Consider the following 121896-nt stretch of genomic DNA (forward strand, 5'->3'; position numbering starts at 1 on the left):
AGAAGAAGAGGACAAGAGAATGGGATGAAGGGAGAAAATTATTAAGAAATGGAATTCTGGAGAGACCAAGAGAAAACAGTTAAAAGGGGAAGAATAATAGAAAGGAGGAAGAGAAATAAGGTATATATTAGTAGACCTAAGGGAACTGTATTAATATTAGTAATTGTGAATGTAAAAAGCAAATATGATGATGTATATTGTGTATTGTAAAATAAACAGCAGTTTAAATATGAAGTGGTAATTTGGTTCATTATGAAAATAACTGAAATTAAGAGATAAAATCGAAATGTAAAAAAGTGTGATGGGAACTTTGAAATAATATGTTAAAAATGATGAAATTAAATAATTAATTGATGATATAATAAGGAACTAGGAATTAAGGGTGGATAGTGATATTGCTTATTATGTACTTAGAATAGATTAAGATAAAATGTGGAAGGTCAATTAAGTTAAAGGGTTTTTATGTAAAAATTGAATAAGATGAAGTACATTGTTTATAGTTAAAAATGTGATGAGGATTTTGAGAAATATACTTTATAAATATAAATATTTATATTTGATAAAAGAAGATGTATAAAGTAAATCTGTTTGAAAAGGGTTAAGATACATATATTGTGGTTTCCGGTAGCTGTTAATGGGATTTCCTTTTGATCAGGATTATGTGGTGAGGCTTTAAAGATTTGCTTATGAGTGGAGAGAGATTTCTTCTCCTTTACTTCTTAGAGAAAATGATACATTTGGATTATAACATAGAATTGTTTTATTAAGATTAAAATATATATGTTAATATTTCTGACTTTGGCTAAATTATCTATTTTTTTCTAATTAAGGAAGAAGAGGGTATTTTTTTTAAAAAAACTGAAGTACTAGACAAAGTATTGTTAGCGAAATTGTGTATACCTATCTGGAATGAAAGGGAATACCTTCTTTTTTTCTATTGTTTTCACTTTTCTTCTTCTTTTCTTACTTTTTATATTTAACAGATTAACAGATTTGGAAAGGACCTTATAGGTCATCTAGTCCAACCCCCCGCTCAAGGAGGAGACCCTATACCATTTCTGACAAATGGCAGTCCAATCTTTTCTTGAAAGTCTCAAGTGATGAAGCTCCCACAACTTCCGAAGGCAAGCTGTTCCATTGGTTGATTGTTCTCACTGTCAGAAAGTTCCTCCTCATTTCTGGGTTGAATCTCTCCTTGGTCAGTTTCTATCCATTATTCCTTGTCTGGCCTTCAGGTGCTTTGTAAAACAGCTTGACCCCTCTTCTCTGTGGCAGCCCCTCAAGTATTGGAAGATGGCTATCATGTCTCCCATGGTCCTTCTCTTCACTAGACTAGCCATGCCCAGTTCATGTAACCATTCTTCATATGTTTTAGTCTCCAGTCTCCTAATCATCCTGGTTGCGCTCCTCTGCGCTTTTTCTAGAGTCTCAACATCTTTTTATGGTGTGGTGACCAAAACTGGATGCAGTACTCTAGGTGTGGTCTTACTAGGGCTTTGTCTTAGGTTGTATTAGTTTTTATCTTAGTATTTGAATTTTAATAGAATTATTAAAGGAAAAACATTCAGTCCACAGAGCAGAGGGGGTGATGTGTGTCCATTCTACTGCATTCTACATCAGCTGAAACTTACAGACAGAGTGCAATTCTCCATCTGGGAGATGTCCAGGCAGAGGTGGTATTCAACAGGTTCTGACCAGTTCTGGAGAACCGGTAGCAGAAATGTTCAGTAGTTCAGAGAACCAGTAAATACCACGTCTGACTGGCCATGCCCCCATCTATTCTCTGCCTTCCAAGTCCCAGCTGATTGGGAGGAAATGGGGATTTTGCAGTAACCTTCCCCTGGAGTGGGGTGGGAATGGAGATTTTACAGTATCCTTCCCCTGCCATGCCCACCAAGCCACGTCCACCAAGCCATGCCATGCCATACCTACCAAGCCACGCTCACAGAACCTGTAGTAAAAAAATTTGAATCCCACCACTGTGTCCAGGGCATGGGCAGAGCCTCCCAAACTAGGAACAGGTGCAACTGTTGCACAACACAAAGCTATCAAGTCAATAAATAATGCAAAAAGATTACAAAACATTTCAAAGCTACTATTCCATTAAGCAGATGGTTATGAGAATTAAGGAGTAAGCAGATAATTTGGTAGGACACCTCAACTGACATAAAATATCTAATAAATAAACAATAATGGATCAGTGCTGGTATTTTCATGGAAAGTATTGTTAAATAAATTAACTGATCTTAAAATAAATTAAGCGATCCTTCATTAACCTTTTAAAAGATTAATGAATGCTAATGTCCTTCCATTCCTTACAACCAACCTCCAGAATATGAATTCAAGCCTATAGCTTTTAATTTGAGCTCTTATTTGTTATGCTGGTTTCATCAACTGCTTCTTAGATTTTATATTAGCCTATGATTGTGATCTCTGAGCTTGATGTTTCTGAAGTGTTTTCATGTGGAAATACTTGCTCTTGTGGTTTGATTATAGCAAAACAACCGCTTATTCTTCACTAAGCAATAGTTCTAAAACAGTATTGTAATATTGGATTTAGCTTCCTAGTTCTAAGATATGTGCCAATTAATTGTAAACTGTTCTTTGGTTTAAATTTGGGAACAGGGCCTACACTTAGCATAAAATTAGGTGTGATTCACAATTTCAGATATTTAAAAAAAATCTATATATCTCCAGATTTCATTCATGTTTTCATGTGGATATTTCTTTTTGCAAGTAGCAAGAAAAGGGGTTATGGTTAAGGTTTTTCTTTCTTTATTTTCCCTCTTTTACACTGGAGTGTGAGTTATCATAACAGGATTTTATGCATGTAAGTTTAGTGTGATTCTTGTTGGAGACGTATAAAAGAATTCAATCTCTTGATGCAGATGGTATGTTAGAATCAAGAGTACAAACAAACAGTCCTCTGGTGTTCTGCCAGGCTTTGTAAGGAAACATTTCATGCTGTGAAACTATCTATTAATAATGTAGATGCTTAACAGCCAGATATCAAGTGTATCATATATAAAAGGATGCTAATTCAACATTGTAGTGATAGATCATGTTAGGTAAAGGAGAAAAACAGTTCTGTACAGCACATAAAAATAGGGGTGATAATATGATGTATATTTCCACTGACATTTACTCTTTTAGAAGCTTTTTTTTCTTTTTTCTACAGAGAATTTTTGTATGTTGATTCTTGAGGACTTTCTGGCCAGTCCCTGAAGTTTCCCTACAAGATTTCAGAAGCACTTTGCCATTGCCTCCTTCCTAAGACTGAAAGAGTGTGACTGATCTAAGATCATCCAGCTGGCTTTATGCTTAAGGTGGGAGTATAATTCATGATCTTCTGGCTTCTAGTCTTGTGTAACACCTGGAAAGCCATAATTTGGGAATTATGTCCTCCCCTTCATACACACAGTAGTGTTGGAGGTTTTCAAGCTAAGTTCATATGTATACCTCACTGAACATCATTTGAGAAAACTTCAGTATGTATGTGTGTGTTTGTGTATGTGTGAATACAGGTAGTCCTTGACCTACAGACACAAATGAGCCCAGAAATTCTGTTGTTAAGTGAGACATTTGTTAAGTGAGTTTTGCCCCATTTTATAATGGGGCAAAACATTTGCCACAGTTGTTAAGTGAATCCCTGAGGTCAATAAGTTAGTAACATAGTTAAGTGAATCTGGCTTCCCCATTGACTTTGCTTGTCAGAAGGTCACAAAATGTACAAATATAGGTTAGATATAGCTATAGATGATATATAGCTAGAGATGATATAGATTAGATATAGATGATATAGATAGCTATCGCTATCGACAGATGATATAGCTGATATAGATATCGGTAGATATTGCATCACAGCATTTTCTAATAAAAGAAAAAACAGGAAAAGATATGACAAAGCTAATGATCAAATCTCAGCTTCTACAGATATTGATGCAGTCCAGAGTGTGCCATGCTCTTTGTGTTTACAAAGCCAGAAGTGCATTCACTACGAAGGAAAGGGGAGAAGAAAGTTAGCTCTGTGTAGGAGAAATGATACCAGCCAGGAGCATCTAGCAGTTACAGTATGTCAAAAAAGAAAGAAAGAAAGAAAGAAAGAGTAAAGATGGCAGCCACAGGCATGGGATTGAAGCTCTACCAGAAGAAAATGGAAAGTCGGCACATTATATCTTAAGGCAGATTGCTCTTTGAACTTTTGTTCATATTGTTGCAGTAACACACCTGGGTTAACTAAGTAGGGATGATTACTATTCATCATAACAATTACACTAAAGTAGACTGAATATTTCCTTCATTCTTTAATTCTTCTACATGAATTTAATATATTGAAAAAGTTTGCTTTGAATAATAAGACATGTTTGAGATGCAGACAATACAGATTCATCCCCAATAGCCTGTACCTGTCTTCAACAGTGAAGGGACACAGGACAGAAAACATCCTGTAGACAAGAAGGCTCCACACACATTTACACTACTCAGGTAATGTTGAGGGCACAGATAAACCTCCAAGTGGCCTCAACAACTCTCTAAACCGGGGTGGGCAACTATGGCCCTTTTATGACTTGTGGACTTCAACTCCCAGAATTCCTGAGCCAGCCATGTTAGCTCAGGAATTCTAGGAATTGAAGTCCACAAGTCATAAAAGGGCCATAGTTGGCCACCTCTGCTCTAAACGAATGCAAATGACCAGCTGCCCGCAAGGAATATAAACCCTTCCATTCCCCACCATCCAGTCAGAGCTGAAGAAGCTTCTTGGATGAGAAGGGAAACATCTTTAAAGAAAAACAAGAAAGTCCAGTTGCCTCCTGAAAAAGCACCTTTGGGACTGGTCTACTTAATTTTTGAAACAGATAACAAAGCTTCCTTTCTGTTAAATTGATGATATAATTCTCTTCCAATGCTACAGCTCAGTGTTTGCCTGTGTGATATTTTGGCTTCTAAAAGTCATTAATCTCTGCTTAATGTATAGTTCTATTGGCAGGAGCAGTTTAAGATCAGGTTTAAAAATGCAAAAGGATAAAGTTTGATTCATGTGAGGAAAATACACAACAGCAGAAATCCCCCCCAAAAGTGTGCTTATTGCAATAGAATTAGCAATCTAGACTGAAATAGCTAGCAGTTATAGCAAAGCTATAGTTAAGTGCAGTGATGGTTGCCCACCAGGAGATATGAACCACTTAAAAAGAAACTCTTACAGAACAATCACTTGTAAGGATATATAAAGAGAAAATTTACTAATTTAGAAAGAGAAAGGGAAAGAATAGAGGAGAAAGTGCATAGGAGACAATATTCCATGCCAAATTGCAACTGCCTGAAATAACAGAAGATCTTACTTCATAGCAAACTTGTAATTGTCCAAAACTACAAAGAAAAGGCAATACAGATAATGTTCGTTTAAGGTTTTAGAGATTCAGTTCAAATTGTCAGCAAATTGGCCACTCTTGCCTAAATCGATCTTGATGTACCCATTGGGATTGATGGATGGGTGCACTTTAGAGTAACACCAGCTGCCTGCAATTACTGCAAGTTCAAATCTCAGCAGGCTCAAGGTTGACTCAGCCTTCCATCCTTTCAAGGTAGGTAAAATGAGGACCTGGATTGTGGGGGCAATAAGCTGACTTTGTATAAAAAAGAACACTGCTTGGGGGGGCCAAAAGCTCTACTAAGCAGGTATATACAAAAGTATGAAGGCTATTGCTTAACGCATTGTAAGCCGCCCTGAGTCTCTGGAGAAGGGCGGCATATAAATCAAACCAATAAAATAAATAAATTGCAAAATTAACGAATTCATGTCTTTGGAATTCTTCACATGGAGACCCAACCACAGCCATTCTTGTAGTCCCTATTCTTTTTTGTATGCTACTACCTTTCCAGAAGGCCTGACTCTTGAAATTCTTAAAGGAATTTAAAACAAATTTCAAATTTATTGAACTGTACTGACAAAGAAATATAAGACAAAGAGGCAAACTGTTGTAGATGCACATGACTAATTTTGAGCAGGTTAAATGTAGAGAAGAGTATTGGGCTGTGAAGGATAGAATGTGCATATGTCTTCACTGCCTATCCACCATTTAGAAACTGCATGTAGCAAAGCTGGGAATCACAGGACTAGATGAGTTTGTACTACAAATAAAGCTCCTGTTATGGAATTCTTTAATTATTTAGTTAAATATCTGAGTGCTCTGCATTCTGACACTATCCCTTCCTTTGCTAGACTGCATTCTACCTTTCTTGATGGACACCATTTTTCACTATTTCTAGTATATTATCATGCATAGAAGTAAGACTGGACAATCTAAAACACACTTTCTTTAAGCATTGAGAAAATGCCTTCCTTAATAAGCAAGCGCTGGATACACAGCTTTGATATCCAAGAGAAAAGGAGATTTCTATTATCACTTGGACAGAAACTAGAGTTTGATGAAAGCACAGCTGCTAAATTCAAGCACATTGATTTTTTTGGCTGCATTCATTCAGAAGACAAGAAGAGGACAGTGCTTTTGACATGTGCTTTGTAGGCAAATGAACAGAAATAGAACCAATTAACTAGCCTGGATCAATTTTCAATGAATACAAAGTTTTGTTACTAGTTAATTCTAGCAATAGCAAAGATTGCTAGATCAGGTGTGATCTTTATTTGTTCTCTCCTAAAAGTAAAGAGAAAAAATGAAGTCAGGGAATAATATGGAACTTTTCTCAGTATTTCTTTCAGGAGAGAAAAAAATGGAATACATATTTACAAGCACATTTGTATCACTATAAAAAAAGGGGGCGGAAGCGCTTCTGAACATATTTGAAGTAGTAGAGGATCTCTTCTGCATAACTGAAAGTATGTATAGAATTCTAAACTGATGATGGGTCAGAATTTTTGAGATCACTGACAGGGATTTTAATCAGGGTGCCTTTTGGTCGGTGTGCAGGTGTGCTCATGTGCATGTGGCTTCAAGTCAATGTTGATTCCTGGTGACTGCCTAGATTAGTCCCTACAGTTTTCTTGACAGGATTTTGGAAGTGGTTTGCCTTTGCCTCCTCCATAGCCCAGAGAGAGTAACTGGCTTTAGCTGGCTTTGTGTCTAAAGTGGGACTAGAACTAACATCTCTCAGCTTCTAGCCCAGCGTTACTCTCTTTGGCATATGTTAAACCATTTAAAATGTCTAATTCATTTCTCATTCATGGAAGTAATAAGAGAAAACTCACATCCTCTGGAAAGATCAGAACCATAAACCATTATAGTTATAAAGATCTCATACATACCCATCAGACTTTTCAGGATTGGCTACCAACATTCTCATGCACTTCGATGTTTTCAGCTTTGGTAGTGCCTCTTGTTTTAGCCTCAGTCTTTCCAGTTCCTCCATGCAGTTAATGACCACTTTAAGAGCTTATAGTTATTTATTAAGAGACATGGCATAAGTCCAGCAACTAGCGGATGTGTATAGCCAAGTATATTATTTTGCTTTTGTTTTTAAAAAGCTCAATTGTTTTATATGCTTGGCTATTTCTTTAGCTCACGCAGAGTCATTTCGCAATACTGATCCAGCTATTGAAGGGAGTCTGTGTGCTAACAATATTAATTAAGACCTCACATGTTTTTTGCACAAGAGGCTCATTAGAAAGCCCCATCTGACACAGACATATATTGAAAGTTAGGTTTTTCATTTGGCTTTCCCTAAGCAATTTGGTAACAGGCTATATGCTTATCTTTTACCAGGATAAATCTACAAAAGCACTGTTATGAGTGTCCCCATAAAAAAGGGGGATAAGAGTGCTTCTGCAGATTTTATAAGCAGTAGATTCATTCATTCATTCATTCATTCATTCATTCATTCATTCATTCATTCATTCATTGATTCAATTTCTATAGCCACCCAACTCAACCAAGTGACTCTGAGTAGCATACAATTATAAAATTATAAAACAATTAAAAAAAACTTTAAAAGAGTAAAAATGTCCACAAAATAAATAAATGCAAACAACAGCTGAGATGATTAACAGTAAAGCCAAGAAACGGGACCCTTCACATATTCTGAGCCTCAGGTCCAGGTACAAAATGAATTTTTTAAAGCCTTGCAAAAGGCAAACAGGAGCTATTCTAATCTCCAAAGGAGATTGTGTAGTACTCAAATATGAGCTGAGTATCAATTATTGAGAAATATAAATGGAAAATGCTAGATCCTGGTTGCAGAATCCCCATTAGACTCTGACTCATCATCGTGAGCTAGTTAGACCTTTGCTCTAACTCACCAGGATTCAGAAAGTAAGGCTCTGTAGCCAGATACTGAAAAACCATATATGAGCTACTTTGATCCCCTGCATATTCACTCTTGAGACACATCTTCTGAACACATTACTCATGTGCTAGGTTTCATGAAGTAATGCCAGCTTATTTTTACAGATTTTTTCCCTGTACTGCTGCCTGATATTTTTATTTGCCAGGAAGAAAATCCCTATGGATTGGTGAGCAATGAGACAGTCTTCAAATAAAGGACATATAATTTTCAGTTTTCAAAAAGATGTTGAAAAACTTATAATTTAAAATGGTACCTAATGGCTGTGTGTTGCTGAATATGTTGCCACTAATTTATTGTAAGAATGAATGCTAAAAACTATGATTATCTAGTTATCTGCCTTGAGTGGGCAGAGTTCAGGAAGGTGACTTAAAAGGTAATTAAAATTTTTAAAAGAGAGTAAATAGAATTGTGCTGGGATTTGCCCAAGATATTTTTGATCAAATAAAACCCCCAAAGCTAATATATATGTGTGAAAATAAGATTTGGCAACTGATATAGCACAAAGCCTTTTGACTGCAGCTGTTCAGAAAAATGACCTATATTAGGAATTGTGTTACGCTGTGCTGCCATGAAGCAATTTAGTGTACAGTAGAAGAAAATTACCTGCAGGGGCTAATGCCTAGTAATGCTTATTTTTCACATAAAATAGAAGTCACTTAATCTATGGGTGCTTTGTGCAATGAGTTCCAACTCTATGATTACGTTTGATCAATTATGAGACCTCTAGCCTGAAAATGAATTTTGTGCCTCTAAAATATCTTCTTGGTAGAGTACCCTAATCATGATAATGATAGCAAAGCACTTTTTTCTAATTCACATTGCTAGAATTAGTCCATTGTTTCCATTTGGCTCATTCCATTAACAGGGCAGCTTTCCTAAGCCATAAAAAGATGACAGAGTCACCCAGAGCAGAGCTGTATTTCTTTTTGCAGCTCAAAACTCACTGTCAGGCTTTGCATCTTATGCCTCAAGCAGGAATGAAATGCTACCGGTCCACACCGGTTCAGGAGAACCAGTAGTGAGAAAAACTACCTGTTCGGGCAAACCGGTAGTAAAAAAAAAAGCTATGGACCTATGATCAGCTGTGCCGCGTGATTTATATTCACTACAAAGCAGGAAATCCTGCTTTCTAGTGAATCTAAATCACGCGGCACAGCTGTTCCCCCTCTCGCTGTTCTACTTACCTTGTTAAGCCTTTTTCCACATGAAGCATGCATTTGGTGGGCACCGCACATGCATGGGCAGCAAACTGGTGGCAAACCGTGGAGGATTTCACCACTGGCCTCAAGCCATACTCTAAAACAGAGGTGGGGAACTATGGCCCTCTTTATGACTTGTGGACTTCAACAGCCAGAATTCCTGAGCCAGCATGGGCTATCATTCCCCACCCCTGCTCTAAAACTTGAATGGGACCAAGATGCATTTTTAATTTTAATTTAGTTTCACTGAAATGCAATTGAAATTAAAATGGTTTAATACAATAACTCCAATTATTTCTTCTATATTGAATAGTTCTCTCTTCTACTGCCTTGAAAATGATAAGTTGCCCTCATCCCCAATGTTTAGATTGGTTTTAGGTAGCCCTGGAATACTTTCTTTTTGGTCATGCTCTCAAGACATTTAAAGATAAAGTAAGAGTGTTCAGTTTCCCAGTGTATTACATTACATTTCTTTTGTTCTACAGCTCCTCTTTTAGCCTCCTTCATAATTTCAGCTTTTTATTAAAAAAACATCTGAAGGGAGAAGAATACAGGTTCTGTCCCTCCTCCAAGCTCTTAAAAGGGTTTGGCTGTCAGAGAACAGGGTAGCTGTTAATATGCCATAATGTTGGTGGCCCACAGAGCCATACCCAAAGCTGTGGGATGACCCCTATTGTTTGCTATTTCATTAAGCAATTGTCTCTGTACCTTTTTGAATGATGAGAAACAAACAGCTGAGCAGCTAATGAACTGCTTTGCTTTAACAAGAAAGGCAACAAAAATTGCATGCTAATTTCTCTCTTCGTTCAGTTAAAAAAGCAGTAAAAAGTATTGAGCCAAAATGAAGCTGAACAATTGTCTCATGAGCTTGCATAAGCTATTAAGTGAAACTAAGAAAAATAGCCTCAGCAATAATTATTTGCTCCCTATCATCTCTGCTGGTAAAAGCTAACAAGATCTAGCTGAGCTTCCTGGAGGCCAAACAAATTTTAAATGCATACTCAGAATCAACTGGGAAGAATATTTTCAAATGTTGTAGACTCAAAGGTTAAGCCCTCGCCTCAGTAATGAATTGGACTTCTAGTTCAATGGTGGCAACAAATTCGTGAAAAGGAAATAAAAATGGATGCAAGCATATTATAGTCACCTAGTTTTTCAAAGCACTGGCCTGTCCTGGCTGCCTCATTTTGAGGGGGACTTAGACTATGCATTGTTGACTAAATGCCCAATTTCTCCTCCTTGGGAATAGGTCTCAGGATGAAATATTGAAAGCCCTCATTTCTGGATTTCCAATGAACATGTCCAACTGGGGATGGCCATTCTAGAGGGAGTTTCCTCCAGAATGAAGCTTCACACTATTAAAAAGGGAACCCAGTTCCCTTTGTTTTTGACTTTCCTGAGCTAGGGAATGTCCTAGTACAGGGCTGTCAAACTCATAGCCCATGGCCGGATGCATCACATGCAGGCCATGCCCACACCCGGTTTAGCGAAGTGGAAAAAGTTGCAATGCGTCACATGATACTGCAATGACAACGTGAGTTTGACACCCTTGTTTTAGAATCACAAGATTCTCCCTACAACAGTGGTCTGTAAGAAGCCTAAGGAGCTGTGCTTTGAAGCAGCTGGTGAACCATTCGGCGGGAGGGGAAAGGGGGAGATGGCAATCACTTCACTATTGAAAAATCAGCCATTTTGGAATTTTTATATATATATGAAAGCCTTGATCTCCCACACTACTCTCATTAATAAAGCATCAAATAATAGACGGATGGTATGGCAGTGCTCTTTCCTCCTTAGATATTAAGATACTTGGTGCCATTCTTGAAAGTGGAATACAGACACTCATCATAAGTCCCACATTCACACAGATCTCTGAAGCTTCCCGAGATGAGTTATTCAAAACTAGGAACCTCGTTCATGGAATCTGGCACAGGGATCCTCTTTTGCTATCTATAACCTTCTCATATTTTCCCTTGTCATTCATCTGTTTCCTTAATAAATACATACATATACACAATCTCTTGCAGGAAATGATGGAGCTGAACCCCAATTAAAAGTATGTATAATGAACCTGGTCTACCACTATCTCTGGGAATCCTTAAAGATGGAACATCTAGTATGTGATTCATTCTGATAGAAAGCATTCATCTGAAGTCACCTTTAAAAAAAAGTTAATCTAGCAACTAAACGCTGATCATATCAGTGAGAACACTAAATTAAACAGCACATTTCATTCCAGGCAAATGACAGTAATCTGTAGATGAGAGATTGAGGTTAGGTGTAAAAATCAGTCCCGCTACTCAGCCTGGGTCTAGTAAGTCAGAAACAACCTGACCCTTTGAAGTCAGTGTTCCTGTTTAGTGATGCAAACTCCCAATAGTAATTCAGTTAGTCAGAAGCTACAGGCATAAATCAACTCTTGGGCAATTTTGTTTATTTCTTTTTGCTTTTATGCATTTCCATTTTATTTTTATATAGACACTCATTTCAAGTGGCATTTCAGTTCCAGGATTCATGTAGCAAAAAATTCTGAGGAAAAGTTCTATTTTTCCTTTTACTACATCCATCATATTTCCAATTCTTTTGCTATAATCATAAGAATCTCAGACTTAAATGACAAAAATCTTACTGCTCGTTTTCACAGACAATGTTCAGTAACACTGTTCTTTTACTTAAGGCTACTGTATGACAAATCTGTCAATTTATAGCTAAGTGTTATATTCAGCACATTCTTTCAAAAAATACATTAGACACTGTATAATCTATATCAAATCATTAATATATCATTGTACCATGTTTTCCTGAAAATAAGACCCTGTCTTACATTTTTTTGAACCCTGAAATAAGCGCTTGGCCTTATTGCCATGCACTCAAAAGCCCGATTGGGCTTATTATCAGGGGATGCCTTCTTTTGGGGAAAACAGGGTATTACTTAAAATATGCCACAAAGGACAATGCCATTAAGGGTTACTTGAGTCATCTGGGTAAAGTAATGTGCATATAATTTGTGTGTCTGTAAAAAATGTAATTCACATTTTCTGGACTTCCCAAATTTGTCCTGCTAAAATATATGAATCTGCATATTATATTTTCCTGTAGATTGAGGCATGGAAAAAAACAGTTGGAAGATTCAGACAATCAGTTTTTTGGTTATCTGAAATTGGCAGTAGGTCATCCTTTTTCCGTGTCTTCTCCAATTCCCTCCTCCAAAAGCATGTTGCTTCAGTAGGATTATACTTTTAAATATAGAGCTATAGTGTTTAATTATCTTTTTGTAATGTTATTACAGCAGTTTCAGATGCTGTTTGCATGTTATCTAACTGGGAGATGTTGCTATTGTATTAGTACCAGCTGTAATTGTATCAACAGATGCTTGAAACAGTCTCTTGGGAGGGGCAACCTCAGAGAACCTTCCTCCCCTCTCAAGAAGCATAATCGGAAGAGACACAATTGTTCTCAACATGCACGAAAAGCAACAGTGTCCAACATTACAGTTGCATGTATTTATTAATCACATTTTGAATATACTTGTCCTTCACCCAGAACAGCTACATAACCTTCAGAAGTGGCCTAGACAAACACAGGGGTGGATTCTACTTACCTTTACAATGGGAGCAGGAGCACGCTTCTGCGCATGCGCAGATCACTCATGATGATGTCATAGTGGGTGGGCGGAGCTTCCCACCAGTTTTACTACCGGTTCTATAGAACCGGACTGAACTGGGGCCAACCCACCACTGGACAAACACCTTTCTAATTCACTGAATTATAAGGAGAAGGAGGAGGAGGAGGTGGTACAGCATAATCAGATATGCAAAATTTTGTTAATATAGCTAATCTCAATAAAAGTAATTTTAGCCTTTCTGTAGAGTTGATTTCATGGTCTGGATGGAGGAGGAGGAGGAGGAGGAGGAGGAGGAGGAGGAGGAGGAGGAGGAGGAGAATCAAAGATACAAAGACAATAGAGGAGAAAAGGGGCTCTTCTGATATGTGTGACATCTTATTCTCTATTGATGTGAGACTGACTTCCAAGCTATGGTACTTGCTGCTACTGCCATTTTGTGTCCTCATGCTGTCAATGAAAGCTGCCCACAGCAACAGGGGCAGGGAGTGATCATAAGAGCCCTGGCTTCCAACATGCTGAGCCTGGTCCAACACTTTCTTTCCAGCTCTAAGGAGGCACTGTAGCACCACAGACCTCTTCTCTGCCTTTCCTGAGAATCAAACATCTACAGGTACCTTCCTATCTGCCTGCCTTTAATCTTGCTGTGACTCCCCGCTTATAACTTTCCCAAGGTTTATGGTCCATAGAGGACTAAAGGTGTCTTCATTTTAAATCTTCCTCCCACATAGCCAACTATAAACTATTTCCAATTAAGCCAGTGAAAACAAAGATGAGTCATGTTTTAAGTGTCTAATTGAAACCAATCTAAATGAAAACACCAGTAGAAGGCATCAAGATTAGATAAGATTGGCAACAAGGACATCTTTGTAAGGTACATGCCTATACCAGTGCAGGGTCTTTAGATTGGTTTGCCCAGTTTGGCTTTGGATTAGTTAAACTACCTATATATTTATAAAATATTTAGCTTTTTTGTTTGGGGGGGGGATTATCTGGAAACTACAGCTCAAAATGCAGCAGCGTTGAGCAGCAAGTGACACTTCTGATTATGCCTATGTGTCATCATTGCTACTGGGTGCAATTCGTAGTGCTGATTGTCACCTGTCAAGCTCTGCCTGGCATAAGGTGTGGTTATCTGCAGGACTGCCTGTCTCTCGTTGTTCCTGTCTAATCGCCAAGCAAAATGGCTGTGCTCCAGGTTTCCTCAATTAAATGTTGTCAGCTTGTGGAACTGAAAAAAACTGTGCTTTCTCTGTCACAGTCCCTGCCTTCTGGAATAGCATCTCCCGAGATATGTGTGGGTGGAGTCCACTCTTCTGTGGTCCCTCAAAACCTTTGAACTGTCTCAATGGAAATAAAATTGGGAAGGCATTCCAGCTATATTTCATAAGTTTGGGATCTTCAGCAAATCAAACGATGAGATTTTAATTCTTTTTGCCCTCTTGGTTTTGAGACATTCTCAAATGCTTTACATTTATTTAGTATGAAACTACACACTGATTGATTGAATATTTAGGGGGAAATTATTCTATCCTGACAAGCCTTTTCTCCCTGTAGCAGTGGTATGCTAGCATCAGCAGTGATCATGTTAATGAATGCATCTCAGTACATTGTGTTTCTAACATGATCAGCCAATGCATCCTGCAATACTTCTGAAAGAAGTGATAGAAAATTACCTTTTACTCTCTCATTTGTGTTTACAGCAAGAGATTATGCCAATGTTGTATAATGCTGCATCATAGGAGAGGCAGCCATCTGGGAAGTCATTACTGGTTCCTTTCTTTTACTTTATAAAAAGCACATTTTCAATTTTCAGTGTGTACTTATACAACAGGGAAAGTTGTAGGCTTAAAAAATGCACAGCACAGAGTAACATGATGTAGAAGCACTTTGAAAATTAGGCTGCCATATATACTTATTGAGTGCAAATATTTTCTTCTATAATTCAAAGATGAAAATGTATAGGAAAGAAATGTTGAAAAAATGGTTCTGTATCCTTTAAGACAGGGTTGTCAAACTCCCGGCCCACCGGCTGGATGCATCACATGCTGGTCATGCCCCCATCCGGTTTAGTGAAGGGGGGAAAAATCCTGATACATCACATGACACCATCGTGACAAAATGAGTTTGACACTTCTGCTTTAAGACATTACATCTGATAAGAATATTTATTCTCCCCTCCCAAATGGAACACATATGGCTCAGTAGCCCAGTAAAACCATAAATTATCTAATTTTTTAAGTCACCAAAGTGATCTGGGGGAAATAGTATATTAAAGGATGGCATGAGAAGGATGGATTGAGGAAAGTATTATGTGTGCACAAGTCAATCAGTTTCAAGAACAAATTCCCACTGCAAATCATTTCTGAAATTGAATTTTTAATATGTTTTAATTTAGTAAAATTAATGCATACATTTATACTATTTGGGTGACCAATTAATCATTGAACAATCAAAACTAAATAAATGAAACTGGAATAAACATTAATTCTCACTAGCTGATAAATAGTTCTAGACAATTTCATACATTGGCCAAATACTAAAAAAAAAGAGAGTTAAAGTTAACCTGAATGCAACAACAACAACAACAACAAGGCTTATCACCTCTGTTAGCAAAAATCTTCTGTGAATTATTCACTCTTTCTTTAGAGTTCTTAAATATTAATCTGATTCATTTGTCATTTGCGTTCCATGTATCCTCCTGCAAGTGCCCCCCCCCCGCCTTAATGTTTTGCCAGTTGTCTCCTTGACTACCTGGCCTTACCCTTGTTCCAGGGCCTCTGAGTAATGAAACATCTTTTAATGCCACTCAAAGAAACAACTTATAACATGCCCTGATGGGACTTGACACTCCATCTGTTCTTGAGCAGGTTTAGATTAACCTAATGAGGTCAACACTGATTCACCACACTCCCTCTAGGATGCTCAGCAGCCTATATTTCAGCCGCCACATGATATACGAGAGCTGTAAAGCATGATTATGGAAAAAGGAGACATTGTCTGTCTGTGTAACTTACATTAAGATTATCAGCCAGGGATGAGATAGATATTGCCTTTATATACCTTAGGTTCTGCTAACCAGGATGTTGCAGCCAAGATATGTTTAAAAAGAACCTTTTTATGTTAAAATCCTAATGAAAATATTGCTTTGTTTGGTGTAGTGATTTAAGTCAGGAGGCTAGAAACCAGAGGACTGTGAGTTCTAATCTTGCCTTAGGCATGAAGCCAGACCTTGAGCTAGTCAGACTTGCTTGGCCCTAGGAAGAAGGAAGTGGCAAACCACTTCCAAAATCTTGCCAACAAAATTACAAGACTTGTCCATGGAGGTGCTAAGACTCAAGAATGACTCAAAGGCTTGAAAAAAGGGGAGGGTGCAAAGGAAGGGGGAAGGGGAGGGAGACCGATAGAAAAGATAAACTTCTTAGTTCTGAAGTGGAATGACTTAAATTCTAATTTTTCCTCTCTTGGATTGTTTTCTTATTCTTTTCAAAGGAAAGCCTTTAGGGATTTTTTGCAGGATGTTTGTGGAAGATTTTTTAAATTAACCAGAATAAATACAATTTCTCTACAGGGAAGAAGGCATGTATTTAAAGCTATTAAAATGATATTATTCCTGTCATATATTTTATTTTGCCTTCAAGTAATGGGATGGCCTACTGTAGGGCATATTTCCTTTCAATATTTTGTTCCTTAGGGACTCCATTACTGTTCTTTTTTTAGTCTCTATTAGGATAGAGTGACTTTATTGGAAATGGTTCCATTTGGAACATAAAATTCATATAATGTAATAAAAAAAAAGTACCCAGGAAATAAGACATCAGTTGCAAACTTTTATTCTGGAAGGACAGAAAATTTCTGATTTGTATCTCTGAAAGAATACAATTTTTAATATTTTTAAGCACACATATTTTGCTTGTAAGGAGGATTAGAATCTGATAAGTCATTTTAGCAGGTCCCTTATACCTTCCCAGATCTGAAGCAAGCAGTGTCTAACATCATAAGGGGATTGCCTTTTGAAAAAGTACCTTTGGGACAACCATGACTTGGAGGACTGAAAATCTCCATAGACATAGAGGCCCAACTGTTGCTTAAGTCTTGATTTTTCTAACAAGTGTTAGATTTTTCTAACACTATATTCGATACACCCCAAAAGTGCTTTTTTCAAAAGGCAATTGGGAAGAAGACAGAGTTGGGAAGAAGACAAGAAGACAGCAGTCAATCATAAAGCCAGAATTTCAAAGAAAAAGTTCATCAGTATTCAAAAATTAAAAATAACTTGCATTATTTTTAGAGTAGGAGAGCAGTCCAGAATTCCTATCCATGCCCTCCGGCTATCATTGGAGGGTTTGCTTCTAAAGCCCTCACATCCCAATGTGCAGTAGATGGTTATTTGGAAGGACATATTTCTAAAGAAACACTTCTCCAGAGAGGCCCAACTGGTGTTTAATTCTTGATTTTTCTAACACTATATTAGATACACACCAAACGTGCTTTTTTCAAAAGGCAATTGGGCTTTCTTTGTTTTTGCTTGAAGATATTTTACTTCTCATCCAAGAACTGAAGAAACTTCTTAGATGAGAAGTGAAACATCTTCAAGCAAAAACAAAGAAAGTACAGTTGCCTTTTGAAAAAGCACCTTTGGGACAACCATGACTTGGAGGACTGAAAATCTCCATAGACATATACTCAGTAGTATGTATGTGTATATCTATCTATCTATCTATCTATGTATGGTTGCATGTATGTATGTATGTAGATAGGTAGGTAGGTATTTATTCATTAATCAGTCAATAATCAATTTGATAAATTATCAAACTTGTATGCCACTCAATTCCTAACCGGGGTGAAATGCTACCGGTTCGCACTAGTTCGGGCGAACTGGTAGCGGCAGCTGTGGGTGGCTTGGCAAACCGGTAGCGGCGGCAGCGTGAGACTCCACCCACCCACCCAGACATTGTTACTTCCTGGTTTTAACCAGGAAATAACCTGTTTTGCGCAGAGGGTCTAAAATTGCACATGATATGTGTGCGTGCAGCGCATGCACTTCCGAACCGGTAGGGAAGGTAAGTATATTTCACCCCTGCTCCCAACTACTCTGTATGACTTACTACAATCAAAATAATGAAATTACAGTTAAAGCAATTAAAAGGAAGGACAAAGATAAAAGGTGCCAAGTACAACTTTCTCCTCCTCGCCAAAAATCTGGGTGAAGAGCCAGATCCTCATAGCTCTTCTAAACAGCAACTTAATGGGGCCCATCTGCCACAGAGAAGGCATATTTCCAGAGTCCTGATAGATAGCACTGTTTAATTGAAGGAACTGGAGTGCAAGAACCCTGCAGGATTGAATTGACCAGGCAGATATTATGGAAACAAATAACAAGTAACCAGGCCCCATGCCATGTAGGATTTTATAGGTAATGTCCAGCATTTTCAATTGTATCCAAAGGCAAACTGGCAACCAAGGTTTTTCCCCCCAGTTCTTTTAATGTTTCACAATTCAGTTGCTAGGTCATGTTTTAGTCAGCTGGCTATTTATACTGTTTTTACTACCTGTTTTTATTTTATTGGTATTTGATTTTGCCTTTCTATATGCTTTAGTTGTATCTTTTGATTGTACACCTCCTTGAGAGTTATTATGGTAGTACAAAAGCAATTATAATATATTTAACTGCCTTGCTACCAGATATGGGCTGTAACAATCCAGACCCTTACTAGATGGCAGGGAAGAGATACAGTACATTCCCCATTTTTGCTATCATCTAGTGGTCATCCAGGTTTTTATTTATTTATTTATCAAATTTATATAGCAGCCCAGATCTTGTAGCATCACCTCACATCCCAGGTTTAATCATCTAAATCAGGGGTGGCAAACTGGCAGCCCATGGGCCAGATGAGTCACATGTAGGCCATGCCTACTACAGCTCCATGAGGGGAAAAACATTGTGATAAGTCATGTGACAGTAATGTGACGCCGTGAGTTTGACACCCATGATCTAAATAGTTTTTTGGTGGGAAAGGGGAGTTACATGCAGATGTTTTAGTTGTTCCAAAGAATTGGAACAATTTGCTAGAATATTAAAATAGAACATCTAGGTAAGTTGTAGGAAACTTAGTGTTCTCTGGTGGGCATTCTCAATTATCTGTAATAACTTTTGAGATATGTTTCATTTGTTTACTAAATGTTGGAGATACCTTTAATTACTATCTGGATAAATTTTGCCTCTAACAGAGACTGGATAAATCTGCTGGGGATGATTCAATTTCAGTTTCTGCACTCAGTAGGAGTTAGTTCCCTAAAATACCCCTTCCAATTCTATGATTCTGCCATTAAGTCTCTATAAAGAGATCTTTGCATACAAGCATCTGATTTTGTACTTTGGATATATAATTTTTACACTAGTTCAGTTTTGTTGTAAAAAAGGTGATAATAGTAGTTAATTTTGGATGTGTGATAGTGGCCCCAGAGAGCTTTTAAAAGGACTTGAAAATGTTCTTTAAAAAAAAAATATCTGCTAGCAACATCTCATCAGCCGGAGGTGATAGCCTGTAATCATTTAACTCAGAGAGCAAATTGTGGCCTTGCAAATATTAGATTGCAGCCTTTATTATAATTCATCATGTTTGATCTGATGGGTGTCATAATTTAGCAACTCATGAGTTTTCCCAACCCTATTCATTCTGTGTACTATATTGATTAGAGTCTGGATATTAATCACATCTTTAAACAAATTCATTTTGAGGCTGTTTGTTCTTTTCTAGCTGTCCCCCATCTGATGATTTCCAGATAAATTTGAATTATAGCTCTCAGAATTCACAATCCATGTGCATGGCATCAAGCCTGGCAAGCTTGTTGTCAAATCATTATCAATATGCTGTAAAAGGCTATCTTCTCTAGCAAATAAATTGATGATCTGAAGATACAGAAGAATTCTTCTGATCTTGCCTTACTGTAAAAGTCAACTGTAAATAGATCAGTATATTCCAACTAAAAGTCTTTTCTTGACATTTCTAAGCATAAACTTTCTGGTATTTAGTGGAGGTTGTACTTCCATAAAAAAATCTCTGTCTTCTAAAATTAGATATTTGCATTTTAAAACATTATTTTTTTTTCAATTTAGGTATTTATGGTAGTTCCAAAATTACTTTGATTTAGCTATGGGAATGGAGAGGTCAGGACAGACATTAAGAAAAGGTTTAATGCATAAGCCTTAATGCTACTCCAATTTTTAATCCCCATTGGATTCAACAACACAGTACATTCAAATTAAATAAACCCATATAATACTGTGCTGTGAAATGTTCTTTTTATTAGTAATCTCTAGACAACTTCTGCTTCACCTATATTTCTTGACAATATGCCCATTTTCTCTGAGGAATTATTTCCTTTTATGTAAGATATTTCAAAGCAATCCTACTACTTTTTTACTGGATATTTTGGTACAATGATATATTTGCAAATCATGAAAAAATGAATACTCATCCTATTATCTGGTATGACAAGATACTCTAACCAAGTAAGGCACTAATTAGCTTACTGAGAACCAGTTTAGTTAATGGTTAAGTTATCAGGCTAGACACAGGGAGTTCTAGTCCTGATTTAAGCATGAAGCCAGCTGGGTAACCTTAGGCCAATCGTTTTCTCTCACCTTAGGAAATAAGCAATGAAAATCTTGCCAAGAAGACTGCAAGGATTTGCAGTCAATAAGTCTCTCTCTCTCTCTCTCTCTCACACACACACACACGTAAAAATAAAGGCTAATACATGATTTCATGATGAATATTTTCACTTTAGCTGTAGCTTATTAAGTTGATGTTCAGATATATCTTAAGGCATGCAAACATTTCTGACTGGAGTATTTATGTCCTTAGTTCTTTAAAAGGTACATTTTGCCTTTGGAAAATCAAGAGGAGGAGGAGGAGGAGGAGGAGGAGGAGGAGGAGGAGGAGGAGGAGGAGAAGGAGAAGGAGAAGGAGAAGGAGAAGAAGAAGAAGAAGAAGAAGAAGAAGAAGAAGAAGAAGAAGAAGAAGAAGAAGAAGAAGAAGAAGAAGAAGAAGAAGAAGATCTATATGGTTCATGAGAAGGCCTGAAAGCTAGGGTTGGATAAGGTTTTCCAATCAAAGCCCCGTGAGTTACATTAGATTTTTGTTCCCACAATCCCCAGCCAATGCATAACAGCAAAACACGGTGAAAGGAGATAATTTGGCAGAAAGCAGGGGCATGAATCTTAAACAATATATATTTTGTGTGTGAGAGTGTAAAAGATTGTAGGCAATGTGTATATTCCAGTTGTGCTTCAGAGAAAATGTAATAAAACAAAACCATGCAGGTGTGAGCTGACACATGGATCCCTGCAATGCTGTTACTATTCAGTAAAATTACTGGGATAAGACACCAGTAATTTTCTTCTATGAAGTTATGGCATACTGTATATAGCATGTCAAAACCCAAGCTGTCCCGCCTTTCAAGTGATAAGGGAATGGTAAAAGAATTGGCCTAATGCAATTATTTACTTGTTTGGCAGAAATCCTCTGCTCGCAACGCTACTTGCATGTTTATATCATTTAAAGAAGTTGATAAGCAGAAGTATGTTTTTCCTTATTGTTTTCCTGAGGAAACCAAAATTGCAGTCCACATCTATTAAATTCAGTAAGGTAAGAATTCTTCCACAATAAGTTCTCAAAAGCTTTCGACACCACTGCTCATGGATTATTGATGGAGTGACTCATTGGGGTGAGAATTTGGAGAAGAACAGCATATGTAAAGAAAGAAAGGAAAGAACAGGATAAAAGCCATAATTATTTATTAGTTTTACACCCCATCTTTTCTCCAGAACACAAAATGACTCACATGGGAATATTCCTTCTTCATTTTATTCTTACAATAAATCTAAGTGGTTGGTTAGATCATAAGAGAATAGGTGACCAAGACAGGGAGTTTTCAAAGCTGAAAGCTAACCCTTAATCTCAAATTCCTGTTCCAGATTAACAACTTTATATAATAAATATATATTTTAATATGAAGATGAGATGGCACTTGTACGATTCCTCTGAAAATAATGAGGAGGACAAACTTCATACCCCTTCTTTTAGTTTGGCACTTGGGCTGCATCACTGCAGTTTTAGAAAAGCTGTACATGCAACAGAGCTTTACTTTAATAGTTTAATATTTGGTTTACTGTCTAAAATTGCTGATTTGGTATCAGCTAAAAGGCAACTAGCTGTGTTTTGAACACTCCAGAAATCATGCATTGTAATTTCCCCAAGGGAAAATTGTTGGTACTGACTATAATAATATAATGAAAAACCTGGATTATATACTTACTGAAAACAATGAAATTAGTTATAGCACAAATGGCTCCTTTTAACGGTGGCTCCTGGATTATTCAAAATAATAACTATATTATTATTCTTAACCAGTAGCAAAGTCTTTTCCTAGTTCTATTTACTAGATGAAGCAAGAAGCATGGAAAATAACTGAACTGCAGATATAAGTGGCCTATACATGCCAGTAATGCTTCACAATTATAATTTGATGTTTGGCTTGCTGTCTAAAATTGCTTACACAGTCTTCTGTGTCTCTAGCTATCAAAGCTGCAGTAAATCTCCGAGGTGGCATCTGTATTGTCAGAAGAAAATAAATGTGAAGCACAAGTTGAACATTAAAAAGAAAACTGCTAGTGGCATTATTTTTTGGAATTGCCTATGTTAAAAAGTGTACATTGCTATTCTTGGCTGACCAGGATTGTACAGGAATGCTCCACTGTCTTGCAGTCTGTTTTTCTAAGATAACTGGGATGGTTTGTTGAGTTATTTGGATGTTTTTGTTTGGGGGTGGGGGATTCAATATCTATACTGCTTTACCTATTTAGGAGTGGTACTTAACATTTTATGTCTTTCATCACAACCACGGACTTTTCCTAACTAGCATGTAACTTTCTAAATGTGACAGACCACATACAGGTTGGCACTTTGACAACTGATCAGGATTAAAGAAGGAAAGTGTTCTTTCGTGCCTAAAGGAGGCAATCAAAAGACTTATGTTAAAGAAAACCTCCCTTCATCTAGAACGGGTGTCAGCAACCTGTGGCTCCGGCGCCACCTGCGGCTCTTTGGGCGCTCTGCTGAGGCTCCCTGTTGGGTGATCCCACCACTGGCTGGCCCCTCCCCTCCCCCTCCCCTCCCAGTCACTCCTCACCTGGCCTGAGAAGATGACGGGGATAGCAGGGGATGGAGAAGTAGCCAGGGCAGAGACAGAGAGATACAGAGAGAGGGAGAGAGAGACATAGAGAGATACAGAGAGGAGGGGAAGGAGGGAGGGAGGGAGGGAGGGAGAGAGAGAGAGAGAGAGATGTCAAAAGGGTTTTGTGGTTCCCAGTGTTTTTTAACAAAAAAACTAATGACTGGCCCTAATGACTGGCTGGGTAGGTGTGGCTGTGATCATGTGACTGGTAGAAGTGAGTGTTGATTTGGCGACGCCCACTCAGGTTTTGTGGCTCCTGGTGTTTTCTTTTCTGTGGGAAATGGGTCCAAATGGCTCTGAGTGTTTAAGGTTGCAGACCCCTGATCTAGGAAATTTGTACAATTATAGGCCAGTCTAAAACATGCCATTTCTGAGACTGGTGATCAGATGTGATGGTATTGTGGGAAATTTTTTTTTTTTGGAGAGAGAAGGAATTGCTACAGCCAGAGAAAGGGTCTGATAAGAGGGAGCTTAGTCCATAGCAAGAATATGGATGTGATAAATACTTCGGGAGAGACCCTTCATAGTTTTTTTTTTTGGCATGGCAGAAAAGAAATGCACTTTTAGACTTGCAAGATTCTGTTAATGTAACTGCACAATTAGAGTTAGGTCACTTGGGTGTGCTTCTTGTCTTGATTACCTCACAAGACTAACATAAAGTCTGAAATATGTTTTCCTTTCAGGTTATATACCGAGTTCATCTCCAGTTAGATTTTACAAATAATTTTCATTTGAAAGTATAGTACTACTATATATACAAAAAAACCTTCAACATGTAGCTGAAGCAGATTAAACAAACAGATCTATGTATCCTTTCTCTACTTATTTCTGGTGTAACTACTATAAAAGCAGTTAATCGCGTTATGTCTCTAATTTAGGGTTTCTCTGCCTCCCATAATGCTTCTGAAGTGAATGAATCTTAGTTATTATTTCTTGAAAATCTATATCTAAGTTCCTATAAGTGTTAATCAAGGGCTTCAAATAAAATTTAGCAAATGCCTCTCCTAGTTGGTAATCTATTGAGTTTCAGATTCTCTTGTCCCTCTTTCCGTATCAGATAGACATGATACTGTTCAAGCCTAGCCCGTCTCCATCCTTAGTGATCTTCCCTTCACTGAGGAACTTGTAGATTCTTAGCAGCCCAAACTGCTTAAATCCCATTTAATTTGTCAGCCATCTTGTTCATCTCTCCAATCCCAACAGTAGCTTCCTTCTTGTCACTTTCATCATCCACTTCAACTTCGTCTCTTCTCTCCATGAGTAACTATGGTTAAAATCCTCTGGTATTTTCCCAGGCCAAATTTATGATCTTTAAGCATGGTTTCTATATTTGGGAGACAGGACAGCATAGCAGACTGCATGCATAGTTCATAACTGCATTTTGTACAGGACTGGTTAGCTTTAATTTTTTTCTCTTAATGCTCAGAAATATAAACCTGTGTGAGGAGGCTATGCCAAAGTGCTTTGTACTGTGTAGGCCATGATATTTTAGATGCAGCAGTGATATGCAATATGCTAAGGCACTTTGAGTCACTTCCAAGGTTCTGCTGGTACTATACCTCCAGGAACTCATTCTATATACTTGCAAGAGATGAAGGAGGCCCTAGAATTGATGTGGCAACTTTGCTTCACTCTTTAGCAGTAAAAACCACACTGCTTATGAAGCTTTCCTTGAAGTATCTTTGAAGTAACTTTAAGACTGGTTCATCCCACTAGTCTTTCCCTATGGAAAGACTGGTGGGATGAATGTAGATGTGCTGGGAGGGTTAGATGGGAAAAGATTGTACTACTGGAGAAATATTATCTGGAGCAGTTTGGTCTAGGAAAAAAGTCATGGAAGGATGCTTTCAATGCTTTTTAAAGAAGCTTCTAGAAGAGGGAGCATGAGCTGGGCCTTTATTTATTTTTTTATGCTATTCTGTTTACAGATGCCTAATTAGTATCCAAGTAGTTAATGGGAGGCTTTATCCAATTAATTATCATACTGAAATGACTCCCAGAGTTCAGTACATCCTTGACCAACACATTCTGGAAGAGAATATTTGCAACTATTTTCCTTCTGTAGTGAATGCTACTTTCCATTTATCAGTGTTTGATATTTCCCATTAAAAACCTAGTCATTCTCATTTTTCAGGATGGTCTGATGAAAGTTTTGCAAACTGTCCACTTAAATGAATTGACTGACAAATAAAATAATTGATTAGATGTCAGATAACTGCTAGTTGAAAGAACCATGTTACTTTATCACCTTCATTAAAATGCACCAGGTACCCCCCAAGATAATCAAGAGGCATTTGAAGGAAATAGAGACAGAAATATATTTTCTTAGTCTGGAGAAAGTCTTGAGATCGAAAAATCAAAAGGTGTTTCATTATTAAATCTTTCAGGGAGCTGGTTCTGCTGCTGTGAGGCTAGCAAAGAGAAAAAGAATAGTGCTGATGTCTGGATGGAAGCAGAGGTGGAACTATTATCACTAACAGAACTGAAGAAAAGAAAGAAAATCATCCAGGATGGTTGAAATGAGTGAAATACTATACAACTTTTTGTATTTCCTTTTGAAAGTCTCTGCAGGGAACCCTTGGCAAACAGCAAAACATTTTCCTTCACTTTAGCATGCATGTACTGTATTATTTTTAAAAATTCAAAATATAATGTCTCCTTTGAAGTAAGGTTGTCTCCTGTGATTACATGGACGTAGCATATTTTTTAAATATCAATATGAAATGGTGTGCCACTAGCCATACCTTGAATACTCCATGAATCATGTATTATAAAAAAATGTTTGTGCTTTTGGAAATTGTTGGTACTGCCTATAATAATAATATAATGGCAAAACCTGGATTATTTATTTATTGGCAGCAATGGGGTTAGTTATACACAAATGAAATGTTAATGGTGGTCCCTAGATAATTCAAGATAACAACTACACTATTATTCTTAATCAACAGCAAAGTCTTCTCTTGGTACTCAGCGTACTCTATTTAATAGATGAAGCAAAGAGCAAGGAAAATAACTGAACTGCAGATATAAGTGGTAACCTTTTGAAGAGAAGGACTGAATGAGGAACAGGAAAACTTTCTTTTGGGAATAGATGTAGTCTTATCTGGAAAATAATATCAAGTTATAAATAACTTTTATTGTAACTTTATTTTGGAAATATACAGAATAAATGAGTCAAAAAGCATATATTTACTAAAGTTGTACAATATTTTTTCACAATATGAATCTGGAATAGGAGAAGCAAAGCAAGGAATATATTTTTTATCCATCCAAGGAAGAACATTTCTCTTTTATCCTACTCACAAGTCAAAGTATTTCACAAAACGTCTTCTCCAATAAGGATTTTGGGAACTCAGTATGCTATATGTCTGACTAAAAGGTGGGGAAACATATAATTTTAAAATGTGTAAACCTTAGTGCTCTCTGAGCTTGGGAACTTTTAAACTGATATTTTGAAACTTCCTTATATTTTAAAGCATCCCAATTGAAAAAGAAGAGATAAATATTGGATCAAATAACTTAAAAGTCTACTCTAAGATCAGAGAGATTCAAGTGTCTTGGGACCATTTTTTTACCCAATCATGCCAATTTGGACGGAGAACAGAAAGAATTTCAGAGAGTTCACTGTTTCTGATCTCCCACTCTCAAATTTTATTTTAAACATCATGGTTGTATCCTTTATCTGATGGGCATAGTTATAGCTCATTTTCACTTTTCTTCTTTTTAATCCTCCTGTTGCCTTCACTTACTATGATTGATTCCTTTTCTTTATTTCACATCATATTACTTAGCCCAAAAGGGAAACTGTATATACAGATTGATGGATAGACGGAAAGATGGACTCAATAATCTTTTGAATTAAAAAAAAATATGTCTGTGCACATTGACTTTTCCTGGGTGCCTAAAGCAAATGGAATCTAAGGGTTCAGAGTAGAATCTCATAATGCTAATGACTCTCATGAGGAACACTCCTTCCCCAGTTTTGAAACAGAAATAATATGAAGTTCATAGTAGTTCCTGAGGCAGGAAACAACCATTAGAACAAGATCCCCCAAAATGGTTCAATATGGATCCCCAAGAGGTGATGGGGCTATCCAAGAGGTTGCTAAATATATGAGGGTCAAAAGGAGGTCAGTAAATATGTGGGGGGTCAAAAGCAGGTCAGTAATGACTGGGGATCCAAAGGAGATTAGTAAATACCTGGAGGTCAATAGGTGGTCAATAAATTATGGAAGGTTGATTGGTATCAATTAATCTTTTCAAGTCTTTGTAGTCCTGTGGTCCTGTCCAGTCCTGATGGTGAGGTGAGACCAGTGTTACCCAGGGTTGGCCGGTCACCCATCAGTGAAAGTGGCCTTGAATTGTCTTTAATTGTTCTTGCTATTATTACTCTCAGGGCTAATAGTTTAAGTCGTATTTATTAAATTATTTTCATATAATAAATGTTTGAGTTCAAAGAACAATATGAAACTACACAAAAGGGCTGAGTTTGGGGATACTTTCTATGCCACTTTCCGGGGATTTTCCTAACAATGCTAGGATTAGAGTACACTGGCAAAAATAGCTTTGGCTACAGGGTAACATCTGTAGTCAGCTTTTTCTATTATAGTTACTTATATTTAGTTTTGATTAATATATATAGTGATTGAATTTAGTATTAATTAGTAGTGTTAGTATTAGTAATTCTAGCATTAGGGCTAGCAGGTATTTTAAAGCTCTGGAATCCAATGGTCTTGGATTATCTATAAATGATGTTGTCATTACATTTTACAACAACCAGGATAGGGGGAGAATGATTTTCAATTTGCAAGAAACCAGTATGTGAGGTTATGCATGGTCTGGTTATAAAAAATAATTTAAATGCCTTGTTATACTGTACAAACACAAGAAAATAATTCCCATGCAGAGACAGTGGGCTGCTTTCTATTTTGTTGTTGTTTTTCCCCACTTAAATTGAAAAAGGAAATCACTTATCTATTACTGTATACTTGTCTGTATATGTGTGTTATTTATTTAGTTTAATTTCTTATAGCTGCCCAGCTCTTTGTCTTGCTTCTGGGTGGCTCATAACAGTTTTTTTAAAAAAAAACACAACATAAACAATAAATACGTACTCAGCAGATGAGATAAGCCACAAACAGCCATCAACCTAACCAGTTTACATGGTCTGGCATATGTTCCAACTCACATGCTCAGTAATATAACCAAGACCTTATGAAAGGTAAACAAAATTGGGCTAATCTAATCTCTGGAGGAATGCTGATATCCAGAACTAAAGATAGAAAATCCCCAGAATCTAGAAGCCTTATAAAAGCCACTCACACTTTCTAGGGTTAAGCTGAAGCCTGTTCTTCACCATCCACACTTCCACAGTTTCTAGATATTGAGATAGAACCTCCATGGCGTTGCTTGGTCATCCTGGGGTGGGATTATAAAGCCTCTCACCCAGTGCTATTAGATGCTCACCTGGTAGTTCCCTTTAGACATCAAACAGGTTCCAGTCAGTGTTGATGGGGGGAGAGTTCTAGCCCATGGTCTCTGTAGCTGTTGTGACCTAGGCTTACTGAGTCATTACAATACACAATTAGTCCCAAACAAACCTATTTTATTGTAACGTTCATTCCCAGCTTAATCCCAATTAGTTGCAAAACAAGTCCTTCAGAAGAAGTCCTTCGGGATAATCACCTTTATCTTCTTTGACACCCTGCCAAAGGCATTACTTGGCAAAGCCCCACGGAGTTCAGAATCAAACAAGAGATGCCGACTGGAAACAGAGTTAGCAACATTGCTTTCCTTCAAAAGGCCCAAGTGCCTTTGTTTTTCTTTTAAGCCTTATGGGAGGCACCAATCATCTCTTGGCCCTACTCCCGAGTCGTCCCTTTTGCTTTAGCTGCTTTTGCCTTCTGGCAGCTCTGCGCATGCATGCACTAGGAACAGGCTCCTCCTATTCCTCTGCTGTCCGACTCTGGGGTCTCCAGAGTCCATGCATCACAGAGATTCCCTGGCCCCATTTCTGCCTCTGATACAGACCCCTCGTCCAGGCCTTCCCCAGACTCCAGGCCTGACCCATGTTCCGCCCCAGCCTCCTCACTGTCCGACTCCTCTGCCAGCTCCGCAGGCTGCTGGTGGACCACAACAGCAGCATCCAACACAGTTTGTCATCAACAACAACTGGAACAGACCTTGAAGGAAGAAGGAGAAACAGTGCAACACAACACAGTACTTGCTGCTCATCCCCTTCTGCATGTAAGTGTTTTATTTTAATTTAATTCTGAAAAAACAGTCTATTGTGACATTGTATAAGTTTCAAAGTACGTTAAATATCTTAGATGTTTCTCCAAGAGAAAGCATATACTTTTCAAATTGGACAACTTTTATAAAAAATAAAAAGGTTTTATTTTTTCAAAAAGGAACTATCTCTTTTCTGAAAGAAATGGGATGTTGAAGTAAGCCTTCTAAAAACTCAGAATATACTAGAGGTGTACGATTTTGACTTATAATTGATCAAAACAACAAATACATGACCTAAGAGGATTTTGTTTAATATTTAGGGAATATTTAAATAAGTATACTATATTATTTATAATAGTCCTACTGAGGATTTTGTAGAAACATTACAGATTACATGACATGTTCTAAAAATCTTGTGGTTCTGGATCAGATAATTATAGCTGCAAATTTTAATCAAGCTTTGGATAATTAATAAGCTCAAAATGCTAAACCATTTAAGTCTAATTCTTGTGAATCAGATTAAATTAAATTTGATGGACATATTATGATTGACATATTACGATTGACAACAAGAATACACTTTTCCCATTTCACATCAAAATGCTTTCAGAGTGTTTGGCGCTATATCAATCAGTGGTGGGTTGCTACCGGTTTGCCCCGGTTGCTACCAGTTAGCCTAGTGGTGAAATCTAAAATTTGTTACTACCAGTTCTGTGGGTGTGGCTTGGTAGGAGGGGTAATGTGACTGGGTGGGCGTGGCCATTTTTTTTTTTTACTTTTAAAACTATTTTTTCTACAACCTCTTTGGTGAAGAGGTTGTTAAAAAATGCTTTCAAAAGGCTCTGACGATCCCAGCTGACTTGCCTAATCAGCAGAGGCTTTTTTTCTTTTAAATGTCTCTGTCAATCAGGCAACTCAGCTTGGATCGTCAGACGCTTTTAAAAGAAAAAAAGCCTCTGCCGATCAGGCAACTCAGCTTGGATTGTCAGAGCCATTTAAAAGAAAAAAGGGTTTTTTTCTTTTAAATGTCTCTGACGATCCAAGCTGAGTTGCTTGATCAGCAGAGGCTTTTTTTCTTTTAAAAGCCTTTGACGATCCCAGCTGATCCATGCGATCATCAGAGGCTTTTTTTTTTTTACTTTTAAAAGCATTTTTTCAGCCGAAGAGGTTGTAGAAAAAATGCTTTTAAAAGTAAAAAAAAAAAAAAAGCTGGGCATGGGGTGGGGCAGGGATTTTTGCTACCGGTTCTCTGAACCACCCGCCTCCATCGCTACCAGATCGGGCGATCCCATCTGAACCGGGAGCATTTCACCTCTGAGTTAGCACCCACCCACCCGGACGCTTCTGCGCATGCGCAGAATCTACTGTGCATGTGCAGAAGCGTTATGTGTGAGTGCGCATGCGCATGCATCCACGAGCAAACCGGAAGCGACGGGTTTTGAAACCCGCCCCTGATATCAATCCTTTTGTTAACATAACTATATTAAAATTTTTAAAAAAATAAAAAATAGAAAAACAAATATAGAATAAAGAAAAGAAAGAAAAGTAAGACAAAGACAAAACTGCAGAAAAAAGAAAGAAAACATTAAGAAGTAGCTTCCAAATTTTTTTACCGCGATGCAAACCGGTAGTAAAGGTAAGTAGAATCCACCCCTGGTCACAACCAGTTTTTTTTTTTCACAAAACTCCCTTCATCAAAAGTTGTGTCTTATTATTGTCTTTAGTTTTTTTAAAAAAATATTGATCTTATAGCCGAAAAAGCAATCAAAATCTTTCATTAAATTTCATCAACTGTTGTATCGTGCTTTGTGGTATCATAATGGCTAATATACATTATCTCTGTAATTTCATCTTATATTCTTCACCTTGAATTATAATGCTGATTATCAGTCTATCTTTCCAGATCTTATTGCCAAGACTTACAAGTTGGCTCATCTTAAGTTAAAGTTTTATTGTATTTCCTTTATTAAAGGTTGGAGGACATAGTTGAAAAAACATTGGAGTTGTGGTGAGCCGGGACGAGGCATAGAAGCAACAGAGCCAGAGAACAGTTCTAACTCCCCATTATTGCTCCAACTTTCCCCCAAACATCCCCATGTTTACTACAAGTCCTGGAGCAAAGCTCTCACATGCACCTCCGATAGCCTCTGGCTGTGAGTAGTCCAGCAAACAAAGTTAGCAAGGCAACAAACAAGGCAAGAATTCCAGCGAGGCAGGCAAACCAGGCAAGGCACACAAGAGAAAGCCGAGCAAAATCCAGATGTTGGCAACTACATGTGAGGCTCCACAAATTCAATGCTTGTTCCTGACAAACACCCCTCCCAATGGTGTCTCCTTAAGTCTCAGTCCCCAGGTGAGCCTTGTGAAGAGGGGAGGGGCGCTCTCCCAAGTCATAAGGTGGGCCTGCACTGCTCCCACCTCCTCTCCATTCTCTGTGATCGGGGATCAGGAGGGAGTGGTCCTTGCTCATCGTCGGAACTCCATTGCTCCTCTGCTCCACTTCCTGCCCACTCTTCCCCCTCTCTCAGTCAACCTGCACCAGTTCTTCCTCACCTGCAATCCTTCCCAGGCCTGAGGGACCCAGGGCTGCCTTGTCCTGCTCCTTCATTTGTTCCTCCAGATCCAATGAGGTCAGTTGTTCCTCCATTGGCCCCAGCTTCGGCTCATTCTCCTCCACAGACTCAGGCTCCAACGGGGCTATGACAGGAGTGGAAGTTGATCCATAGTCACATGACAAACTTAATACTTGTGATAATTAGAGATGTTAGTAGCTTGCATCAATTTATAGCTGATGAAACCTTTAAACCCATAAGGTCATTATAGAAGGAATTTGAATTGCCTAAAATTACAAAATTTAAACATATCTTGATTTCATAGCTTCTAAAATTCTGAAATTATTTCCAGTGTCTTGGATAAATTTGAACTGAAACTCAGTTCATTGAAACTAAATTTTGGGTGTTGTTTTTTTTAAAAAAAACAAGCTATTGAAACTTAGTCATAACTATCAACACTGTTTAAAGAAGTGAACACACTTTTGTATTATATGCAAAAAACTAGAATATATCTATATATGATGAATTACCGATTCAATAAACACGGAGGCAAGAACAACAACAAAAGGTTCTTCAATGTGAAAAATATATCAGATTTATAATTTTGGATCACTCCTTGCTTTCTGTTTATGAGCTGGCTGTCTACCAATATTCTCTAGAAATATTGAAGAAATATGTTAATCTGTGTGGTTAGAGTTTGTCTGTTTAAAAATTATATGAAATTATTTTTATATCGTATATAGATTTCATTTTTGTTGCTTTCTTTTTTTATTTGACAGTCTGCTTTTCCTAATTTCTATCCTCCTCCTTTCTCTCTCTCCCTTTTTGAATATTAAGGCAATAAAAAGTAATTACTTTATTTAAAAAAAGAATAATAAAATGAGGACATAAAGGCAAGAAATATCCTGGAAGGCCAAATTTTCAACATTTCTCCTGCAAATACAAGAAAAGACAAGACATTGGTCAACTGTTCCATAAAACTGCACTCATGAAAAATAATTCTAGTGTAAAGCAGTTTATGTTACATGGTTATTTCAATAAGTCATGCTACCTGCTTTTCAGCATAGTGTCTGTTAGGACTGCAGTACATGATTCTAAGTGGCATTCCCAAGTTACTGCTACAATTGCATTTCCATTTCTGCTAAGCAATAAGTGGTATATGTGCTATTCCAATACTTGTGATCTAGGACTTTGTTGTGACTGCTGCTGTTTAAAGTCAACAGCTAAATGAACTGCTAAAAGGATTTGTATTGTGGAATGTGTTTGTGTGCACATGCATATGTTTAAGCTGATCATTCTTCATCACTTCTTCAGTAAATCCCCAGGTAGCCTGAGTTTTTTTTAACAGCAGCAAAGACGGTGGGATTCTTGCATCAAATCACACCATATTTTCTTCATCTTTTTCCTCCTCTCCTGCATAACATGAAAATGTTTCTCACTATCCTGCTAAATGAAGAGGCCTTATGTGATACATCTATACCTGCTGTTTTGTAATGTGTTTTATGTTTAGCCTGGTAAATGTCTGACTAATGCCTGTTTTGTTTTATTAATTTATGACTGATGTGTGCACACAGCATCTTGCAAAGGTTGTTTGCTTGCCAACCTACACCCCCCCCAGATGTGCCACGGCTTTCTCCTTTATTTCTCATTGCCTCCTTTAGAGATGTAATATTTTCTCCATTGATTGTGACCACTGAAACTAGCAATACTCTAAATGAGAGTATGTAGGGAAACCCAATATATTGAACGATTATTAGGTATTATATTTCACCTGTTGCATTTTGCTTCCTGAAATTAAAAAGATGGATTCATTTGCTCATTTCAGGCACTGAATATGCTGAGGTAATGGCTTGTGTGCATTTGTAGCTTTGCATCTCATTAAGAAATACAGAGGAACATTGAAATGATGCAAGGAAAAAAAATGCAAGACATCAATGGAGACAAGGGCAAGGACAAGCATGTTCATGTCTGTGGAGATTCTCAGGTCATAGTTGTTTCAAAGGTGTTTTTTTTCTTCACAAAGCAATTGGACTGTTTTTCTTTTTCAAGACACCAGTCAATGACACAGCCCTGTCAGCAATTCCAAGAAGATTCCACAACCAATTGCACCCTGATTCAGGTGACAGATAAACCCCAAATGGCCTCAACAGCTCTGAGAGAGTGTGCTAACAACCAGATGACAGCAAAAAAATACAATCCATCCATCCCCCCCCACCATCCTATCAGAACCTATTCCTCCATCCAGTGGTGGTGGTATTCAACTGTTTCTATCTGGTTTGGGTGAATTGGTAGCGGTAGCTCTGGAGGCTCCACCCACCCATCTTTATTTATTTATTTATTTATTTATTTATTTATTTATTTATTTATTTATTTATTTATTTATTTATTGGTTCGATTTATATGCTGCCCTTTTCTGGAAACTCAGGGCAGCTTACAATGCGTTAAGCAATAGCCTTCATACTTTTGTATATACCTGCTTAGTAGGGCTTTCGTCGCCCCCCCCCCACAAGTGATGTTCTTTTTTATACAAAGTCAGCTTATTGCCCCCACAAACTGGGTCCTCATTTTACCTACCTTGGAAGGATGGAAGGCTGAGTCAACCTTGAGCCTGGTGAGATTTGAACTTGCAGTAATTGCAGGCAGCTGGTGTTACTTAACAGTGCTTTAGTTTGCTGCGCCACCAAGGCTCTTACATCATCACATCCCATTTTTGACCCTCTGCACATGTGCAGAAGGCTGTGCACCTGTGTTCTTACATTGGCAAATCAGTAGCGAAGGTTCCGGTTTGCAAATACCACCCCTGCCACCATCCCCTTACCCTCGAGTTTCAACTGTCAGTACCTATCCTTTCGTCATTCCCGCCATCAGAACTGATGAAGCTTCTTGGATGAGAAGCAAAACATTTTTGTCTTCTTCCTCAAGGGGAAAAAAAAAAAACAGTCCAGTTTCCTTTTGAAGAAAAAAAGTACCGTTGAGACAAACATGTTCATACTTACTGTTAATTCTGTTTCTATCTGCATTTACTGTGTCACAAGAAGTTGGGCACAAAGTTATAGAGATAAGACATGATAAGTAAGTACAGGAATGTAATCACATGGCTTTGTCTGAAATGGATCCATTTGCTTCCTAGGAAAGAGATAGAGGATGCCCCAAAGTCAAACTTTACTCTTGGTAGTGTCAGAGCTGGCTATTCACTCAGGCCTTTGGCAAGGGAGACTGAGACCCCTCGCTTCATCATACTTGCCAACATTTATCTTTTATTGATTCTGTTCTAATTTATTTGACTGTTGTGTGCCAGCCAGAATCGGTGAATGTCAGGTGCCATACAAGTGTAATAAGCTATTATTGATTGTAATATTATTTGAGATAGATGGGATCTAGTCTACTTTATGTTATTTATTGTCACTAAAGGTATGGGTTGGATGGAATCCACTCTCAACCTGGTTGGATCTTATTGATTTGCCTTGTTTTTGTTTTCATTTTTGCCATGCATTGAATACTCATAATAATTTTTTACATAGCTTGAAACTTTCAGCCACTTATATAGAAGAAATCTTCCCTTTCTGTGTGAAGTATTTAGATGACCACTTTACTTTTCTGAAGTAAGGAGTTCTGACTTATGCCACAAGCAATTTTTTTCTTTTCTTTTTTTAAGGTCTGCTGGTTTTGCTATAACAGCCTGACACAGTTCTTTCTCATGATTACCTAACTTTTGATAACCAATATCTAGGAATCATTCATCTGAAGCCCAAACATTTTTCTGTCAATATGTTTTGGTTGATAAGTGATTCTCTCACATGCATGTGTTTTGGATGGAGTTACAACAATGCCACTTCACAAAACATTTCATGGGCATGCAATGTTTTAGATCTATCTCATTTATTAAGGTTTTGTCTAGAGATATTTTATTAAAATCAATGCATCTCATCATGAAATATATAAACACTGAATCTATATGCAGTATATGTTTGATAACTGTTAAGATATGCCTGTGAATAATGTTGTGTTGTTGTTGGTTGCGAAGTCATGTCCGAGTCGCAATCTCATGGACAAAGTTCCTCCAGGCCTTCCTTCCTCCACCATCCTCTGGAGTCCATTTAAGCTCACGCCTACTGCTTCAGTGACTCCATCCAGCCATTTCATTCTCTGTCGTCCCCTTCTTCTATTGCCCCCAATCTTTCCCAGCATTAGGCTCTTCTCCAGTGAGTCCTTCCTTCTCATTAGGTGGCCAAAGAATTTGAGTTTCTGGCCTTCTAAAGAGCAGTCAGGGTTGTTCTCCTCTAGGACTGACCTGTTTGATCACCTAGCAGTCCAAGGGATTCGCAGGAGTCTTCTCCAGCAGCATAGTTCAAAGGCCTCAATTCTTTGGTGCTCAGCCTTTCTTATGGTCCAACTTTCACAGCCATACATTGCAACTGGGAAAACCATAACCTTGACTATACACACTTTTGTTGACAGGGTGATGTCTCTGCTTTTTAGTATGCTGTCTAGATTTGCCATAGCTTTCCTCCCCAGGAACAAGATTCTTTTAATTTTATACATTTTCCATACATAGTGATAATATTCCTTAAAGTTTTGAGGGCTTCTAAAGAGATGGCTACCTTAGTAATTCAAAATTAGCCAGATATTCTCATCTGGCCTTCATAGCATATTTGGCAGGCCTTTATCTACAATGTTGCTGCTTCCAAGAGCACCACAATAGCTGGAGATGTTTGACAGGAATTTGGCCCATAATATGATTTATTAGTCATTACCACCCTAGTTCATTCAATAAAAAGCCTGCTTGTCCTTTAATTAATCCCCTTTGAAAAAGAGAGTGGTTGCGTTTCCTATGCACATTCCTTTATTTGTAGGCCAATGCTGCAACACGAAGAACATTTTCCTTCTTTCTCGTATACTTCTTTGTTCACAATATGATAATCTGGAATCATAAATATCTCCATGATTGGAGATATCACATGAAAAATAATTTCTATGATAATTAAAGGCTTGGGGAGGAACAATGTATCACTTGCTTCTCTGGCGGCTGACTGCCTTTCGATGGGATGCACAGCACAGTCATCTCAGTTCACCTCATTTTATACTCACTGACTTTTACACTTAAAAAATTCAGAGTGGATGTTCAAGCACAAAGTCATCTTTCATCAAGATGGGGCTATTAAGGAATAATTTTTGGAACACACTTGCAGGCATTCATATTCCTGGAGGTGTGGAATGGGAATTTCTCACTTTAAAACATGGTCTCCTATCCACTGTGAACTTGACAAATTACTTGACAGCACATTCATCATCTGGTCAGAAGAAAGTTCAGAGAGGCTTTTTCTCAGGTAAGTGAAAATAAAATTGCAAGTAGAGCCTGCAATTGTCTATGGGGAAGGTTTTTATCACTTAAGCAGTATTAAACCTGATGCCTTATGAGTCACAAAAGCTTCAATTTAGCAGAATCAAGCTCTGCCTGTAATGATGCATATATAGCAAGTCCTGTATATAGAGCCAGTCTGGTCTAAGTGGTTAAGGCATCAGGTTAGAAACAGGGAGACTGGGAGTTCTAGTCCCATTCCTAGACATGAGAGCTTCTTGTCACTCTCTCACAGCCCAGCTCACCTCACAAGGCCATTGTTGTGGGGAATAACCCATGTGTTCTGAAGAGGCCACCTATACTTTTTAAGGCACTAACTGAACTCTGGTCTACTGAATTAACCCAATGGCTTGAATTTACGCAAGACCCTGAACCACAAACTAATCACACTGGCTTGGTTTGACAATGCACTGAACCACAAAGTAGCCAACTACCTTTTAATTTTGTGGGTTTTACTAGAGGGAGAAAAGGAAGAGGAAGAGATGAGCACAGCACCAATGCCTGCAGACGGGTCTTCTTTAATATGAAAATCTCTTCCTTCTCTGCTTCACCATCACCAATCCTACAATAAGCATCTCTGAAGGAGGAATATGTCAAGTGAAGATCTTCCCATTACCACTCAGCCTTTATTTCCAACTGTTCTATAGGAAGGAGCAGTTTTCAGCTATATTCCTTCTATTGCACATTGGGAAGGGTTAATTCTGAAAAGGAGGATATAAATGATTGTGATGAATTAATAAACCAACCGTAGGTTCCCTCAAGTCAAAGAAAGAAGCCGGGACTTTATTAGCAAACTTAGATGTGTTTTTGCAGAACATGCAGGCCTAAGTGTGATTCTAATTTGTGATTTATGTATTTATTTACCTGCAAAAAGTATATGACTGCCCAGCTTGAATATATAAATATGGGCAGCTAACAAACCAGTTCACAAGAAAAACAGTATTTTTTTAAAAAAAAAAAAGCTGCCAAAGAGAACAGAAGACATAGTTAAAAATAAATTCTGTATATCATGCAAAACTAGCTGATGTGATCTACATTTCTTTTGTGTTCAGGGTACAGAGTTGTGACAGGAAGCAAACAATACTACGTGCTACAAATGCATTATTCATTTCGGGTTTTCCCAGATTTTTTGGGGGGGGTGGGGTGGGGAGGGAAAAAGGAACAGGCAGCTGAACTTCGCTGATCTCCAAAAGCCAAAAGTCAATGACAAACCCCTGCTTTATTTCTGCCACCAGAAAGCTCCCAAGACCTCTTTCACAAAGTTACGGGGAAGTCTCATCTTTCCAGGCCATCAGAATAGAGGTGGAAGGGATCTTGGAGGTCTTCTAGTCCAGTCCCCTACTCAAGCAGGAGATCCTATACCATTTCAGTCAAGCGACTGTCCAGTCTCTTCTTAAAAACCTCAGTGATGAAGCACCCACAACATCTGACGGCAAGCTATTCCACTGGTTAATTGTCCTCACTGTTAGAAAGTTTCTCCTCAATTCCAGGTTGCTTCTCTCTTTTCGATTAGTTTCCATCCATTGTTTCTTGTCCTGCCCTCTGGAGCTTTGGAAAATTAATTGATCACCCCACCTCCTCTTTGTGGCAGCCTCTCAAATACTGAAATACTGCTATCATCTCTCTCTCTCTCTCTCTCTCTCTCTCTCTCTCTCCCCCCCCCCCAAGTCCTTCTTTTCACCTGAGTGGACATGAGTCTTGTCTACTCTCCTGGGCAGCAGGAATAATTCACAGGCACGTGAGCCGGGTGATGTGGGGGGGGGGGCGCGCAAAGCGCTTTCTCTCCAACGAAAACTACCGGCCGGTGCCCAGTCTGCGCCCTGTAGAACCACCGGCTTCCGGCAGGCGTCGCTCCTCCAAGGAATCGGCGCAGCGTGTGGGCGAGCGGCAATATAGCCGCCAGGGGTGATTGGGGGTGGTTCCTCCCCCCCCCCAGTAGGATAGTATATGGTAATGTGGGGGCGGGGTTAAGCCCGGCCTCCTTTTTTCTTATGGAAAGCGCGCTGGCTGATCCGAAGTGCTGGGTTTCGCCTTGTCCGTTTCTGGAGCTGGTGCTTCAAGGGACCCACAAAATGTGACTCACCGCCTGGCTGGTCTCCCTGGCGGTTCACGGATTGTGACTCTTTCTCTGGGTTTTGCCTTCCAGGCTGCACCAGCAACCTTTTCTGCGGGCGGGACATGTTTTGAGGCTGTAAGTGGATTTTCGTTTATTTTACTCGCTGGGTGTGGATCCTTCTGACTTTCCAAACTTGGTCGTTTCCGTCTGCTTACCTGGGTCTCCCCGATCCCATTCGTGAAATACTTCGCGGGGAATGAGGGTGGGTGAGTGGGTGGGTGGGTGAGTTGGCTTCCCGTGTCGCCAGGAGTCTGTATTATAAATAGAGCTTGAGTTTGAGAAAGAATTGACGCCCTCTCTCCAAAGCCGCGTCCTCCGGAGTTGTGGAACTACAAGTCCCATTGTCTTCGGCCGTCCTGGCCCCTCGTCTTCCGAAAAGCTTGTCGATCTCGAACCGTAAAACATGCATCTTTCCAAAGGGGGAGTTCCCCAAAACAGGGGGTGGGTGGGGACGACAGGTGATAGAATCGGGATTGCCTTGGTTTCCTTTAACCAACTTGGCAGCTCCGCGCCCAGCCGCCGCTGACGTTAACTTTCCAGGAGTTAGAAAGGCAAGGAGAAAAATCGTCTTAATTCAGCAGGGGAATAACTTCCTGTTTGTAGGTACAAACAAAACAAAGCCAAGCCAAGCCAAACGAGTGAGGCGTGGGGGTGGGGGGTGGGGGAGAGACCTGACAGCTGTTTTAATCGCGCCTGCCTTTGTTTTAAAGCATTCGCAGCTAGGCTTTTATTTTTATTTTATTTTTATTTTATTTATTTATTTTTTGCCAATGTCTCAAAAATGGTTTAGAACGGCGTGCTTTGGAAATTAGCGCAGGCGAACGTGGGTCTCGTTTCGAGTGCTGCCGATGGATCGGATCGGATTTTGAATATACCATAGGCAGCATCATTCCTCGGGGAAGAATATTGACGATAATGATCGGAGAAGATTGGGAAAGGAACATCCCAACTACTGACAAGCCAGTGTGGGGTATTGAATTGACAGGAAGGAGGTTTGGGGGAAGAGATGCCCCCCACACCTGATTGCCTGTAACTTTAGCTCCAGGATATTCTCCATACAGCAGCTCCCTTTGTTTAAATAAAGATGGGGGGAGCGGGCTAGTTGTATGGTAAGGGCATTACAGAGCTGGTCTCCCCCCCCCTTGGTAATTTGAATATTGTATGTATAGAAACATGCCTTGAATCCATGCTGTGCTCCATGGCTCTGCTATTTTTTTTCCCCCTTTTGCTCTGTGCCAAATGTAGCATCCAAGGACCATCCTAACGGTGCAAGTGTCTGTAACGTGCTAGAAAGGGAGGAGATTCCTTTGTCAGCTTCCTCTCCTCTTTGTGCCGTTGGTGGAACATTGCTAAGATAGCAGCACTAAGTCCTTGGACAGGTCCCGTCCCATCTCTCTCTCACACACACACACACACACACCGCAAAAAACGGGGGTGGGGGTGGGGGTGGAAGGGGAGGGGAGGGGACACCCACCAAATCCTGTATTTCTGTATCTCAGGAGGCTGGGCTGCTTCTCCTCATGGAGATTTGAGATTCTGCTCTGCACTCCTGGTTTTTCTTTTCCCCTCCCTTGTCTGCAGACGCTCGGTGGCTCCCTTGTCTTTATGGGTGCTAGCTTTGAATTTTCTAGCGCAAAGTTTCATCTGGGGAGCCAGGTGAGGAAGACCTCCTTGCTCTAAGGTGAAAAGCATCAGTGCCCAAAAGAGAAGCGGGTGTGGTCCTTGTCAGAAGGGGTTGCCTTGCTTGCAGTGGACCCACACTTCCTCTGGCTGCTCTAATAATCTTCCTTTGTGCCAGTCCCCCCCCCATGGTTAATTCTCTTTGTGGTGGAAGGGAAGGGAATGAATGCTCAGTTCAGACTGAGAGCAATGGAGTTATAGCCTATAAGCAGAAAGCCTTACAGTGGATGACAGAAAATGGAGGGGAGGGGGAACAGCATTCTCCTTTAATAAGGATATGAGCTGGGAGGCTGTTCTGGTTTTGCCTCTACTGTTCCTTCACAGAGTCAGATTCCTTTCCCACCATGCATGGGGTAGTAATATCGTCCTACCTTGCAAGGAAATGGAATCAATCTTCATCAGCTCTTTCGACTTCAGTAATTCCCAGCTAAGTAATTTAAAGGAGACTAGGTTTGGGAATACCATTGTAAGGTGATCTATTGGGGGTGGAGACTTGTTCTTTTTTTTTTCTGTGAAAAATTGCATTCCCTTTGGGACAATTTATTGTGGATGGTGACTGCTGTTGGTAGATGGTAAAGAAATACATATGTTCCTCCCCCCACCCTCACAGCTGAGCTTGATTCCTGGTGAGGCAGGCAAGTCTGATCTTTTGCTTTCTATTTTTCTTGGCATTTCACCCTCTTCTTCCCTGCAGCCTGCTGGAGGAGGCTGGGAACACATTTGCCAAAAAGGTGGTTACTTGCAGATTACTTTTCTCATCCATTGCTTAGTTAGGATTCTACATTTTCTTTTCTTTTTTCTGCTATTTTCTTGCACTTTATTTGCCCAACCTCTTGGCTTATCACTGCTATCAAATTATACTGTAGGGTACAAGCATTTGTACAAGACTGTGTTCCCTACCTGACCTTGTTATAAAGAGTTTGAAACATTTTGAAACATTAGTTCTGTCACTAAACAGTTGGTTTATGTGATAGATGGAAATAAGGCAGATTATTAAGTAATGCAAGCTTGCCAGCCCTAAAAATCTGGCTGACTTTCTAAAAGAAATATACCAGGTGACTTACAAAAACTAAGGAAACAAGTATAAAATCCAGTATACTGTAAGTGCTGCAAAAAAGGAGCTGACTTTGAATACCTGTGGGAACAAACTAGGACTGCTGACAGATATCAAAATATTTGATAGCAGGCTGTAACCATTACATTAAAAGTAGTACCTGAGCCGTCATATAGCTTGGAAGTAAACAACTTGGTGCCCTTCTGAACATTTGAACAACTCCCACGATCCCTTCTGATTGGCATTACTAGCTTGGCTAGTGAGTTGATGTCAAAAACATCTAGAACATATTTGTATTCCTTTTATCAAATTTCTACCCAACCTTTCTGTTTTTTCAATAGTCAATTGGGCTTAAATCAATCAAAAATAAAAAAATAAACAAAAAAAGTACAATAAAATAGAATTGAATTTAACACTGGAATAAATTTAAAAGTTGGCAGAGGATAAGAGTTTACCATCTTCCTAAATATTTGGAGAGTGGGAGTCAAATGCGTCTCCCTTGCGGGGGGGGGAGTGTTCCATTGCCTGGGAGCTTTGCAAGAAATGACATTTTCCTGTCTACTAGATGATAGAACTTCTGACAACAGAGAGATCTTTTCTAGGGCCTTTCCTGATGCTCTGAGAAATGACGTAGATTGATAGTGACAGATAATATTGTAAGCCAAAGAAATGATTGAAGCCTGGGAAAAGGGGGCCCTTGTCAGTCAACAGGAGTGCTGATTTACCACCAGCTTATCAGGTACTTACAAGCGTTGACGACTCGGCAGCACAAGGAAAGAACAGCCAATCACTGGCCATCAACACACCAATCCACCAATAGGAAGGCACCACATCAATACAACATATAAAATAGCCCAAAGCACACATTCTGGTAGAGAGAACTTCCCTGAGGATGGGCTCCGGCATGAGTCTGAAAACTCAGAAGACTAAACCTCTGGTTGCGGTGACTGATTCAGATTGGATCTTGCAACATTATCCTGGGAAACATATATTTGTCTTCATTTGTGACTGATAAAATTCCCTGTCTACTTTCACATTGATTATGTGCCATCAAGTCATAGTCAATTCTATGCGACCCCCATAGATAATTTTCTTCATGATGATTAAATGTTTCCAGGGCTACTTATTCTTATTTATCCAGATATTATAAACAAATGCAGGTGTGCAACTTTTACTGTTCATTTTCTGAACCAAGACCCTATCCTTCTCTCACACATAGCCATATGCAGTTCAGAATCTAGAAGGCCAGAGTCACTCAGAAGAACTGAGATAGGAGAAACTAGTTCTTTGCCAAGGCTCCAAAGTACTACAATTCCCATTCAGTTCACATGGAAACTATCTATTTTTTGGGAATTCAACTTTCATTATGAGAATAGACACTTGACTTTCAGGACAACTTATGACTTTTTAGAAATCTTCCCTTATTTTTCCATGTGCTGCAAAAGATAACCTCTATCAGGCCAAACTCTTTGCTTTATGGCATCCTTTGAGTGGGTTTCATGCACTCAATTTTTTTTTGTAATACATTGATTCATTCATACATTCACACAATATATGGCATATAAGAAGCAAGTCATTCTAAGTCAATATGGAATATATGATAACTTCATAGCAACCCTGGTAGTATGTTATTAAAGTAACGTATAACTATTTTTAAAATTGTATTGAAGTGTTGCTTCCTTCCTGGTTTTGAAAGCTGAAGAAAGGTTTTCAGAATGCTTTCCATATCAAAATAAACACCAGTTACCATGATAATGGTGTAGGTTTTCATATCTGTTGAGCGATGTTGCACTTGGGTGTTTAGACAACAGATGTCTAGACAATAGATTTCCTGACAATTTGCCAGAAACTGTGGCTGGCATCAGGACATCTGGCTATAAAGATCGGAGCCCAGTCAGTCTCTGCTCAGTTGCCTGTGGTCTACCTAGCATACCACTTTCTTCTTAAGAAAGCCATAGTTGCTGGTCAAACAGTATAGCTGTTGTCTACTCTAGACCAGGGATTGGTAACCTTAAACACTAAAAGAGCCATTTGGACCCGTTTCCCACAGAAAACAAAACACCGGGAGCCACAAAACCTTTCCCATGCCTGACTATTTCCTGAGAGGCCACAGAACTAGCATATGTAGTTGAATTAAATGTTCTGTTTTCTTCTGAAACTTTTCTTTTCTTGGATTTATCCATGGTTGGCCTACCGGGGGTTGAAAAGTTCAATAAATCACATGCCGGCGGGTATCACACATTGGCAGTTGTAATGCATATTTTGAGTGACAGGGAGCCGCAGCAGAGGGATGAAAGAACCACATGCGGCTCCAGAGCCGCAGGTTGCTGATCCCTGCTCTAGACCATGGTCATTAAATCCTAAAGCCCAATGTTATCCATCAGTTCCCATGCATTTGTAATTTGAAACCAATATTCTAAGTGAGACCTAGGAATGTTTCTTGCAACAAACCACAAGCATCAGCGAAGCAGACCTGGAATCTTTGCTATATTTCTGGCAGTTGATCTCTGACTTGTTTGGGAGAGACGAGATAGAGATCTAGGTTCACACCTCATGCTGAATAAACTATGCATGAAACTTCTGCTTTAAACTGATTTGGCAAGAGGTTTTAAGAAGGAGCAGTATATTCAATCAGAAGACCAGAGAAGCTTGCAGATTTTTTTCAGACTTAGGAAGACAAGTTGTCTTCCCATTTATGGGGATGTCTTCAAAATGGGCAGTTAGAGGCTAAAATGACCTGGTGGAAAGCACACCATTGGCTCTGGAAAGAATAACTTGAGTAGCTGGTGCAACACAAAAAGTTAGAGCTTATCACTCCCAGTGAGTTAGCTAGTTTATGATTTCCTTGGTCCCCCCCATCCCACTTCCTCGTTTAAAGGCTTTTATAGAGGACAATGAAGATGAATATCTTCATTCTAAGATTTGACATTGTAAATTGACTTTTGAAACAACTTAATGTTATCCTGATAATTCTTATTTTGCTGCCAGATTTCAGTGGCTCAATAAGAGGTGTATATATATCTAAATTGTGCGATTTAGCAGGAAAGACACTGTGAATCTGCAAGTTCTCCTGCCAGTGATGATTTTTCACCAAGATTGAAAGAAGAGAGAACCATGGATCAATCTTGTGCTGTATTGCTTTCTACATTTAGCGATTGCCATCAGGAAAGAAGCAATAACAAAATAGAGATTATGAAACGGTTGAGGAAAAGATCTTAAAATGAAACTGCCATCCCAAAAGTAGCTTTATTATGAACACTGTAACACACGGTTATTTGAGAAGTGGGTTGGAACAGGTTCTAGAAAGATTCTTTTCAGTCTATTTGAATGGATTTAGGCAGAGGATTTGATCACCAGGTTTTTTGGCTACAGGTGGGTATAAATACTACCATGTATTCCCTCTAAAACTAAGGCATATTTAAAAAGTTAGGTCTCTGAGAAGTCTTCAGCATTTCAGTTTCAGAACAGTCACACAGAATGGAGCAGGGAAAGGTTTGATAGATCTTCCTTGTAGACCAAGAGTTTCCCATGTCTTTCCAAATAACCGGCTTCCTGGCATATTTAGAGATCAGTTTGAATTATGTATGTTGTGTGAACTATATAAACTAAAAAGCAGATGAAAATATTGCTGTGCTTGATGTATTTTTAGAAAGGCTTTTTGCTATTTCTTACATTGATCTTAGCAAATGCCCGTTTTACATTTTCTTTAGAATGCCTCACTTGGCAATGATGTTTATCATACTTACAGAATATTCGCATTTCATCAGCAGTTCACAGATGACACTGGCAGTTGCCAAAAGATGAAGTGTCAATGAGATACCGAACTAGCTTTCATCAAAGAAAAATCAGTTTAGCCACAACACAGTTCTGTTGGTATTTATTCATTAAAAGAAAAACTCCTTTTCATTTTATTTAAATTCCCTTACTTATTCAATCCTGCTCCTCTGATTACAGTTCCCAAATCACCAGCCAACATAGCCAGCAGCTGAGGATAATGGGAATTTAATACTTCTGAAGGTTATAATTGGAGAAATTTAGGTTTAATAGACATCTGAAAATGACAGAGTCCATGAAACATCAACATACCCCAAACATGCAAGAACTGGGCCACACTTCAGCTCCAAAACTAGTCTAGCTTTTCTCTTGTTTCAGCACCATCCTTTAGAGGGATGGTAAAAGCATTGGCAGATAGATGATTCCAGAAAGACTTATATTTTTTTCAGGTCCTCTGTAGCTGCGTTTGGACAGATTTATATGCTAATGTCATTGCCAATGCTTTGTCAACCTGAAATTTAACAGCAGTGAGAAACAGCTTGTGTTAAGAATGAGAAATTTTAGAATGCTGATGAGAAGATAGTCTTGATTTGCATTCTTATTTAGTTGCTCTTAACTTTTGGAACCCTTGACTTTTTTCAGTGAAAGTAATGTGCCTGTTGCCATTTATATATTATATGGAAAAGCTCCTGCATTTTTCAGTCAATCTATCAATTAGTCCTTCTTGACTTGAATTCAGATTTCTGCTTCGTTCACACTTTTAAAAAATTCTGTGTTCCTCTAAAAACACCGATAAAAAAATGAGGTGATTGAGAATTATGCATATAAACCTCCAATCATTTGTTCAGCTTTGAGCTAAATAATTTCTGGCCCATTTCCCATTATTTACAGCATCATTTTATTCCCCAGTATAGTTTAAAAGCACATCTGCCTTCAATTCCTTATGACCTTTCTTATACTATTCAGGATTTTTTTCCCCCTCAGAAATATGGCTTCTAATGCTCCTGAATCCATGGACATCAACTGCCATCTTCTTATGCACTGATAATCCCATACTGGAATAAGAACATCAAAACTAAATGCTGGTATTTGGGGCTTGAAGACAAATGAAATGGCCTGTTTACACCATGGGAATGTTGCTTTAGAAGAGAGGGAAGCATTTTAAATATATCTACCTACAAGTCATACAAAAGATTAGCAGTAATGCAAGGCAGAGTTATTACAGGGTTTGAATGCCACAGCATACAGAGAGTAGATTGTCCTCTCCCCAACCCATGGGCAAATGTTGACTAAACTAGCAATGGATCTTACTTTAATCCTGACTATGGAATAATGTTCACCCCCATGCTGGAGCCTATTACGGTAGTTTAAGGTAGCAGACTAGTATGTGTATGAAGCATAAACAACTCAATCCCTGAAGCAGTCAAAGAGTTCATGGGGAGGTTCCTGTACTGCCTCTGGCATTTACTGCCTGAAACAATCATTCTGGTCTCCATAATGGTAGAACTAACTCTCACTTTCTATTCATCTCTTGGAAATTTCTTCCTTAGTTGTTGGCCACCCCTCTTTTGCTTTGGTTCAGATCAAATAACCATCAACAGTTCATGGAGATGGCATATACAGTAGCAGTGTTTTTTCTAAGTTGGGAACTTTAGTATGGGTAGACTTCAGCTTGCAGAATTCCCCAACCAACCCACAACTCTTAAAGTTGCCAAGTTTGAAAAACATTGTCATGGTGAAATATAATATAAAGATAAAATTTTTGATATTACATATATTAACAGCAGCAAGGATTGCGTTTGCGCAGTATTGGAAGAAAGATAGTATACTGCCAGAGGGATTAGTAATTCAAAAAATATTTGATTGCGTGGAAATGGATAAACTCACATTAGAGCTAAAGGAAAGGATGACTCAGAATATTATGCGGTATGTATATAATGTATTGAATATTGATTCTAGTTGTATGAATAATGTCACAGATCTGTTAAATATGTAATAGAGATATGTAAAGAGAAAAAAAGCAATAAGAAAAAACATTGTCATACATGAAGCCTGCTACCTGAGGACATCTAATTTCTTACCCTTAATTCTTCAGCCTGTTGAAGACTGAGAAATATTCTGAATAGCCTTGAGTGGTGAGTTGGAACCTGAATGGAATGAGGGGAAAGAATTCTATATATCATATGTTGCAGTGCTTCCTTTTATCAGAGTTCTTCAAATATTCTGAACTTGCTTTCCCCCCCTAAAAGAACAGCCACAAAAAGGACTTTTAAAACAGGTTCATACAATAAAGTTTACTTCTAAGCAGTATTTGATTATGTGTGTATTTTAGAAAATAAGTATTGATTGGACCTGACCTTCACTTTCCATCACTATGTGGATGTACATATACAGCACTCATTTTCTGTTGTAGGAGTTTAATTTAATTCTGTTCCTTGCTTCATCCACCTTCGTACTTAAACCTTACTTTCTACAGCTATTGTGTTGTTCTCTCCAATTGCAACAATTCATAGGGCTTAACGTCTTGCAATAATTCTCACAGTTTGTTGTAGGACTTCAGTCACTGAGAATGTGTTTGCCTTGAACACTGAAAATGTTTTAGGAGAATAGTCATCCTGTTGTTCCAAAGTCTAATTCCTTTACTCCATTAATTTGCCCGCACCAAAGCTTTCCATGAACAATTAATTTCGAAACATTCTCTTGTTTTAAAAGATGGCGAAGTTGTCAAGTGTTAGAAATGTGTAACACTGAAGAAAATTCATAAGACTCCAAATAGCCATATTGTACATGAGCCACATTTGAAGTACTCTCTGACTGAGACTGTATAAAACAATGGGAACATTTCATTTTACTTTTTTGTCTCATGGTGGCCTCAAATGAAATATTTTTCATATGCCATCCACTCTTTTTCCCCATTCTCATGGAATTTTGTGATAAGCAGTGGTGGAATTTAGCCAGTTCATGCCGTTTGGGTGAACCAGTTGTTAAATTGCTGGCTGACCCCTTCCCCGCCCCTTCCAGGAGTCCCCACATACCCAATTTTGGCTCCAGGTAAGTGCAGCGAAGCCTACTAGGCCCAAAACAGGGTGTGGGAAGTGTGGTGCGCCCCCCCCCCCACGGCCTGTTTTTGCTCCCCGGGGTGTGCAGGAGGCTGAGTGCTGCCTGTCATACCTGGCCACACCCACTATGGCCACGCCCACCCAGCCAGTCATTAGGGCAGAGAACCAGTTGTTAAATTATTTGAATCCCACCACTGGTGATAAGGATAGATGGAGTTGGACATCTGTATCAGAAGCTGGGAAACCTCCTTTGGGCTCTGAAACTTCTCTAGTATTCTCTAGTATTGGAGGAATCAGGCTCCAGAAAGATGCTTAAAGGGAGAGAAGAATAAAAATAATTTCTGGCTCCATTGAGACATTTGGGAGCAGATCCATCCTCGGGAAGGATATTGGTTTAACTGAGCAGAATGTGCAGGAGAGCTGCATGGTATTACAGAAAAAACCATGTGGCAAAAAAAAATAAAAATGAAAATAATGGCATTCTAACATAAAATATGACATTTAAAGGTATATATATAAAAACAAAACTGTGCGTTTTTTCAGGGCTCCTTGATGCTCTCTGAGTTTGGTTGTTTTCTTGCAGATGTTTCCTTATCCAAACTAAGTAATATCATCAATGCTTTTGATAATACCTAGTTTGGGTAATGAGACATCTGCAAGAAAACAACCAAGATCATAGACGATCCCTTTTTTCAACCCTGAGCTACAAATATTCTCCTTTATTGAAATGATACGTCTCATACTTCCATCTTTCCTCATTTTTTGGAAAGTAATAATACTTACTGCTTTCTTACGATTAGCACTGTTGAGCCTAATGGGGTTCATTCAAAGTAACTATGTTTAGAGATGTACCTTTAGAATGGAATACATGGAATACTTACTAGGAAATAAGTCTCTATGAGATTTCCCAACTTTATATCCAGGCTATATTCTTTATATCCTATGTTATTTTAATTTTTTTAAAATAGCTCTGGATCCAAGCCCAGCAAGAAAACAGAAGTTGACAATGAAAATCTAAATTTCCTTACTGTTACTATATAGAGCCCGAGGGCATGCTCAGAAACAAATATGCAGGAATCCAGCCTTATGGAAATCAGACAGATCCCAGAAAGTTTAGCTGTATGCAGCTATAATAGCTGAAGCAGCGCCTAACAGCTAATTAACCCCTCTTAGGGCTACCAAGCAAAAATCAGCAAACTGTTGTTGTGCTCTTAATAGTCAACCTGCGGCTGGATGATATATCTTAATTTATAAACAACATCTATTAAAAATAGTATATACAAAAATAGATCTAGTTTGTGGTGGGATATTTGGTCTGAATGTCTTTTTAAAAAGATAATAAACAGTGGCTGGAAACAAGGTCCAAGAATAAAGTCTTTTTATAACAGTTTCTGAATATCTGCATTTTGTATAATATTTGAAAGGGGAGATTAAGACTTTTATGCCAGAATTCTAAATAAAGTATGCTTGGATGATTACTCATTACTTTGCTAATAACAGTTATTGTGAATAACAGTAATTGGATGGCTTAGTGCAACATAGTGAAGCAGAAACAGACAAATCTGTTTTAGGCTTATTATATATTTCCAATCCTAGCCAACCTTTGAACAAAAGATGCATGGCTAGAGACCTCTTCCTTCTAAGACCTTTGGCTAGTATTGGGGGTTGGGGGATTTCCCAATAGGAAAATTACAAATTGGCTTATGCCGGATGAGGTCACATATCATAGTAAGACATCAGAAGTTCTGTCTTAGTACAGTATATGAATCTATTCATTGTGTAGGATGTTAAGTAAAGATTTTCAGCTTAGTGTGATGAATGAACCAGGGGTGAAATCCAAAATTTTTCCCTACCGGTTCTGTGGGCATGGCTTGGTGGGTGTGGCAGGGGAAGGATACTGCAAAATCTCCATTCCCACTGGGGCCAGCCAGAGGTGGTATTTGCCAGTTCTCCGAACTACTCAAAATTTCCGCTACTGGTTCTCCAGAACCTGTTAGAATCTTCTGGATTTCACCCCTGGAATGAACCCAGGGATTGCATATTGGTCCATCGAGCCTATTATTCCTCACATTACTATAAGATCTTTAGAGTTTCAGAAAGCATGTTTATCCTAGTCATTCTTGATGCTATTATCATGATAGTAGTGTTCCAACATCATAATAGCCATCTTCCAATACTTGAGGGGCTGCCATTGAGAGGAGGGGGTCAAGCTGTTTTCCAAAGCACCTGAAGGCCAGACAAGGAATAATGGATGGAAACTGACCAAGGAGAGACTCAACCTAGAAATGAGGAGGAACTTTCTGACAGTGAGAAGAACAATCAACCAATGGGACAGCTTGCCTTCGGAAGTTGTGGGAGCTTCACCACTTGAGACTTTCAAGAAAAGATTGGACTGCCATTTGTCAGAAATGGTGTAGGGTCACCTGCTTGAGCGGGAGGTTGGACTAAATGACCTATAAGGTCCTTTCCAACTCTGTTAATCTGTAAATTGAATATTCCAGGGACTGAACCTAGAGTCTTTGGCATGTAGCAATGCCATAGAATTATGGTTCTCCTCAGAAGTATAGCTGGGGAAGAGAATATAGAACTTTTTCACCAAACATCCTATGGGAGATATCTAGTGGAAGGGCACCCAATGCCATTATGTTCTTTCATTATGCGTCTTTGCCAAGTAGCTCAGCAGCTATACTAATATGGAAAAGAATTTGAAACAAATCTGACCATTGAATGAAAGCCAATGGTCTGCCAAAACAGACTATTTAAATTTTTACTCTGTGTGAACTGGGTGAAGAATGTAGATAAAGGTAGTAATTAAATTCAAGACTTTTGTCTTTGGAAAGATATTCTGGATACATTGGCAAATATCTTACAGCACCTAATAGTACAGTTCTACAAATGAGGAAAAATGCCTCATATCATAGTACAAACCCTGAGACTTTCTGTTTATATCCAGTTATGAGAACATTAAGAACAAAGACCAAGGTTTATATTGTATTATCACAAGGCATGTTTCATTATTTTTGTGTCATTGTAGTTTGTTTTGGTTATGAATGCTACCTGACTTTCAGGGGTGGGATTGAAAAATTTTAGCAACTGGTTTTCTGCCTGGTTGCTGGGTGGGCGTGGCCATGGGGGGCATGGCATAGTCGGCTTCCTGCACCATGGCGGGGAGGAGGCGTTTTTGCCCTCCCCAGGCTTCGGAGGCTTTCCTCGAATCTCTGGGAGGGCGAAAACGGGCTCCCCTGGGCTCTGGAGGCCCTCCGGAGGCTGGAAACAGGCCCGTTTTTTCCCCCCCCAGAGCCTCCATATGGGCCCTGCACTTACCTGGCATCCAAAATGAGTCACGTGGGAGGGACAGGGCAGGGTGGCCGGGGTGGCCGGGGGCAGCCAGTCCTTGCAACTATCGGTTTGGTGAACCAGATTAAAATTAACATCCTGTTTGCCCGAAGCAGTCTGAACTGGCTGAATCCCACTCCTGCTGACTTTGGCAGTTCTTAAACATTAACCAAGTCAGTCCTGATAACATTTGGGTAGAGAACCAGCTGGAAACGCCACTGCATTTTCTTGACTGAGAAGCTGAAAAAACAGCCCTTTTGCCAGAATGATTGTAGACTGTGAATCAAGTTTTTTTTTTCTTCTTTAAACTAGATTTGAGCTGTCTACTTTTATGTACAGGTAGCTCTGCATTAGTGCAGTTAATGAATCCCATCAAATGGCCATATTATTTGAATTTGCACTACTCAATGTGATATTTCTATGGAATGTAGGGTAATTAGTTCCAGCTCAATGGGATTAAGCAATTAAAATGTTAAAACGTAAATGTCAATATATTTATTAATGAAATACTCTATACAGTAAAAGAGGATAAACCCATATGCAGCACATATCTGAAGAGATAGTAAGGTTCTTGCACTATAAGAGCAAAGTAAGAAGTAACCACAAGTTTATATTTAATATAAACTATAATTATATTATATTTTGTGATGGACGAAATATGGAGGCACGGTAGCTCAGCAGTTAAAACACTGGGCTTGTTATCTCAAAAACTGGCAGACCAGGTTTGAGACCTGAGCTCCATGCAATGGGGTGAGCTTCCGCCCTCTCCCCAGTTCCTGCCAACCTAGCAGTTCGAAAGCATGCAAATGTGAATAGATAAATAGGTACCACTTTGGTGGGAAGATAACAGAGCTCTGTGACTTCATGTTGACCACATGACCGTGGAAATATCTTTGGATGATGCTGGTTCAGTGGCCTTGAAACAAAGGTGAACAGTGCCCCCTATAGTCGGTAATGATTAGGGGAGTAAAATCCACAAGGACTGCTTTACTTTTTTTTTTTTTTAACCATGCTTATTATGCTTTTCAAGCTTATTATGACAGACATTTTGTCTCAAGTTCACCAAATTTCAACCTATCTACCAGCTCCTGGTAGGCTGGGCAGGTGACTCCTGGCCTAATCTATCATCAAATTATTAGATACTCTTGGACAAGTGTTTTATCTTAATCACACACAATGCTAACTCAGGTTTACTTAATCATGGCATATTTATAAAAGCACAAGAGTCTGTAAAGCCATGACTTACAATCCATCTAACATAAAACAAGCCATGTTAGATCTACCATGATATTTGAACTCTGTTTTTCTCTCAGCTTATTGTGGGAGGATTCCCTTTATTCTTTTCTATATTGTTTACTCCCAATCCAAAGCAATTTTCAGCAATTGGAGGGAAAAAGCATTTTTTAAAATTCCATTGTATTAACACAATTAAAGTCTCAGGTTATGGAGACATTTTTCAGGAAGTATATAGATTACATAGCAGAAATAACTGATTACATACCAACTCTATAAAAAATCTGTATTTTTGCTAAAATGAAAGTGAAAGAATCAAAGCCTTTTTGGATATTTTAATTCTCTTATGTTTTTACATTCCTGAAAGATCAAAGAGTTAAAAGGATCCTCCATTTTTTTTTTTACAATATATTTATTAGTAAAGGTCCAAACCAATGTTCCATTACAATGCACAGGTAGTCCTCGACTTACAACCATTTGTTAAGTGAGCGTTTGAAGTTACAATGTCACTGAAAAGAGTTAGTACTTACGACCATAGTAACATTCTCACAGTCACATGAGCTCATATTTATAGAATAGAATGGAATAGAATAACAGAGTTGGAAGGAACCTTGGAGGTCTTCTAGTCCAAGCTCCTACTTAGGCAGGAAACCCTACACCACTTCATACAAAAGGTTATCTAACATCTTCTTAAAAACGTCCAGTGTTGGAGCATTCACAAGTTCTGGAGGCAAATTGTTCCACTGATTAATTATTCTGTCAGGAATTTCTCCTTAGTTCTAGGTTGCTTCTCTCCTTGATTAGTTTCCACCCATTGCTTCTTATCGTACCCTCAGGTGCTTTGGAGAATAGCTTGAATAGCTTATAGTGGCTGCAGGATTCAATGAACTCTTATTTATGATGATTACAAGTTGCACAATTGCCATTTGTGACTTTCCCAGCTGGCTTCCAACAAGCAGAGTCAATGGGGGGAGGCTGGATTCACTTAATGACCATTTTATTCACTTAACAACTACAGCAAAAAAGTTGTAAAATTGAACATGAGCCACTTAACAACTGTCTTACTTAACAACAGAAATTTTGGTCTCAAATTTTGTGGTTGTAAGTCATGAACTACCTGTAAGAGCAATAGCATTTAGATTTATATACCACTTCACAGTGCTTTACAGCCCTCTCTAAGCGATTTTACAGGATCAGCATATTGCCCCCAATAATCTGGGTCCTCATTTTACCCACCTCGGAAGGATGGAAGGCTGAATCAACCTTGAGCTGGTGAGAATTGAACTGCTGAACTACTGGCAGCTGGCAGTCAGCAGAAGTAGCTTGCAATACTGCATTATAACCACTGCATCATAACGGCTCTCATCATATTACTACTTTGCTGTATAGTTTATATCTTTTGTGAATAAAGGGGGGTTTTTTAGCAACAAAGTTAGATTCCCTCTCCCCATATTTCATCTTATATTTTTCTACTAATTGACATACTCTATATACTTTTTACCTATAGTTGAAAGTTACAAGGGAAGAGCAATACTCCTGTCTTCTAATACCTGTACAGCTGCTAGTATCTGTTAAATATTTTATCATTTTTAATTAACAAAACAGTGGGACCTGGGACTATTCATGCTGACCTATGTTACACAGGTACATACAAAGCCTATGGAGAGACCATATACAGGGAATTTCTTAATTCATTGGCTTTATAGAAATGCCTTATAATTTGGACACTATATTAAATTGATAGAGATTAGACTGGGCCGGAAAAATACATTATTTATTTATCCTTTCCTCCTCATAAGTACACACCCATGTGCATCAAATACATTTACTTCTGCTGGAAGTCTCCAAATAGGTAAGAAGTGAGATTTTTTTTTGCTGCTGGCTTCATCCATATGTATGTTTTATGTACAAATAAAAATAAGGGAGTATCTTGTTTCTAATAGTAAAAGAAATATGCTGAAAAGTTTTGCTAATCTGTCTCTCTTCTTCTCAATTAATTCGAAGCCAAATGTGTGTTGGGAACTAAAATAAGATGGCTGGAAAAATGGACTGAAGGGAGAAATAGAAAGGAAAAAGCAGCTGGTTTGCTATCCATTTCCTATGTGTTCATTGCTTCCAGCCTCTTTTATATACATGAACAGAAATATACGCCCACTGCAGTTACATACACTTCATTCATAATTAATAAGCAATTGAGAGTTATGGTATAATGATTAAGGAATCAGGCTAGAAAGCAGAAGACCATGAATTCTAATTTCATCTTCAACATAAAGCCAGCTGAGTGACCTTGGATCAGTCATTCTCTCTCAACCCTAGGAATCAGAAGGCAATGCCAAACCACTTTCAAAGCCTACACTGGTACACTTTCAAAAATCTTCCCAAAAAACCCTGTAGAGACTATTCTTCAGGAGTTAAGATTGATTTGAAGGCACCAAAACCAGACAAACAAAAGCCCCACACATTAAATCTGACACTGCATCGTCTTTGTTGTAAGATCATATATTACATTCTTGTTTAATTTGTACACAGATTGTATTATTTGTTTCTTACAGCAACTTTATAGCACCGCCTCCCCAACAACTCCAGGTGATTTTCAGAAAGCCAATATAAAGCCATAAAATCAATCCTCATCCCAAGAACCTGGCATACAGACAGCAACGTCTACTGCTGTTCAACAATTATCACCTAAACATCTTGTGCAGTAAATGTTTTCATTGCTTTCTAAAGATCTGTTAGGGAAGGACACCATCAGATTTACAAGGATTTCCATTTCCAGTCCATTCCAAAGTGCTTGGCATAACCTAACCTGAGAAAGAGCATGTTCTAGCTTCCTCCCTTTGATCTCTTATAGGGGTGCCATTTCAAGTTCCTCATTTGGAATGAATGAACTGGATGCGTCATGTTCTTTCTGAACTATGTGTCCTGCAGTAACCCAAACACCAAGCCATTGGTCAAACTTTCACATGGCAGACCTGATATTACAGATTACCCTACTACTTTCTTGGACTCTATACTGTAATGACTGACAATTAAGGCATCTATGAGCCTTTCTGTCATAGAAAGCCCTACTAACTGCAATGGAACTCACTTCTAAGTTTGGTATCCAGTGGAATTGCCTTTGCCATCTAGAAAAGAATTAGTTCTTTTTCTGACAGGATCCCTGGCTCTGTGTTTTCTTACATCTGTCTTCAATTATAATTTAGTCTTCATCAAGCCTACTTGGAGAAATCCAAATATTGCTGAAATCACTGATTGTTAATGTATGTTGGTTCCTCCCCCCCCGCCTTTTAAAGTGAGAAACCCTTCTCTTTGTGCTATTGCCCAATCAGTAATACTCTTTGAAACAGCCTAACCCATTTCGTACTTTGTAAACCATTTGAATGATTAAAATTCCTATTTCATCTGCTTCTTTATTCCATCATCTTCTCTTTCTCTTCTCACTGTCACCAGGTTTAGTTCACACAGAAATCCAGGTATTCTTGTCCTTCCACAAACTGGTTTTGCCATGGAAGTCTTCTGCTTTTGTTTGTTTTGCTTACCCAAGCAAGGGAATTCTACACCTAGAACTAATAATAATGTGCTGGGAATAAGCTTGTTTCCATAGAAACCAAGATGGTGTCAAACAGATGCAATGGCACTTCCACAATTTAGGAACGAGGCACATACCAGCTAGATAATGGACTGCATGATCTCTGGAGAGAAAGAAGGGTGAATTAGTGTTTTGATTTCCAAAAGTCACAGGGTATAATCTGTGTTTTGAGTTTCTAACTTGCATTTGATCTGTAAAACAGCTGTAATCTTCTTTTGGAACTATAAAAAAACATGCTGAGAATTTTGCAGTGAATTAAGAGTTGCAGGTTGTCGTATTGAAAGTATCATTGAAGGCAGGGGTGTGTTCTACTTACCTTTACTACCGGTTCGCATTGGGAGCGTGCGCAGAAGCTTCTGCGCATGCGCAGATCACCTATGATGATGTCCGGGTTGGTGGGCAGAGCTTCCCACCGGTTTTACTACCAGTTCTTGTGAACCAGTTTGAACCAGGGGCAACCCACCACTGATTGAAGGGCATATCTTTTGCAGTATTAGTAGTATCTTTAACTAGTCTATTAATGATCTGATTGATGTTTACACTAGTCTGATAACTTCATTTTAATCCCATTCAGATGGTGAATGTATAGCACAGCCAGTGGTTGATATTTGCATTTAGTTTAAATCTTTTGAGATGTATCTGGTCTAAGAAATTAAATCAGCATGCTTGTTATGGGTGATAACTGTTTTTTTTTTTTTAATGAATTGTTGATTACCATATTCTCCCCAAATAATAGACTGCCCAGCTCTCAACCTAAAGAAATTCCTTAAGAAAAGTGAATTTGTTTGTAAGCTTCAGTTAGATAGAGACATTGCACAGACAGATACTGTTTCTCATTTAGTTTTATGTCCTGGCTTGGATTACATGAATTGCTTTCAGATTATTATGAGCCATGCAAGAATTTACAACATGGAACAAGTTGTAAAGAAGTTGTGAACAGCTTGGCTTTCCAAGCTTTCTTAACTGTCCTCAGATTATATTGACAGGATTAATGTGTTCAGTCACTTTTCCCGGGAGCAGTGTCATGTCTCCAGAGAGTAACTTTTACTATGTCTGGGTGGGATCAGAACTGTGCAGAAAACTAATATTTCTTCAGCAGGCAGTAAGATTTTAGATGATGATACTAAACTAATGAATATTTCTCATATACCTGAAAAAAAACTCCCCAGCATCTTTTGAATTGCTTTTATTCATTTATATTATACAGAACAGAAGCATACCAAAATTCTTCAGGAGATTTACAGACAATAAAAAGTTGCCCTGCAGAGAAATGTAAGAGTTTACATTCAATTTGAGGAAGGAAAATCTGCTTTAGAAAATATTTCAGGGAAGAAAAGGATTTTAGAAAAAAATTCTGCGCATGGAACTTGTCGGGATAATTGAGAGGTATTTTCATTATCAATTATCCAGCAATGTGCAGTCTCACTACATTCTTGTATTTCAGTCAAATCCCAAGGAAAGACATTCTAAGGTAATCCGTTCACTTTTCTGACCAGATTGGGAAGTATTGACAACCATAGAGATTTTGGGATGGTCAAAAAAAAGGTGTAATACTAACATTCTATGCTGGCTGGAGAATTCTGGGAGTTGAAGTCCACTAGTCTTAAGGTTGCCAGGTTTGAAGACCTCTATTCTAGAGGAAAGAGCTTTCATCACTTTCAGCTCTAAAATAAGCTTAGAAACCCCACCAAAATCAATTTAAGATAAATGTCTATGTTCTGTGAAAATTAGGCAAATAGCACAAGAAGTTATAAGAAAACACTTCTGAGAAATTGCAAGGTGGATTCAAAATAGCTTTTAAACAGATGAATTTCATTTTCCTCCTTTGCTTCCACCAAAAATCTGATCCACCAGTTGATAATATTAACTGAAAAGATAAACTACAAAACTATTGGCAACACCCTCCCCCTGAGCCTGGTGGCTCAGCAGACTGATAGCATTGGGATTAACACTAGCTGTCTGCAATTACTGTAAGTTCGAATCTCACCAGGCTCAAGGTTGACTCAGCCTTCCATCCTTTCTAAGGTAGGTAAATTGAGGACCCAGTTTGTGGGGGCAATAAGCTGACTTTGTATAAATATACAAAAGTATGAAGGCTATTGCTTAACGCATTTTAAGCCGCCCTGAGTCTCTGGAGAAGGGTGGCATATAAATCAAATTTTTTTAAAAAAAATTATATACATTCTTAAAATAAGGAGTGGTCTAAAGTCTGCTGTCTTTTTTCCAAGGTGAGATATGCATTTGGCCTTTGATTGGCTGAGCGAAGGATACACATCAAAAATGGCCAGGGCGAGTTGGTCGCATCAAGTTGTCCTAGATCAGGGGTGTCAAACCCGTGTCATCACAGAGTCATCATGTGACATATCAGGACTTTTTCCCCCTTTGCTAAACTGGGTGTGGACATGGCCAGCACATGATGTATCTGGCACACGGGCTGCGAGTTTGACAGCCCTGTCCTAGACCCTTTTAAATGATAGCCATTCCAGCTGGATTTTCCTTCTATGTATCTCTTCATTTTTATATGCATAGATTCTTCCATGCAAATAATGATGAATGTGCAGATAGACGATCTTCTGATCAATATTCATATTCTATTTGATGTAGCATTATGATCTCATACCAGGGGTGAAATCCAGGTTCTGGAGAAACGGTAGCGGAAATTTTGAGCAGTTTGGAAAACCGGTAGCAGAAATTTTGAGTTGTTCAGAGAAGTGGCAGATACCACCTCTGACTGGCCCCAGAGTGGGGTGGGAATGGAGATTTTGCAGTATCCTTCCCCTGGAGTGGGGTGGGAATGGAGATTTTGCAGTATCCTTCCCCTACCAGTCCCACCAAGCCACGCCCACAGAACCGGTAGTAAAAAAAATTGGATTTCACCACTGTCTCATACGTAGAGATATTTCTATTGCTGGATAAAAGACTTCTTCACAGATTGGACATTAAGTGAATGCTTGGCCATAGTTATCCATGTCATGTTCACATTCTATACAGATATTGGAAACACATCTGATAGTACCCTTAGAAACACTATTTAAATGCTAAAGTCCCCCCGCCCCCAAAAATAGGTCCTCTAAGTTGCCCACAGGCAAGTTGTCCCATTCTGCATTTAAATGTTGGATGAATGTAGCAAATACATTTAATTCCTCAAGCAGAGGTAGAACTGGGACCATATTCACATGAGCTCACATGCCGCGTGGTAAGGATATGATAGCTGGAAGTCAGAAGACTAAGACTGGTGGAAGAAGCCACCAGTGATAAAATCTGCCCTAAAATAATGAGGCATGCCAACCCCAGTAATCTACACCAACGGATTCGTGCCATTTCCACCAGCTTAAATTGAATAGTTATCTTCTAAAGTCTAAAAGTGTGAGCAAAGATTAATACTGCCTTCATATTGTGAAGATTATACAGCAAGAGCTAAGATTAATATTTCTAATACATACCTTCGTTTTTTTCTATAGGGCTATAGAAGATCCATTAGCAAAGGACACCAGAGAAACAGAGGAGAATTAGATGTGTGTTGCAAGAAATGATTTTTTTTTTGCTTGATCTACAAATTCTATACATCAGTTTTAATTTTCTATTCAAATGTCTTTGAGCATAAAAAAAAATATCGCTGAATTCTATCATTCCAAAAACTAGTTGAATCCATGTCCATTCAAAGTAGATCACAACTCTTTCCCTTTTAATTTCCAGAAACTTTACAAGGGCATTCTAAATATCCACCATTTTATCTACAATCTACCTTTTATTTTAACAGAATACTGTATTACAAGTATTAAGCAAAAGAAATGAGGAATGTTCAAACACCAGTTCATTAGTTAGACAAGGTCTGTTAGAAAACTACTTTATATTTTCTGCTTTCGATTCTGTAAGCACTAACAATATTTTGTTTGGGCAGCTATTTAATAATGAAAAGGCAAGTATATTCTCATATGCCATGCAGTTCTCTATCGTAGCGTTTGGTCATGTGGCTTGAGCTTAATTTTTATTGATGGAGCTGGTGGGTGGCAGAGAGAGAGATGGCACTGCAGTAGTGGAAGGAAGACAGCATTCAGAGTATTGAAACCCCTGCAGCTGAACCTCACAATGAGATCAGAAACAGAGCTGTGAACATTGCTTGGCATTAATGTAGCCAATGTGTCTTGCTGTGGCCTGATGAAACTTTATTAAATTTTGGCATGCTCTCAGACTCTTCCATCTCAGAATGAAGCTGCTTTGAGCCAAGTTTACATTCTTCATGAAAGGTCTGTACAGCCCTCATTCTAAAATCTGTTAAGAAAAGATGGATAACAACCACTGTCCCCCTTCTGATGTTACATGGACAAGCTACATACTAGTGTTGCATATGTTTTCTGTGCTTTGTTTTTCTTTGCAAGTCTGGTGCTGTTTAGCAAACTGCTGGGAAATGTGATAACACTGAGGAAGCCAGGGCTCCTTGAAATCTTCTGAGTATTTGTCTGGTTCCCAGGTTGCTTGCTAGGAAGAAGGATACCAGCTCTTCGAAAGGATAGAGTGGGATCTCTGTAGTCCTTTAGCTGTGTATTTCCAACCCTTACTTTGCCATAAATCATAGGGACATCTGTGCCAAAGAGTGGTGTACATCTGTAAATAAATCAGTGATGTCATATGACTCTTGTGAGTATGTATAAATCTACCACATGTTCCTTCAATTTGGGGAAATGCAGACAATTATAATGGACTTGCAGACAAAATCCTACTATTTACTGAAAAGGACCTGTACTGAAAGACTTGTACCTTAATTAAGCAGAGTATAATTTGGGAGATGTGCTGCTTGTGGTTGAAGACTGGAATGCCACAGCTGAAAATAGTAAGAATTAAAATGTACTGTAGATGGATTGTATGCCTATGAAACAAATAAAGCAAGAGAACAACTCACCAGTTTCTGCTAATCCGGTGATTCCTTTATCACTAAATGTTCTTTAAAAATATGTCTATATATGTAGACATCTCTGAATAGATCACGTAGAAATCATATTCAACGTGTAATTGGTACAAGGAGGCTGGGGGACTCAGTTTTAATAGTAAGGATATAGCAGGGGGCTCATTGTGGAGTAGTTCATGAACTGCTCATGTGGAAATTTCAAATCAATCTAAAACAGATGAACAAAGTTAAATTGGTTTTCATGATACAATCTTGAGCATCTGCCTATCTACTGTGAACCTCTGTAGGAACTGGAAAAAATGTGCAATGTAATCTAAGCAGTTATTAAGGATGGATATAAAAAGAAGCTGTCAAAAACCAGAAACAGAATGGAACAGTGAATTGAATGTCAGAACAGATAGTGGAAATAGCCAAGCAGAAATGAGAAGTTAATTCCAAGAATGACAAAAACTCAGAATTTTTTTTTTATTTGATTTATATAGCGCCCTACTCCTGAAGGACTCAGGGCAGTGAACAGCCACAAGATAAAACACATAAATACAAAATTTAAAAGCAAAGTAAAACCGAGTTAAACAATTTGGCCCAAGACAGATTTAAAACACCCCAATAATTTAAAACAGATTAAAATTTACATTTTAAAAAGGGAAAAAAGGGAAAAGATTAGGCCAGGCCAGCCTGATGGAATAAAAAGGTCTTAAGAGCGCGGTGGAAGGTGCGCAGATCCGGGATCCTCCGTATCTCCGGGGGAAGCTCATTCCAGATAGTAGGTGCCCCCACAGAGAAGGCTCTCCCCCTGGGGGCCGCCAGTTGACATTGTTTGGCCAACGGCACCCGGAGGAGCCCCTCTCTATGAGAGCATACTGGCCGGTGGGAGGCTATTGGTGGCAGCAGGCGGTCCCGTAGGTAACCAGGTCCTAAGCCATGGCGTGCTCTAAAGGTGGTAACCAAAACCTTGAAGCGCACCCGGAAGACCACCGGGAGCCAGAAATAAGCTTAACAAAGAATTTCAGAGGGCTGTTAGAGGAGGCAAAAAACCAGCATTAAAACATCTGTAAAGACATTAAAGTTAAAAAAGATGAGGTAAATCTTCCAAAATATCTCTAAAATCAGAAGATACCAACTGGTATCATAGAAGACCCCAATGGACAGATAACTGATTTCAAGAATATCAAACAAAGATGGAAGAAGTATATTGAAACTTTGTACAATAGAGATGTATTTTGCAGATATTTTCTATTTACTTCTAGTACTAGAAAAAGTAATATTTCACCATTGTGGTAATTATCACATTGGAAGACTACAGGAATTGTGTTTACAATTGCAGACTAGCACTGTAATACAATAAAGAAAGAAAAGGTATTCAAATGTTGTGTCATGTCTGTGTTTACAATGATCAGAAACACCCAGGCATTGTTTTTCCTTGTAACACTTCATGGATGTGAAAGTCGGACTTTGAAGAATATAAAGGGTACTGAAGCTTTTGAACTTTGGTGTTGGAGAAGACTCTTCAGAATGTCATAAATAGCCAAGCAAACAAACAAACAAACAAATGGATCATATAGCAGATGCATCCAGAGTTGTCTCTCAAGGAACAAATGTTCAGTCTCAAATTACTATATTCTAAACATATTAGATTAAAACCTATTTCCCTTGAGAAGTCCATAATGCTGAGAATGGCAGAATTAAAAAGAAGAGGACAATCAGCACCAAATTGGGTGGACTGAATTGCAATGGTGGATGAATTTTTGGAGATCCATAGAGAAAAAGGAAGATGACCTTGACAGAGATATGCAAGATCTGTTGCCAGGATGATAGGGTGAAAAATATTTTAGTCCCCAATGGCCAGACACGCCTAAAAGTGGGCAGGGTACAGACAATCAGATTTGCAAGATTCTGCTAGTGTGGCCAATCTCAATAACAGTAATTTTAGCCTTCTTTGGGAATTTATTTCTTGGTCTGGCCTACCTAATAGGGCTGATAGATCTGAAGGGATGAACTGGGAACAGATTTGAGAAGGTCTTTCAATATATTGACTAAGAATTGAAATGGATTTGATGAAACTGGCATACTTACTCAATCAATATATGAGGACCCAGTTTGTGGAGGCAATGAGCTGACTTTGTATAAAATATACAAAAGTATGAAGGCTATTGCTTAACGCACTGTAAGCCGCCCTGAGTCTCCCAAGTGAAGAAAAAAAATAGGGCCAAAGCTATATTCAAGTTTATTGACTGCTCCTTTCTCTCTCCATGTTGCACAAAACTGGGAAAGTCCCCTTAAAACAAATAGCACCCTTAAAAAAACAAAACAAAAAATAAAAATGCAACTATCTCATTGTTCTAATGGACTCAATGTTTTCAATATCTGGCAGTTTACAGGAAGGGTATTATAATGTTCTCCTTCCTAGCTGCTGTGCTTTGAAAATTGTGTGCATACTTAAATTCTCATATGTTGATGGTAGAAGAAAAAAACTCCTTTGTGTGATTAAAACAGTTTTCTATACTAAATTCAAAGTAGGGGTGAAGAATGAGAAAGGAGAGTGGTTAAAACGTCAAGATGGCAGCCACGTTCATTTGATTGAACCTAGTCCTTCTTTTTAATATACAGGGCTTTGATCATGCAGCTACAGCCCCATCTTGACATTTTGACTCCTGCCTCCACAAATGCCCATGAAGAGGAGACTATGAGCTACATCTTGCCCACAAACTGGAACTTCTCCACTCCAAAAAGACAAAGAAAAAGACACCATCAGACCCAGGGCAGGAAAAGAATTAGTTCTGAGCAGTCTCTGGGCTGCTGTTCCAGGATATAATATGAAGGGCATAGAGATTTTGTTTCTAGAAATGCTTGGCTATTTGCTTCTGTCTATGAACTTTCCTAGCTGCAATACTATGTTGGTATGTAAATAATTCAAGTCTCCAGTAATCTCTCTTCCAGGTGAAAGCAAACATAGGCGAGATGTTCTTTGGCACTTCTTATATCCTATTGCAATATCCCATCTCAGTTTTTTTTAAAAAGACATTCACTAGTATTTATATCAGTATATATTTTCAACAACAACAAGATAAATGACTAAATTGAAGTAGAAGGTTAAGTCAAATGTACTGTGTGTATTTCTTAAGAAATACTTGGATAATTAAAGGTTGTACATTTTATTACTGTAAAATGTTTGGATAATCCCATCTTTCCTAGATAGCTGGCCGGACCATGTTTCCCAGAATTTGTTCCAGTGGATAATGGTGATACAGCCCTCTGAATTGTTCACCTTATTGAACAAACATAGTATGTTTTGTTAGTTTATGTTTCAGTGTGTTTGCATGGACTGAGAAAATTAAATTGTGTGAATTATGGTTCAGTCAGCCATGACAGAATGAATCCTATAAAAACAACCTGTTTATTTATCCCAATTATGTGTTTATCTATTCTGTTGTGCCAATTTTTATTTAGAAGAATTATAACGTGATTTGTTATAATTTTGAGGTTGACAAAGACTCCCAACGTATGCATCTCGCCCTAAGCTATTCTGAAATCTAGACTTTCTGCTGTTGTCTACCCAGGTTAAAATGGCAATTTACTTCTCTTTCCAGATCATTTAGCCATGGTGACAACAGCTTCGTCAATTGATGTGTCCAATTGAGTGAGACTAAGAAACTTCTCTCTTTTTTTCTTGTGAAGGTGCTGAAGGGGAAATAAATTGTCTTTTCTTCACCCACATCCTGTTATTGGGTTTGGGGGATTTGTTAGTTTTTTTCTTTTTTCTTTTTTTGTTTCATTTTTAAACCACCCAGAGTCTTGTTAAAACTAAGCAACATAGAAATTGTAAACATAGACAAACGGATTTCTTTCAAATGAAGAGTTGCACTTCTTTGAAAACAGGAAAGGCAAAACAAAGAGCAGAGAGGTCAGGTCACTGTCCTGAAGTCATTAGAATCAACAGTCTCGGAGTGCTGAGACTTTCAGGTTCATTAGTCAGAACCTTGACAATGATTCCATATCTCTGTTAAATAGGCACATCTCTCAAAAGGTCCTGTAAACATCAGTTCTTACAGAGATTTTGCAAGTTATCCAGCTTCTGGATTTATTTCAAGGTGCTGCTTTTGGTCTTTCTAATATTTTGTGGTTTGGATGTAGATTTCCTGGTGAAAATATTCCCATCTATACTCCCTTAGTGACAAACTTGTGCTGTGAGTGTCACCCCATCCCCTCCTTGAATGAAATGTCCTGAAGTTACCCAGTCTTTTTCCAAGGCCAAGAGTGGGCCCAAAGCTAACTCTCTACAGTTCTGATTTAACTTTTTAACCTGCACCACCACACTGCTGTTTGTATATTTTATTCTCATCACTAAACCAGTTTGTGTTTTTAACCTCTGTATGTGTTTGAACTTAGCTTTGATTTCTCACATTTTTCTCAAGTTTTCAAACCATAAGACACTCCGAAGTATAAGATGCACCTAGCTTTTGGGGAAAAAACCAAGGGGGAGGGGGGAAATCTGTCTCTGCCTTCCAGCAATTTACCTCCTTAGAGCAAACAGCAAAAGCCTCGTCAGCTTCAGCACAGCCTGATTTAGTACAAGCAGCTGATTGATGGTTGGATCCGCCTCCTGGAATACCACCTATCAGCTGTTCCAGGCTGCGGGGATCACCACTGCCCATCACCACCACCAATCACTGCTGCCACCTATCGCCACCTCCGTGCCCCATTTTCAGCCTCCATGTGCCCCGTTTTCAGCCCCACATGTCCCATTTTTGACGTGTTCCAGGCAGCGGAGATCGCTGCCACAGTCACCTATCCCCACCGCCTGGAACGGGCTGAAAACGGGACTTGTGGAGGCCAAAACGAGGCACGTGGAGCCAAAAATGGGGCATGTAGAGGCAGCGATAGGCAGCAGCAGCGATGGGCAGCAACAGCAGCGACGGGTAGTGGTGATCCCTGCAGCCTGGAACAGCTGATAGGTGGCATTTCGGGAGGCCGATCCAACCGCCAATCAGCTGTTTGTGCTAAATCAAGCTGTGCTGAAGCTGACCAGGCTGTTTGCTGCAAGGAGGTAAATTGCCGGGAGGCAGAGGCTGAAGGGTGGGGGCCAGCGGGTGGGCAGGGTTTTGGCAACTTTCGCTGTATAAGACGCACAGACATTTCCACCCACTTTTTTGGGGGAGGAAATGCTTCTTATACACTTAAAAATACAGCATATGTTTAATGTCAGTGCATCCTTAAACTGCTACTAGACTATTATTTGTTTTTTAAAAACCTTTTACTAAAACTACGAATGTGCAAGATATATTTTAATTATGTTATATCCCTGTTGAAATTTGCCTCTAATGCCTTGGAGACCTAACTGAGCTCATTGTTTTTCTAACAATAATGATAAATTAGAAGGATTGCTTTTATGACTCATCTTTTATAATATACAACAGAACAACAAACAATAGTAGCAGTCAAGCTGTGGGAATTTTGCACATTCCATGTATGAAGTCCTTTCCAGACTGTTGGTGCCTCTGAAGTGCTACTTGAGTTTCTGCATCACTCAATTATTAAGAATATTGTCTGGATTATACCTTTGAATCAGGTCTGCTGCAGTATCTCTCCAATTATTGATTCCTACAGTTGATGTAAAGCTGAGGAAACCATATTACCATATTACCAGAGAAAGGACATTTGAGTGGAGTTTTGTTTTGTTTGTGGATTTAATCTGAGACTAAAGTCATATTTCTGAATCTTCAAAAATAGCAAGGCCCTAGTGATGTAAAGAGTAAAGAAGATGAAGTTGAGGGAGCTAGGCAATTGTTCTCACCAAAGTGACAACGCATAAAACATGCCTTAAGTCCACAAGAGATAAAATTTGGAAGATGCTCAGGTAGACAACTCTCTAATTAAGAGAAGTACAACCATGAGTGAATGGGAGATGGAGGAGATAACATTTGCAAGGTTCTGTTATTACAGCCAATCTCAATGAAAATAGTTGTAACCTTCCTGTGGAATTGATTTCCTAATTAATTTACTTGAGGCTGACAGGTATAGCTATGGGAAATCTGCCTTATGAGATAGAGCATAGCTGCTGGATTCATCTCACAATTAGGGTGTGTATGCTCTCACAGTGATATAAAAACTAAAACCAACTTATATAAAGATGTCATTAATGTATGTGAATTGAGACACTTGCCAGATAAGGAATTCAATGATAGGTTAAAAAGTGAAATAACCATGATGATTTACAGCATTTTTGGAAGAATGAGGCAAAAAAAAGTCAATCTATTTATTTACCTGTTTCAGAAAAAGAGGAAAGTGGAATACGGCTACTTGGAAACTCCCAGGAGAAATTAAAACCTCCCCTGACTTCTTTTTGTCTCAAAAACACAGTTTTAGTCTTTGATCTGAAAGTGATAATTGTCTAGGATGACATATAATTTTCCATCTCGAGGCTCATGGAGATGACAATAGGAAAATGAGGGAAGGCGGTGCATTTCTTAGGAAGTCCTGAGCCTAGTCCAGCCATACATCCCACCTATCTGAATATAGGTCACAAACGGAATTTAGAATAGAGGGTTGTCCTGGGTCTTTGATGTCTGCCAGAAGGAAATAGAAAGATATTAAAATGCAGGAAAATAGCACAATGGAGAGCAGGGCAGAGAGGCTAGCAGTGAACTCTGTCTGTCTCTAATATCCTTGAAAATTTCAGCATTATGTCCTATAGCCTCATTCAGAAGGAAAACCAACATCATAAATTTTATCTCTCTAGCAGCTCCATTATTGCAATGTGAAATGCTTAATAGAATGTAAGCCGCTTATAGCTCTATGAATTCACATCCAGGCATGATACAGAGATCCTCTCTGTGTTCTCTAATCTAATGCAAGCAGCCTAACCAATATGGATAGGCATTTTGATAAAAAGATAGTCATCGTTGCTTTATGTTATTGCTCTTTTAAGAAGAAAGCAAGATGAAATGAGTTTGGTCTCAAAAGACAAGGCAGTGGTTAGCAAAAAAGTTCACAAAAAAACCAGTGACAAGTGGCTGAATGTTGAGCACATGAAAGGATATTTATCTAATTGAGAGTTGGGATCAAGCATTGAGCAGTCATATTGTTCAGCAAAGGGACAAATGGGATAATGGTTATGAAAGATCAACTACAAAGCCACAAGTCTATAGAACAAACGTAATAAGTCACTGGTGGCTCCCAAGAATTGTGCAGTGAGTAGCAATCAAAATTAATAAGACAACTTTCAAGAAATGTCCCTATATCAAAAATAAAGAATTGGGATCTATCTACTTGCATGATTTGATTCCTGACTTCTGGCTACTAAAGAATGATACTAAAACTGTGTTCCTCGGCTATCAAAAGGCAAGCATTATTCAAGATTACAAGGAATTGGAAAGAGAACTTCAGTAGCTCTGTTATCTTGAGGCATAATTATTTTAGGATTGGACCACGTTCTCCATTCAGGTTAGGCAGAATTCATTGTTGCAAGTTATCTGATCAAGGCAGTGAGATGGTCCTCAGACAGTCACTGGCATATCTGAAACCCTCCGTTTTCTGATATTTCAAAGACATTTTACAGGTAGCCCTCAATTTACAACCATTCATTTAGTGACCGTTTGAAGTTACAACAGCACTGAAAAACGTGACTTATGACTCATAAGTCACTTTTTTCATTATGACTGTTTTTCAGACTTATGACCATTGCAGCATCCCCGTGGTCACATGATCAAAATTAAGATGCTTGGCAATTGGATCATATTTATGACAATTGTAGTGTCTCAGGGTCATGTAATCAACTTTTGAGACCTTCTGACAAGCAAAAGTTATTTGGGAAGTCAGATGCACTTAACAACAGTGTTACTAACTGAATAATTGCATTATTCACTTAATACCTGTGGCAAGAAAGGTCATAAAATAAGTCCTAATTCACTTGACAACTGTTTTGCTTAGCAACAGAAATTTTAGGTTCAGTTGTGGTTGTAAGTCAAGGACTATCTGTATATGAAACTAAAAGGTGATTAGTTTATCATCATTTTCCTTGAAGCTGCCTTTAATTCTTTGCTCATCTAGATAATCTTTTTAAAAAATTTGGCATATTAGGCAGAATACTAAGGTGGAGCTTAAACAAAGGCCAAATATAAGGTTTGTACATTTAAACATAGCTAATGTTCTCAGTTACATCAGTAAAAAGAAAACATGTTCTTACATTTTCTTGTGAATTAATGCAAAGACACTGGTATGCTGAAAACAAACAAGACAAATTTAAGTTCAGTTGAACATGTCTAGCTGTTTGCCATCAGATTATGCTCTTCACCATTCACCATTAACATTTTTTCTCCTTTTCATCAAATATAAAGCAATAATAATGATATTGCAGTACAAGAAGTGAAGGAAACCTTAACTAAAAATGGACTTTTATATATTATAAATTAAAAAAAAAACTTTTTATTAAAAAGAAAAGAAGTGAAGGAACTGAAGGAAATTATGAAATATAAAAACCTGCAAACAGAAGTAGAATGTCTGTGGCAAAAGAAAGCAAATATAGTACTATTACAATAATAATAGGCACCTTGGGTGCAATTTGACCCCAAAACTGGAACACTTGAACATCATCGGCATTGACAAAATTACTATCAGTCAATTGCAAAAGGCGAAGTTGGAACAGCATATATCCTATGATGGTACTTTTAACACTGTCAAACTACAACATCTACCTGTCTCAGCTCCTTGGGAAGGACTCAATAGATGGATAAAAATGCCAAATCTAGTCTAAACTTCTTGCTGCAACCAACCATAATGTACTAAACTTATATGTCATCTAATTCTCAATAAATCTGGGCAATTCACAGCAATCAAAGAAATTACAATGGAGTAATACAACATGAAAGAAAAATGTTCTTTTAAACAGGAGGATTATTGGATTTCAAGGGGAATCTCACTATAGAAGGCTATGCTTCTGGGGTCCTAATGGATGTAATGGAATGTAGGAATAACCTTGAGGAACAAAGGGAAGAACCATAACCAAGGCAACAGTCAGAGAAAAGAAACCTGAGTCCAGGACAGAAATGTAATTTGAGTAAGAGTCCCAGATATGACTTTCCCTAATTCTCATGAAAATAAAAGGGGGGGGGGGAAGAACCATATTGACTTGCAATAAAGTAGTATTAGAATTCATAATTCTGCTGTCTCAATTTGATCTACCTTGAAGGGCTGACAATAGTTTAATCAAAGAAACCCAGATCACATCAACTCTACGGGATCAAACTGGCCAGACAAACATTGTGAGAGCAGGCGGTATCTACTTTTTATCTACTTTTACTCATTGTGGTTATGCTTAAGCGAAATGGAATCTGATTTGGTTTGGGCTCCTTTCTTATATCAAGAAATGCCTGGAACTCATGTTCAGTCTAGAAGATCTGGGCAGACTGCTGTGATTGCACAGCTTGGTGTATTTAGCATGGAATAGAAAACATGACCCATCTGATAAATATAGCTATTTATCTTCAGTTTTCTTCTCCTCTTCCCCAACCCCCCTTTTTTTAAGAGAGAACACAGATACCTTCTGTACATTTGGATATTTGGAAAGCAATTACCAGCCAAGTAATTGAGTGGGCACTGTGTTTAATTATAGTACATACTTAAGGAGCCTAATAGAATAATTGAGATGTTTCATTTTTCTATGATGAAAGAAACCAATTTTTATCTTTCTCGAGATGAAAAGTTTCAAAACAAAGAGGCATTGAGGAAGGCTATCCATCACTAGCCTTTTGCCCAAGGATCTTGTACAATATTTCTTTTGTGCCCTGATCTGTAAGAGAGTGTCTCTCCAGAGAATTGTGACCCACAGCTGCATTTCCAGTAGGTCAATCAATGGTAGGTATTAGAAGTGCTAGGTGGAGAGCAAGCTTTATAGTTATGCATGTTTTAAAACAATGCTGGAAGTAGTGTGCAAAGTAATTGCAGACAATTTCTGTTAAACCACTGCATAAGATATTAATTTTTTATTTATTTAACATATAGTAATGCTACGTTATCCAGGAAACTACAATATTAATGCAGAGTAGTAGTTTGGGTGCCTGTTTGTTAGCTCTGTTTGGTTCACACTTGTGCACTTCCCAAGGTGCACTACAGGCGGGGGAGCTAGGCTTGCATCAGAAAGAAAGATGAATGGCTTTCCTGCAGCAGTATCTTAGGTCCTCTCCCTCCACCGAAGCTGCCTCATAAATGGGCATCACAACCAGTAAGGTTCAGCACTGGCAGGATTCTGACCATCCACAGAAAATACCAGCTCATCTCCCCACCAAAATGATACCTATTTATCTACTTGCATAGAATGTGCTTTCAAACTGCTTGTGAGCTGAAGCAGAGGCGAGTGACAGCAACTTACCCCACCATGCAGTGCTGGGACTCGTACTGCTGGAGCAAAGACCATCTCCTGCATCATTAAGCCACAGAGCCAACACGCCTCTCAGTGTATTAATTAGAACCTTAATCAGAAATCTTAATTTGAGATATTTATTTTAAAAATATATTGTTTCTGTGTTTAAAGTCTGAATTAATAAATGAAGCACTCATTCTGAAATTCCCAAGTCTAGTTAGTGTTCTAGTTGAAGACCAAGCTATGGTAACTTAACACCGTGCATTTAGACTACAGTAGTATACTCTACTTGGGACAGGTTTTAAAAAATATTCAAATATTCTTTGAAGAAATTTCAATTTGTCAAAATGCATTGAGCTACCTCTGTTCAGACTCCAGCATTGGGAGCATATTATACCAGTTTTGTAGATCCTGCTGTAATGAGCTGTGAGAGTAACCTTGGGGGACAGGAGGAATTGCTGAAGCCTAGACAACAGTCTGATAAATGAAACCTGAATTCAAATTGGGAATGGGAGCAGGAAAAGCATCTCTGAAGGGATCATCCCTAGTTCCTTGGAAAATAAATGTAGGGGAGAGCAGAAGTACTTTCAGACTTACAAGGTTCTCTTATTGTAACTTCACAGTAAATATAGTGTTAGTACTTACAGTATAGTGTTGTATTCCTGTCTGGGTCTTCTGGAAAGGCTGACATCTTAATTGGTTACTGATTGATTTTTGCGTCGAATTTAAAGTACTGCTCTCGACCTATAAAAGCCTACCAATTGTACCTTCAAGGTGAACTTTCGTACCTTCAAGGTGAACCTTCAGGATCATCTACTCCTATCAATAGACTCAACAATTAGTGCTACTAGAAAGAAACTACTGCAGATCCCACACTTACAGAAGGTTCAGGAGTTGAGGTGAGGCAGTATCATAGGACAGCCTATCTGTGGAAACCGGATTGGCTCCTTCTTTGCTGATCTTTCAGAAACTCCTGAAGCATCTGATGTGAACATTGCCATGTTTATATTAACTACTTTTATGTAGACTACATTACATGGGTTTTAATTTGGTGACATAAAAACATTAAGTATATAAAACAATATCTATCTATTCAGTCTGCTTAGGCACAGTGTAGTTTTCTGGCCTAATCTTTGTGCTAAAAAAAATCTTTGTGACTGACTAATTTACATTTACATGGCATTACAGGCAGTTCTCTCAATAACCTTTTCCCGTTTTCTGTTATTATCTTGGGAAAGTCAATGCTAGAAGTTTGCACACAAAACAAAATTGGATTTTAATTTAGCTTCAGCAGCACTGTTAGTTGTCTCTTTCTCTGCTCATACAAGCTCCATAACACAATCTTCTTTTGTACATTTGAAGCATTGTTTTTAAAATTGATACGGGGAAAAAAATCAATCTGCTTTACATCAATAGATCTCAGGATAGAATACAGTTAGTGAAACATGACCACTTTAAACAGGTACATATAATACATTAGTAATCAACATCTTGCCTGCCCCAATTGATTTTCATGGGAAATGGTTGTGTAGGTAACAATGTAATTGATGAGGTTTTTTTTCACCTCTGTTATTTTAGGAGTCAAATCAGTTTCATTCTATGTACCACCTATCTAAGGTCATGAAACTGTTAAGAGGTTGGTAAGACCTCACCACAAGTATTGTATCTAGGTCTAGCCCAGGGGTCTGCAACCTTAAACACTCAAAGAGCCATTTGGACCTGTTTCCCACAGAAAAGAAAACACCGGGAGCTACAAAACCTGGGTGGGCATGGCCAACTCAACGTCACTCACTCCCACCCAGTGGTGGGATTCAGCCAGTTCGCACCACTTCGGGAGAAGCGGTTGTTAACTTTCTGAGCAGCTTGGTGAATTGGTTGTTGAAAGAGATCATTAGGGCAGAGAACCGGTTGTTAAATTATTTGAATCCCACCACTGCTCCCACCCAATCACATGACACCCCCCAGTCACGCCTACCCAGGTTTTGTGGCTCCCAGTGTTTTCTTTTCTGTGGGAAACAGTGCTCTCTCTCTCTCTCTCTCTCTCTCTCTCTCTCTCTCTCTCTCTCTCTCTCCCTCCCTCCCTCCCTCCCTCATCTGTCTCTGTCTCTGTCTGTCTTTCTCTGTCTCTCTCTGTTTCTCCCTCCCTCCCTCTCTCCCTCCCTCATATCTCTCTCTCTCTCTCTCTCTCTTTCTCTCTCTCTCTCTCTCTCTCTCTCTCTCTCGTGTGTGTTCCCTCTTGACCCATTTCCAAAATCAGGCAAGGGTTGTTGTTGTTGTTTTTTGCTGAAGTTGTTCTTTCTTCTTCTTTGAGTGCTTTTTATCATATGATTTAAATCAAGAGTCATTTCAGGTTCCCAGATAAAGCTCTTTCATCCTGCTGCTGTGGCTCCCTGTCAGCTGAACCCACCACTGGCTAGCTCCTCCCCTCACCCTCCCCTCCCTGTGATGGTGGCCAATGGAGATTTGCTCCATATTCCAGAGCGGAAGCGAAGCGCCCCTGTACTTGCCATATCTCAAAGGATGTTGTTGGTGCTGCATGCACTTTGGTCTCTCGGGGAGACACACAACTTGCTCTCTGCCCCAAGACAGTGGCTCGGCCTGGCTGCAGCCGATGCTGCTACTGTTGCCACCTCCATGGCCTGCCTGCTGCTCTCAAAGCGCCTTGCGCAACACAGTTAAATTTAGCACATTTCACAATGGCGGAGATGATGTCCCTTCCTCCTCCTGGAAACCATTATGACGTGGAGCATCAGCCATAGCCGGGTTGGGGCAGAGATCAAGTTGCATGTTTCCCCGGGTGACCGAGGTGCGCATAGGACCAACAAGGGCCAGAAGAAACACTTGTGAGATATGGCAAGTACAGGGGTGCTTCGCTCCCACTCTGGAATATGGAGTGAGTCTCCATCCCCTGCCATCGCTCTTACTTTCTCAGGCCAGGTGAAGAGTGACTGGGAGGGGAGGGCGAGGGGCGGAGCCAGCCAGTGGTGGGTTCAGCCGACAGAGAGCCACAGCAGGGGGACGAAAGAGCCGCATGCGGCTACAGAGTCACAGGTTGCAGACACCTGGTCTAGCCCATAATTTTATTCACATGATCTAAAACAGAAATTCAAAACAAGACAGGGAGATTGACCAGAAGAGTAGAGATTAAGTTTTGTAAGGTGATACAAAGGGAGTTGACTACATTTAACAGAAGGAGATGTAATAGTACTCTACAAGTACTTGAGAAGATAGCAGATTGAACGTCAACATCAATTCTCCCATCACTGAGAATGCAGGTTGCAGAATAAATGGATTTAAATTTTGAAAAAGCAGATTCTGATTAAATAGCAAGGAAAGCATGTCCTAATAATATGAGCAATTAAGCCTTGTAACCAATTACTAAGGGGGAGGGGTGGTAATGAGTTCCTTTTGGCTGGATGTGTTCCAGTGGAGGCTAGACATCCATCTGTTGAGGATGCTTTAATTTGGATTCCTGCACTTGGTTGTCTAAACATTCCCTTCCGCCTTTGATTCTGTGAGTCAGGCTCACCAGTATTTAAGCATGCATTTTTTAAAATCAGAAGTGTCTCTTCCCACCTGAGTGAACTACAATTTTTATTGAACCTACTGCTTTCAGTGGACCAATATGGCCAAGGATGTGGGATGCCAGGAATTTCAATTCAGCATATTTGGAGGAACTGCTTCCCCATCTATGCTTTAAATATAACTTGCCATGAATGCATTTGTAAAGCAGTAAAAGGATAAAAGGTTTAACATCCTCAAGTCATGCTTGTACGCTCCTGGTTGGCCATTATAGAATAGAGAAAACAGATGAAATGAATATTTAGCCTGTTGAAAGCACATTCCTTTTTAGGTGCTTAACTTCTGAATGTTGGAGATCACCTGAAAGAGTGAATGAATGAAGTTAAAATGGGTCCAGGTAGTGGAGGATGACAAAACCGCTATATAAGTTTTAGAATGGTAAGTTATTAAATTCAATCCATCATGGATAAGCTACTCCTTCTGGAAGGCTAAAATGTCTTGCTGCCTAGAAGGACACATTCTAGGAAAAGATTTCTTCATTGTCTTCATCCATACACTTACAAAGTAGTTCTTAATCTTAAAAACTCTCTGAAAATCCTTTGTAAGAGTGGGAAACTGATTTGAATAGTTAACTAATATAAGGAGACAGCTGCCCATGTTTAGCCAGATTTGTTGGCTAAACCAGTAACAAAACTAGTTTGAGTTGTTCTTAGTGTTTCTTCATCTATCATTATTGATAGGAATGTGCAGAGTTTCTGAAAGAACTTTTTCATATCATCTGTTGTCTTCTGTCTCTCTTTCTTTCAAAGCTTGAGAAGAAGGTATGCTCTCTACCATCAAGCTAGCAGAGCTGGAATACAAAAAGAAGATAAAAGCAGTGGCTCAACGATAGAAAATATAATAGATTCTCTGGGATAAATGTCGGCATGGCCTAGAATATGGTGTCTATTAACCTGCACATTAGGTTAAACTAAGATGCAAGATGTACAGATTTAGATGAATGTATGCCCATCCTACCTTGAATGAATGACTGCTAGTGCTGAACTCCCTAAGCCCTTTGAAAGCAGAAAGCAATTTCGGCTTTTTGTGACAGTAAAATAAAAAGCTTTTTCTTTTAGATAATTTGTATTCCTCAGCTTTACATTTTTTGTAATCTCTTTTGGGTCCGCCAGAGAAATCTCAAAGTAGCGTTATAGCAAATAGTTTTTGAATAAGTGAACTTTTCATTTCTACAAATGTTGAATGTCAATAGGAGCAAAATATCGCAATCCTTTGTTCAACTCACCATCTAAAAAAAAAATCACAAGACAAATTTGATAACTCCTGCATTCTGTCTCTTTTCTTTAGTCATTCCATGATAAAAGGGCAAGACAAGGGCAAGAAATTGCAGGTCTAACATTCATTAAGCATGAAGAGCATTGAAATCCAATATTTAGTTGCCAAAAGTTAGATGTTTCCCAAATGCAACCTCAGCAGATTTTTACAGAGTTCGTCTTAAAGGAGATTTTTCTTACGGATGTCTAAACTTTAGTTATTCATTTTTAAAGATCTGATTCAAGCCTTTCCATCAAGAATTCAGATTTGACCTGGTAGGATAAAATAAAACATATTTAGGATAATTTGCTGAAGCCTTTGAAGCCTTTGTTAGTGTTATCTTGTGAGGTGTGGGTTTGGGTTATGAGTCTCTAAGCCAAATAGAATAGACACACATTCATGCAAAGAAAGATCAAAGAGGAGTCTTCCTATTTGCATAGTACAGAACAATCTATTTCTATTTCCTCTATAATATAATATCAAATGAGATTCTTAGACCAGCCATCCTTCTATTCTTTCAGAGCCATGTTTAGAATAATAAGACTTGTTTCAAACATCGGATGATTCAACCATCAGTTGACATTTTTGCCATGTGGAGCTAATTTTGCATGCACATGATCATAGGCCATTCATCTAAATATGTTCTCCTGTGAGGATTGCCATTATTTCTGGAAGAAAAGAATGTTCCTTATCTTTAAGGGTAGATTGCAACATTTCAGACATCTTGTTATATCTGGTGCAAATTGTTCACTGTGCCACATGATGCAGGATATTAGAAATGACTAGATGGTTTATACTGTGCTTTAGCCTCCCGTCACTTTTGTACAAAAATAGTTAAATGAGCCTTAGAAAATACAGAGGATTCTTTCTTACGGGAGGGTTGTAAGCATTTGGTTTTGTGGTATTCTCCCAGAATATCCCAAAATGACTGAAAGCATTCATCATGAGCGTGTTTATTCAGAGCAGCAACCACCATATTGCCTTTCAGTCTAAAATTTGCACTGAGCTGAGCTATTCCCCAGGGAGAAGAGATATGCATGTTGCTTTTGCATGCAAGTAAAGGAATTGGAAATATTCCAGGAGCCATGAAAGTTGAGGCAGAGTAAGCACCACATGCAAATTTTAATTTGGAGGAGAGTATTAGTGATTCAGAGAGGCACAATGGCTCAGCAGTTAAAGACTGGAAAGCTGACAGCCCGGTTCAAGACCCGAGCACCACACTATGGGGTGAGCTCCCATTACTTGCGCCAGCTCCTGCCCACCTTCAAAAACAAGCAAATGTGGGTAGATAAATAGGTACCACTTTGGTGGGAAGGTAACAGTATTCTCTGTGCCTCAGTATATAGTCATGCCAGCCACATCACCACAGAAATATCTTCAGACAATGCTGGATCTCTTGGTAAGAAACAGAGATGAGCACTGCCCCCTAGAGTCTGATAAAACTTCACAGGGTAAACCTTTATTAGTAATCAAACCCCACCACCACCCCTAAATTATTTAGGCCAGACCAATGGTGGGTTGCTCCCGGTCCTGTCCGGTTCTTGCGAACTGGTAGTAAAAGCAGTGGGAGGCTGCGCCCACCCACCCGGATGTCAAAATGGACGATCTGCACATGTGCAGAAGCTTTTGCGCATGCACAGAAGCTTGCGTGTGTGTGCATGCGAAGCGAGCATGCACTCATGCTCCTGTTGCGAACCGGTAGTAAAGGTAAGTAGAACCCACCCCTGAGCCAGATGAATGAAATGAAAATAATTCTGAAGAGAAGAATGGCTAATTTGGAAGAAATCATCCTATTTTGATACAAATCATTCCAGTTCTCTGATATCTGATAACACAATACCAAAGGCAGGAAGGACTATAAAACATTAGGTATGAGAATTCAGCAAAGCTCAGAAAAGTGACAAACACAAAAATGTGTTACATAAAGATAACACTTTATAAACTTATCTCAAAAAAACATACCAGTAAAGACATCTGACATAAAAATATCTCTCGTTTCATAGGGATGACAGACTTTAATTGTTCCAGCATCTGTTGGGAGGCAAACTCTACCAAGCATGGTCCTTCTGGGAAAATGCTACTTTGTCTTGCTGACAACTTTCTTTTTCAGAACGTAGAAGCCATAAGAAAATCATCATCATGCTCCATATTGGATACATTCATAGATTTTGACTCTGCAGACACTTAAACTTGTATTTGAGAACATTCTTGGCAGAAGTTCACTGATATAACATGCCTAGACCAGTTTTTTCAACTGAAACTAGAATGATGCAAAATACACATAGAAGAACCACTTAATGTAAATACACAAGAATCAAAGCCCACATACCGATTTGTGCTCCAGGTTTGAAATATTAGGGGTTTTTCCCTCCCTTTTTAGTCAGTTGGCATTTGGCCATTTTCTTCAAGACCATTGAATTCATGTGAATTCAGTTGTTTCTCCTGAGGACTACTTATTTCTGGTTTGTTAGCTTCATTTCTGACAATCTTCATTTGAGGCTACTTAATAGGAAAGTCTGGGACATGGGAGGAAGAATTTAGGACATTGGAAGAAAATGTGATGCCAGAGATCTTCATTTTAGGAAAAATTAAAACTAAATAAAATCAAACATGTATCTCACACTTCAAAAGAGCAGACATTAATAAACTAAAACAATGCTAAGTCTTCCTCAACTATATATTTCCACCAGGTAATTTTGAAGAATCCACCAAAGGCGATAAAAGGTGCTTTCAGAATGATTATATTTCCAACATATACCATTATACATCTTTGACAATTTATCAGGTATTAAATACCAATGATACATCTTCTTGTAGAAATTATCTTTCAGCTTATCGCTCAAAATGAATTTCATGTTTTCCTACTGAGCAAGCATTATAATTATATCATTTTTGCCCACCTAATTACAGTCTTTAATATATTCACTTTTAATAAAAGTCTATAAGCATCTTGGCAATGACATGCTCATTATCAATACACAAATCCAGTTCAAATTCAGTTTTCTAGTTTATAAAACCAAAATTCTTCTTATCCAATTTAAATCTTTCTAATAACTGCACATAAGGAAACCACTAACATGAAATCCTCCTTTTCCAATATTTCCCTTGTTTTTAATTTAAAGTCTCTCTTTATGAAAGTCAATAAATCAAATTTGTGTGGCTATTATTTCTCTTGAAAAGCTTCTTGGGATGTTTCAAAGGATAAACCAATACTTTATGAGGATTTCTTCATATTCCCAGTACGTCGTTTAAGGCACTTGAACAGATTTAATATTGAAAATATATAATAATTGATCAAACTCCAATTTAAATAATCTAAAAGTGTGATATTCTTCCAGAATCTGATTTTGCTGTATACATCAAAAACTTCTTTTCTTCCAATTCTAACCCTGAAATGTAATTCTCTTTTTTTCAAAGATGCATAGGCTATTATTGAACCACTGATAGCCCATCTATTTGAAAAATATGTGGCTACATCTTATTGTTTTACCTAAAGAAATATTAAAATACCACCATCTAGTCCAATTGAACCATTGTTGTGGAATGGGCTTAATTAAGCATTAATTATACTTATATGAATATAACTTTCACCCTTTCTCATCTAAATTGAATTCCTCAATATTTGTACAAAGAGCATTCCAACTCTGGAACTCTTTTTTTCCCCCTGAAATCTGACTCCAGTTCAGTAATGGATGAAAAATTAAAATCCCTCTCTACAATTAATTGGCCTATGTGTAATCCAGGGGTGAAATGTTCCCAGTTAGGATCAGCTCAGGCGAATAGGTAGAGGAGATTGAGGCTAGTTCGCCAAACTGGGAGCAATGGCTGACTGGCCACGCCCCCGAACCGATCCATGGCCCACAGTACTGCCATGCTTGCCTGCCTTCCATGCTGCTTCCTGGTATCCTGGTGGCCAGCAGGCAGGCAAGCAGAAGCCCACATGGAAGGCAGGCAAGCATGGCAGGGCTGTGGGAAAAGAGCTAGCAGCTTACTTGCCCCTCCCACCCCATTCAAGCAGCGGCTTCCCTGCTCAGCCCCAACAAGCTATGCATCCATAGCAATGGGGTGGTTTTGTTCACCGTGGTGGTGCTTTGGGAGGGCAGGTGGACATATTCATTATAGCTGTCAGCTGCAGACATCCGCTTGCCCTCCCGAAGCACCACCATGGCGAACAAAACAACCCCATTGCGCTGCACCTCCTCCTGCAGCCAAACACGCCCAGCCGTCCGTGCCCTTTCCTCAAACAGGCTGTGCATGGGGCACTTGGACAGAGAGCAAGCAAGAGAGCTCTCAAACCTCTGTTTGTGTGTGTGTGTGTGTGTGTGTGCGTGTGTGGGAGGGAGGGAGGAAGGGAGCGATCTGAAGGCGAGGCACCCAAACTTCTGGCACCGGCGGAGCGGCTTCTGAGCAGCCCTGAGTCAGCCAGCTCCACCTGACCTACTCCCTGAATCTCGCTGTTCTCCTCAACCCCCCCACTCCACTCAAGCAGTGGCAGGCTCTGCGAGACAACAGGAATTTTTCCCATTTTTCTCATTTTTCCCAGAGCACGATGTACGCTTGCTACCTCTGCTTATCTGCTTGCAAGCGATGATCTTCTCTGCTTCTCTTGGGATGCTGGTGCGGGCACCATGGATGCATAGCTTGTTGGGGCTGAGCAGGGAAGCCGCTGCTTGAGTGGGGTGGGGTGGGGGCGAGGAGAATGGCGAGACTCAGGGAGTAGGTCAGGTGGATCTGGCTGACTCAGGGTTGCTCAGAAGCTGCCCCCGCCGCTGCCAGAGGTTTGGGTGCCTTGGCTTCAGATCGCTCCCTCCCTCACACACACACACACACACACACACACAAACAGAGGTTGGAGAACTGTCTTGCTCTCTCTCTCTCCAAGCGCCCCATGCACAGCCCGGTTAAGGAAAGGGCATACACGGCTGAGCATGTTTGCCTACAGGAGGAGACCCAGGTGGAAGGTGGCTTTTTCAGCAGCATCCCCTTCCCCTCTTTGGATCGCCTTGCAAGGGGGAAGCTGTGCCTTTGCAGAAATGGGGTGGGCGGTTTCTACGGAGGATTGGCGGGGGGGATGCACGGCCCTCCAGAATGAAGAGCAGGGCAAGAGAAGGCTTCGAGGTTCACCTGGGCAGTCAAGCCAGAGGGAAACTTAAAGCGTTGGGGGCTTCAGAAAGGCAGAATGTGCTTTTGTGCAGCTCCTGGCTTCTGTGACAGTCTGTGAAAGACAGAATGTGCTTCTGTGTCAGAATGTGGAGCTCTTGGCTCTAACAGTGAATGACAAGAGTGATGTCAAACTGGCCATGCCCACCCAGTCACATGACCACCAAGCCACGCCCACCAAGCCACACCCACAGAACAGGTAGCAAAAGAATTTAGATTTCACCCCTGGTGTAATCCCCAAATCAAACCAGATATATAAAATGTCAGTTTATCTTTCGTTCCAAAACTCTGAATTTTTACAAAAAAAATATATTAGCAAAATTATATAATAAATCCTTTGTGCCCCAAATCTCTCATTCAGCTGCAAAATTAGGAGTTCTTAATTAAATTTTCTATCCCTCTGCTAATTATCAGATTTTCTGCTTATTTGAATCTGATCAACCCAGCCTATAATCAAAAGATATTTTTCATCAGGGAGCATATAAATATCTCCTGAGAAAACAACTTCAGGCTGTATTATCATCAATTTATCAAATATCCTCCTCCATTTTATTATACCTCTCAACACTGTTCTATTCCATAAAGCAAATATTGTTTGACAAAACATTTAACAGTATCAGTTATATTCTTTTCTAGAATGGAAATAGGTTTGGATCCCAAGTCTTAGTTAAAGTTCAAAGTTCAAAAAGGAGTTGGGTTGAAATTACGGTATTACATCATTATATAGTATGACTCACCCATGGAAGTACAGATGGCTTTAACTCTCCTTGTTTATTAGAAGCAAATTAAAGTCCTATTCCAATGGACTTTTGCCCATTTATCCCTAAATAAAATATAAAAAGTCAAATGACAAATGCTAAAAATGGGGGGGGGAGGGAACCCCCCCAGAATTGTGACTGCCATCTTTTTAAAAGTCATGTATAACATAAATGAATAAACCACAAAAATAAATAATAAAATAATTAAAACTAATATTAAGATGGGAATAAACTAATTCTTTAATGATTAGACCACAGAAGCTCATTTTCTTTCCCTGATAAACTGCAACCCCTTAAAACAAAGAAAAAGGGATAAAGATGGCTCATTCCACACACACACACACACACACACACACACACATGTGTGTGTTAATATATGAAACCATCCTTCCATTCATACAGCTAATTTCTTAATGGATTGTGGTAGAGTTCCTGTCACAATCTGAATATCGACAGTCAACAGTAATTTCAGGATTGTAGATCTTCCTTGACCAATATCTCAGGACAGCCAGAAATGTATAATACAAGGACAAAATCACTACCATTTGTTGCCTTAATATGTCCTTGATGAAACTTTATGTTTAGCATATTCCGCCAACCTTTCTGGAAATAGCATTATTTCCAATATAGTTTTTTTTTACCTTATATTCAATAACTTTTACATTCCTGACTGTGCTTGCAATATATTAATCATGATCAGAAAGACTTCTACAACCACAGGTTTAGGACTTCAAAGACTGTTATACTCTGAAGGCATGTGAAAAACTGAAGCAAGCAATTCATCATGGTTTACATGCTCTGAATGCATTTCTCAATAGCATTTGCAGGGGGTTGTTTATCTTTCTATAAGGAAAATTCAGAGCATGATTTTTTCCCTACATGCTTGACTTTGTCTTAATATTGCCTAACATCTGGCTATTTTTGCTTTAGTAGATCTACCAGCAACTTCAGAAAGTCATCCCACTATCCCTCGGTTAATTCAGGCTAGCACTTCATTGGCTTATTTGGCACTTTAGGCACACTGCTTGTTCATACTTGAGTCGTAGTCCACTACAACATTTGCTCGCTCTCAACAGTTAGAGCCAGCAGTGTTGGCCAAAAGAGCCAATGCAGTCCTAGGTTTTATCAACAGAGTGTTAGCATCAAGACAACGAGAAGTGATAGTATCACTTTACATAGTGCTGGGATTCAACTTTTTTTACTACTGGATCTGTGGGCGTGGCTTGGTGGGCATGGCATGGGAAGGATACTGTAAAATCTCCATTCTCTTCCCACTCCAGGGGAAGGTTACTGCAAAATCCCCAGGCAGAGGATAGATGGGGGTGGGGCCAGTCAGAGGTGGTATTTACCAGTTCTCCGAACTACTCAAAATTTCCACTACCAGTTCGACAGAACTGGTCAGAACCTGCTGAATACCACCTCTGACTTTACACCATGCTGGTGAGACATACTATGATATGTCATAGTATACTAGATATACTATGTCTAGTTCTGGTCACAAGATACAAAAAAAGATGTTGACACCCTGGAAAGTGTGCTGAGAAGAGAAACAAAGGTAATAAAGGGTATGGAAGCTGAATTGCATGACGAATGGTTGAGGGACCTAGTCTTCAGAAGAGAAGGATCAAGGGAAGGGGTGAGAGAGCATGATAGCTGTTTTTCAGTATTTGAGAAGCTGTCATGAAGAAGAGTGGCTTGATTTATTCTCTAGGGCACCAGGACAAGAAGTATTGGGTAGAAGCTTGTCAAAGAGAGATAAAACCTAGAAGTAAGGAGAAATTTTCTGACAGTAAGAGCAATGAATCAATGGAATAGCTTGCATCCTGGGATTGTGGTGGTCTGTCACTTGATGTTTTCAAATGTAGACTGGAGAATCATTTTATTGGGATGGTATAAAACTCCTGCCTTGATCAGTGGGTTGGATTAGAAGACCTCCAAGGTCCCTCCCAGCCTTCTGATCCTATGAATTCTTTGACCTCATCAATTAATTTCTGGTAACTTCACCAACCACTCAACATTTGTTCTGCATCATACGGAAATATTAGAAGGAATTTCTGCTGTGAAAATCACTCTCTACAGAGAGATTTCAAAGCGTTTCAGCAAAGTCAGTCACAGCTGTGGGGGTTGTCCAGGAGAAGCCATCTGTTCCATGGGAGGAGGTGAGAGAAAAGAAGAAAAACTACACCTTGTATTGACAAGGCATTTTATCTGTCCAAAAAGAGTGACAAAAAAAAGCCAGACTTCTTGTTGTTTTTTTGATTATCAGTTTTCTTCACTATAGGCAAAAGTGTTATTTTCGCAACTTGCTGAAGGAGAGAAATAACTATCTCAACAAACCCCCATCTTGCCAGGATTCCTGACAATTAATTAGTTACCTAACTGGCTTGACAATCATATTCAAAAAGTTCTCATCAGTGGCTGCTCGTCAAACTGAACAGACGTATCAAATAGATCAGTGTTGGTGAAGCTTTTCGGCATGGAGTGCCGAAACGGAAGCATGCATGTGCATGCGGGGGAACATCAAAAACCGGAAGAGCAGCTCTCTGGTGCGCATGCACGGGAGTGCCGGAAACCGGAAGAGCAATTCCCCAGCGCGCGTGTGCGTGCCAGGAAGCTGAACTTCCGGTTTCCGGCATGTGATGTGTTCCGATCACCTGGTCTTCCATTTTCTGGTCTGCAGGGGAATGCAAAGACCGGTGTGTGCATGCACGGGCAAAGACCAGCGTGTGCATGTGCGCCAGGAAGCTGCTCTTCCGGTTTCCAGTGTTCCCATTCACACGAAGACCAGCTGGCTGGCACCGGAACCTGGAAGAGCAATAGCCTGGCGTGCCCAGAGAGATGGCTCTGAGTGCCACTTCCAGCACGCGTGCCATCACGGAAATAGAGGGTCAGAAGGATTAGTCATTCAGTATTTTCATTAATAACTTGGATGAAGAAGTGGAGAGATCGGGAAATGAGCTGAAAAGTGGCAGACTATCAGGGAAAAAATTGCCATGTCATTCAGTTTAGGAATCAAAAATCGAATGCACATAGGTGATCATCATTCCTCAGAAGAAATGCAGTTGGAAGTTGCATCAACTGAAGTAACATTTCCAAAACACCTGAAGCCCCTCCTCTTCATATCATAGCTGGTCCTGAATTGGAGAAGCGATTTCCCCATGGGATCCCCTGGCAGGATCTCTTTCAGTCCTTTGCAAATCACTGTAAGCAAAAGGCTGTTGCCAAAATCTTCCACCCCCTCAGGGGCTCTCGGGGTAATTTCCTTCTTTTCTGGGCATATCCACTGAAAAAATGTAAGGCTTTAGTAAAAAAGGGACTTGAGTATTGTGTATGATGGGAGAACAACAGTCATAGATAAACAAATAGTATCTGACGGCAATAACTTTTAAGTAACACTAGGGTAAGAAAATAGTCCCCAAAAATCTGAAGGGCATTGCTTTAGGAGAGTGTTTCTCATCAATATGGCAATTTTTCTTTGTTTTGATATTTTATTCATTATTTATGTGCCTAATTCAGTGCACATAAATTATCTCTTTCTCTTTTTTTAATTAACTTTAGTGGAATGATTAACATTCCTCATGCCATATCAGCGTTTCTGTTAATTGCTTTGAAATATATGTTTTTAAGATTATATCTATTACTTAAGGAGACAAAAATGTATTGGGTAGATTTTATGTTCTATTTTCCACTCTTTTCTAAGTGCTTTAAAAGTCCTTGTAGTCCAAGTTATTGTATTGCATCTAATTTTAAAATGCCTAAAGAAATCAGTTTTGTCCTCTTTAGGGGGGAAAAAGTGTTAGGGTATTAAAAGAAAATTAGAAGAGGAATAAATTATTGAGCTATAGTATTTTAATGGGATTTCATGTTTTTTTTTTATTGAAAAAGTTTTACAATTACATTTTCTCCCCATTTCCCCCCCACCATTCCTCCCTAACCTTCCTAACCCTCCCCAATCCCCCCTAACCCTCCCTAACCCCCCCAACCCACCCCTCCCCCTCCGGACTTCCACAGAATATAATCCAAATCAAAATCCCCTTTTTATAAAACTTGAACCCCTCTACCCCCAATATATTTTTTCATCTTCACAAAATCCAAATATTTCTATCTTTATATAATACTTTCAGTTAAAAGCTATTTGATACTTCCTAGTTTGATATTTGTTCTGCACATAATCTATCCACTTTTTCCACTCCCATTCATAAGTCTCTTATGAGCGATCTTTTAGATATGCTGAAATCTTCACCATCTCTGCAAAGCTGGCCATCTTCAAAGTCCATTCCTCGATAGTGGGCATGACTTCATTTTTCCAATATTGACCTATCAGTAATCTCGCTGCTGTTATCATATACAATATCAACTTTGTTTCACCCAATGTAAAGGATTTCATGTTTTTAATAGCTTTACCAAATGGGGTGATCTCTAGATCTATGAATTTCAACTTGTGTAAATCTCATCTACCTTAGGAAGTCCATGCTGCATGTAGATTGGAAAAAATAGATTTTTGTCCCTGTAATATTTTTTCCCACTCTGTTTGAGTGAGTTTTAAAAGACTTTCTCATTTGAGGTGCCATTCAAATATGTGGAGTTCATCTCCTGTCATTCTTCAGTCAATAAGGCTATTGCTGAGAATTTTGGGAGCCCATCTGGTGGAAGCCAAATTGGGAAGGTGCATTAGAGAAATGAATCCCACTGCTAACTCAATCTTTCACAAGAAACCTCCACCTTTGCTTGTTCTGTCAAGGTGTTGTCTGTATTTTTCTATGAAGATGACATTCTAGGTATTTCTTCACACATACACACACACACACACACAGAGAGAGAGAGGGGGGGGAAGGAAGGAGAGAGAGAGAGGAGAGAGAAGAGAGGAGAGGGAGGGAGGGAGAGAGAGAGAGAGAATGTTCTCCATTGCTGGATTAATGGAAGAAAGCACTTTTCTAATATAAATTATAATTAATCTATGGAAACTAAAATGAAGCCAATTTTCTAAGCATATTTGCTTAAAAATTAATTCCAAAAGAATGGAGATATTTCTGTAAAAAAATGATCACAAGAAATGTTCATATGATTTCTTCAGTCCAGATTCTGGACTGTGTAGTTCAGAACGGCCCCATTTCTGTGCCCCCCCTTTTTTTCTTCATGATCTCTCACAAATAGGCTTATGTTACCATCATAATCACCTGATTTTAATTTATGTTATCTCTCTTTCTGCATCTAGGCCCTGGGGGCACCCTGGCCTGACTAAATGCTGTACTTTCTTTACTTTAAAATAGAACTGGAAACAGAAAACCTCCTATAAGTCTTTTGGAATCATAAACCTCCCCCACTTTCTATGAGCTGGAGGGAAGACAGGCTCTTGGCTGATAACAAAGCTTCCCACACCCACTATAATTAATAAGATGAAGCACACAAAGCAGCTGCCTTCAGTGGATTTCAATAACTGCCCTGTCTTGTTTCAGAACCCGAGAAATCAGCAGATACCAAAAATATTAATCTGCAACACATCTCCCTCCAGATGTGTTAGGAATATAGCCCCCAAAATTCTCAGCCAATGTGGCCAGAGATGACCACAACTTAGATGATTCCAAAGTGGAAATGTCTGTTCTTCAAGGATATGAACTAATGCTTGATGCAAGGTTTCTATTCTTGCAGTAGCTGCCTTACAATGGTGGTTAGGGATGATCATTTCTGGTACCAGGTGTCTAGTAAATGCCAAGTTGGGGAAAGTTGGGTCAGAGTATTAGTTAATAACATAGAAATCCTGATTCCCACTCCCAGGACAGGGGTGTCAAACTGGCAGCCCATGGGCCAGATGTGTCACATGCAGGCTATGCCACCCCAGCTCTGCAAAGCGTGATGGCAACATGACGTGGCGAGTTTGACACCCATGCCCTAGGATTTTAAATGTACTCTTAGCTTGAGCAAATCTTTCTCTGGCACTCCTAGAACACTTTGACCATTATGGAAATAAAATTGGAGTGGAACCATGTATTAGTGCTTATAAAGTGCTAGGGTTATGTACAAATAAATGTTTTACTTTGACAGTGGTTCAAGAAAAGTGACTCTTGGTTTTTCCCAGCAAGAACCTCATGTGTTCAGCTACTGTTTTGGAAGTAGATAGACTGAACGATGCTGATGAGTCCCACCTTGGTTTTTCACTGAGGCAGAGTAGAGTGATGGACCAATATTTTGCAATGCCAGGGGTGTGTGCAATACCTTTGTGAGGCAAGGGATTTCACTGAGGCAGAGCCCTGTGATTCCTCTCTCTCTCTTACACACACACACACACACACACACACACACACACACACACACTGTTTTGTGAGCTGAATCCTATGCCTGATTGTTTTATTGCTGTTGCTTCTCAGACCAAGAAGCATGAAAAAGCTGATCTTGTACATGTTTAAGAGTCCTTTGAGATATGACTTGAGGAGCAAAATTTACTGCCACGCTTGCCTGTTCCTGTCTAAAGTTTACCTGATTGTAGATGCACCATGAGGGGGATCTTAGTTTGCTCTCATCATTCAAGTGGAAGTAAATATTCCACAGTCAAAAAATATTTTATTGCTGCAATTGTTGGGGATACTTAGAAGTTTGTAACAAAAGAATGAAATAGTTCCATACTGTGTTTGACTAAATCATTTACATGAAATGAAATGAAAATCTTTTTTTAAGAAAAATCTGGATTTGAACCTCCCTAAGATGCATGTTTTTTCTAATATATCTAACCTCTAGTCTGTCTAATTTCAGTTTCTGCCCAAGCCAGCAAGTACCCGTGAGTCACCATGGCAACCAAGCAGCCTCCCCCTCTGATGAAGAAGCACAGCCAGACAGACCTTGTGAGCCGTCTGAAGACAAGGAAGATCTTAGGTGTTGGCGGGGAGGATGATGATGGCGAGGTTCATAGGTCAAAGGTAATGGGCTGCCAAGAGTATCTATAATTGTGGTCCCTTAGAATCAACCATTGTTCTTGCTGAAAAAAATTATAAGCTTTGAGCACATACTTCAAAAACTGCAGGAAATGAGGTTAGGCAGGGATGAAGAACATGTTATCCTCCAGAAATTCTTAAAATTCCAAAACCCATGAATCCTAAGTGCATAGCTCTTTGTGAAAGATGCTGAGAGTTGCAGTCCAGCAACTTTTGGAGGATTGCAGCTTGACCATTTCTTGACTAACATTTTTTAGAATACCTTCTAGCTCTAAAGTCATATTCCTGGTAGAACAAGGGACACTCAGCTGGATAGAAGATGTTGGTAGTTACCTCCCTAACATGAATATGCTGTGTTCATAAAAACATCCAAAATCTGAATTGCCTTTCAATAGAGGATAAATCTGCTTAACACACTATTAATGTTAATCAGATAGATTGAGTGTATCTAAGAGGGGAAGTGTGTCTGGGGACTAATTATGTTACTTTAAGGTTCTTATTTCCTCTAAGATTCTAAAAAAAGATGAGAGAATTGATGAAATGTAAACCAATGACCCCTGGGTATTGTTAGACTCCAATTTCTGTCAATTTCAGCCAGAGTAAGAATGCTGTGATCTGTATGCAAGCAATACAGATGTTTCCCAATTCTCATGTCAAGTGCTGTGTATATGTAGAATGATTCAAACCTAATAAGAGCCTGCCTTGTTCCTTGACATATTAACTTCTGAAAGATTGTGACACTTGGTGAGGGAAAGAAAGATTCTGTCGTCATCAAGCACTTGTTTCTTTGTTTCTTGAGTCATCTTGTTTGGTCATAACTAAAAAAATAATAATCCTTTTTTTTTTGATTCCAGAATTGAGGATTGGGAAACTATTAACCTAATTAATCAAATATTTTATTTGATCAGAAAGAAAGGGTGATTGCAGGGCACATACATGAAGAAGGAAGGGGGTTGGGAACAATCTGTGCAAGTTGCACAAATGTGTCTTGGAGTAGGACCAACTTACTAATAGTGATCAGGCTTGTAGGACAAACTTCTCAGAATGTTTAGCAGAAGTTAGAATTGAGAGGGCTGTATACATGAGTTCTTGGAAACCATGATTTCTCCTATATTCAAAGCAGCATTTAAACAAACAAGGTTTAAAAAATTAACCTTTTTGTTGATACTTGGAAAGAAGGGGGTTGAATGGTGGGATGGAAAAGGAGAACCAATTAATGGCAGGGGGAAATGCTAGATTTAAGCCTGGGTGGAAGGAATGAAACTGCACTTGAGAGGCAAAGCAGATGAGACAGGAGAAAGTGGAAATTCATAGTTTGTATTTATTGCTTTGGTTTCCCCTTAATTTTATAACTTATATTGAAGCCAATGTTTTTCTAATCAATTGCGTAACCTCCCCTTTCTACTAACACATACATACAGAACTGTTGTGTATGTGAATTAATTGCAAAAGCTTGAGGATAGATTCACAGCAGTGGGTGGGAATTATGAGGCCTATGTGGTTGGGTGGTGGGGGTGGATGGTTGAAGCTGCTGTTCTCACCTCATTAGAGACATGTCTTTGTAGGTGTAAAAAAACCTATGGTTCTCTAATCTGAAAGAATAGAGAGCTTTGATTTCTAGGTAGCTCATAAAAATTCTTTTTTCAGTGTAGCTATCATATCTCTCCTCTCCTCTATTTATGCCTTTTTCTCACAGTGTTCTTTTGCTTTTGATCAATGATGTATTACAAGAGCATCAATTGCCTTAAAGGGAATGGCCAAGAAATGTACAGCTAATCTGTTGCTGTTTTCCAGAATGTTTCATCAACTTCCAGACTAGTCTAAAATTCAATGCCCGGCAATTGCCCATCCAAGTGTTAAGCATATTGCACCTTGTATAGTTTGGATTTTCTTAATTCAGCAAAGGCAATCTATTATTATTATTATTATTATTATTATTATTATTATTATTATTATTAGTCATATTTCTATGCCGCCCACTCTCCGAAGACTCTGGGCGGCTTACACCAAAGACAGTATACTAAATAGCATATTGCCCCCTAACAATCTGGGTCCTCATTCTAGGTTACAACCCAATTGCCATGGACAGTTATCACATGGTAGAATTTGAATAAGTATCTACTACATATCAGTTAGTGCAAATTTTGATGAAACTTTTAGTTTTTTTTAAAAAAAAATATTTATCTTAAATTGACAAATTTGTGACTTTTGAAGTTTGCTATAGAGCTTAACCCATGAGGTATAAACTTGCCGCAGCCAACTCTTTTTTCTGCCACATCTTCATGCTGTTGCCTTCAACTCGTCCACAACTCACACCTGAATGTCCTCCTTAATATTCCACAATTAAAGTAGTTTTTCCTCCTAACCAGGTAGTCAGCCAGGACAACCTCATTGACCATTTGGTCAGGTATCTCTATGAAGTGTAAACTCAACCTAGCACCTATTAGCCATTTTAGGTCGATGTACTAGTTTTGCGGTATTGCCCTCTTGTCCAGATGTTTCCAACTGGTGTCTCACACGCACTTACCAACGAGCTTAGAATCAGAAGTAGCAGCTGACCATGGACCATGTAGAAAAGGTGAAAGGGCTTCAGAATGCACTACCATTTATTGGTACCTTTTCTGTGGCAGGACAGAAATGTCAGTGGGAGTGGCACATTTTATGCGGATAATATGCCGCCAGCATTAAGACTGGTGGATAGCACTTCAACTGAGACATGCATGCCCTCTGAATGCTCCTCTTTGAATGGACAAAACAGAAGAAAGAAAACGTTTATACACTTCTCTGTCCACCCCTCCACCACTTCCCTTTCCTCCTTATTATATGCCTACTTCTAACTGTAATCCTTGGAAGCGGCTTCTTATTCAAAAACAAAAATTAAAAACAAAAATGAAATGCTTTTCCCTGACTGAAAGGTCCTTGGACAAAAAGTGAAAAGGAAGCAGAAGAAAAATTCAAGGAAACATTAATGGCTGAGAATCTGCTGTTGCCGATTCAATGTTGCATGAATGCATTTTAATAAGGCACAAGAGGGTGAGTTTGACACCCCATGCTGCAAAGTTGCAAAGTGTGACTTCGATGGCCAAATTCAAAAGCCAAGTTGTCAGAGGAAAGGATAATGTTTTGCTTCTTTATTCTGGCAAATCGAAGCCTAGAATGTGCCAGGAATATGCAACAGATCGAGTCTTTTCTGGCTGGGGCAATGCCGTGTGATTATTTTAGGCATCCATACTGACTTTGCGTCTGGGATTTTCCAGGGCTGTTTTAATCCAGCTTCCTTTGCTAATGCGTGTCATTCCCTTTTTCTCCTCTAGATTTTTATCACCCTTTCCAGAAGAGCAGTTTATTCTCCTTGTGTTTTTATTTATTTATTTATATATATCAACTTTTAGAAACTGCCTATCTCTCTCTCACACACACACACAGAGTGAATAAGTGGTGTTGTTAAAGTAGGGAGAAGGTGCTTGGCTCCATGTGATTGCAATGTCCATTTCTCTGTGTGAACTCTGCTTCTGACAAATGGTTGTACTTTTAATTAATGGATTGACCTTTTGTTGTTGAACCCCAGCAGTTGCTTAGCAACTTAGTATGATCTTTATCGGATGACTTTCTGAACAGGTGCCTTTCATGTATGTAGCCTTTTCTGTTCTGAAAGTGGAATTACAGTAATCCTTTTCTGAAAAATAGAATTACCTTAAAATGCTGGTAATTTTAAAAGGTCATTGGAAAGTGTCCATAATATAGTTATATAGAAGGGAAAACAATTTCTGTAAAGAAATAATTTAATGCTCCATTTTATTTTATGGATATATTTTTTTTTTTTGGCCAGATTCTCTTCATAGTAGATAGTTTCAAATTTATTTCTTTCTCTTTCTCTCTCTCTAACCAAAAGTATGACAAACTTTCAGACAAACATTAGACTTGCAGTAAGAGTTCCCAGGACTTGGAACAGTAAGAGGACCTATGGGCAAGAATAACTCATGTCTGAAAATATCCATGGTTACACAACACTCTAATTGGCATGTGAGGCTTAAAAACCTCACATAAGAAAAACAATTTTATTTTTTACATAGTAATGTACTGGCTATTGATTGTAGAATCCCAAAGCTTGGGAGCTCCTTCTCTATGGCTTGGTGATTTTATTTGCAATTCCACTCCACCCCAAAGAATATCACTTTCTTGAAGAGGAAATTGATCTCTTTTTAAGATGAGGGGTGTTGTTTTTTTGTATTGGGGAAATCTATCTATGTTTACGGAGATTCTCAGTCATCAAGTCATGATTGTTCCAAAGGAGTTTTTTCAAGAGGCAACTGGACTTTCTCATTTTTCTCTGAAGACGTTCCACTTGTCATCCAGAGCTGAAGAAGCTTTTTGGATGAGAAGCGAAACATCTTCAAAGAAAAACCAGAAAGTCCAGTTGCCTCTTGAAAAAACACCTTTGGGACTATCTATGTTTAATTATACTTCTCTAAAGCCACCCTATAGCCCAATAAAGTAGCAGGGCTTTGGCCTACCCAGAGAGCTCACAGAAGGCTATCTCTAATTTTTTTTTTCTCTTGCCAACTTTTCAGTTGCTTTTGTATCATTTGTTAAAAGCAGGAAATAATGATGCAATGCATATGCAAACTGTGCTTTCCTAGCTGATAGTGCTAAGCTGGAGATGGCAGGAAGCAACTGAAGGCTGTTTAAATTGCCTTTGTTCTTGCTTCCGTGGGCCTCTCTCTTTCCTGTGATTTGTAGTTTCTTGACTACTCAGAGATACTTTTGCTGGAGTACTCATTGTTCAGTAATTAGGATATTTCCCTTTCTCTGCCATGAGATGGGGGACAAATAAATTTGATCGATAAATAAAAATTTAAAAAAACAAATCTCTGCAACAAGGTGCAGAATTTTGCCTTTTAAACTCACTGGTTTTTATTTTAAAACTATTGTTGGAAGAAATATCCTTCTGGGTTCTGCTCCAAGTGGGGAAAAAGACACTGGAAACATGGAGACTGCTTGGAAAGATGGTTTAATGATGGACAGGATCACATGGCTTGAGTTCCTGAACAGAAAAGGGGCAGATACAGTAAATCCTCGGGTTTTTATGCTCTCTCTGGCTTTACATTTCCTGGGCCCCCGAAAGAGTATCCTGATTGGTTGTCAGACTCCCAGGGGGTGGGGGTCTTAGCTAGCCTTGCTGGTTGATGGTCACATGTGCTTCCCAGGTCACGTGGTGAGTTTTGGTTGCTAGATGGGGTCCATTGTGTTAGTTTCTGTTGCTATTGTGTTGCAAATGTCCTTTGACAAAGGATTGGGTTTCTGCCTCTGGCCCATTGACAAAGGGTGGGGGGCAGGAAGGTGGGAGCTGCTTTGTCTGTAAAATATGCTTCTCCATTTCTCATCCAGGGAAATATAATATTCTGCCTTTTTTCATATTTCCTAAATATTTCACTCTTACAGGAAAGGGGTGGGTGCTAACTTCCTACACTATAAAATCCATTATTTTGCCTGTTGTGAATATTGAGCACAACCCATTGGGAAAGTATTACATATTTTCTGGTTCTCTCTCCTGGAGTGAGAAGAATCATCCTAGTAAATACTAAACCATGTTGGGAACAGTTGTATTAGATGTAACCTATAATGAGTGTTGGTAATTTGTAGTTACATTCAGATAACTTTCTATGGATTCCACAATTTTTGTCGCCAATCTTTCTTTGCCTTTTATATTTAGGCCTTTTTAAATTAAAGCCTGTGTAATTGTCTTTTTTTTTAAAAAAAAAACCCAACAATTTTAACCATCCTTTTTCTTTTGAAGAAAGGATGAGCTGAAAGCTTTTATGACTTCACCAATTTTCTTGAGTCACCTGGGACTGTTTGTTTTTCAGGCAGTCAACTTTGAGATACTGAGTTTCTTTGCTCCCATTTCCCATCCTCCCACTTTCTTGGTCAAACTTGCACAACCAGATCACGCTGTTCCCCCAAGATGCTTGCAAAGGGATCATAAGCAAGTGATAGATTACATTTTCTTTGTGCAAAAAAACCTGGAGTCTATTTCAGACATCTTTAGCAAGCCACTCAAGATGTTTGAGTCCCTGGAAAATTGCTATCAGAGACACAGGAGAGGAGGGATAATACTACACTGGAGCTTGCCTGATTTCTTGATATAGCAATTTCTTATATAAGATGTCCTTTCCCATAGAGAGCCAGCTTTAAATTGCTGAGAAGTATCTCAGTACACCACCTTACCCAGTAGCCAAACCATCAGTTCAACTTCCTGCCTTTTCTGGAATCAGGGGAAGGCTGATGCTGCTAATTCCATACAAAGAGTGGCTGTTGATTTGGGTGTAGGCAACTTATTTGCCATCTGTTTAGACCAATCCTTCTCCAAATTGGTATTCTCTAGATGTGTTGGAGTCATAATTAGTTGACAATATGAATAGTTTTGAATGTTGTAGACTACACATTATGAGAGTAGCAGCTGGTATACGATTTATTTGAACATTTATTTTCAACCACAGGTTTTAGCAAAATTCAAATAAAATTACAGCAATCCATGTCAATTCAATACATCCCCTCTAATATTAACGACACTGTTTGTCAGGATGTGTCTTCTTATCTTCCTTACAGCCATTACAAAAAATGCAATTTGCTTTGTTACACGTATGTTTTAGTCAGAGAACAAAAAGTAGATTTTTTTCTTCTTCTAAACTGGACTGATTCAGTTGGATTAACAAGGGCACAAGAAGTCTAGCTTTGTGCTCCTGAGAAAGTTTGCAACGTAATGAGTAATAGACCAAATCTTCCACCTGTAAGTCATTACAAAGGCATAAACGGTGTGCAGTTGGCAATAAAATAAAACTGGTATAAGGTGGTTTAGAGCATCAGTGAGCTATTTTAGTAGTCACAGTTTCACTCTCAGGAAATATCATTAATTATTCTTTGTGTGTGTGTGTATGTACCAGAAATTTACATGCATTTTTTTCCTCAGATTTTTTTTTGGGGGGAGGGGGGTGCCGGGTAGCTCTGAATCAGTTTATTCATTCTGTTCATTTGAATTCCAGATCAGTCAAGTCTTGGGCAATGAAATCAAGTTTGCAGTGAGGGAACCTTTGGGGCTCAGGTAAGTTCCATTCAGAACCTATGAGCCAGGAATACATAACAGGGATGCTAAGTATTTTACTCATTTTGGTTCATGCTTGCTTTTCCTGCAAATGTATACATGATCAACCTGCAGCCGAAAAAGCCCTATATGGTGAAATTAGTGGCAAGTGCAACCTTGCCTCTAGAGCCGTGATGGCGAAACTATAGCATGTGTGCCACAGGTGGCACACATAGCTATATCAGTGGGCACACAAGCTCATCTCTGGCACACATGTGCGTGCCAGCCAGCTGATTTTCGGATCTTCTGGGCTCACCAGAAGTAGGGAAACAGGCTGTTTCCTGCCTCCGGAGGGCCTGGGAGGGTGGGGAAGGCCCGTTTTTCTTTCTCACCTGGCTCCAGGGCCTCTCTAGGACTGTGGGGAAGGCGAAAACGGCCTTCCCCACCGCACCTAGAGGTCCTCTGGAGACCAAAAATGGCCCATTTAACAACTTCTGGAGGGACTGGAAGGCCTGTTTTTTGTTATTCCCAGCCTCCAGGGCCTCTCTAGGAGTCTGGGGAGGGTGAAAACGGCCTCCCCCCCCCCCCGGGAGGTCTTCCGGAGACTGAAAATGCCCTGTTTGACAACTTCTGGTTCCGGCCAGGTGAGAAAGAAAAATGGGCCTACGGGCCATCACGTGCCAGGAGTTGGGGGAGGGGGGGTCACGCACGCATGTGCGGGGCATATAGAATTATGAGTGTGGGTACACATGCGCACAACCTGTGCTCCCCCCCCCTCCTGGCACGCAATGGCAAAAAGGTTAGCCATCACTGCTCTAGAGGCATGTCCTGGTTCTTTCCAATATAAAGAATATTGTCTGGGCAAATGTATGCAGAAATAGAGTAAGGAGAAGGCTTTATATTTAGAGGTCTTAATTACAGTTAGCCAATGAGGCTGTGGAATATTCTTGTGATTGGCTACTGTATGTTAATCAGAGCTCTCTCTTCAATTTACTGTCAAGGATGAGAGAAATCCATCAAGAGCTAAGCGGCTCTTGAAATTGGATTTAAAGTGCTGCCAGGGGATATTTTAAAGTTAGAAGATAACCTTGAGTTTGAATGGCTCTAAAAAGGAATAGAATTCAAAAGTACAGTGGTTTAAGGCATTAATCTATAAAGCTATCAGCTCTCAAAGCATATCAATTGTTTGACAATCTTGTACTTCATGTCTATAGAAGTGGGTAATCAGCAGTGGCCAGATGATTCTTTAAGAGGACAGTGAAAACATGCAGATCAAGGTGGTATCTCTGTTTCATGTGTGTGTCCTTGTGTTATGCTTACTTGTGCATGTATGCACTAGGAAGCATAGGGCAGGCTGAATGCACTCCTCCCTGTGCATATGACCAAGAGGGAAGAGGGGTTAGAATGGAGCAGTCAGCAGTCTTCTGAGCCACTGCCAATTGCTTTTCCCATAAGGATACATTGAGGATTTTTTTTTCTGGATTGTTTAGCTTCACATCATTGACTGGATTCAGCCTGTTTTCAACTCTTTTCTTTTCTTCCATGTTTCTGTGGGGAGGGGGGCTCTCCTGTTTGAATAACTAGCCTGCTGACAGATTGGCAGATGTCCAAAGTCCTCTTACATACCCTAACTTATTTTCAACATTGGACAGAATAATTTTGGAAAATATGTATGATAATTTATTAATACTAAGATATATCTGCAGAAAGTGTGTGCCAGTCCCCAGTTTGGCAGGGTTGTGCGTGGGTATGGATGTGTGCCTTTTGTGTGCTTTACTCTTAATTTCTGACTGCTACACGGCCATGTTCCAGTGGATTTTCTGGTAACATTTCAGAAGTAGGTTACCATTGCCTTTCTCCTATGGCTCAGAGGGGATGACTGGTCCAAAGTCACAGAGTTGGTTTTTATGCCAAAGGCAGGACTAAAATCCATGATCTCTTGACTTCTGATCCAATATCTTTATCCACTCTACCAATTGAAAAGTTTAGATGATAGATATAAACTGGTGATAATAAGGATAAAAATATCCCATAGTTTTTTTGACATTGATATTCACCATAGTTTTATTGATGGGAAGCAATTCAGTAAAGTCTTCCAAAATAAGGAAAAATGTGACTCATTCCACAATGGAGGGACCATTATACCTGCAGCCACTATACTACTTAGATAATTAGGATGATGCATCAGGCAGAGAATAAGGTTGATTTCCCCTCTCCCTAAGTTCATCAGGAACAACTTACAAATAACAAACTTGAGAATGTTTTGGAGTGCTTTCAACCAAGTGTTTACAGTGGTGTGTAAAAATAAAAGCAGATCTGGTTGTATGTTTCATTGGATCCCCAAGTGAAAAGAAATTGACACAGCCTCTTCCATGGTACAAAGCTAAACCTATCTTTCTATAGATTCAAGTGCCTTGATGTGCTGTCATGTATAGATTCAGAATAAGAAGCAGTGAATATGGCAGAGGCAGAAGATTGGGCACACACAAACATGCACATAGTTTTTTTATATTATTATTGTAAAGTTTTGAACAGGCTTCAAAAGATGATAGACTACAGTTAGCCAAGTGAAGACAGTAACAATATTCTGACTTGTCTAACCTTTTAGGCTCTGTGGCTGTTGTCTCTTTCTACTTCTAACAATCATGGACTCCTCTGAGATATGAAAAATAGTAAAGTAAAAAAAAAAAAAGCAGGTAGGCTATAGTAAAAAAAAAAAAAAAACCCTCTATAAGTGCTTCCAGCTGGCAATTTCCATTGTGAGAGACATCGTTAAGAAATGAAAAATATTCTAAATGAATTTTTCGCTGCCAAAGGAAAATACGAAAGACAAAGAAAAAGAACTGTGTGAAAACCGATCAGAACTGCAAAGTAGAAGTCACAGATCATTGTAAACAATAGGTTGAAAAGTTTAGCTGATTCTTGTATAGATGTGTAGTTGTATAGTTGCCCTTTGAAGTGTTTGGTCACAACCAAACATGATACATTTGGAGGACAAGGCTGAAATATTTGAAGAAAAAACAACTTCTTGCCAACCCTTAAACACTGTATTGAATCTATTGTGCTTTGGAAGTGTGGGACAATCAGCATTACAGGAGTTTCTTATACGGGTGGGGTGGGGGGGGAATGGATTCAATTAGCGATCAATACATCCTAAAAACTAAAGTCCTACTCTCAGTGGAGAAACTGAAGCTGATACTTCAGCAAGATGATGATCCAAAAAATTTCCTGAAGTGCTGTCTGCTCTTGGGAAAAACAGCTGCAGCCAGGCAGAAATGCTTTCCACCCCCACTTCACCAAGGCTCAGCACAGCTCATGCTTCTTCCCAAAAGTCAAGGACCACAAAGCTACAGTAAACAGCAAATCCTGGTGGGATTCCTGCCTGGAGGTTGGCTTGGGACCTCAGCCAAGAGCTCAAAAGCAACACTGCTGAAGGTCAAGTCTTAGAATTTGGCCTGGAGCTCAGGAGCAACCAGAAAAAGAGCAACCTCACCAAGGCATCCCATGCGGTGCAAGAAATTTGAGAGAGAGGCAAAAGTTATTTTCAGATTTGTGTTTGTTTTAAGTAATGAATATTTGAAAGTATATGTCTTTATATTTACGTGGCATGAACTTACAAGGCTTAGGAAGATGATGTTAACCCAGAGCAACAGTCCATTGTTGTGTGCCACAATAAAATTGTGTACAGTTATCTGCAAAAAATAACCTTTGTAATCTCCACAAAACAGAAAGATTAAGTGAGAGGAGTTCTTCAAGGAAGAGTGGAAAAATATCCCAAAGCAAGGATAGTAACACTTGTAACCAGAGGTGGGCATCACATAATGTAACAACCAGTTTGCCCAGAACCAAAAATGTGAGTGCGCGCATCAAACACACCAGGGGTGAAATCCAAAATTTTTCCCTACCGGTTCTGTGGTTGTGGCTTGGTGGGCATGGCAGGGGAAGGATACTGCAAAATCTCCATTCCCTCCCCTCCTGGGGGAAGGATATTGCAAAATCTCCATTCCTATTCTGGGGCCAGCCAGAAGTGGTATTTGCCGGTTCTCCGAACTACTCAAAAAGTCTGCTACCGGTTCTCCAGCACCTGTTAGAACCTGCTAGATTTCACCCCTGGAACACACGGAGATTATATAGGACGGGACAGCACCAGGGCGGGTGGGTGGGCCCAACTGCTGGTTGGAACTACCAGTTCATCCACCAGTCCGAACTGGCAGCAACCCACCTCTGCTTGTAACTGACTAAAGAGGAAATGTTTAGAAGCTGTTACATTAAGTACTGGCTGAAAAGTTTTTCAAAGTCTAAATCTGCTATAATCACTGTTCTAAATCTATAAACAGCTACACATAAATAGTAAATATGCATTCAACTAGCCAAAAAGATGCCAAATTTAACTTTGTACCATGTAGATCAGCTTCTCTTCACTTAACGAATACAATTTAAGCAGGAGTGCCTAAATTTTTGCATGCACCTTTGAACAGTTTTTAAACAGGGCAGTCATGAAGGATTGCCTGTGGCATTAAAATCTCTAACACATTGTTTATTGTTGTTCATAGAACGATAGAACTTACAGTTCAACAGACCTGGAGGACTGCTGGGATTTATATAAATATAGCAGGGTTCTGCTAGTCAACGAAGACAAATTCCTTTCAGCAGGTGTTAATTTTTATGATAATAGCCTTATAGGCATCTATTCTTGAAATGGCATAGCCAGCTGAAGACAGTTCATTAACAAACTTAAACATGGCACTCTAAATATTTTTTAAAATTTCCCTTACTAGCTGAAACATCCTATTTTCCAAAGAAAACCTCGTTAGCAATGTTTGGATGATATTAATGATAGGCAATTAGCATTTATGTGTTCTTTCTGGCCTGCCTGGTGATTTCCCCTACCAAGTGTTTTGAAATTGCTTTTAGAAAGCCATATCTTGTTGTCTTCTATACCCTGTTTTATTTCGCATTCTCTTGTCAACAGGAATTGCTCAGATGACCTTTTTGCAGAAGTAGAAGTAACTATTTTTCATTTATTGGTGACTGGAGGAGATCCATATTTAAAGGATGTGATAATTAACCTTTTTTTCATTTGAACTTCCAGGGTTTGGCAGTTTGTCTCAGCTATCATATTCTCTGGGGTTGCCATCATGGTAAGTAGGGGAAACATTTTCATATGAAGGCCATCTGATCAAATTACTTAAACGTCTGTCCCTAGACACGTTTAGCATTCTGTTCTTGGCAATTTATAAAACTTCAATGATATCTATTAAAATTCTGTCCTCAGATTCAGTCCCTTGACCATTGTTCTTCAATCTTTCCTCATCATATTGGAGAGATAGCAAGTGGTCCTTGACTCATTAGTTTTCATTACTAATGTGAACTAATAAAATATTAAGTTCAAGTTGTATCAGATTTGCAGGTGTCATAAACTTGAGTTGGATACCTAATACCCTAAAACAGAGGTTTCCAACCTTTCTGGTTTGGTGGACCTGGCAGGGAGGAGAGAGAATAGTTCCATGTGAGGGGCAGGTGCAAGCACTTGCCACTCATACAAGTGAAACTGTGCAAGTGTGCGTGCACTTAGCTGCCACTTGTGCAGCCCAGTCCCAAACAGGCCGTGATCCAGTAATGGGCTGCAGCCCAGGGGTTGGGGACCCCTTCCTTAGAAGAAAAAAGAGCAAAAGAAATTTAAAACAATATTGATTGGATAGAAAAATGGTCTGTAGTAACAGAATGAAACTTACTACAGGCAAGTTCTTCAGTCAGGAATCAAACATTAAATGCATTGGTAAAGGAAGTGAAACACCAAGCTTGGTAATAAGATTTTGTGAAAGCTTTCTAGTAGTAATTGATCCATATTGAATAAGATCCAGTGGTGAGGTAGGACTGCAAAGAAGGCAAATAGAATTTAAGACTGCATCAACAACCTTAATATAGTACACAAGTATGATTTCCAAATCAGAGGAAGTAATCATGCCACTCTATTCTGCTTTGGCCAAATCATACTTAAGCATTCTAGTTCTGGGTACCACTTTTAAGAAGGATTCAGAGAATTGTAACAGATTTATACAATGGCAATGGAAATGATAAAGAGATCAGAGATTAAATCTTGGAAATGGCTGGTATGGTACGTTTAGGCTTTCATTTCTTCTAAAAGAAGACTCAGGAGGAAGCAGTAGTCAAGAGCACTTTTTAGATACAAGTAGTCCTTGATTTACAACCATTTCTTTAGTGACTGTTCGAAGTTACAAAAACACTGAAAACAGTGACTTACAACCAGTCCTATCACAAACCAGGTTCCTAATGATGATATGATCAAAATTTAGGCCCCTGGTAACCGGCATCTATTTATAATGGTTGCAGCAACCCGGATTCATATGGTCACCATTTGTAACCTTCTCAGCTGGCTTGTCACATTGTGTCAATGAAAAGAAGGACTAGGGGAGACACGATAGCAGTGTTATGAGACCTCAGGGGTTGCCACAAAGAAGGGGGAGTCAAACTATTCTCCAAAGCAGGTAACCAGTGATAAGTTGGGAGCTTGACCTTGTGCCATCCTCACCAGGATATTAAATACGTATCAGAACGTCTGGAGCAATAATGTGTGCTGAAATTCTCTTATTGCTGTAACTGGTACACACACTCTGGCACTGGGTAAACTGCCCTCTGCAGAGTAGAGCGACGGACCAGACAGTGTTGCAACACAGATACTCTCAGACTCTGAACGTTGTTAGAAAAATAAATAGTCTTTACTTGTTGTAAAACAAACAAACTTGGCTTCTCATAAACAAAGATAACACTTTCAATACAAAACAAAGTTTGCTTACAGTTCTAGTTCCGTAACACCGACACAGTATCTTTAGCAGTAATATCACGAGCAGGAGTGAGAAGGAGTGAATGAACTTCCTGCCTTCTTTTTATTTCTGTTTTAACCACTTAATCAATTAGTCAACTTGTAGCAGTTAAAGTAACAGTACATATTATCTACGCAACCGTAGGATAAGGATCCAACAGGGTTTTCTCTCTCTTTTCTTTTTTTTAATATAAATGTTATTAAACGTTTTAATAAAACTAACACAAGCTAATACAGGAGTAAAGAAAATAACAAAGATATGCAGCAAAATATAAGTATAATTACAAAATTATATCTATAATTACAACAAAAACTCACTTTTTTCTATTATCCAATTTTTTTTCTAACCCACAATTCATAATGCATTTTTTGTTTCATTACAGTCCGCATAAAAGTAGATAATTGTTCTTCCTCTAATCAAAGCAGTCGATTTAGCCATCTTTGCAATCTCTATTGTCTTCACCAACTATTTCTCAAACTTTTCACTTTTGAGAGTATAGTAATCTCACTGCAGTTGTCATATAAAAGAACAAAATTCCATGTTTTAGTAGCTTTTCAGCTTCCCTCTCTCTTTTCCTACTATCTGCACCAATTGTTCACGTGCATGGATGAAAACAGTGGTCCAAGTGAACTTCTCTTTGTGAGCATTGACATCTGTCTGACACAGATTTAATTATATCTGATTTCTATTTTCAGGGAAAATCCTTTTCTTTGGACACTAAATATTTCAGTTACAGAAGGATTTTTTTAAAACTGAAATTTGTTTTTCTCTTCCAGGCTCTCACCTTTCCAGATCAAATCTATGATGCTGTCTTCAAGGAAGAGGTAGTCAACAGTAAAATGCCTATCCGTCTCTATGGAGGAGCTTTACTTAGTAAGTAATACGTAAGCATCTAAATGTTGATGTGGTCTAGTCGATTGGGAATAGCTGAGTAAATACTATACAGGTAGTCCTTGACTTGCAGCTGGTTGCTTAGCAACCTTTGGAAGTTTCAAAGCAGAGTCTCACGATCACACGATGCATTTTGCAATAATGGTTTTGCTGAAAACTAACATTTACTTCCATTTTTTTGGCAAAACCATGCCCAGGCAAACCATTAATGATTGTGGTATTCACTTAACAAGCTGACAAAGAGGTTGTAATGTTGAGTCAGTCACATGATGACAACAAGCAGGGTCCATTATGGTCATAAGTCGAGTACTTCCTAGAAGAGTGAGGGTTTATTTCCTGGGATGGAAGGAGAATGAAGCGTGCAGTGTCTTTGCATAGAGATTGTCTGAATTGAAACTAAGCCCCAGGTGATTTGAGATTATAATTTTTGTAATCACTTGCCATTGGACAAGAGGTAAATTAATGGAATGTTTACTGTTGATCTTCATAAAGTTTCTTCAATGGATTTTGCCCAGAGGAAGGAACGCATACTATGCAATCAAGTTAGGCTTTGAAGTCATTAAACAGGCTCAAGAAAAATGGTATTGTAAATAAGAATCAGGACCTGTAATGTTTTTAATTGTCTTGAGTTCCTAGGGGCAAAATAAATCTCCATCATCACCGTCATTGGAAATAATGATACTGAAATTGCACAGTTATAATTTCCTCACTGAGATACAACGTTTGTTAGTTCAGATGGAAATGTGCTGTTCTGAGACTGTAATACGTCAAATAAACTTCATTATTCAAGACGCTCCAACAGTTTTTAAATTATTTCATTTTAATTTACCTTTAATGTCAAGGTAAAAATATATCTGGGAAACTAGGTATGATAACCTAGCTCACTGGACAAGTGAAATCAGCCATATTTTTTCTTTCTTTCTACACAAACTTTGGAAGCAATATCATAATGCCATTTCTCAGACACACAGAAAATAATGCTGTTTGAATGATGGGGAGGAAAAAAAACATTTTTGGTTCCCAGGCAGAGTTTATTATTTACTTACATGCCACATTTGAATCAATTAATTTCAGTGGTATTACTTCTCTGTTGATGGATTCAAATTGCTAGCTGTGATGTGGGAATATGAATCTATCATTACAATTTTGTGTTTGTGTATCTGTGTGTATGCTCATCACTCTGACACAAAGCCATGGAACTAAGACCTCATTCACAAGGAGCATCATAAACTTGAACTGTTGAAATGCAAAATTGGGATTTGCTATGTTGAAGCATGAATCAGCTCCGTCCCCCCCCCCCCGGGGAAACTGTAATTAATTAGAGGTGAATGAATCTTGTTTTCCATGGTGTATACTCTCAAAGAAAGAAAACCCGAAGTATATATTCTAAGACTTAACGGTAGCCTGGCCAGGGAACTTATCTGTAGCAAACCGAGATAAGACTGGTCTTGTGATTTCTGAGCTACTGCGCATGTCTACATTCTTTCTTTTCTAACTTCCTGATTTTCCTTTGTCCGGTAAGGATGTAGTTATCTAGTTTTGTTTTTATAATAAAATGTTTCCTAGAATATATACCTCAGGTTTTCTTTCTTTGAGAGTATACACCATGGAAAACAAGATTCAAAATCACAAGACCAGTCTTATCTCAGTTTGCTACAGATAAATTCCCTGGCCAGGCTACCGTAAGTCTTAGAATGGGAGCTCAGCTGGCAAACACTTAACACAGTGACATGCTAGGCATATAGGATGTTAGAATAATTAAATGTCAGATTACAGTAGCACGGAGATAAGTCATCATGATTTTACCACTTCCTAATCAGTCCCAAAGTTATTCTGATGTTTTACACCAGAGCTATCAATGGTAATGAAACCGATCCTGTACTATATCATTCTGGAGCCCAAGATTACATTTATGATAGCACTAAGTGGTCATTTAAAAACTGTAATTTTATAAAATGGTGTAAAAGTGGTTCATTTTGAAATTCTGTGGGGGAAGACTATATTCTTGGCAAGGCCATGAACACTGATTAAAGTCCAGTCATTTCCTTCCTTCTCCATTAAAAAAACCATCCATCCAGGCATATACACATAGGCCGGTGCAAATGTACACATAGACATACACATTTGTAATGTGCTTTTTTAAAAAAACATCCCTTCCACCCACCTAAGAATCCCTCACATGCTTGATTTCTCTCACCCATCCACTCTGCATTCAGTCAGTTAGTATTAGCAATAGCAATAGCACTTAGACTTATATACTGCTTCATAGTGCTTTACAGACGTATCTAAGCGGTTTACAGAATCAGCATATTTCCCCCAACTGGGTCATCATGTTACCGACCTCGGAAGGATGGAAGGCTGAGTCAACCTTGAGCCAGTCAGGATCGAACTCCAGGCTGTGAGCAGTGAATTAGCATGCGATACTGCATTCTCACTACTGCGCCACCACAGCTCCTATTAAAACTGCATGTGAAATAAAACAGATGATTTAAATAGAAATTTAAAATTTGTGGGGGGAAATCCCTCCAAATTATCAGGGTAAATTAAATGATTAAAAAGACCCTGTTAAGGGAGTCTCAAGTCTTGGCCAGCCAATAGTGTCTTTGGGCAGGGGTGGGTTCTACTTACCTTTACTACCGATTCGCAGTGTATGCGCAGATCACCCATGATGGCGTCGTGGCAGGTGGGCAGAGCCTCCCACCGGTTTTACTACCGGTTCTATAGAACCGGACAGAACCGGGAGCAACCCACCACAGTATTTGGGATAGGCCCTGCATTTTTGCACAAGCTTTCTTACGAGCTTGTCATTCTGGCAATATAATTAGAGGAGATATACACTGTGTGCAGAACTGTGAGCAACCCCAGAGAAAATGGAACATAAATTGAACAAATAAAGAGACCCAAACTCTGCCCTACAGACATGTGCAATAAAGTAGAATAAAATTAAACTAATCTAGTTAGGGAGAAGGATAAGCTATAGCTTGTATGGCCTGGTTTTGTTTTGTTTTTTATGTGAAAGCATTTATCCAAGCTGAACCACAGCTGTTGGCTTGATGTCTAAAATGATCTGCTTCGGGGCTATGAGTCTTTTTTAGCATTTACAATCCAGTGCTATTTTGTGCTCACATTCCTATTGCCTTTCTGGGGGGAAATTACTGTATAAATAAGGTTGGGACTGTATGGGCACAGCTATTAGAAGTCATACATTATGTTTGCATGGTTGCAGGAAGTCAAAATAGATTTGAGTCTGGTTGTCACCAGCAATTCTTTGTGCAGAGTGAGAACTTTTCATGCCTTATTCTTTTTTTGAAGTCTGCAGCAGCATCTGCTGGCCACCAATAAAAATACAGAGTAACTTGGCTATGCTGGGGCACCCTCATTTTTAGCAAATTTTGTGCATTCTCTTTTTCCCCGCTTCAAAAGGGACACTTCAAAAGGGACAGACCTCACTCTGTCAAGGACCTTGGAGTACTCATTTCTAAAGATCTAAGTGCCAGAGCCCACTGTAACAACATTGCCAAAAAATCATTAAGACTTGTTAACCTAATCTTGCGTAGCTTCTTCTCTGGTAATGTTGTACTACTAATTAGAGCATACAAAACATTTGCTAGACCAATTCTTGAATACAGCTCATCTGAATGGAACCCGCACTGCATATCGGACATAAATACAATCGAGAGACTCCAGAGATATTTTACAAGAAGAGTCCTCCATTCCTCCAACCACAATAAAATACCTTATGCCACCAGACTCCAAATTTTGGGCTTAGACAATTTAGAATTATGCTGACTTCAGTCAGTCAGTTCAGTCAGTTCAGACCTAAGCATAGTACATAAAATTATCTGCCACAATGTCCTTCCTGTCAATGACTACTTCAGCTTCAACCACAACAATACACAAGTAAATAATAGATACAAACTCAAGGTAAACCACTCCAAACTCGATTGCAGAAAATACGACTTCAGCAACAGAGTGGTCAGTGCCTGGAATGCACTACCTGACTCTGTAGTTTCATCCCCAAACCCCCAAAATTTTAACCTTAGACTGTCTACTATTGACCTCACCCCATTCCTAAGAGTTCTGTAAGGGGCGTGCATAAGTGCATCAATGTGCCTACCCTCCCTGTCCTAATGTCCCTTTTTACTTACTCTTTTCATGTATTCAAATTATGTTTATACTTTTACCTGTTATCTTATATATGCTTGACAAATAAACTTATGATTATGAGGTTTAGATTATGGGACAACATACCACATTGTCCCCAAACAGTTTAATGGGAAAAATATTAGCTTTGATTTAGCTTCTTATTCTTGAAATATGTGAACAGGCTGTAGTTGCTGAAAGTAAATTAGTGATCTGTGAACTGTCATCTCTAGAGCTTCTGCAGGGATTTTATTGCTTATATTTATCTTTCCATTGATTGCTGAAGTACACAGCCAATCCAAAGACAAGGGATAAAGATTTTTGCTGTGTCAGACACACAAATCTAGTGATGAATATGGTAGATTATGTTGATTGATTATGTACCCTTTTGTACCGTCAAGTCAGTGTTGATTCATAGCAACAATATATAGAAAGATTTTCTCCATGCCAGTCTGGCCCCAGCCTCATTCTTCAAGTCCACTTGGACTTCTTTTTCCTTACATCTTTCTCAGCCTCAGAGCCTTCTCAAGAGACACTTCTGGAGATTGCAGAAGAAATAAGAACCAGTACAACTGCAATAGAAATAAGAACCAGTAAAGGTATTGGCTCCTGATACCTCTTCTTCGGATTAAGAAGAGGACAAGAATCACCCACAAGTTTGTTCCAAACAGAAATTTCTCTGGGAAGAAATTGTGAAACAATTTCACAATTTCACAATCCAGCAGGTTTGAGAGTTCTTATAGCTGTTATAGCTCTTATAAGCTCTTATAAGCTATAAGCTCTTATAGCTTATAGCTGTTGAGGGCAGTGAATCATCTTACCGAAGCAGTGATTTGGCATCTTCAAATTGGATGCTAGCAGTGGTGGGATTCAGCCAGTTCGCACCACTTCAGGAGAACCAGTTGTTAACTTTCTGAGCAGTTTGGCAAACTGGTTGTTGAAAGAAATCATTAGGGCAGTTACCCTAATTAAATTACTCTAATTTAATAACTGGTTGTTAAATTACTTGAATCCCACCACTGGACACTAGGTTTGCCTATCTCCTCTCTTAATTATTTTACAAGCTTCTTTATTCTTGAATTTCTATATATTAAGAATCTTCTGAAGGGAAAATTTGCTGGGAGAATCCCGTCTCACCCTGGATGAAAGAAATTAAATGTAAGTGTAAGGATTAAAGGTTTTTTTTAAAAAAAAAAACTTAATTTTTTGAAAAAATGACAAAAGGGGTTGACTTTAGTTAAGGGACTAGATGGACTTGAAAGAATATTTCCTATGGGGTGTTTAACAAATAGTCATTAAGTGGGGGTCTAGCACTAGCATTTAGACTTATATACCACTTCATGGTGCTTTACAGCCCTCTCTAAGCAGTTTACAGAGTCAGCATATTGCCCCCAACAATCTGGGTCCTCATTTTGCCTACCTTGGAAGGATGGAAGGCTGAGTCAACCTTGAGTCAGTGAGATTCAAACTGATGAACTGCTGGCAGCCGGAAGTCAGCAGAAGTAGCCTGCAGTACTGCACTCTAACCACTGTACCACCACGACTACCTGTATAGAAGAAATTAAAACTATTTGGGAGCAATTTATTTAGAAGATACAGAAGAACCAAAGATTTTATTGGATAAAACAGAGATTGTGGCTGACTTGAATATGGATTTGGAGTTTAAAGAAAATGCTGGATTGCAAAAGTGATATGGACAAAGATGCTATGGATCTCAAAGTGCATTTTAAAAATACAAGAATATGAGTCATATGGAAAAAGATACCACAATGGATTTACAAATAAAAGCAGTTGATGTCTTCATAATTAAAGGGGATATACGAATAATAAATCAGATGAGCGATTTGGAACTTGATTTTGGAATCTATAGACACAAGGAAACTTTCTAAGAATAGATGAAAATACAATGATAAAAAATCAGTTTGTGGGGCATCATTTCCCAGGATTAAAGATCAAGAAACGTAAACAGAAGGAATTCAGAGTGGACTTATTTGACCAGGATTAATATAAGCGATAGCTATTAATAGAATTTCCTTTTATCCAGGACTGAACAACGAGGCTTTAAAGATCTGTTTGTAAAATGAGGAAAGGTTCATTTTGCTTTATTTCTTACAGAAAGTAATAAGTTGGAATAAAAAATGATTTATGGATTTAGTAGTTTAAGGTTAAAATATAATGTTACTATTTCTGGTATTTCTTAATGGATTTTTACTGATTAGAACCTAATGATGACTTTTTATAAATTAATTATTGATAAGGAATGGTATCTAAATATTAGAGATGTTAAGTTGTGAAATTATTTATACTTATCTGAAGGGAGTCATCCTTTATAGATCTTTTTTTTATTTTCTCTTTCTTTCACCTTGTATTTTTTATTTTACTTTTTATATTTTTCTTACTTTATATTAGTCTTTTACCTTTATATTTAACATACTACAGTCTTACAATCTAAATGAAGAATGGCGATTAAGATGGGCGACTTTTTATAACCATAACCAAATAGATCACACAGATCCAACAAAACCATTTCTAGGAATGCAGTTGCCTCCCAAAATATGGAGCCACAGGACAGGCCATGCCAGAACTCAGGCAAAGCTTTTTCAGTGGGGAATGACTAAGAGCTTGCAGTACAACTGTGGTACACCTGAAAAAACTATAACACATATAGTTCAAGAATGTTCCCTCAGGAAATTTCAAGGCACCTGAATTGATCTCATCACAGCCACACCAGAAGCAGTTAGATGGTTAGCTTCCTTAGATATTGAATTATAACCTTTAGCCCATTGCAATTCTATGGCTCCATATTATGGTGATTTTATTGTGGCTTGATCTTAATATATTATTTCCTCCAGTGTATTGCACTGTATCTGTGTGTGTATATATGTGGTGCAAAGAGCCATGGAAAGATGCTCGGCATTACAAGACAAGATAGAAAGATCCGCACATGGATTAGAGAACAAACGAAAATATATCATCAAGAGAATAAAAGAACTGAAATGGAAATGGGGCTGATCACAGAGCAAGAACTGATGGCAGGTGGACCAAGGCAGTCATAGAGTAGATCAAGATAAAAAGCATCCATAAAAGAGATCTAAAACAAGATAGATCGATGACATCAGCAGTAATTGCGGGCCCAATTGGCAAAAGAAAGCTCAAGACTGTATTGATTGGAAACATGCGGAAGAGGCCTTCATCCTGCAGTGGATGGACAATAATAGATCAGTGATTGCATGACCTCTGTAGATGCCATATACTAAATAAATAAAACCAGGGGTGAAATCCAGCAGGTTCTGACAGGTTCTGGAGAACCGGTAGCGGAAATTTTGAGTAGTTCGGAGAACTGGCCCCAGAGTGGGATGGGAATGGAGATTTTGCAATATCCTTCTCCCAGGAGTGGGGAGGAAATGGGAATTTTGCAGTATTCTTCCCCTGCCACGCCCACAAGCCACACCCACCAAGCCACACCATGCCCACCAAGTCACACCCACAGAATTGGTAGTAAAAAAAATTGGATTTCACCACTGAATAAAACCTTTGTATTTGTAAATCGTAATAAATGATGAGAGAGGGAGAGGGAGAGGGAGAGTGGGGGGGAGAGCTTTCTCTAGAGACCTATATCGTCACGTAATGTGTCCAAAGAGAAATGTGCTACTAGGAGATAAACATCTATCAATAATGCAGGGCAGGGTGAAAGGGAGGAGTTGAAATTTTGGTAGATTTTGGAGAAGGGAAAGATATTGTAAAATTGTATATATGAAAGTGGATAAAAATACTCTGAACTTTTTAGTTTTATTGATTCTGAAACTTGCTTCTTAGAAAAATATTTTCAGGACTGACTTTAAAAAAAGAAATCACAGCACAGATAACTATTAAAGCAAGGTTCATTCATGCACACAGATAAAAAAAGGAAATGGATAAAACAAAAATGGAAAAAATATACAAATAGGAAATACAGACAAAGAACAAAATGTACAAAATGAAATATGGGCAGATAGCCAACAGTTCTAAACTAGTGTTGGAAGAAACATCCTTCTGGGTTCTGCTCCAAGTGGGGAAGCAGACACTGGAAACATGGAGACTGCTTGGAAAGATGGTTTAATGGTGGACAGGATCACATGGCTTGAGTTCCTGAACAGAAAAAGGGCAGATACAGCGAGTTTTTTGAGTTTTATGCTCTCTCTGGCTTTGAACTTCCTGGGGCCCAGAAAGAGTACCCTGATTGGTTGTCAGACTCCCAGGGGGTGGGGGTCTTAGCTAGCCTTGCTGGCTGATGGTCACATGTGCTTCCCAGGTCACATGTGAGTTTCTGCTGCTATTGTGTAGAGGGGCTAATCCTATCTTTGTTGGATCTTTGGCAATTCCTACTATGGCTCTGATCTGGAGGCAGATCTTTGTTATGTAGAATAGACTGGCCCAGGCCTTAATGGCCCATTGACAAAGGGTGGGGGGCAGGAAGGTGGGAGCTGCTTTATCTGTAAAATATGCTTCTCCATTTCTCATCCAGGAAATATAATATTCTGCCTTTTTCATATTTCCTAAAATATTTCACTCTTCCAGGAAAGGGGTGAGTGCTAACTTCCTACACTAGCATATAATTAAAATATTCTGATAAATCATAAATGCTTATGTTTAAATGCTTATATTATATATAAATGCTTATATTATGTTACAAGTCCATTTTCAAATAAAGCATGCCCCTGTTCAACCATGGACAAAAATTACTTGGTTAGCACATTAAAAGTGGGGGAGAGGAGAAACTGAAGAGATAAACAATTTGTTAAGGCAGTACTGTAGATTTTGTGTCAAGTTAACATTGAACATTTGGGTTTTGGCTGTGGCAAGATCCAAAATTTGCAAACTGAAAGGGCGGAGACCTTAAATCACGGTACCTGTGAATCTGCAATAGCTGATCATGTGGAACTTGTCCTTTCATAAAGCTTTGGTTTATGAGCAACATGAATGGCAGCATTTGCCTGTGCATATCCTGCAGCTCTCCTTATCCTGTCCTAAATCAGCTAATCTGATCTTCTCTTTTTTCCCCTTTCAATCTGTGATAGGCATCTCGCTCATCATGTGGAATGCCCTCTACACATCTGAGAAGGTCATAATCCGTTGGACTCTACTGACCGAAGCTTGCTACTTTGGAGTACAGTTCCTGGGTAAGCATTGCCAAAAAGGCATTAAGAGTTGTTAACTTAATTTTGCAAAGCTTCTTCTCCGGTAACACTGTAATGTTAACTAGGGCATACAAAACCTTTGCCAGACCAGTCCTCGAATATAGCTCATTTGCCTGGAATCCACACTGTATATCGGACATTAAGACAATTGAACGGGTCCAAAGGTATTTTATGAGAAGTGTACTCCTCTCCTCTGCTCACAATAGAATACCTTATGCCACCAGGCTTGAAATTTTGGGCTTGGACAACCTTGAACTATGCCGCCTACGGTCTGACCTAAGCATAGTACAAAAAATTGTCTGCTACAACATCCTACCTGTCAGCAATTACTTCAGTTTCAATCACAATAATACACGGGCAAACAATAGATACAAACTCAAGGTAAACCACTCCAAACTTGACTGCAGAAGATACGACTTCAGCAATAGAGTGGTCAATGCCTGGAATGCTCTACCTGACTCCGTTGTAACCCCTATAGCTTTAACCTTAAACTGTCTACTGTGGACTTCACGCCATTCCTAAGAGGTCTGTAAGGGGACGTGCATAAGCGCACCACTGTGTCTACCATCCCTGTCCTACTGTTCCCATTTATTTGTACTCATTTCATGTGCTCATGTCCATGTTTATACTTATACCTGTTATCTCATACATGTTTGATAAAATAAATAAAATAAAAAAATAAATAAGTAGGGGTCTTTTGGGAAACAGGAATGAAATCTCTATTCTCTTCCCTCCCTCTCTCTCCCCTCTCTTTCTGTGTAAAGAAGCAGTCCCATTATGATCTACATATTTCCTAACTATTTTGAGAGACCAGAGCAAGGAATTTGAACCAACAGTGATATTGGAACTCATATTTGCTCACAAAGAAGTGCTGAAAAGAAAACGATACAACCTAGTTGTTTCTTCCCAATTCACCAAAGCTTCTAAGCTCTGAAAACAAAGCAGTTCACAAGCTTGATTAATTTCATTTAAAAAACTAAGCCTTCCCTCTATTTTTCAAACATTTTTTTTTTCTTTCAGGGCAGGCAGGGAGTTGCAGTAGAAAAGACCTCCAAGATCCCTTCCAACTCTGTCATTCTGTATTCTTTCATCAACTGATAAATGTGGCTTTTCTCCTTTTGTAACCAGTTGTCCCAGGATAAAAAATTTTAATGGCAGAAATCCTGTCTACCTTGCACTTTCTGAGAGATTTGGAAATTGCTTTCTTATCATAAATCAGTGGGAAAACTAATATTTCATGTTAAAACAAAAAAGCTGTTAAAACAGGGAAATTTAAAAAGCTGGAATCCCAAGCAAAATATGTGATCTGCTTTGGTTTGAATGTTCAGATCTAAGGGGAAATTTATACAGTAAAAGTCAGCTTCATTTGCTGTTCTGGTTATTACTACTAAACTGTCAATGAATTCTATATCTATGAATCCAGGGTTTTCCATCATTCTTCTTGGCCTTAAAATGTTCTGGCTCCCAATTTATAGCCTAATCTGAAGCAAAGTTTATGTAACAGAGTTAAAAGTGATCTGAGTTATAGGGATCCTTCTTTCAAGAAATAAATATGTGCAAAAACACATTTGTAAACCAGCCTTCTTCATGTTTTAGCTACAACTTCCTTTTCATCATTGTAAAATAGGTCTACCTAACCTTGGATGACTTTTGTTCAAAACCAAAAGTAACGTGGCCATCCTGCTAAATAAGAATGCAGTAAATTAGTTTTTTTTTTTTTTTTAATCTCAAGATGAGTTCTAGAAGACCATTAATGTGTTGGTAGTTTGCTTGGTGTAAGTGTGGGTATTTTAGCCTTCAGCTGTCTCCTTTCTCTTTCAGTGACTTCAATCACCTTGGTTGAGAGCGGCCAAGTGTCTATGGGAGCCACATTTCTTCTCATCAGCCGAGCCCTCTTTGTACTTATCAGCGTTTATTACTACTATCAAGTTGGACGCAGACCCAAGAAAGTCTAATGGCCAGAACTTTAAGGGGGTGGAAGACCTTGGTTGATTTGGAAGGGCTGGAGGGCTTTTCTATTTTTTTCTTTTTCTTTTCCACATTCCTTTTTGTTCACATTAGTGCATTGTCTTTAAAAGCAGTCATTATAGCATGCATCAATGTGTCAGTCCAGTGCTGGTCTCCCTGCCACAGCAGACAAGAAAAAAAGAAAGATCAAAGCTGAGCTCCTTCCTGCCTAATGTCTCTTTGGAAAGGACAGATAATGAGGCTTGCTCAAAATGTGGGGGAGAGTGATTCCCAATTGTTAGTCAAATTACTCTGTAAAACTAGATGATGGGCCCAGGATATCCCATTTTACTATCCTCCAGACCGACTGGACTGAACATCTGTCACAGGATGGGGATGATAGGAGTTGAAGTTGAACTATCATAGACTTGGAAAGGGATTTGGAGCAGCTTTCCAAGGTTTACATAGATAGATCCAGCAATTACATTGAAATTGCAGTGGACGTCTTAAGTATATTCTTCCTTTTCGTTTGTCACTTGTGATTGGGTTTCTTGTCAAGTCTGTCTACTAAAATCTTACAGCCAAGGCTGAAACAATGTCTTGCTTTATGGGGGAATCCCAAAGGCACATTATACAGAATTCTTAGAAAGTTGAATATTGATCTTTTAATGTGCCTCTTAGAAAATGATATCATGACCATACATCTGAAACCTGGACATAAACTATATTAATTTAAAAAGAGATTCAAACTCTTTTGAAGAAAGCCTCAATCTGCTACTGCTTCTAAATATGCCTTTTTGTTTTCGGTCATCATTTCTCCCTTTCTTCTCTGCTGTTGGCCACTTAGTACTGTTCTAGTTAGCGGTGTTTGGTTTTTAAAGTACTAGTTGTTAACTAAAATACTCTCAGATAATTCTAGGAAGAGGAACATTAGAAGAGGAAACTGAAATAATGATTTAACAGGCTTTTTTCAAGACAAAAATGAAAACACAGGGAAATATTTACCAGTTTTTACAAATTATTGTCAAGTGTTAGTGCAAATTAAAAAAGCACAAGAGCTTGGTTATAAACAAGTACCTAAAATGGCATAGTAAATACTGAACATGTCTAGGTTAGTTTGTATTGTATATGCTGGAATGATTTGTGAATGTAGAAATGTCTGATTTTGGTGGTCTTTTCATCCTTCTTGAAATGGAAAGATCAGTCAAATTGGTATTTATGTGCACGTGTAGGTCTAGGAGCACCGAGGGGGAAATTACAAATGATTTAGTCATTTCTCATGTTTGGCAGTTAGCTCCAAAACTGGATTGCACCCTATTACATGAACTAAATCAGTGTACTGTGAACTGTGACTCTGCAAGATGCCCCAAAGAGGTTTAGATATGGATTGTCCTCTCTTGTAGTTGCAAGAGGCTGCTAACCTAGAACAAAGTAATTTATTTGAGCCCAGTTAAGATTCTCTATATTGTCTATGTAATGTTTGCCAATTACAAATGGCAGTCTTAGGATGTCCTTTTATCCATTCTGTTATTTAACCAAAAGGGATAAATATAAGCTGATTTCTTCAGACTCAAAAGCAAAGTTCTTAATGATATGAAAAAAGGCAACCATAAACTAAAGTAAGAGAAATATTGCTTCAGGTATACTCATGGGTCTACCCAAACTGCAATTCATTGTGTTCAGTTGGGCAAATAAAGCAAATTTGCTTTTTTTTTTCTTTCCTGCCCTGTTGCTCCCATCAAAATATTGGGAAAATCTGCAGATAGTTTTAAATAAAATCAGGAACTGGTTGCTCTTTCCATACAAACCACAACGTTATCTATCACTTCAGGATAAAATCTAGCAGTTTACCTTTTACTTTTCAATCTGTTCAATGGTGAGTCTCATGCTTTCCCCCACTTTTCCTTAATTTTCCTTATAGTGGTTTTTGTGTTTTGCCTTATATTGAATTTACATCAAGCAACTGTCTTCTTGAAACGGATTGCAAAAATTTTACTAGCATATATCTGTTAAGATGGACCAAACTTTTTGGACTGAGCACAATGACTCTAGAAAAAGGGCATATGATTTATATTGTGGAAAGACCTGACTGTATCCATAAAACTGGATAACACTGAAGACTGAAGTAGCATCTTTTCATTTTCAACAAGTAATGGTATTTAGAAAATCTAAAGACTTATTCGTGGATGGCCAATTTTATGTGCTGATTTTGCCTACTGTGGTCTTTTTTTTTCCTGCTCAACTATTTCCAACACTGCCGCCTTGATCAACTTCTGGCATTAACTACATATGCGCATGAGCATGGACTACCATGTATGCTGCAGCTGAAGACCATACAAAAACCATGAATCAAATAGAAATTCTTGAAATGTTTGACTTTATGATAAATGTGGTGATTCAAGTGGTGAATTTAGAATCAAGAGAGAATGCCTGGAGAGATTAAATTCCTCTATAGGAATGAATTTGTTAATGCTACTTTCAGTTGTTTAAGTTCTTGCTCTGTAGAAAAGATGATTTGTACACTTAATGAAATAAGTATGATTCCAAGCAGTTACCATCTGGTATTGAGCATTTTGTTCCCAGGTAGAAAACTGAATTAGAGGAAGGAACACTTTTCAACTGTGCTTTAATCCGGGCTCCAAATCTTTAAACTGAATTTTGGTTCAAGGAAAGGAATTATATGCTCTTATGAATCAAGATGTTGCCCTGTTATATTTCTATAGCAAATATGACTCATTAGCGTATTAAAATTCATAATTATCTCTTTACCAAGGCTCACTTTGAGGCATTTCAAAATAGTAAAAAAATACATAAAAAAAACAACTCTGCCATATAAGTATCCATGTTTTATTATCACACCGGTAGATTTTCACCAATATTTGTGAAACCAAGAGAGATGCATATAAATTGGGCACAATGGATTGAACAACTGCAGCATATTTGTAGAACAATATCCTTTTCATGTATATTACTATTATTTATTATATTTATATGCCACTCATCTCACTGTCAGGTGATTCTGGGTGGCTTACAACATCACATATAGTTTCTCAGGGCTGGAATAGTTAAGTCAGTGCCATCCTAGATCAGTGGTCCCCAACTTTTATGGCTTGGCAGCCTGGCTGGGGGCCAAAAGGGGAACCAGGCCATGCAATCAGGGGACCAACATGCATGTGTGCTGGGACACTGCTCACATGAGTGTAGCAGCAGTTTGCGCACAAGTGCTCATCAGCCCTCCTCTCGCATGTCCCGATTTCAAATAGGCCACGGCCCAGTATGGATCATGGCCCATGGCTGGGACCCCTGTCCTAGATAGTAAAGTCCATATATAGTAAGGGTAGGTTTTCATCCTGGATCACAGTAACAGGGGCTTCAACATAGGCTGAGTTTTTTTCCTAAAGATCAAACACTTGCCTGCTGTTCTGAAATCAAATATGCTCAGGGATTCCATGAAAATGTTATTAAAAGCTATAAACTGTTCCACTGAAAAATGCGGACCACCAGCACTTCACATACGGCAGGAAAGCTGCAGTTCAACATAGATTACTGAATAAAAGTACTCATCGGCTTCCCAAGTGTGTGAAAATCAAATACACTTATTAAACGGAAGCTAATAAATAATCTCAAACACCCAGACTTTATTAGCCTTTCAATTATTTTGCATAAGTAATCATTAGACAATAGACCAGCAACCTCATTTTTTATTTACAAAATTCCATATGCCTGCTAACTCCAACAAAATCTGGTATTGGTAAAATACATTATGAACAATTGAAAAATCTTTTACAGGCAGCTTGTCATAAAGCCGCAGTCCTTCTAATATCATCTACAGTCTTTAAAGACTGCCTGGGGTACTTTAACATTTTAAAAAAGTGGAACATGGCACCAAGAGTAATATTTTGTAAAGAAGTGGTGAAAACTTTGTTAGGGGTTAAAAGTTATTTGAAGATCACGTTCAGTTATAAGTTTATCTGTTGCTGAACTAATTTGCCTTTGGTCTTCAATATGATAAAATCTAATTGACAATAGTAATTTTTAGCCATAATGCTGAACAGCCAGAAATGGTTGTGAAGGAGGAACAACCTTCTAGCAGGATTTTGGAGACGTTTTGTCCCCTCTGCCCAAAAGGAATGCATCTTACAGTTTTTCATATAGAGAAGCAGAACTGAAGCAAAACAGCAAGTAGAAAGGATGTTGTTGCTGCAACACTAAGACACAGATAGGATTAGGTGTATACTCGGGATTTGTGGCTAAAGGATGGATAGCTGCCAAGCTTCCTTCCATCATTCCTTTTCCCCACCTTTCATCTTGTGATGTGTTTCAGCAGTTTTGGTTGGTTGTTCATTTACTATATTTGTAGGACAACCATTCCCAGAGGTTGTCCCAAAGGTGCTTTTTCAACCATTCCCAGAAGTTATAGGCAGCTAAACATGAACAATGCAAAAAGAACAAACAAAATCAAAATCCTTAAAAAATATGTGCCACCTGCACAACAAAAAACTGCCCCCTCTTGTGCCAATTGGAAGAGGAAGATTTTTTGCAAGTTTCCTAAGGAACTTTGAAGTGCAACCAGAAGAACATTCTAAAGAATAGGGACAGCGATAGAAATTTATTTATTTTTATTTATTTATTTTAGAAAATTTATATTGCTGTCTTTTCACACATGGTGACTTAAGGTGGTTTACATGAATATAAAAATACCATATAAAAAAAATAAAACAAACAGAAGAAAATAATAAAATAATTAATAAAATAGCCCCCATCCCCCGCACCTCCTCTCCCCAGTGACAACACATCACACAAGCCATTTAATGGTCTCCATCCCTCTCTGGGTTCTCTCAATTTGCTCCCTCAAGTCCCATCAGATGGCAAATCCCTTAGCTTGAACACTTTCACACTACAAGTTTTTGCCGTTACTGTTTGCTGTTACAATTTTTGTGCTGTTTCTAAAATATTTGAAAAGGGGAATCCACAATGCAATGCTATATGCCCCAGCACTTCTGGACTTATGGAACATCAGGAAGAGTACTAAAAGGTCCTTCATCTTTTTGGAATCATGGATGTATCAAGGTTGTAGAAGAACTAGAGGTGATTACTTGGAAGGATGCTATTGGACATCCTTCACACAAAACAACACAGACTAAGTAACTGGGTTTTTTTTTTTTAAAAAAAAATGATTTATATGCCGCCCTTCTCCGGAGACTCAGGGCGGTTTACAATGCGTTAAGCAATAGCCTTCATACTTTTGTATATTTTATACAAAGTCAGCTTATTGCCCCCACAAACTGGGTCTTCAATTTACCTACCTTAGAAAGGACGGAAGGCTGAGTCAACCTTGAGCCTGGTGAGATTCGAACTTACAGTAAGTGCAGACAGCTGGTGTTAATCACAATGCTATCAGTCTGCTGAGTCACCAGGCCCTGGTGGGAGGAGGATTGTTGTCTCATATTGATTTGAACAATATGAGCCAAGTAGGTTGGCTTCATACAACATGCTAAACTCTAGGGGGAAAATATCAAACTTAGCAT

The 121896-nt window shown here is 38.8% G+C and overlaps 1 protein-coding gene and 2 long non-coding RNA genes across 3 annotated transcripts; 1 reads left to right on the plus strand and 2 right to left on the minus strand.

Annotated features, from left to right (window-relative positions):
* Nucleotides 1–26489: 26489 nt before the first annotated feature.
* On the minus strand, nucleotides 26490–41732 carry LOC148116459 (uncharacterized). The gene is made up of 3 exons (XR_015729525.1): nucleotides 41671–41732; nucleotides 32146–32289; nucleotides 26490–29543 (listed from the first exon to the last, which is right to left on the minus strand). It is a non-coding gene; the product is annotated as an uncharacterized LOC148116459 (long non-coding RNA).
* Nucleotides 39347–118922, plus strand: TP53I11 (tumor protein p53 inducible protein 11). Its single transcript, XM_034417417.3, has 7 exons — nucleotides 39347–39694; nucleotides 90106–90269; nucleotides 97328–97386; nucleotides 102458–102506; nucleotides 104987–105083; nucleotides 114302–114403; nucleotides 116243–118922. Exons 2-7 carry the CDS (start codon nucleotides 90141–90143, stop codon nucleotides 116374–116376), a joined length of 570 nt encoding a protein of 189 aa, XP_034273308.1. The 5' UTR covers nucleotides 39347–39694; nucleotides 90106–90140; the 3' UTR covers nucleotides 116377–118922.
* LOC132710618 (uncharacterized) lies at nucleotides 68490–70512 on the minus strand. Its single transcript, XR_009621298.2, has 2 exons — nucleotides 70433–70512; nucleotides 68490–68813 (listed from the first exon to the last, which is right to left on the minus strand). It is a non-coding gene; the product is annotated as an uncharacterized LOC132710618 (long non-coding RNA).
* Nucleotides 118923–121896: the final 2974 nt, after the last annotated feature.

This window comes from Pantherophis guttatus, chromosome 1 (genome assembly GCF_059756535.1).
Source record: "Pantherophis guttatus breed Tessera chromosome 1, ASM5975653v1, whole genome shotgun sequence".
Classification (NCBI taxonomy): Eukaryota; Metazoa; Chordata; class Lepidosauria; order Squamata; family Colubridae; genus Pantherophis; species Pantherophis guttatus.

What these genes read in the sequence shown, in the direction of transcription:
- TP53I11 (XM_034417417.3), top strand. Translation starts at nt 90,141, where the DNA reads ATGGCAACCAAGCAGCCTCCCCCTCTGATGAAGAAGCACAGCCAGACA. An exon ending in AGGGAACCTTTGGGGCTCAG is followed by an intron (nt 97,387 to 102,457) that starts GTAAGTTCCATT and finishes TTGAACTTCCAG; the next exon opens with GGTTTGGCAGTTTGTCTCAG. An exon ending in TCTCTGGGGTTGCCATCATG is followed by an intron (nt 102,507 to 104,986) that starts GTAAGTAGGGGA and finishes TTTCTCTTCCAG; the next exon opens with GCTCTCACCTTTCCAGATCA.